This window comes from Hydractinia symbiolongicarpus, chromosome 3 (genome assembly GCF_029227915.1).
Source record: "Hydractinia symbiolongicarpus strain clone_291-10 chromosome 3, HSymV2.1, whole genome shotgun sequence".
Lineage (NCBI taxonomy): Eukaryota > Metazoa > Cnidaria > Hydrozoa > Anthoathecata > Hydractiniidae > Hydractinia > Hydractinia symbiolongicarpus.
Window position 1 is genome coordinate 17287729 of NC_079877.1, and position 114427 is coordinate 17402155.

General features: G+C 36.1%; 5 protein-coding genes across 8 annotated transcripts; 3 read left to right on the plus strand and 2 right to left on the minus strand.

Annotated features, from left to right (window-relative positions):
- Positions 1 to 336: 336 nt before the first annotated feature.
- LOC130636040 (transmembrane protein 145-like) lies at positions 337 to 31973 on the minus strand. Its single transcript, XM_057445624.1, has 18 exons — positions 31784 to 31973; positions 12411 to 12485; positions 12251 to 12322; positions 11420 to 11546; positions 9628 to 9695; positions 9456 to 9534; positions 9178 to 9249; positions 8396 to 8464; positions 8143 to 8223; positions 7894 to 7972; positions 4817 to 4910; positions 4546 to 4620; positions 4254 to 4351; positions 3964 to 4023; positions 3712 to 3772; positions 3400 to 3579; positions 2341 to 2685; positions 337 to 2128 (listed from the first exon to the last, which is right to left on the minus strand). The coding sequence occupies exons 1-18, from the start codon at positions 31877 to 31879 to the stop codon at positions 1883 to 1885; spliced, it is 1977 nt and encodes a 658-aa protein (XP_057301607.1). The 5' UTR covers positions 31880 to 31973; the 3' UTR covers positions 337 to 1882.
- A 4230-nt stretch (positions 31974 to 36203) lies between these two features.
- Positions 36204 to 39751, plus strand: LOC130636893 (uncharacterized). The gene is made up of 5 exons (XM_057446743.1): positions 36204 to 36856; positions 37039 to 38785; positions 38836 to 38977; positions 39133 to 39370; positions 39436 to 39751. The coding sequence occupies exons 1-5, from the start codon at positions 36204 to 36206 to the stop codon at positions 39749 to 39751; spliced, it is 3096 nt and encodes a 1031-aa protein (XP_057302726.1).
- An 11417-nt stretch (positions 39752 to 51168) lies between these two features.
- Positions 51169 to 56809, minus strand: LOC130636041 (serine/threonine-protein kinase SIK2-like). 3 transcript variants are annotated; one of them, XM_057445627.1, is made up of 8 exons: positions 56639 to 56809; positions 54822 to 54973; positions 54610 to 54726; positions 54474 to 54537; positions 54253 to 54368; positions 53880 to 54174; positions 53552 to 53772; positions 51169 to 53468 (listed from the first exon to the last, which is right to left on the minus strand). In XM_057445627.1, exons 1-8 carry the CDS (start codon positions 56706 to 56708, stop codon positions 52233 to 52235), a joined length of 2271 nt encoding a protein of 756 aa, XP_057301610.1. In that variant the 5' UTR covers positions 56709 to 56809; the 3' UTR covers positions 51169 to 52232. The 3 variants fall into 3 exon arrangements, with proteins under 3 accessions (XP_057301610.1, XP_057301609.1, XP_057301608.1); XM_057445626.1 differs by lacking the exon at positions 56639 to 56809 and adding an exon at positions 56135 to 56303; XM_057445625.1 differs by lacking the exon at positions 56639 to 56809 and having other exon boundaries at positions 54822 to 55800.
- A 25105-nt stretch (positions 56810 to 81914) lies between these two features.
- Positions 81915 to 93160, plus strand: LOC130636042 (uncharacterized). 2 transcript variants are annotated; one of them, XM_057445629.1, is made up of 5 exons: positions 85453 to 85577; positions 85670 to 85687; positions 91116 to 91571; positions 91958 to 92275; positions 92503 to 93160. In XM_057445629.1, exons 3-5 carry the CDS (start codon positions 91169 to 91171, stop codon positions 92994 to 92996), a joined length of 1215 nt encoding a protein of 404 aa, XP_057301612.1. In that variant the 5' UTR covers positions 85453 to 85577; positions 85670 to 85687; positions 91116 to 91168; the 3' UTR covers positions 92997 to 93160. The 2 variants fall into 2 exon arrangements, with proteins under 2 accessions (XP_057301611.1, XP_057301612.1); XM_057445628.1 differs by lacking the exons at positions 85453 to 85577; positions 85670 to 85687 and adding an exon at positions 81915 to 82160.
- A 208-nt stretch (positions 93161 to 93368) lies between these two features.
- LOC130636044 (uncharacterized) lies at positions 93369 to 94372 on the plus strand. Its single transcript, XM_057445630.1, has one exon. It carries the CDS (start codon positions 93520 to 93522, stop codon positions 94297 to 94299), a length of 780 nt encoding a protein of 259 aa, XP_057301613.1. The 5' UTR covers positions 93369 to 93519; the 3' UTR covers positions 94300 to 94372.
- Positions 94373 to 114427: the final 20055 nt, after the last annotated feature.

The following is a 114427-nucleotide window of genomic DNA, read 5'->3' on the forward strand; positions in this document are numbered from 1 at the left end:
GTGTTTCAAACGTAGAAGTGGCTATCCTGTATAAACATTCGGAAATGGCAAAAATTGTACATTTTTTAAAAAGCACAGGACAGCTGTAAAATTACACTTGAATTTCAACTTGAATTTCAATGTTTTAATCGCCTATTTTAAATTTTGCTTTACAACTTTCGAAAACAATTCTGACTCTCAAAAACTCATCGAAAATCAATTATAGAAAAGGTCTCAATTTATTTCGTCCCACGCTTACCATCAATCAAACAGCAACCGGTAGCCGAAGTGGAGTGGAAGTTATAGAAAAGGAGGGGAAATAAAACTACCAATCAACTGAAAAGATCAAGACACAAGAACGATATCAGAATCTTGACAATAAAAAAAGCAAAAAGCCACAATGCAGTGTATAAAAAGTTCCATAATAAACAAAAAAAAAAATGAAAATTTTTTTTACAAAATTAGGAACCCTTAATCACTAAAATTTAAAAAGTAAGAATTTATTTAGAATTGGTCAGTTTATTGCTGCGATTTTAAACCCAATGGATATACAATGGACATACGCGGATATTAATTTAATTAACACTCCAAAACTAACACGTTGACGCAAAACATTTTATGCGAAGTACAAATGATGGAGGTATTAACTGACGTGGTTTGTTTTTAATCTGCCTTAACTTCAACAAGCGAAAAATATTAAAAAAAAAAAATCAAAATTAAAAGAATAACCGAGTGACAACAAAGAGAAAGTATATCTAAGATATATATAAACATTTAAAAAGTTGTCCCGGGGCGTCCAATATTCACCGTAAAAATCCTGTGGTCTTACTTTTAACAACATGACTTCAAAAACACAATTTAACTAACTTAACAGATTAGATCCTGGAGATAATACGTCAATAGCTATAGCAGAAAAAATGATCACGATGAAAAAAGTAGAGAAAATTTCTTAGATTTGCCCAGGCCGTCCATGCTTGTTGTTGGGTATCATGTTCAAAAGAACACTTGAAGGTATATTGCTGTCCTTAAATTTAAGTGAAAATCATAAAGGTTTTTGGGTCTCGGTAAAAGTTGTTTATACAGAATTTATTATTATGGCTTGTGATTTCAATAATTTTCTTCTTGATTAATTTTTAATTAGTAAAAAACCCAAACATATTCAAACGTGTGTGAAATTATTGTTCCCCTTAAACACAGCATAAATATATAATATATAAGAATTATAATAAGTATATATTATTAATAAAAAGGAGTAATAATCTGTAAAATACGTGCTTCCAATTAGATTGGCGTGCTCATCTCTTTATATATAGTTGTCGTTAAAATCATATATTGTTTAAATTTAAAATTTAACTTCGTCTATTTATATATTTATAACTTTATACTAAGCCTCGTTTTTAGGGGCTCTTGCCTTCTTTGATGTTGGACAGCGTCGTCAAGTAAGCCCTAATGGCTTTAATACAAGACAATATACCCTGAAGACAAGGCTTAGACTATATTCTGACATTTAAAAACTAAACATGAACAGAACTGCTTACATACATCTGTAACAAGTTATTGCAAAAATGGCGTACAAATTGTTTAAAACATTATTATACGGGAAAATTGTTTAGAGGCAAAAACACTCGTTAAGTGGGATAGGAATAATTGGTGCAAATCATTCATATTGCACTAACCAAGGAAAATAGGAAAAAAGAGATTATAAAACGATTTATATATCGTCGAGGAATTTAAAAACTGGTAGTGTATGTGATTGAAAACGCGAATGGAAACGCAATTATCCATTAAAACGTCCGTTACTTTAAATAAATTCGTCCGCATATGTAAAAAAACATTCAAAAACAGTAAGTTATTTTTTTACACCTATAAAAAGCAGTACGCTATCATTTAGAATAATACGCGACTACGCGTTTGATTCTTTCTTAGGTAAGGATCCTCTTAGAGGGGGCAGTTTTGCACTCCCTTTTTTCAAGGGTGGCAGCTGCCCTGTAGGACTTCTCATACTGGATTGTGTATCTGATAAAACGGGAGGTATGGAAGAAGCGAGAGCACCCAAAGTGTCTTCTTTCTTTTTTGGATAACTTGTTTCATCTTGAGGCGCCGCTCTGGTCACATGTTCGTGTGAAGTTGACACGTGTGTGTTTGCAGCCTATAAAACAAAGTAGACATATCAAAAACAACATATCCCTCATTAAACGCAACTGTTAGATTCACGCAGTGCAGGGGAGTTTTGATACGTGCAGTCTGTTCGTAGGATTGAGCATTTTTACCGTGATTATATTATTAGGCCTAGCCAGTTTAACCGACAGCTTCTGCCTGACAGAACAAAGACCACAAAAAAAGAAGGTTAACAACAAATACCATAAACATCGAGCTGAGTGCCTCCTCGCTTCTATAAATAACTGTATTTGGCTTATGCGTGTTGAGTTTAGGAAAACCAGTCGAAGACGTTGAATTTCTTTCTGATGACGATTCGCTGGATGTGTTTAACAAATCGTACGGATGTCCATTTCCCGCCACAAAATTGTCATTGTACGACGGAATCTCTTTAGTGTTGGCTTTATCTTCTTCGTAAGCGAAATTACAAAGCCCCATATTATCAGGTTTCCGCGTATTGTTGATATAACTGTCAGTACTTGTCGGAATATTGTTGTAATTCCCAGCATTGGTCGGAACATTGTTGTTGACGTTGAGAGTAACATGAGGCTGTAAAAAAGTTGAAACAGTTTCAACAAGACAATCTATAGTATGGTTTTAAACCTCGCTTTAGGAAGTCTTGCCGTTCTTATACGATTAAGCAATAAACGCTTAACATTAAAATTCAAAATAACCCTTGAATAAGCGCTAGACAAGCAAAAGAAAAAGAAAGGTTATTATAGAGAGAATTTTAAAAAGCATATCTCCATTTTGTTAAAAAAAAATTCTAATTTTTTCTCATTCGGATTTGATTTGGTTAGCAGCTTTTTCCATAGAATTTCAGCTAAAAATGAGCATTAAGTGCTAATCGAAGCGCTACCCTTAAGTAAAGTCTCGAACGAGTGCAGAAACAAAAACCTGTTACAAAAAGAAAACGCAGCGCCTGATCAAGTAATCACGGCGCCCAAGTACAGTACATCTTGACGTAGTTGAAAAATGAGAGCTGCATATACAGAAATGTTAGTTTAAGCGATTTTTATTTTATTTTATTTTTGTTCAACGTGTTGTTTGTCGTAATAATTTAAACTAATAAAAAACATGCTTTTAACATGGTTTCATAGCATATTCTGTGATAACAAAAAAACATCAAGTTTATTGGAGTATAGACAAGAAGAGAAATTTTGTGTTGCATGAAGTCTAGTTTGTTCTCAACATTAAAATTAGAGACTCACAATAATGTTGTTGCTAATTAAATAAGAAAATATTTTAGTTTTCCAAACTCACAAAGTTATTAACAGAAAACAGTGCAGCAACGTTTCTTCTAGTTTCTTCCTCCTCAAACGAGGGAACGTAAGCTCGATGGTCAAAATTTTGAGGAGAATCTGTATCGTCGACGATTCCAATCTGTGACGTTCTTACGTGATATGGGAAGTTCTTGTTGGCAGCGGAAGGTCGCGTGAGAATCTAAAAAGAACAGTAAACGTAAATTCTACGAAGGATAATGAAACAGTCAACGATTTATTATTTAATTTTCTTTAAACTTTATCTTCAGGTACAGTTTAATGGATCAAGCTTTTAAAAAAAATGTAAGCTTACCAAAAAGAAAAGAGATGCGACAAAGGCTACTGATCTGTCGACCATTATCATGATTTGGGCTCTATGTAAAAAAAATAACAAATCAGTTAGAACTGGGTCCAAATGACATCCCTTTTAATAAACGACTAAAATCATCTTGAATTTAAATTGCGTTACCTTAAATAGACGGCCAATAATAAATAAATAAATGCCCCTTGATATTTAGTCACAAAAGTACAGGATGAGGTGGAGAAGGTCAGATATAGGTATTACCTCATGTAAGCGTCAATGATATATGTTGCTAACAACACCACTCCAGGACCACTCAAGTACCTTAAATGCAAATCATAACATATAAGTTGCACAACATCATGGTGTCGTGCAAATTAACCCTCAACACACACACACACACACAACCTGTAATAATAATACTCCTCTTTAACATTGGCTCCTTTCATTGAGGCTCCCAGTCAATAAATAATAAGGTTCAACTCGGTTAAGCAAATGCAACTATCATACGTTGAACTTGATAAATCTGTGAAGAAAATAAAACGTCTACTCACCACAGTGTGTAAAACATCCAGAATGGATAATAAAAGAGTCTTTTCTCGACATAGTTCTTTAGAGTAAAAAATATCCCATAAGTAAACCAGCCCCATGCCTATAAATGATAAAAATTTGGTTAAAAATTTGGTTTTTCACCAAAAAAAGTCTATTTCTTAATTCTCGGATAGATCTTTGATTTTCCTGCTGTGCTAGTTAAAGTTGCACAATTAAGTAATTAGTAGCTGTATACTACCCACCTTAAGAACAAGTAGACAAATTAGCAGGGAAGTAAAACAAAGAATAGCCTACCAAGACACGTAATATACAGATACCCACACCAGCTGGACTCTCGTACAAGTACAGTACTTCACCAGGATCAAACGCCTGTAAATGCAGACAACAGGATTGAAAAAATTAATCCAAGTAAAAAATGGAAAAAATATTAGCAAATTAGTAATGGCGGAATATAGCACAAGCAACACTCTATTGCAATATTCCACCAGCTGTAATAAACAGTAACACAACTTATGGAAAATATTTGACATGGCATAAACATCTTTAGTATAACATAAAATCTTACCTTGGCTTCATATATAAAGAGAGCAATATAAGCTATTGTATAGAATGTGCAAAACAGTGACAATTTAACTTGACCAGTTGCACTTATCCTCCCCCTAATGAGTTAAAACATAAAAAGATAATCAACTGCCTGAGAAAAGTATGTCCGATGACAATTTAATGATAAGAAATCAAAAAGAATCAGTTAAGGGTGTCCCTTTTTTATCCGCAAACAGTCGATTACAGTCGATGGTGATGAAGATATAACCAGTGCACTTTCTAGTGCACTGGTGCAATGAAACGTCTCTATAGCGGACTGGACCTAACAACGTGTCTGCTTTAGAGCGGTGTCCGCTACATAGAGGTTCTTCCTAAATAGACCTATTTCCATATCCTTTTGGCTCCGCGAATGCATGCGAAAATGCAGAATAACATGAAAACGAGATTAGTTATGAGCAAATTTCGGGATGCTGGTTGTTTACATTCAAGTTTGAAGAATGTATCAACAAAATGTTGACTTTTACAGCTTTTAACTAGCAGTTTCACATAATCGTTGTTAACGCAGTTATAAAGAGGGTATTTGGTAGTGGCAGTGTGACAAAAAATTTAAAATATTGCAAATATTAAGGGCGTATATCTTTTAGCATATGTTAGCTAGCTAAAACCTTAAAACTAGCCTCGTTTTTAGAATAATGTGAATATATTTTTATTTTACTGTTACTAAGTAAATTTAGAACTAAAACTTAATATACAGTTTACTAACGCTCAGTGGCACTTCATATTACTCTGATCAGTTTAAAAAATTAAAATTAGCTGGTAGCTAGCCAAAGTAGCCAGCTAAGCTACAACCCTGGAAAAACATATGTGAATTTCCTTTTGAACTTTTCATTCCGCCAACATCAATGTTGAATATTGAATATGCTTGACTGATGCTAACAGAATTACCCCAGAAACGTGGAGTACAAAAGAAAAGTAACATTGACTTGAAAAGGCTGGATTTTCTTATAGCATTTTTACAAGTATTTTTTCAGAGTTGTAGCTATTGCTTAACTGCATGAGTTGTCAACAAATCATTTTTCAACATTTGTTGCGTAAAATGATATTTAAAATTTTAAACTATCGGTTGTTGTGATTATAAAACTGTCTCACTCCCTCTGTCACTACTCTTCCTCTTACTGACTGTCAATAATCGTACATTTGTATCAAGCATTATAATGGTTAACCTTAATACTTAATAATAATACAGTTAATACAGTTTATATGTAATATGAATTGATAGAGCATAGAGCTTATCATAAATCTGCAAATCTTTTTTAAGTCTTTATCCAAAAGCTGTAAACGTGCTTAATTTTTGGCAAAATCTCAGTCTCAATGTTCTTAAAGCCAGGTCCTTATGTATTTTGTTTTCTTGCTTACATGAAATCTTGAAAATTAATCTTGCAGAATTGTTCAAATTGTTTATTTAGAGCCGATTTTCACAAATCGACTCTATGTTACTATAGAGTCGATTTGTGAAAATATAAAACTAAAAAATTTGTTTTCGACCTCACAAAAAAAATTCACATTGTTTTCACTTGTTAAAGTTCGACATGACAAGCATTTTGTGGACAAAATTTTAAAGAAATTTTTTTTCCTACGCGGTACGTCAGTAACTATATTGTGTTTTTTTTCAAGCAACAATTTTTAAATTGTTTTGTGAAGTGATTTTCTAAGGGAAAAATTTGTTTTTGACCGAGCAAAATCACTGGACAATTTCATTTGCCTAAAAATACCAAAAGGGTAACTCTCTGAACATAAAATTTAAGAATTAGGATATCATCCCTTTTGTCAAACTTATATTTTGGAATTTTAAATAATATTTTTTACCAAATACAATCTACGATAGAGGCCTAAAATGTGACACAAATAAGCAAGAACATTCCAATAAAGTTTAAAGTCCAACTTTCCCCACAAAGTCAAATTAGTATCCTAATTCTGAAAACACAAATGGGTAAAATGTGCGTTATAAATACTTCTATAACTACTCTCATTTGGAAAAAAAACGGGGTAAGGCACCCACAAGGTCAACTCAACTACTATTTTAAAACCACAGTCAGTAAACCTGGCTAGTGTTATTTTCACAGATGGTGTTTAAAAATTAAGGTACACTTAATAACTGGAGACAGAGGATATATACCAGCAACATCACCAATTTTCGTAAACAGGCTGAAATTTTACGTTTGTTTGGAACAAGTCAACCAGTCAACTAGCTAGCTACCCATATCATTGTATTTAAAGCTAGCTAACTCCTGGCTCATTTAACACCAAGAATAATAAACAAAAGCATTAGAACGGCCCAGTGATGCATGCTATTATGCCATATTATCACCAAACATTAATAACAATCTTTATGACAAATTAATTTTGCAAATATTGCAAGTAAGCAAACCATATCTGCACTGCTTCGCTGCAAAATAAAAAGTTGCTCATAACTAATCTCGTTTTTATGCTATTCGGTATTTTGGTATGTATATTCTGCGGAACAAGAATGGATATGGAAATAGGTCTATTGCTTTAAACACCTGTTCCTGGATGTTAGTGTATAATGATCACAAAAGTGTATCAAGAGGCTAGTTTTGGTGAAAGAGAAAGCCAAAAAATAACACATTGTAAATATCTTTTATTTTAAAAAAAGCAAAACAGACTACCTGCGAGTTTTTGCATTTTTATAGCCTTAAAAAAGCTAATAAACTGAAAAAAAAAGAAAAAAACCTTTTAAACAAAATCTAAAATAGTCTTGAGAAGTCAGTTCTGGAGAGAAATGTAAATAGATACCTTGAAATGACGTCTGAGAGGTGTTTGCTATAATGTGTCTGCTACATAGAAGTATTGTTGTAAAAGTTTACCGTATCCTGAGAATTGTCCACTAATAGGAGGTTTCATCGTGTTTCAAATATACAATTTTCTCAGAAATTTATTGCCCACCCTGCTTTTTAAGAACCCCCCTTTAACAAGTGCTTTGTCAAAGAAGATCAAAAATTGACTCAGAGCACCAGGTTCCTAATAAATGTATCATACTTCAAACATCAAATTAACACAGTGATGTAACAGAAAACCTACCTTGTAACTGTCCACCCTTTACCAAGGAGGATTAACAATACCACAAATATAATGTCACTCCCACTGTGAAAAGCACGTGCTATAAAAAAGAAGATAATACATTTAAAAGAACACTACTTAAAAATTTGTGCTAGCAGAGTTTTTCAGCTAACTGTTAATGATAATATTATTGTGTGTCTCATAACAAAAACCATTCACCTGCCTTCAGAAAAGATTAATAACAATTGTTCTGATGAAAAATTACTATACCTATATTCTTTACCGCCAGTTGTGGTTTCCCCGTCTGTCCATAACTGATATAATAAACTAAATTGACTATGACTGACAGCACTGAAACAAATAAAAACAACTTGAGTTAAAAAATTAGAACATAAAATGCCGTACTGTTTAGTTTTAATACAGCTATTTTTGTTGTTTTTGGTGTGACAGTATTTTGAAATTTGGCTTCACTGAAAATGCATACTTTAGAGCAATTTAAAAAAGAAAAGATGAAATTTCTTACGTTCAAAGAACACTGTCCATAAATATAATTTATAAGTTGTATGAAAAAGTTGTCGGGATGCAAGTTCATCTAAAAAAATTGTCATTATACATGTATTTGTAGATAAGTACACCTGATGTATATTAACATATGGTACAGGATCTCATAATGTACACGTTTATTGGTGGAAATTTTCTAAGCAACTATGGGATTACTAAATATAAAACTTAAAAAACAAATTTCAAGCAACGCATACTAACAAAAGTTAATCAAAATTGTTAGAACATTCTGCTAAAATGTCATTTTTTCAGATTTTACAGGACAAAACAAATAAAAAACAACAATTTTAGGCACTATAAATGAAGTCCAGATCAAACAAAGGTTTTCTAGATGGCTGTTACCCTCTTATTAGAATAGTACCATAGAAAGCGAAGGGAGGGAAGGGGAAATTTTATTTATTTAAAAGAGAAAATATAAACAGCAATATCATTTCCCCGTCTTTAAAGCCGATTAACTACACTGATTTTATTGAAGTTCAATTTATTATTCAACAATCTCCTCATAAGACAAACCATGGTTGGCTTTCGTGGAGACACTTGATTTTAGCCCTCCTCCCTCAAACAAAATTGCTTTCTATGGCATTCTTGAATTCTCCCGATTTTTCGTATCCACCTCCATAGAAACAAATTATTTTACATACTTAATTCTTTTTTTTTAATAACAAACTAAATTAAATCTTTTAATAAAAGACAGACTTACCACCCCCAAAAGTTTTTTATTCATATAATTAAAAGTCTCCTTACATGCTACCAAAAGCGATAATGATATGACCATAATAAATGCTACCAGAAAAAATATCTCTGTCTGCAATATATCTAAATCAAAAACAAAAAAAGAGACGCATCAGTTACAAGCTATGGTTAAGTTAATTGTGCAAATATTTATTAGAACTGCTGCATGTTAATTGTAAAAAATAACAAAAATATTAAAAATATTAAAAATATTAAAAATATTAAAAATAAATAGAACAAATAAATAAAACAATGAATTTTAACTGAGTGAGGAAAATAAAAACACATACTTTTTTCATCTGCTGAAAAATGTTTTGTCCATATTGTATCTCCATTTGTCATGGAAAGATAATACTTTATTTCTAAATCCTACGATCAACCAAGAAATGCTACAATAATTTTTTAAAAATCCACAAAATTTAAAATGGAATAAAGTGTTAAGAATGTTAATAATGTGCATACCTCAGCACGACAATTTGCAATCACAAGGTACCACCATCTTACGCGCACAGATGAAAAGGTTCGATTCCCTAAAACAAAACCCAAAAGTTCTACAATAATATAAAATTATTATTGAGAAAGGGTTAAATTTCAAAGATTGTATCCACAAACAATCGTTTATGCCCTTACAATTTTGGGGACAAGTACTTTGAACTAAAGTTAGTTTACATGTTGATTTTGACATTATGGACCTAAGGATGTTAGCTTAATTTAGTTACATCCAAAATCCCAACTGGTAATAATTCAAACTGATGTCAGCATTGCATTTTTTCTTAAATTTGCCAGGTCTCTATAATAATAGTGTGTGAGTCTGTGACAGGCAAAGTGGATGTGTTTATATTTTTTTGATGTAGCTAATTTTGACATTATGGACCTAAGGATGTTAGCTTAATTTAGTTACATCCAAAAGCCTAACTGGTAATAATTCAAACTGATGTCAGCATTGCATTTTTTCTTAAATTTGCCAGGTCTCTATAATAATAGTGTGTGAGTCTGTGACAGGCAAAGTGGATGTGTTTATATTTTTTTGATGTGGCTAATTTTGACATTATGGACCTAAGGATGTTAGCTTAATTTAGTTACATCCAAAAGCCTAACTGGTAATAATTCAAACTGATGTCAGCATTGCATTTTTTTTTAAATTTGCCAGGTCTCTATAATAATAGTGTGTGAGTCTGTGACAGGCAAAGTGGATGTGTTTATATTTTTTTGATGTAGCTAAAAAACTTATGTCTCAAATGTTAAATTTTCTGACGTTACGGCACGACGTCAATACTACTTTAACCTCAATATCTTTTTGGATAAGTTTCCCAAACCTGGGTTCCCAAATTCGTTTCAGAATGGACGGGTTGATGACGTCATCAAAAAACCTTCAAACCCTAATATCTCTGCAACTGATTGTCAAAAGCACAATCTTATACATTTTCTTGATCAGTGTTTCAAGATCTATACGATGAAGGAAAAAGGTTTACAAATTTCTAAAATAAAATTTTTTGTGTTTTGATGAGTCTTTGCTGACGTCAGTAAAATTTTTAAATCCTTACGTCTCCTTAGACGTTCGTCGAAAATATATGTTCCTATACATTATTTTGATGAGCGTTTCAACCTCTGGACATTGCAGGTCATGAATAAACTAATTTTCCCCAATTTTTTTCTATTTGCACTGGCTGACACCAGCAAAAAATCTAAAACATCCTATTTTTCCATTGTCCTTTTGCCTACGTGGATTTCTCCAATCGACTAGTAATACCATAATGCAGGAGTTGTGAAGTGACACAAGCAAGTTTAAAGGTTGTTAATTTGCCCTATACGCTTAAAAGCGTAAATTTTACACTCCATTAATGGTATTTGTCAATTTTTAAAATAGCTAAAAATGATTATATTAACTATAAAGATAAAAAAATAACTTATTTGTAAGTACAACAATCAATTAACTGCAAAAAAAGCTGAATAATTTAGGGTCTGGAAGGCGGAGTTTACAAAATATAAGTTACATGTGCAGTTTTAAAGATTCCTAACCAAGACTTTGTGGGTTAGATTGGTAAGCTGGTTACATTAGTGCCTTTCTCTGTTGGATCACAATACCATCAATTTAGACAAAATACTGTTATTTTTTGCAAATAGGTGGCCAATGCCTCAAGCATTAGCTTAAATTAAGGTTTAATTATTGAAATGGGCTTACCTAAACAAGATTTTACAAAGGAAAAATTTCAGTAGGTTTAATTAAGCATATCAGGCAGTATAATATTCTAACCAGAACATGAAATTGTTGACGCCTCGTCTTTGAATACACATTGTGAATTCTTCAGTTTATAAGGTGCTTTCAGGGTGAGCACTTGTGAGTTTCGTGGATCAGTTACATCTTGTTTTTCTTTACAAGACTACAAAAAACAAATTTTAAACTGTACTTTATAAATAAATCTTGATGTCTTAAAACTATCTAGTGTATAGTCACAAAATGTTTAGCATCTATAGAGAGTATTCTTTGTTGGATTTTAATCTCTTCTATGTAAGAAATAGAGCCTAACATTGCCCAGAAAATATAAGTGAATGTCAAAGCTTTATTAGAATTATATAACTTTGTAAAAAGGTGTATAAGTGACGGAAGCTATTAGCTTATTTACTGAGGGGCAAAGAACTCTGATGAAATGGGGGCAGTTCATTTTAATAAGAAATGTGTTTTGATGGGATAGTTTTAGTGTTGGTGGTTCACTACTAATTCTGAAAAAGTCTGGTAGTTAATCGCTGGTAAATGAAAGACTTGTTTTTAAAATGTACGATTGCTGTTTTGTTTTTACCCCTTTGTTTTCTTTTGATCTTAGAAACAAAACATGTTATATTAGCAACAGTCTACATATATATTCAATGTGTTATTTGTCAACATAACAACATCTTTCTCGTTGTCTGAATTCATTGCATAAACCTTTGAAACCTCTGCATATGTAAAGGTTTCCCTAAGATTAGACATTTTGCATATTACTGACTTTAACTTTGCCTAAAAAAACTATTCTACAGGAACAACAATTTATTTTGTAAAAAAAAGAACAGACAGGGATGGGTGGTCAATAATTTTGTTTTAACATACCATTGATTCTTGTGGGTATACATTAGGCCATTGATCGTCATAATATAGAATAACCTCTTGACAACATTTACTCTAAATTAAAATAACAAATATCTTTATCAATCTGATACATAATTTTTTTTTTTGGTTTAAAAATTAAAAATGACAAAGCAAAACCTACAGCAGGGTATTCAAATCTATATTCAACTCTTCCTTGTGATGTATGATAGCAAAACCTTGTCAGGAATTTCCAGTTCTAGAATTAACCCAAGAACATACCAAAATGGTAAAAATAGCAATTTCTTGTTAGAGTGAGTCCTACTTTAAAAAGGAAATTTTTGACATAACTGGAAGCTTTTAAACATATAAACAGATAACAGTCTACTAAAACAAAATATATTCAAAGTTACAATGAAAAAAGTAAGCAGATGCGTCCATTTGTGCACCTCTATATCAGCAACATTTTAATTTTTAATTATAATAAAAGGAACATAGGAATATATGAATTAAATTTCAATTAAAGAATCTTTCCTTTAATACTTGTCACCACCTACAAATTATACACATACAAGATTGTATTATATTATCACGACCAGTGAAAACAGCAAGGGAAAAAATGCAACAACGAATGTCATAAACAATTTTAGACTTTATTTCAAAATTAAAGAAATAAAGAGTGACAGGATGCGAACAATAACATGAATACAGCTACACTCTTTTCTCATGACTACATTGAAAAACATGTTTTGTAACAGAATGTTGAATTCAATATAATGTTAATGTTTGAAAATGCTAAATATATATGCACAATTTGGTGAAATGCTATCTGGTTTATCAATAATGAGAAGTTAGGAGACGGTACAAGATTAATGAATAGTTAGAAATCTGGTTTAACTAGTAAACTTTTGTAAGATTCAGTAGCATGAAATTGATAGCATCAATTTTCTGTGCACGGTTTTTCATGCATGTTGAACTAAGTATTGCTGCATGCCAGGTGCGCACGCACGAGTGTGTACCTAATTTTAGAAGGCCTTAAAAGGATCCTGAGGTATAAAATGACGTTGGACTTATATTATAGAGCTTAAAAAGTTAGTTAATTGTATCATTGTATACCTTGGGTTCCCTTTAATGTAACTTCTTTTAATAAAGCCATATTGCATTGCTGATGTTTAAAGCTTACCCGGCAACTCCCAAAATAAGCTAACATCAAAATGTTCATAATAAGTATTTTTCCCCACCTCTGTCACTGTAATTTTTCTGTTTATGCTTGAGTAGTAATAATGTTTAAAAAAGAATCTCAAAAATAATTACAAAAAAATAAATAAAAAACAGAAAAAACTATAAATTTAAAAAAAAGGTCCTCTCTTTTTCATTTTCCTTTTCTAAAATGGCAGATAATAACTTATCTTTACCATAAATATTATTTAAAAAAGTTGAATGATCAGGAAGTTATTAAAATAGTAAGTTACTTAGAGAAAGAATTGCTTTAGATAGGATGCAGTTAGATTTTGGTCCAGGGTGTGGCACTACAGATACAATATGTTTACTCAGACAGCTTCAGAAGAGAAAGAGGAAGAATCCCTATTTCTTATGGGAAATATTCAATCGGTTAGCGGGGAAATATTTCAGCATGCTATAATTTTAACTTTCTGCTTATATGGCATGGGCGAGAAAACTTTTCCTTGAGTGAGAAAATACCATGTGATAATTTCTATTGTTTATCGTGATAAGAATCTATTGTTTATTTTTGAAAATTATGCCGAATCGACATAAATTTATCTCGCCTACCGAGGAAACTTCTGTTCATATGGCAAAATGCATTACCCGCTTACAGAGATCTCGATCATGCGCACCCGAGATCTCGGTAGGCGGGTAAATGTTTTTTCTTATCTGAACGCAACTAAATTTTGTTAAGAGTTTGTTAACAACCCAAGATCTCGACTTGATATCATGCTGAAACATTTACCCGGTTCCCGAGGAAATATTTCCCATATGAACAGCCCCTAAAATAGACACATATGGGTGGAACAGAAACACTGCGTTACTATGCGCTGTTTCCGACGTTCTGCGATAAGTCGGGAATGAAGTTTCTTTTCGGAAAGGCTCGGTCTTTGGTCGCGTGGAAAGAATCGCAAACTTTAACTGTCATTAATAATAATTGATGCAATTTTCGTTTTTTGTACCTCACCGGCGCAAATAATCAAGAAAATGTTGGCGTGAAGAAGAACAGAGGGACATCGACAACTGTAAAGTGACTAGCTTCATGGTTTTTTTTCTTGGAAAATACGCACAAAAGATGTAATCCACATTTGGCCGTGGATACCGAGAAAGTTTTTAATCCAGTTGCTGGTCACAAGTCGGTCAATGTCAAGTGCAAAGATCTGTGATGAATATGAAATATGTTTTATAAAATATGTCATGCGATGTACCATTACACCAATATAAGGAATATAACAAGTTACTCCAATACTGTTGTTTTTTCTGTTCTAATATATTGTTAGGAAGATGTGAAAAATAACAAAAAAATATTTAAAAAAATGATTAATAAAAGACACCATCGGCTAAAAAATAAACAATCGCTGCACAGAAATTAACAACTAGCTAATCAAAGAACTATTAGAACGCCTTAAAAGTTTTTAAGTTTTATACAAAAACATGAACATCTTTCTTTTCAAAGTAACACAATAAATGTCATCGCTAACCCTTTTTTAAGGTCTGTAAATCAATCCGCCCCTCCCCAACTTTTGATGGCTTTTCTACACTGCATTAAACTTAATACACTTATACCTGAAGGAAATTACCGTTTTCAAAAATTAATTTTGGCGAATTTTGGCAAGATTTTGCCAATTTGGGGAAAATTAATTACCACAATAATTATTGGTAACTTTGTAATTCGCGAAAATTAAATCCCGCAAAATTTGGATTCTTTTCACTAATTTTTAAATCACACATAGGAGTAGTGTGATATGTTGGTTTACCCTTTCGTCGCGGCGGCGGCAGTTTTCAGGAAAGTTTCATCACACCGGATTCGAGTTGTTTTGTTTTGCGCATGCCACTGTATCTGAAATAGTGCTATATTATTAAACAGGGTTAAAATAGACATTTATTTCACAAATAGTTTCTTATTTACTATATCAAAAATCGTCAAATTGTCAACTTTTGGTAGAATTATGGATATAAAAACAACTATTACATAACTGTACAAATTAAATTTGCAAAGATTAGTTTTCTTTCAAAATTTTTATCACTCCCGTTTGTTTTGGTAACAACTGTCGTTTAGATTTCCCTGGCCAGGTTACAAAAAAGAATGAAGTTGGCGTGTTTGTTTTGTGTTCTCTTTCTGTAAAAACTATAGCTAGCTATAATAATAACTATAGCTACAATCCCGGTCAAAAATAATGGCAGTAAACTCTTTTTTCATATGTAGCAAGAGCAAGATAAGTACAAAGCCCCCTTTCCCCCAGTATCAATGTTCAAAAGTTGTGCTAACACGTTTCCAAACATTGATAATGGGGGAGAGGGGGTAGGAAAGAATTATACTGCACTTTTTGTAGCTTACTGCCAATATATTTTGACCGGGATTGTCTCTGAAATTTTTGACTTAATTTTTAAATTAATTCTAAAGGTGGATACTATATATATGTTTTGAAGTATGTACCAGCATTGTTTCTTTTGTGCCATGCTAAAATTGAAAAAAATAGAAATTCTAAAACAATAGATGACGAGGCAAATGGGGCAGTTTTCAATAATTGCGAGACATTATGATATTCTGTGTAAAATTGTAGTTTATTAATTTTGACGCACTTGTGCCAAAGATTAATTTGCACGCAAAATTTAGTACAGAAGCAACACACAAAATGTTTTGGGTGAAAAGTACTACGCGCAAAAAAACATATATATGCCTTTTCAAGAAAGAAATGTATATTTCGTCAAAAATTTAAAAAATTAGTACCAATAAGGTAGTACTTAGCTCTGTAAAGGAAGATCAAACTGAAAGAGACCTTGTTTATGTTTGTTTTACATGTAAGGTTGGCACTTGTGCAAAAGCACAAAGGTCCAGAACAAAATATTAAGTTTTTAAAGATATTAAGCTGTAAATTATATGTGTCACAGTGCGTCACTAAAGCATCACTCAGTTTTTTGCATGTGTTTAACTGTTAAGTGTATGCAACATATGCGTCACAACATTTTTTTTAAAGATACATATACTATTTTTTTATAAATTTTGATGTGACGCATGTGACGCATTAAATTCTTTCACAGCATATTACTATATAGCTGGTGACGCATATGTGACACACTTGTGACGCATGGAATATAAGAACTTTTAAATACGAACATAGTTTTTATATATTATACATTATAGATAACCATATATTATACATTATAGATAAGATAGCCTTGGGTAACCAGGGTGCCAAAACAGTGCGGACAAGGTTCTAAGTCTTTCATCGATTCCTTTGGGATTTCTTCAATGAATTTGAATTCTCGCACCCTCGAAATCATTATATCTGTTTCGCGTTGGTCTCTCTGGTTATATTTTTCAACATGTGTAATTGAACCTTTGCTTGCAGACAAAATTGGCACAGAATTGACACTGCCTATAACCATATCAGTGGCAAACTAGTTTTTAGGTCTTGGCAGGTATTTTTTACTTTATTTTATACGTTATTTTAGGCTAGGATGAGAGCTTATTTGTTGTGTTGAATATTATTTGATTTCCCTTTCGTTTTCTTCAAATTTTGGCGCCTAATTTTGCTTATCATTTCACTGGATTCGTTACAGAACAGCCTCGGTATTTTGTTTCATGTTACATTTGGGAAAAATTTAGCTCCACTTTTAGTTTTGGCGCACACTGCAAATCATACCAAGGTGCTGGAGCAGTCCGTGACTGTGTTTGACATAAAAGATTGTGAAGCATCAAAACTATCGCCTAGTGGCTCAGCAGAAGATATCGCAGTTTATGGAAAATAGTGTGTCTATAAAAACTCTCAATGTTTCTAACAATAAATGAGCGACGACAAACAGCAAGAACCAAAGCATGTTATTACGAAGAAAAATGAAGGTGGAGTTGCTGCTGGTAAGAAACTTGCAGAATGGAACTGTAAGAATAAGGAAAACCAGCACAAGAACAAGGGTGAAAATGGTCAAGTACCTGAGGGTAGTACTTCAGCAAGTACATCAGCAAGTACCTCACCAAGTTCTAGTACCGTATTAGGAGCAACAGCAGTAACGGTTGGTATTGTGATAGTAGGCGTTGGTATTTGGTACAAATTTTTTAAACAACAAAAACCAAAACAACAAAAACAACAGCCTGGCAAATCATCAGAGCAGCCGCCTCCTGTTGAAAAAAGTTCGTACTTAAAAAACAGGCATTTTTAAAATGCGTTAACCATATAATAAACGGCTTCAAATATAACACCCTATGAAAAAAAAATAATTGATATGTTATACGAAACTTTGGTAGATCTTGCATTTACCTTCAGGTATGCATTGGCAGGTAAGAAATTTTTAGGAATTACACGATCCTCTGCAAAAATGGATATGAACGATGTATTTAAAATGACTGGATACTTCGCAGCAGGACGCGCAAGTCGAGAAATGGCAGTAAAAAAAGGATGGATCCCGGCAACCATTGTTTCAAAAAATAAATATTTAATAAATATGGCAACTATCGGCGTTCTTGTAGCTGATGCAGCAATCAAAGCATTAGCATTTAGCGGAAGTAATTTTTTATTTAGTAAACTCTCGGGGCATGGTGAGGAGGAACGATAAAAAGACGATAAGTCTATAGAGCAACTACAAGCTGCGCAAGCACAGTGGGTGCGCGATAGACAATCAAAAATCGACTGGTATAATCATTAAAGAAAGCTGAAGAGGCAAGCCGGTGAGGATTTGAAAGAAATTGACAGGAGTATGCAAGAATACTAATTGCTACAATCGATAAAACTCCCAAACTGTCTGATTGTTATGCACTTTCTGAAGAACAAAAGAATTGTGAACTTATGTTCAAAAATTTTTTGACGTGTAATAAAGCAACATGCCAAAGCAACATATCGCAGAAGAAGATGCAGAAAAACTAAGTAGCATTTACTATCACCCTGAACATCTTTGGAGTGGAAGGAAAGCCATCAAACTACTGGTTGAGGAGAGTGGACTATCCAAAAAGCAAGTCGTACATTGGTTGTCTCGCCAGCACAAGCAAGAATACTACATTGCTACGCTCGATAGGGCTCCAAAGCTTTCAGATTTCTACGAGCCCTCCCAACAGCAACAGAATTGTTAACTTGTCTTCATTGTAGGGTCCCTAGCTTTTCTATGGCTTGCTGCGTATAAAATTGTAAGCGTTAGCAAAAAACATACGACTTGACATATAACAAACATATTCTCACAGAAATAGAGGCAGATAAATTGAGTAGTATTTACTACAACCCACAACATCTTTGGGTTGGACGAAAAGCCATACTGGGCGAGGAGAGTAAATTACCAGGTAAAAGAGTTGTACATTGGTTATCCGGCCAGCTCCTCTGGCTTCGACACATTCGGGGCCCAGAAAAGATTGATTATCCTTATTTTAGCATTACAAAACCAAATGAAATACATCAATTTGATCTACTGTATATGCCCCATGACAAGCTATATAGAAACACATACAGGTATATCCTGACAGGCATCGATGTAGCTTCATGTTACAAGGTTGCAAGACCTTTGCATACGAAAAAATCCAGCGAGTTCGCATAGATGAGCAAGGATATATATAAAGCAGGACCTTTAAGCTATCCTAGAATTTTTCAATGTTATAACGGCTCAGAATTTAAATCAGATGTGACAAAGCTGCTAGAAGCAAAATTTCTAGGGCTACAACAAAATATCATCACACATTTACAGCCTTTGTAGAATCCTATAACAAGATCCTTGGGGAAAGACTTTTCAAGCCTCAAGATGCGCAAGAGTTGGTCACTGAGGACCCAAGTAGCATATGGGTGAAACCACTCTACCCTACAGTGAAGAATCTCAACTATACCAAGACTGTAATGATCGGCATGAAATCTTCTAAAGCTATCAAGTTGGAAGATGTACCACTTGTGAAAAGTGAAGAGTATCCTGATGAAAAACCTTTGCCTGAAGATGGTTTGTATTTGTATTTGTTGCAACCTGAAGTAGAGCATGGAGATCAGAAAAGACATGCGACTGATGCCTGGTGGATCACATTGTGGCAGAACCAAACAGTTGTGTCTTGTATTATTTGAAAGACGGACCTGAGCGTAGTTTCATTGCAGAAGAATTAATGCTGGTTCCAGAAGATGTTGCAATACCTCTAGAGCATATCATAAAGTGGTAAATTTTATTTTTTTTGTGACTTGCAAAGAGTCACAAAATTCAAATAACTTAGTAGCTTTGATAAGCTACAAAAATCCTTACAAGGAAACTAGTCGCAAATAATCAAATGGATGCAAGGTATAGAACAGGTATCCATACACGATTCCTTTAATACCATTGGGCTCGTTATCGAGGTTGATGTCAACCAGTAGGCTATCTATGACTTTAATAACATTTACATTTGGGTCGTTATCATTAAGGTTGATTTCAACCAGCAAACTTCTGAACCGGTCATAGCCGAGATTTTTCTTTGTCCTCAAATGTTCTGGAACATATTGGAGCGCTTCGGTTAGGATTCCACTTATCTTTTCCAAATCAGATAAATCTGATAACTTTAGTTGTTGATTTTTTATAACCTCATAAAACAGCCGTCTTTGTTTACATCTGTACTAACCATATGCAGACCAAGTCTTGCAAATGTTGCCCATGCTTTTTTCCTGCTGCTACTCTGTGTAAAAGCTGTCCATCTTCATCAATTGAGTACTCAAACCTTCGTAGTATAATCCATTTCGAAATCCAAAATTTTCCAAACATTGTGGACAATAACCAGTAAGTGATACTGCTTTGATACAACATTTTAGCACAGGTACATAAATATTGTAGATATCCGCAAATTGTAGTTGTTGTATGTATGCTTCCATATTTGTTGTTGTAAACATAAACGATGAAGATCCATCTCGCCGATGGAGACCCGTCATCATCATACTGTACTAGACCGACTGATGTACCGTATTTTATTCTACCGCCCTGTGTGTTCGCATACCGTCTGCTTTCTTGTGTACCGTCCGCGCACAAAACATTCCATAGATTTAGGGCTAGTTTGTTCACCTTTTGAGTGTAGACTTGATGATTTTTCTGCTGGATGAGCACCTCTATCCAAGCATTGCTTGTAATCGTCGAAAGTGATAGATTTCTCCGTTACACATTTCTTCACACCTTTCGCTTTACGATTGCCACCCTTTTTCGTGAAACTTTTGTAGGCATAGAGTTTTGCTCTCAGTGCTATGAACTCCGTCATGAACTTCCCACCTAATTCGTCCTTCATTAAGCCAACAAACTTTTTATTCTTTCCAATTGGAGGCGGTCTATTATCTTCTTCACTGTACCCACTTGTATCAAAGCATTTCTCAACGTCGTCTGCAATTTCTTTGAATACTTTTCTTGGTTTGTGACAAGCTTAAGATCATGATGATTTTTAACATTTTCCATCGTCTTACTAAAGACAGCAGTCCTCAGCCTTGTGTTATTATCGATATAGTGCTTAAGCAATGGACTCTGATTGAACTGGATGACTCGGTGCACTTTTCTCAGTATAAGTCCGTGCTTTATAGCATCGTGGAGGGCTCTAATAAGCACTATATACCCACTCTTGTCTTTAAGGTTTGGTATAAGCTTTTCAACTTTGTTAATCATCATACGCTCAGGTAAAAATGGAAGCTCGTCATGCTTATCATGCAGCTTCTCAGGGTAGTCTATATCAACCTCGAGTAGGTATCCATGCTTGTTTTTTTACTAACTTTGCGATTTTTTTTACTGTAAACTTCTCTGCCTCGGAAATCCATCTGAAGCTATCTGTCAGTAAACCTTCAGTCATTGCCCATTCATACTGGTTGTTGGCATCAAGGCACATGATGTGTGAGGATTCCTCGTCTGAATTATACTGGTCACCGATATACTTGTTGTTACTTTTGGCATTGCGATGTACCGCTTGGGTTATACCACCACAGATACCCTTTTCAAACATGAGTGGCATGTCAAGATCTGTGAGGAGCTCTAATTTTACTTTGGTATATTTTAGTGCTGCGTTCCAAGCCAATCCCGGAGCGGCACAAAATGTGCACGATCTAGCTTGTAGTTTTTGAGACACACACCTCGAAAACTTTCAAAGACACCTGCCAAGAGTAGCACATCTGTAGCTAGATAGACAACGTGATAATCACCGAGCGTAACCTGATCACCCTCTGGCATGATACAATTCCATACTTTGTGGAATTGTATTCATATTTAATTTGCTATATAATGCTTTCTTTGGAGGTAGCTCCAACTCTTCAAATCGTTGCCATCCATCCATAAATTCATAAGGATATACTCCTTTTCGCAGCATCATTCGAAACATATTATCCTCATCGAAGAACTGTGTATTTCTCTCATAATTTAGATGCGCTTCGTAGCCACTCAGGTTGTGGAAGATGATAGAAATGTGTTTTGGAATCTTATACACCAGGTTGCAGTTGTTATGTGATGCTCCTCGATAGAGACCTGTATAGTGACAGTGATCTCGAACTTTTCGATTTTGTGCAGGATCGACGAATGGTTTCATACAGATATGACATTCTGCAGCCTAATTATATTCTCTCTTCAGCACCTCTGTAAGTTCTATTTTTTATTGCTGAAGAATCGTATCGTACAATCTTTTCACCTCGTCTTCCAAATGGTCCACGAATTTCTTAACACAATCTTTCCCGCGATAAACTGTTAGTGGGTTCGGTACATCTCCGTAGCAAATTTGCATATGTGCACCATCCAGATGATTCATGCTTGTTCAGCTTCTTGCTCTCTCTACGATCTTCAACCCGGATGATTAGATTTTAGAAGTCTGCGTATATGGCATCCTAAACTGCATCTGACCATCCTGGTATTTTAACCATTTTTTCGCTCTCCTTTGGCATCGTAATCTTGGCTGCTTCGTGATCTATGCAGTATTTGTAGTGCTTATCTCTCAATTCTACTGTGTTGAATGCTACTAGACAGTTCAGACAGAAATGATATTGATGATGTTTTTTTACGATTCAACCGACTCAACAAATCTTAATATGTTTTTAATGCAGAGGTGTGGTACGTCTTCTTACCGTCTTTGATGAGCAGTAGGTTCACCTGTTTACTACTTGTGATGTTATAGTCGGATCGTCGCAGGGTACTAATGTTCTTTTTCGTCACGTAAAGCACGTTTACAGCAATGTCTGGATTGTTCTTTTCAAACTTGGATATACTTTTGATACTTGTAGGAAAATCTAGATCCTGCCAGTTGTACTGATTTTAGATCTCTCGTAGTTTGGATATCCTTTGCATGTTTTTCACGATCTCTTCATGGTGCAAAGATGCTATGCCGCTCCATTTGAAGCTATCTTCATCTTCATTTTTGGGGTTGATGATAGCCTTTTTAAAGGAAATCTAGGTAGGCAGTTTTATGTACGAAGAACCTCTCATAAGCAGCAGCTTACGGAAGTCTACATCTAGATGCAGGATTCGATCGATGGCAAACCCCCTCTGTGGTAGGGCTGGATGCGGTAAATGTTTCTTGATCTGTGCGAACATGGTATCCAACACATCATCAACATCACTACCCCGAAAAACAGAGGTGACATTGCTGTTAAAGGATTTCTCCGTTCTGATGTATGAATCTTTTTCTACATTATCCACATGGACAGTTGTACCTTAGCAGACCCAATGTTTTTCACTTATTCCTCAATCAGTATCTTCACGACGGGTCTCGCCATAGAAATATATCCATCAACGCCAGCTTTGTTAATGCCTGGGATATGAAAGCTTCGGAATGTTTTGTGTAATGCATGTTTATGCTCTTGAGCTGTGAGATCAGGCTCATCGTCCTCAGGCGTTTTAAATAGATTATGTATACCATTGAGATAATCTTTCTCTGCCTCTTCTTCGACGTCATCTTGAAGGGTAAGCTTTGCTACGATGCTACTTTGTTGTACAAGCCCATAATTCTGCTACTGAAGCCCTTGTAAGCGTCTTTTACACACTCTTTTATAGGTTTTGGCGCAGCTTTGATTAACCACTCATACCATCCTCGCATCTTACTTTTAACCACTGATCGATTCTTCAACATCTTTTGATCTTAAATGTATCCATTAAAGAGACAAGATCAGCCTTGAGTAGTCTATGGTGTCATACCACGACTTTTTGCGATATCACGTAATTCTCTAACTGTTCTCATGTTCATCTTTACTTTAGATTTTTGCATTGGATTTTTTAATCATCTGGGCAATTCTAGCGCATTCATTTATAAGTACGCAAACTCTCAACCAGCATAGGCTACTACTCAACTTGAGCATGACAATCCTAACGGTATGCATGATTTCCCTTTTTAGGGGGTGGCTGAGGAGATCTGCGCAGATAATCTGAAGCGGGGTTTCACCGTTATATATTTACTGTAGATTGCGTCAATAGAGTGTCAAATGAGCAGGTCTGAGGTGGGAGATGACTCGATGTTCATGATGTTCATCGAGTGCCACAGATTGCGCCAATAGAGTGTGAAAGGACAGGTCTGAGACGGGAGATAAGTCGATGTTCATGATGTTCACAGATATGCGCTAAAGGCGCCCTATATCTATCTCTGGTTGGCAGGACGATGATTATTATTTTTTCATAGGTATGGCTATGGGGAAACCTATGGGCTTAGTTGAAGAAAATTAATAGGTTGTTTGAGAATGTTTTACTCCCAGATATCTTAATTTGTTTATAATTTTTTAATTTGACAATTATATTTAAATAAGACATGTTTATTTTTCTTTTGATAAGGGGTTCATTTGCAATCAGTTTTCTTCAATACGTTTACAACATAAGCTGCCCTTCAACCTTATCAGGACAGCCATATCAGGACGCTACTAAATTTTGTTGCGTTAATCTAGTAGAAAGACAATGAAGTGTACGTACGTGTAAGTTTTGTGTTGCGGCTGCTAGAAAATATATATTTTAAACTTTAATTATAGGTCTTAAATTACCAAGAACTTTTTTAACGCTCTAGATATTTACGCTACACTTTAATAAAGGGTATTTAAAAAAAATAAAAAAATAATCAATATCAATTTACAACGTTTCGAGTGTTATACACCCATTTTCTAGTATCACAAATTTTTTATAATGTTCAGCTTATATATACAATGGTTTCTAAAGTTACAGTTAACTAAGGGGATATAAAAATCAAATGATATAATAGATATTCTATTGCTGAGGTGATGTTATTATTCAACTCAGGACTATCTCGTAAGATGAATAAGCTGTCCTTAATCTCAAGTGTGAAACGGTTTTTCCCATGAGCCAAAACGTTGAACTTTTTTATTGATATGTGATTACAATGCTTTAGGTGATATTTTATTGCCAAATTGTTTGATGATATCAATGGTTTACCTGTTAAGGGCATTTTATTAATTCATGAAATTGTACTGTTTTGAGAAAGTACATAGCATCATCTATAATAAGTTTGGTTTAGCTTATGGTAATTTGTGTTATGCTCGTGAGCATAATTTGGAATATTATTTTTCTTTCTCTTATATTCAAGCGTAATTTAGGTATTAATTCATTTATTCATTTATTTTCACTATAGGATGACGTCGCTGTTGGGCTGCTGAAGTAAAGAAACAAAAAAATCAATAAACTAATAGAAATACGGTGAAAGAAGTCGAAATAATATTTTCCTTTCTTCAATATTATCTATTAATGGCCAAACATAATGGGTGTTTATTAAAAAAACGATTAAATGTTTACATATAAGGGACTACTAGTTACGTTTTTTCGCTTTAAACTTAATTATAGCTTTATCTAATTATGAATGTACATGGGCGGTTATTCATAATTATTAGTCATTTATGGCAACACTAAAGTACATTTTGTAAAGAAAGATTGTTTCTATCTAAAAATATGTTAAATGTCCTTTGTTCCTTATTTTTAATCGAATCCTTATTTTTAATCGAATATATATATCTACTCAAATTTGCTGTTCATTTATTATGACCAAAAGAAAAATGAAAAAGATGTTGGAATCTACAAATTTTGCGAATAGTTATCAACTCAACTGGTGGTCTTTTAAATACCATAACATAGCAGATATTTATTAGTTGCCACCTTGAAGAATAATAACATGAATTCACAATACTTGATTATACAGACACGGCGAGAATATTTTGCAGAGTTTTGACATTTTACATAGTTAACTAGGTGTTCTAGTTTTCTAGCCTTGTAGGTACCAAGGAATGTAAAATTAGAATTGGAAATTTAGAGAGAAAAAAAATTAGAAAAGATTAAAAGTAACAATTCACTGGACTCACAAAAAGTAATCCAAACCTTTTTAAAGCCTAAGCCGGCTCAGATTTATTAAAAAAGCATTTAAGTAATTTTGCGGGAACATGTTTATGTATCCTATTCGCAAAAATTTTTGGTGAAAATTAATTCTCGCAAAAATTCTAAAATCTTTTAGTTTCGCGAAAGATTTTTTCATCCTTATCAATTACTAATACACTGTCTACGCTGTTACGTTTTACACGGGGAGGTACTTTTCTCACGATATGCTAAGCATAATCGATAATTGCCGTAAATTGGCATGCATTTGGACAGCACTCTGTATACCTGTGATGTCATAGTTGAAAACTTTATAATCAAAATGGCAGAATATTGCTTACATATTCAGATTCTTGCTTGATGTATTTTAGTTTTATCGTAGTTTAATTGGTTTGCTTTCTGAATTAAAAAGTGTTTCGCGACAAATCCGGAAACTGGGAAAACAAGGAGAAGCAGACTTAACACAAGGTCTTTTCATCGCTGAGAATTATTAAACTGCTAATTTTTTCGGTCGCTTAAACTCTAAATTTGGACTGTGTTTTAAAGAACACCTTTTATTCCTAGCAATGTGTGAACAAAAAAAAGGAGAAGACCTAACGGTGTTGTGGAGCCATTTAGATTAAAATCTGGAAAATGTAAACACAAGAAAAATGTTTATCATTAAAGTACACAAAAAAACAACAATAATTGGGTGATTAAAAAATTGTGATCGTCTCATATAACTGTAATTGTCGCAAATTACTAAAAATAGTTATTAAACCATGCACGCAATAATGGCATAAATATTCGAAACGCCGTGCAAATATTTGTCGATTTTTTACGGATCAAAAACTAAATTTACAATCAATGAAAACCAAAACTTGCTTTAACAGAAAAGACCATAAACATAAGAATATATAGATGGTATAAGTGCATACATGCAATTATAAAAACCACTTCTCCTCAAATTTATGAATATATGCTCAAAGTTGCCGTAAATGATAGGTGTGATAATTGTGTTAGAAGAAAAATAAAAGGTGATTTTGCTGCAATAACGTAAAATAATTAGAATTTATTAGTTATTGAATAATAATTTTTGCGTTTTTTTGTGGTAAACATAAACGATCATCTACAAAATAAATTATTCAACCAAACTTAAAAAGTCCGAAATATTCCACCAAAAAGCTAATAATTGAAATACATGTGCCTAATATCAGAATTATTCCACCAGTCCAACATATTCCACCATATGTCCGATATATTCCACCAAAGTCCGATATATTCCACCAAAATAATAATAATAATGATGATGATAATAATAATAATAATGATGATGATAATAATGTTTATAATAATATTTTTAGTGGCATGCCCAGAAAAATTGCTTTGCTTTTAGACAGCAATGACAATTCTTTCAACTTGGGGCCACTGAAATTTGGAAATATCATTATATATATTGTGGGAGTAACAATTTTTACACAGATAGGTTAAAAATAGTTTATTGTTTATTAACAATAAAAAATTATAGAATTTTAATTTTTTTAACCCATAGAAAGATTAAAAAGTCTAAAATCATGATTAGTAGCATTGAAGGCAAGTGTCAGGCGCGGATTTAGACTAGGTCAACCCTGTCACGCGACCTAGTAAAAAAATGCAGAGGATCGAAATGGAATTCTGTCAAATTTACCCGGAATCCGAAGATCGAAATTCCACCTTGTTTTCACTACTTTTCGTTACTGACTATCTATCTCATAACGCGAATTGGATCAACCTATGTTGACCTGACCTGTGTCAGCCAGTCTTGGCCGGTAAGGCTTTTATTGTTGACTAAGGATCAACGTATGTAGGCCTAACCTATTTTTAGTCAGACAGTCTTGAACAAACCTATCAAAATAGTTTCTATGTATTTATAAGGCTTGTAGGTGTTTTGGTATAGATATCAGTAGGGCATACGGAAGATTCGTTCCGTTCTAAGCATGGCTTGCAAGAGCTTGAGAGAGCGTGTAAAGTTAGTTTTCAAAAACGAAAACTTTGAGGAGCTACCTGAAATATATGCTGAATTAATTAAGAAGGTTAAATGCAATTCTGTTTTGCCATCTACCTGAGTGTTGCAAAACAACTTACTTATGGTTTTATGCAAAGAAATTGCTATGGAGAGTATACCTTCCTTCCTATGTAAAATCAGAGAAGGATAGTTGTGCAATTACGTCAAATTGAGTTGTTTATGTTTATCTTTTGTTGTTTTTATAATAGCTAGCTATGTGTTTTTGTTACTATGACCACCATATCTTAGTAGCTTTAATAATGTAGCTAGCTAGGGAGCTAAATATTAATCTTTTAAATTCATGCATTTTATCAGGTAAGAATTAATTTAATATAAGTGGGAAAAGCGTGCTGGCTAGCTAGCTAGCTACCTCAATTTTTGGTGATGATTTGGATCTCTTTAATTGGTGCTGACTTTTTACTAGTTATCAAGCTAGCTAGCTAGCTACACATAATAGTGCTCTGAGAGTGTCTTTTTTTCTTAACTTGTCAGCAACAAAAAACCTTTGTCCTGCTTTACGTAGTTTTTCGATGAGGGGCTGGACACCCAATCTTCTGTTCTTTTAGGAAAAAGGGGGCTAAAATAACTTTCTAAACAACACTTTGTGATGCTACTTCTATCAGATAAAAAGATATTTGTCACAGGATTTTTTTATATTTTCTGCAGAAAAGTTGTCAAAGCGTGACAAAAGTTTATTGTTGCTTGCACCAAACAGTCAGGGTGAACTGATAATTAGCCTGCAGGGTGACAACTAATAAAATGAGAACGAAAGTAAGGATATTAAGGAGACAAATTGACATTTTTTAAGGATATTTTTCTGTGAACAAGATTAAAAAAATAAAAAAAATAAGGATAATTAAGGAGAAAACCAATTTTAGTTCTCTGTCTTTAATGTTACATACTATGTTCTATGATAAAAAAATTATACATATTTATTATGTATGCCCTGAAAGAAAGAAAATATAGGATTTCAGGTAACAGAGAAATATGTCTTATTTTACTGTTGGTGAACAATCCATGAACACATTTAAGGAGAATAGCTAAAATTTCAATTTTTTTAAGTACTGTAATGCTTCAAATAAACGCCCGGGGCGTTTATTAAATTTTTTGACATTTTGGGGGGGGGGGGGGGGGGCTTCTATTTGAGGGGGGCGTTTTAAAGAGGGGGCTTTTATTAATTTTTTTTTTGTTTTGTCGTTTTGCAATTTTTAAGGATACCTATAATATATATCTTCACAACAGAAAATAAAAGATATTCACATGTTTTAGAGAATGAACTTCAAAGCGAAAAGCTAAATTTCCAACCTTAAACCTAAGATTTAGGAAAAAAGTAAGTAAGTATACTTTTACTATCACCTCACATAAACTCCCCTTATGAGGGAGGGGCGTCTATTCGAGGAGGGGCGTTTATTTAAGGGGGCTTTTTTTCGAAGCATTACGGTATATTTAAGTACTTTTAAGGAATTTTTTCTAAGGTTATTTAAGGAATTTAAGGAGAAGTGGTCACCCTGGCCTGTAACAGAATATGTAATTAGCCAATGCAGGGTAATTAAACATTGATTTAAAAAATCTGACACATTTATTAATTCTGTGTTTACCTTTTATTGTTTCAATTTGACAATTTGAAATTTCAACTTTTTGGATTTCTCAAACAAAACAATGACTAATTCTTTTCTTCAAAATGAATAACTGCAACTAATCAGACTCTCCAAAAAGAAATTCAAATTCGAGAATTTCGATAATAAACCATAAAATTTGTTGAATTCGATAGTAATCGATTTCAACAAAATACATCCTGTATATATTGTCAACAGGTTTTACAGTTGTGTATTGCCTGCTTAGTATGTTACTTGTTTAATAAATATATAAAAAAAGCTTGGTTAAATTTATATACATACATTTATATATATATATAATATAACTTTAATGATGTACAACAGTGGCTTGTTAGAGATAGTTGAGAACTTCTGTTACTTATAGGTGATATGTTGGGCAGTGAAGGGGATGTTGGAAGAAGTGTTACTTGCAGGATAGGTTCTGCTTGGAAAAAGTTCAGAGAGTTACTTCCTTTGTTGACTAGTAGAGTCTTGTCAATTGAGGTAAAAGGTAGGTTGTATGAGGCATGTGTAAGAAGTGTTATGTTGTACGGTAGTGAGACATGGGCAGTGAAGCAGGAAGATCTTGACCGTTTAGAAAGGAATGATATGAGAATGGTTAGGTAGATGTGTAACGCCAGTCTGAGACAGAAAGAGTTCAGATGAGCTAAGAAGCAGGCTAAGTATCCGTAGAATTAAAGATGTTATCTAGATAAGAAGATTGAATTGGCTGGGGCACTTGGAAAGAATGGAGGAGGATAATTGGGTCAGAAAGTGTAGAGACTTGATAGTTCCTGGGGCAAAGCCCAGAGGCAGACCGAGACTTGGCAGGAGGTTATAAGGACAGACTTGATACAGAGGAAGTTGAGTTTAGATCTAACACAGTCTAGATCAGATTGGAAGAGGGTCTTTAATATACCCCGTCCAACCCATGCTAGCATGGAAAACGAACGTTAAGCCGAGAATGATAATGAATGATGATGAACTTGTGCATCACATGGCATTGATTTGTATCTTTTTAAGAAATTCCCTCTTCAAATCAAAGAGGCAAAGAGAGATAATAATTAAACAACCTGGTGTTAATTCAGTTGATGGTAAAATTGTATTCATGTTTCTCATTTTTAAAACGTACTTTCTTTTTTAGATCAACTGTTATCACACTATGCACCATCATCATTTTCAAAAAATCGTTAACAAGAGAGTAAATTTTGAAAGCCTATAAACTGAAATATTCAAATGCTAATATGTATTTATTGCTGAATTAATTGAATAATAATTCAATAAAATTGAACTTGTTTAAAAGTTATTATATTCGAATCGTCATGTTCATACATAACAAGATTTGTATCTGAAATTTCCAGAATTTTCCAGATTTTACTATTATTTTAGAATACTATATATATGTAAAAATTATTATTTTTTATTTTTTATTTATTAAATTGTATTTAAACATTGCAAGTTAGTTACAATAATAATTGAGAATACTAGTGATTTGTTTACCCCATTATTCTTCGTTTTCAAGGTCTACTTCAAATTTTAGAATCTTCCAGGCTAATGACGGAAATCTTCAAGCAGCAGGGCTTTCTGTTTTGTATTTGAAGTGTTTATGCAGAGCTACGATGTTTATGAGAATGTTTCGTTTCTGTTATCAATGTCTAAAACACCTAAAACGTCTGCATACCAGGTTGTTTTTTGTTCCCGTTTAAGCCTATTTCAGGGTCCCCAAAGCCCGTTTTAGCGAAAGACCCCAACTGTATTTTAAAATTTGATCTACTAAGAAAATTTGCTAGATCCGCCCCTGAGTGTGATCTTGTATTTGGAAAGTGGCCTTGTGGAGCTTGTGCAGCAAATGGGTTGGTGTGTGATGCAGTACTGCAATTGCACTTCATGAGTCTTTGTTTCAAGGCAGCATCCGCACTGAAGTTGCCACAAAAAATGTCAATTTAGCATTTCTTTCTCAAACCCACCTACCCATGTCAGAAATGTCAATATATGCAGAAAGCTCCATTTATGACAACAGCAAAACACAAAATCGTTCACAATAGATGTTACCTTGACAGTGGTCTTTTAAAAATGTCAATAATGGACTATATCATAATATTGTTTTTATTAAAAATACCTGGTATGACACATTTAGCAGTATCTATGTTACTTAAATTCATTCATAGTCCTGTTTCGGGGCATGCATGTGCACCACGCACATGCATGCCCAGAAACAGGACTATGATAAAGTGGTCTTCCAACAATAACTCAAATTATTAGAATGTCAATGAAATTTGCAACCAAAAAAAAAAGTTTTCACTTTTTCTATAACAGTTCTTTAAAGTCAAATTGCCATGAAAAAAACATTAAACTTGAAAACCTACCCACACACAAAAGTCAACAGTCCTTGCCACTAGCTTAAAATGGAATAACTTCCCAATTTTCTAGCTAGGAATTTTTAGAAAAAAATAATTATTTGACTTTTTCCACACTTACCTCCTTTGAAGTTTTAAGTGATCCTTCTGTTATAAGAGAGGAAGAATGCTTTATCGACCAAGTAAATACAACTATAATAGCAAAACAGTAGTTCATTATCCACAATATTTGATTGCTAACATTTTACTATGTTGTGTTGTTAAGCTGCCATGTTTATTCGGTTCCTTTCGATTCCGAGAACAATATGATGACTTGTATATATGTGCCCGGGGGTTGGACAAGATAATTTTATGCAAACCAAATGTAGTTTTTTTAACTGTTAGCTTAAGCTACCTTTGTTTTATATTAAAGAAAAATTCAACGCGTTTAGTATTTGAATTTATTTTAAAAAGAATTCTAAGCTATCGTTGACTCACTAAAATTTTTCTTTTGTCCCCCCGCTTAACAATTATTGTTTGAGTTAGTGACCGACAAAATAAAATTAATTTTACGGCAGCGATTACTCATTAATGTGATAACTGTAACATGCGCGCATGCGTATTATAAATATATTAATTAGGAAACTTATTTTTATTTCGTGTCCACATGCATAATTTGCACGTATTACGCAATATTTCTTTTTAGTTTCTTAACTTGTGACACTGTGATCCAGTTATTATTATTATTCTACACATTTTTCATTGTTATTATTTATTTATTTGATTGCTCTCACCTTTTTATCCCCAAAGAGACAAAATATAAACATAAATAAAACATAAAACAAAAATATAAGTTTGTAGCTTTTGCAGTATAATCAAATGCCTTTACCTAGAACATAGATGCTTGCAGACATGGCCGTGTTTTTTCATTCTATCACTTCGTTAAATTTTGTACTACATGTACTTGCATTAAACAACCTCTATCCCAGGGTCTGTTTCGTTGTCTCTTTTTTTATACCTAAACGGCGATAGCGCAGCGTGGGTGAGAGGATTTTCTATTCTTTCCGATATCCACAAGATCCATATGCATCGTCTAAGCGTCATTGAACATAACTAACGATGGATCCATTCAGATTGTCAGTCTTTAGACATCGCTTGAATATGAGTTAAACTAAGTTCCTGTTAAGTCGAATTTAATCTAAAATAAGATTATAGTTCGAGTTAAACCGAATTTTCAAGGGGTGGGGCAACAAATTTATTTTCTCCCAATTTTCTACGCGTGAATTATTTTTACCCACATGTTAAATTAGAAGTTTAACAGTAATAGTGCAATCGGCTGGATTCTAATCGCGCTAAAGCAAAAGAATCAATGGCGTGTCGATTTATGTGAGATAATTAAACAGAATTATACATTTTTTTATGTTTCCAGTAATAGCGCCATGGTTTTCTCTAAATCAACACCAAGCAAATCCAGTCTTTTAGCCTAATAAACATTTAATATATGTTCTTGAAATCATGCAGACAAATGAAATACTATTCTAAAGAGTCAATGAAGATGTAGTTTGAGCATTTCACGATGGCTTATATGAAAGAATGGACCATCATAGCTTCGCAACTTCTTCTTCGAAAAACGTTCTGGCGATAACCCTTCCCACCATATCAATAGTCTGGTTGGTGTATACCTTGGCATCTTTAGGAATTTTCAGAAGCCATCTTTCTGTACTTTCAAGCATTTTTACGGCAGCCTTTCAATTATTGGGCAGCAGATTCGGATTGCGTATCTATGGATATTTGATAACCCGATGATTTCCCTGATTGACCAGACCATCTTCAATAAGTTTTAATTCACGTTTATTCTTCTAGATATTAATTGTTGCTCCCTGTACCACACTTACATCCACCACACCTTGGTGTACAATTAATGCAAAGGCTTTCCGTCCCAAAGAAACTCTCCAGTGTTGAACATTGTAGGTGGTGTATGATCACATTATAAACAAGCTGGCGTGTTTTTTCTTGAAAGCAAGTTGTGTGAACCACCAATACAAGCACCAAATTTATTTCGTAGGATTAACAGATGGTTTTCAAACTGCTCACGCACCGGATGAAATCCAACATACTCGAGTTCAACTAAGACGTCCACATTTCCTTTTGGACGCCGAATGTCCCATTCAGTACTGTCCTTAACCAATTTAACAACACCAGAAAGATCATTTTCTTTGAGATTCGTTGACACATGAAACGCTCCGTCTGAGATTATCAGAAAGAGAAAAATACCTCTGGGGACGAGGTTGATAAAACAGGACTGTTGGGATTGTACCATCTTTGTCCTTAAAAGGTAAATCATAGAAATAAGATGATGCCGCATACCTGTTTCCTCCAACCTTAATAATTGATAAGTTTACCCTGCCCCTTCAGCCCAAGCCCTCTAGCCTTGGAAAATGTGATCAAGGAAACTGTGTAGCTAACATCCCATAAAACATAATTGTGTGGAATGGTTTTGTATGTCACCGGCATAACCTGTATTAAACAGGCACCCATCTCCTGTTGACGCGGCTGAACCATGAAAAGAAAAACACAATATGCATCAAATTAATGTGCCATTTCTCGATGATATTTTCCACAACCACCAGTTCCACATTGCTTGCGGAATCTACAGTAATAATGCATCTTTGCTCCAAAAGGAACTCAAGCAATCGTGGAAAATTGTCATGCTCGTTAACAATGCTGTTTTTCTTATTTACTTCTCTAACCCACTCAACTAATGCAACACGTTCTGACATTTTCTCCGCAATCAAATTTCGCGTTCCATGTCAATGCGCGCGAGATCACGGTAACCCTCTTTAATCATGTTCACAAACTCTGTGAACCTCTTGAAATCGCCATCTAATACAGGCCTGAAACGCATGATATCATTCAGAGGCATTTCTTATAAAACAAAATCCTCAATTGAAAGTAAAATATTTAGACGTACATGACAAACTAGACTGTATATTTAATTCGGTACTTCTAACTAAATTTGATGTGTGACACCATCAAAATGAATTTATTGGTATTTATGTTTCTTATAAAAAGGAAACACAATAATTTTGCCAATAAAAACTTGGACGGAGGGGCAAATTTGTGATATGGTGATAAAAACCAATGTACTCAATTTCTTTCATTCAACCTCGGCGGCAGGGCTCTCTGTTTTAAAAAATAATATATTAGGAAGCTAGATTGATCCCTTGATTTTATTTGCTTTACCCTTTCTAATCGTTTTTGCGTTGATAAAACTTGTTGTCAGATCTCTCTGGTGGAGAGCCTATCCCTCACTTTGGATATATTTGTGTGTAGTGAACTAGGTAATAGTTGAAACTTTATGTTTGAGAAAGAAACTTAATATTCAGTCTGATCGTAATTCTTTTCCCGGGATCCAACAAATGGTGCCGAGACCCGGGAAATTTTTAGAAAATCTAGTTCATAATTATGTAGGAAATCTTAGTGATTAAAATTAAACAGAAGATTATTCTTGTTGATTGGAGATTTTACCAAAGTTTATTGTTGTTGATTTATATTTTACAAACACGTGTTTAGTTATTCTTTTCTTACTTGGACATTTTTTACCGGAGAAATTTTTTTTCACAACCTTCACAAAGATGGAAGAACAAATTAAAACATGGAAAAGATCACGTGTTATGCACAGAGTAGTCGCTAAAAAATGTCTTTCTGAAACACATGCTATTTTGCAGCAAAACATAACGACAGAAACATTTCATAACTTAGAACAAGAACTTTTGACAAATGAGAAAATTCTTAACGAAAAGATGAACATTCTTAAGGATCTGGATGAGAAAATTTTATCGAATATTGATGAAGAACATGAAATGGAAAACGCTAGTTTGGACTGTTACGAATTTCAAAGAAGTGTAACGAAAGGTATAATTAATATTCAATCTTGGTTGAAGCGAACTCATTTGGATAGTGTGTCTACTATTTCGGCTGACGAAGCGCGTAGTTTTCATTCTGCCACTTCTTTCTCTAAGTCCGCGAAGCTTCCTAAATTAACCTTGCAAAGGTTTAGCGGCGACCCTTTAAGCTTCCAGTCATTTTGGGACGGATTTGAGAGTGCCATACACTCAAACGAAATGCTTGATGATATTTCGAGATTTAATTACTTAAAAGGACTGCTTGAAGGAAGCGCTAGTTTGAGCCTTCAAGGATTGGCGCTTACAACTGACAATTACAAGGTGGCTGTAAAAATTCTAAAGAAAAGATTTGGCGATACTCAAACTATTATCAGTGCTCACATGGATGCGCTCCTCAATATCGCACCTGCTAAAAGTTGTGATACGACAGAATTGCGCACAATTTTTGATTTGATAGAAGTGCATACCCGTAATCTTCAGTCTCTTGACGTTGAATCCAAGGCGTATGGTTCAGTCTTAATTTCTATTGTAATGAATAAACTACCAGGTGATTTTAAACTTGATATTACTCGTAAAATGCCGCAGGGAACATGGAAAATAGGCGACTTAATGAACTGCTTTTAAGAGGAACTCATGGCGCGCGAGCGCTGTTGTGCGATGGACCCTAACACAGGTTTTGCTTCCACATCCCCTTCTTCGACTCTTTTTGCTCAGCAATATAACGCTGAAAGAAACCCTCGGAAACAGCAGCATGGACGAGTCAACTCTATCTCCTGTTCTTATTGTAAGGGTTCCCATAATTCTAACAGGTGTACCGTAGTTACAGACGTCACAGCAAGGAAGCAAATCATTCGTGCTAAAAACAGATGTTTTAATTGTTTAAAATCCGGACATCTCGTTAGAAATTGCAACTCTAAAAACACGTGCTTTAAGTGCAAGGGAAGACATCATATCTCCCTCTGTGACGCTAAGGGTGGAGGAGAGCGAAACAAAAATAACAACGATGGACAGGTTCCGCATTCTCAGGATGATGAACAAAATCAATCATCAAATGTGAACGTCGTTGGTTGCCATAACAGTACACTCCTGCAAACAGCAAATGCGCACTTGTTAAATACTGACGAAAATTCCGTTGTTTTTTCTAGTTGTGTGCTCTTTAAAAACTGTTCGCAAAAATCATTCATCACAAGTAACGCAAAACAACGATTAAAATTAAAAATCATCCGCAGCGAGATTTTAAACGTAAAAGTGTTTGGCGTAAAGGTTAAAATTAAAAACGCCCATTCTAAAGATTATTCCGTAATCGAAGCGTATGTTATGGACATGATATGCTCACCTCTATCTAACCAAAGAGTCGATTTAGCGCAAACCCTTCTCTGACAATAAACAGATCGACGTTCTTATAGGTGCAAATTATTATTGGAACTTTGTAACAGGACAAATTATAAAAACCGAGAACGCTCTTACCACTGTTCAAACTATCCTTGGTTAGACGGACATTACCATGGAAACAAGATCATGAACAGATACCGGACAATTTCCAAAACAGTCGAAATCGGTTAACATCAGTCTTCCGCCGACTTAAGGCTAAGCCCGAGCTTCTGCAACAATACGACGACATCATTAAACAGCAAAAACGTGACGGTATCATCGAGCAGGTGACAGAGCCGCCACCGCCGCCAGGTAAAGTCCATTACTTGCCCCATCATTACGTCTTAAAGGAAGATAAGTCCACAACCAAGGTGCGCATTGTTTACGATGCTTCTTCAAATTCTCCGTCACTCAACGATTGCTTGGAAAAGGGTCCTTCTCTTCTTCCTCTACGTATGGACATCCTTATCCGTTTTGGGACCTACAAGGTTGCGGTAGCAAGCGACATTAAACAAGCATTTTTAAATGTGGCGATCAACACACCTGATCGTGACTTCTTACGCTTCCTATGGTTTGACGATATAACAAAAGAAAATCCTCAACTCATGATATACCGATACACTCGTGTAATCTTTGGAATGAACGCTTCACAGTTCCTTTTAGCTGCATCAATTATAAAGCACTTGGAGAAATACCAAAGTGCCGACCCTGACTTTGTGCTAGCTTTCTTAGAAAACCTTTATGTCGACGACAGCATTGGCGGAGGAGATACCAGCGATCAGGTGTTCACATTTTACCAAAAGGCAAAAGCACGGCTTAAGGAAGCTGGTTTAATCTTACGAAAATGGCGTTCTAACAGTCCAACTCTCCAAGCGCAAATCTCCAAATTCGAAATCGAGGATCCAGCTCCTCCCGATGAAAAAATCTTGGGCATCACATGGGATACGGCCAATGACGAAATGGAAATAGACCTGTCAAGACAAAAACAGTTAGCTCAATCCGACGTCCTTCTAACTAAACGCAACATCCTAAAAATCATCGCATCGATTTACGACTCAGTGGGTTTGGTTTCGCCCCTCGTTGTACCGTTTAAGATATTCTTCCAGAAGTTATGCACAACCGTAAACGATTGGGACCCTGAGGTTAGTGAGGAATTAAAGGACGAATGGAATTCGTTAATACAGTTATTTTCAATCTCGTCGAAACATCGATTGCAACGTTATTACTTCGCTAACTATCCTTTAAGTGATTTGAAAGACATCACCCTGCATGGGTTTTGTGATGCAAGTAAAAGATCATACGCTGCTGTTGTCTACATTATTGGAACGTTATCAAGCGGACGCTCTGTTGGACGCATTGTGTGTAGTAAAACAAAAGTATCCTCTCTCAATGAACTGTCTATCCCTAGACTGGAGCTTCTCTCATGCTTACTTCTTTCTTCCTTAATTTCGTGCATTAGTCAGTCGTTAGGTAGCGCCGTTCCAGTAGCTTTGAAATTTTGTTGGAGCGACTCAATTGATGCCCTATGTTGGGTTAGAAATAATAATTCTAGTAAGCAATTTGTTAAGAACAGAGTGACAAAAATTAGGGATTTAACGCCTCCAGCTATGTGGAGATTTTGTCCTGGAAAGTTGAATCCTGCTGATTTACCATCTCGTGGTGTGAACAAGGCGAATAAAAACAATTGGTTTCAAACATGGACTGTCGGACCTAGTTTTATATATGAAGATCAACTACAATGGCCGGAAGAACCAAATAATAATAAAATAAAAATTACAAGCGTTAATTCCGGGACCGTTGATCCTGGGCAGTCAGTCAAGGATCAACGGCCCAACAGTGTTTCTAATAAATTTACTACCCCGCATTCTGTACTGTCCCACCAGAACTTACACACTGTAAAAATGTTTGTTCTACTAAGCCTGTTTTATCTGATGAATGTCCTGCTATTTGCAAACGGACCGTGGACCTTGAGGATCATCTTCAAGATCAACGGCCCAGCCTTAGACAACGGACTGGGGACGTTGGGGTTCGACCCCAAGGTCAACAGCCCTATTTTTCAGGTAACATAATAAATTCAAGAACTCTACCTATCGAGGAGCTGGTCAACTCCACATCTGTAAACCTACGACGAATATTTGACGTCGAACGATTCAGCTCAATGCACAAACTTTTGCGCGTTAGTTAAATAATACTCTTGGGCTTTTTATTGACAAAGATGACATCATCCGCTGCAAAGGACGACTCCTAAATGCCAACTTGCCTTACGACTCTAAATATCCCATCTTGTTGCCTGGTGACTCGTACCTGTCAACGTTAATTATACGAAGAGTCCATCAACAAACCTTTCATGCAGGTGTGGAACACACGCTTTGTCGCATTAGAGAAAATTATTGGATTCTGCAATGTCGAAAATATGTACGTGCTATTGTAAACAAATGTGTTTACTGTAAAAGGTTGTTTGGGAAGGCTTACAAGTCTACAGAATCTGCCAACTTACCCCCTTTCGTGTTTCTGCAAGCTATCCATTTGAATCTACAGGAGTGGATTACTTGGGACCACTCATGGTCAAACCTATATTTAACGAAGATCAAAGTGCAATGTTTCCGGTACATGTTGCACTATTTACCTGCGCTGTTACTCGGGCAGTCCATCTGGATATAGTACCCGATCAGTCAGCCTCGTCGTTTATACGAACTTTAAAACGATTTCTAGCCAGACGCGGCATACCTACGTTAATGATTTCCGACAACGCAACGTGCTTTAAAAACGAAGAACTTAGGTTAAATGAAGAGTTATCGAAATTAAACCTAAGTTCTTCGTTTGGAAATATATAGTTGAAGCAGCCCCATGGTGGGCGGATTTTGGGAACGTTTGGTTCAATCTGTTAAAAGGTCATTAACAAAGGCCTTGTTTCGAAGTAGTATATCTTATGAAGAACTTCAAACGGTGCTATGCGAAGTTGAAAGCCTTCTTAATTGTAGACCTTTAACATACGTCTATAACGATGACATCGAAGAGGTGCTCACTCCATCACATTTAATGCATGGTCGCAACATATGTAGGCCTTGTGTTCAGTCTGGAGATGCGGACGAACTTGATAGCAAGGCAAAACTTTCAAAACGAATGATGTACATAAAGACCTTAAAGGAGCATTTTTGGAATCGATTCAGTAACGAATACATAACCAATTTGAGAGAGTTTCACGCACAAGGACCAAGTCACAGTCGTTCTGTTGAGCTTGGAGAAATAGTCATTATTCATTCTGATAAGAAGCGCATCAATTGGCGTATGGGAAAGGTGACGTAACTTATTACGAGCAGGGACAATAACGTCCGTGCAGCTATAGTTAAAGTGTTTACGCCGTATACCAAAGTCATAACTATATGAAGCGACCAATTGAAAAATTGTATCCCTTAGATGTAAAGAGCGTTGAATCTGTGAGTTACGAGGAGAAACAAGAAAGTATAAAAATTATGGACAGCGATATGACAATTATAGCCGATGACACTGCAACGGAACACCCCAGAAGGATTGCAGCAGACAATAGCATTCTTATATGACGTATTCTGGGGCAAACCTCACATTGTATATACTCTTTAGTTTTTATGTATCTTAACGTAGTACTTGTTGAACACTTTTGTTCAAGGGGGGAGTATGTCAGATCTCTCTGGTGGAGAGCCTCCCTCACTTTGGATATATTTGTGTGTAGTGAACTAGGTAATAGTTGAAACTTTATGTTTGAGAAAGAAACCTAATATTCAGTCTGATCGTAATTCTTTTCCCGGGATCCAACACTTGTGTCGTGTCACAACTTGTTTCTTGAAATCAGAACATTTACAAGGTCAATATGTCAATCTGAATTCAGTGGCGGATTTAAGCTAGTCTAAAGCTAGTCGGGTGGACGTACTTAATTTTCGTCAAAAGGCTTGTTGTTGCAATTTCAAAAAGTATTTCGCTTAAGCACAAAAATCTTCCAGAGTGGCTTTCGTAATATGCTCTGGGTTGAATTTCTATAGAATTTCTACATACTAATCGTTATCCCGTGGAAAATCCACGGGTTCGCCCGTCGCAGCTAAGCTACCATTTTGCGTGACAGACAGACAGACAGACAGACGTATACGGGCATTATAATATAGACTAGTCGTTAGCCCGTGGAAAATCCACGGGTTCGCCCGTCCTTTTTATACCGCATTGCGTGCTTCTCGCTACTGCGCAGCTATGCTACCATTTTGCGTGACAGACAGACAGACGTATACGGGTATTATAATATAGACTAGTCGTTACCCCGTGGAAAAATCCACGAGGTCGCCCGTCCTTTAAATTAACCCATTTCAACAAAGTGGACAGAAATATATTGACGCGCATTTTGAAAATTTCGTGTTTCCGTGTTATGGCAAATATCATTTTATTTTGCGGAACAAGTTTTTGTAAAAGTTAAAAAATTAATCGTGACACCGAGCTGAGCGCTTAGTACAGTTAATCGGTGCTGCACAGACGTATAGGGTTAATACCCTTTTGAAAAAAACTTTCTCGCAGACTCTGTTTAAATTAGCTAAAACACAAGAAAAAGTCCATTACTAACACAGGGCTGAGCAGTTAGTTCAGGTAAACAATGTTGTCTATCCGTACAGGCGTGATACTCGAGAAAGTTTAAAAATTAGTACAGGTTTTACAAAAAACGTGCTTAAAACTGGGCTAACCGCTTAGTACAGTTAAACAGAGTTCAACAGGCGTATAGAAGTACCCTTTTCCAAAAAAACTTCATTGCAACTTTGGTTTAAACAATTGCTCAGCCATTTAATTTGCAGAAAAAGTTTCAGGAAAATAACTGCATATAGCATAAGAATTATCGCTTAAGAATATTGTTGTAGTCAAACTGCATTTTTATCTTTATGCTCTCACTCTTTAGCCAAAGATAGGAGCTAGCTAAATGGCTACAGCCTCAACATAAAAATAAATGTTGGGTAGGATAAAAAGCTCTTAGACCATACAGATTAGTAATAAGTAAGGCTCTAGCTAGCTAGCCTTCAAAATCTTCGTGTTATACATGAGCATAGGGGTACTATTATTTTCCAAAAGTCCTTATCCCTTCGGAGTTAAAAGAAATCAGCCCGGTTCTGTTTAAGTTTTTAAAACAGTAATAAAAGTGGTCGCTGCCAACTGCATTGAGCTTAGCATAAGAATTGTTAAGAATTGTGTTGCAGCAAAACTCCATTTGACTACTTTCACTTGCAGCCAAACTGCATTTGGGTACTTTCACTTTTTAGCCAGAGGTAGCTAAAAGGAGGTAGCTAGATAGACTCAACTTCAACACAAAAATAAAGAACAATATACCAAACTGAATAAAAACTTTAAAAGAATAGGAATAAATAAAGATAGCTAGCTATAGCTAGCTGCCTCAAAATCTGCGTTTTGTAGCTAGCCAAAAACTTAAAATTGGTTTGTTTAAGATTTATACGTAGCTAGAAAACGTGATGAAATATTCACCTTAACATGTGAAAACAAACTAAATAATCGTATAGGATAAGAAGTACCCAGAAGAAATAAGGAGGACTGAAAGGACACCTACAAACTTCACACCATCAGTTCCAAACTATAAAGGCCTTCGTAGGGGTAGCATGTTTCCTCCCGTCGGCATGTTGAGGCCGCGAAGCACTTGGATTGGTCATTAGTGAAAATGGAGCCTCGTGATTGGTTTATTACGCGTGAGCGGCAAAGCAAGGCCGGTAAAAAAACGGGGTCTGCCCGGGATTCGAAATAAAGCTGCAGGGCCGCGGGGATTTTCGGCGGGTCTCTCTACTTGCTCCACCATGTTGCGCAGAGACAGACAGACGACGGCTATTACTAGCCATAGTTACCACTAATGCGCCCCGAATTACTAATAACGATTTCAAACATTCAAATTTAGAACGGGATTTAAAATTAAAATGGAAAATGGTGGACGTTTGAAATCTATAAAAACTGCAGTGTTAGAACTTATTAATTTCGTTATTTTCACATTTGGCTAAGGCTCTATCTATAAAGTTAGATCTTGATTAAATATATGTACACTTTAAACGCCTCTAGCCTTCTTGTTGTGTAATTTCACGTAATCATTGCTTTTGATTTTTGGTTAAAATTCGTTCAAAAGACTTACGCATACATTTTTGACTTATCAAATCTCCAAAAATTCTTGTGCTGTAATAACAAATTGTGTCTGAAAGCTATTCTGCTGAAACATTTTCCGCCAAATATGACGAATATGATAGAAATGCAGTACGGAATTGCATAGAGGCTTGTGAATAAGCTTATTGCCCAGGGGAAAATTTTTAAATAAAAAGCCCTGCGACTTGAAGATTTCCGTCATTAGCCTGAAAGATTCTGAAATTTGAAGTAGACTTTAAAACGGAGAACAATGGGGTATATAAACACATCATAAGTATCCTAATTCTCAATTATTATTGTAATTAACGTAAAATACAACTTGATAAATAAAAAATAAATTTTTTTTTACATATATATAGTATATATTCTAAAACAATAGTTAAAACTTTAACTGGATTTTTTTATAACTCATCTCGAAAATTCCAGGATGCAGGATTGCTATGTATGAAATTCACGATTTGAATATATATAATAACTTCTGAACTATTTCAATTTCAATGAATTATTACTCCGTTAAGTTACCAATAAAATCCTTAAAAATTTCTCTCGTTGAAGATTTTTCGAAAATGCTGATGGTGCATGGTTTGATAACAAATGATCTGAAAAAGAAAGTATATTTAAAATTGAGAAAGAAGAATACAATTTTACCAGAACTGAATTAATACTAGGTTGTTTAATTATTGTCTACTTATCTGATTTAAAGTTAGAATTTATTAAAAAGATACAAATCAATGCCATGTGATACACAAAAGGTATACTATATAAATAAAAATATATATATAAATTTAGTCAAGCTGGCTTTGATATCATTGTTAAACAAGTATAATATTAAGCAGGCGATACAAGATTTTCAAACCTGTGGACAATACAGGACTTATTTTGTCGAAATCGATTTATTGAATTTTACAAATTTGATTGTTTATTATCGAGGAAATTGATTGGTCATTGTTTTCGAATTGAATTCAACAAGTTGATACAAAAAAGGGTAGACACTCAATTAATAAATTTGTCAGATTTGATAAATCAACAACATTTATAATTTCAAGAAAAAACATGAAAAAGTGAAGAAAACAAAGAAACCTGTAACATACTGTGGGTAGCGTCTAGTTGTACTGCAAGGGCTAACTATGTTATGTTATTGGTTAATTTATCAGTTCAACTTGACTGTTCCGTGCAATGAACAACAATATTTTTTCATGATTCAACAAATATCTTTTTATATATATTCTTGCGGTCGGATTCGTGTCAACCAATCACGGGCCAGTATTCCGGTTAAGCAGCCATTATGAAATGGGGTACAAATGCCGTTATTAATGTTTTTGTGGTGAAATCTTCATAAATACAATACTGGATTTTTCAAGGAATTCTTTTTTTTTAGTCAAATCTTTAATATGTTTTAGATACTGCTTAATTTTTGCCATTTTGCGACATTTTAACGACGTTTTACTTGTAAATTCTGTTTAAGTAAGGTTGCTACTTTGAAGGTTTGACCGTGAAAAGTCCACTTTGTTCTCCATCGGATAGCAAAGAAGGAGAACATTCTGACCGCAAGAATACATGATAGCAGCCTCACAAAGGTTCCTTTAGAAGTTATTTTACTCACCCAAAACGCCTATACTTTTTACGGTGTATGTGGCATATCAGCACCCTCGTTGATAAAATTACATAGGGCAGGATAAAAGTTTTTTGTTGCTTGCGACTTTTGAAAAAAAGGGACTCTAATGAAAGCACTATTTTGTGCAGTTCTAGCTTGATAGCTGTAGTACAAGTAAGAGTAGTTTTACGACTATTACCTAATAAAATGCAAGAATTTAAAAATAAGTATTTAGCTCCCTAGCTACATAAGTAAAGCTATTACAACAAGCCAGACCCTCGGGAAGGGGAGACCAACAAAATGTAAGAAAATAGTCATTGCCATACACGGAATCTTCTGTTCTTGATTGAATTTAAATTGTAATACATTTATAAATTGCGGCCTTTGGATCAACGCCATAAACCGTTCTGAGTTTAATTTCATGTAAGATATAAGTAATCCTTCTACTTACTTACTGTTAACAAGTTTGGCAACAACGTGGATAAACAAAAAAAATCTTTTCTTGAAGATAAATTCACGTGCAGCGACATTCAAGCACATTAAACGAGACAATATTACAAAGCCTCAAATTAACATAACAAAAGAATCTCGATAAACATTTTTTATGGCAGTCAAATCTTCAGAGACAACAAGGACACCAAGACAAAAAAAGTTTTGCTCGATGGGTGTTTTTTTTGTCTTGGTGGTACCAAACACACTGGTTGTGTTATATCAGATCCGGGTTGGATGACCGAGCAGAAGTCCCCCGCGAAGTAAAGAGTGGAAAATTTTTTTGCCATACACAACACAAACACTATATACCCGCGGTCCACTAAATGTGCGCCCCTTCGGTGGGGCGCAATTACAGAGACTAGCCGTTAACCCGTGGAAAAATCCACAGGGTCGCCCGTCCTTTATATATCGCATTTCGTGTTTCTGTAACGGGACGCGGTTTTCGCGGACAGACAGACAAAATACGGCTATTATTAAAGAGACTAGTCGTTAACCCGTGGAAAAATCCACGGGGTCGCCCGTTGCGTTCGCTCGTCCCTTAAATTTACCCTTCGCAACAAAGTGGATAAAAATATATCGCATTTGATATTCGTGCGCATTTTAAAACTTTCGTGTTTCCGTTACGGGACGCCGCTTTCGCGGACACACAGACAGACAGACGACGGCTATTATTAAAGAGATAGCCGTTAACCCGTGGAAAAATCCACGGGGTCGCCCGTCCTTTATATCACGTATTTCGTGCTTCCGTAATACGACGTTTTTCTCGCAGACAGACAGACAAAATACGGCTATTATTAAAGAGACTAGCCGTTAACCCGTGGAAAAATCCACGGGGTCGCCCGTCCTTTATATACCGCATTTCGTGTTTCCGTAACAGGACGCGGCTTTCGCGGACAGACAGACAAAATACGGCTATTATTAAAGAGACTAGCCGTTAACCCGTGGAAAAATCCACGGGGTCGCCCGTCCTTTATATACCGCATTTCGTGTTTCCGTAACAGGAAGCGGCTTTCGCGGACAGACAGACAAAATACAGCTATTATTAAAGAGATAATACAGACATGCATGTATTATATAGTTGAGCGCATATTCATCAATGATGTGGCGTAATACGTAAGAAGCTGCTTAATTATCCTGCGAGTAACTTCGCATGTTGTTTTATTAGGGGCAAAAAATTCAGTTATTTGCTTTAATTCACTGTAAAAATTGTAGCGTATACCCCCTAATTTAATCTCGCCGTACTTCGACTTACTTTTTGTATTATTAGGGGGTGAAAAATATAAATAATGGTAACATGTGACCGTAAAAATCATAAGCCAACCCCCTAATTTTAACACAAGTAAGTCGAATAAGGCGAGAATATTCATTAAGGGGTAGTGACTTGTGAAATACCGTTAAAAACCGTTAAAAACAAAAACAAATGATGCTTTACCTCGTCGCACAATAATTTTTCGAAACAAAAATAAAATAATAAACAACATATTTACTTTTGTAGATTTATTATCAAGGTCATAAAACAGCAAGGAAATAAGAACTTGACAAAAATTGTAAAACTACCCCCTGATAAATTTATTGCAACTGACTTGTGAAGAGATTTCCATGCTGAACTGAATATGAAGCTTTGGAGCTGTAGCATGGTGTTTTTCGTACAAAGTTTTTTTGTCAGCTGGATAAAGAAAACGCATGATGTTTTTTTATTAAAGCTTTGCTCTTAGCTAAGTTGGATAAAGAAAGTTGTTGTGCCTGGCACTGCGAATTTTCGAATTAAGCATTAACGATTTTAGCTTAAAAGAATGGTTTACTTTACAAGACCTCGAAAAATACTATTTTCTGGTGAACTTTGTTTATCGATGAATGGTGTTTAGGTAGAAGTAGATTTTGTAATGTTTCTAATGTGTTTTTAGCTAGTTAGAATGTAGATAAATTGTGCAGAAAAACTTTCATATTATTTTTGAACTAGTAAGATAAACAATCACTGAGCTATAAAATTTTTGTTAGTTATATAAAAACGGAAAATGCCTTATTCACTTAAAAAATGTAATTTATATTTAATAAAATATAATTTTATGTTGTCTTGTATAAATTTTATTCTGCTTTTTTTTCTCACATACGCTTTCATAAAACGGTATTCTTATTCGGCCGGTCACCAAAAATCTATTGAAATATGCTCTCCAGCGTAGAGTACCATGCGATATACAAAAATATGTAGTTCTTAAAAAAATGCCTCCTGGATAGAGGGTTAAAATAACTCGAGATTTTTTTCAAAGCGTGCAGAAATTTGGACCTCAACACGGTGAGCAAACCGGTCACTTTATGAAACATGTTATTTTAAGTAAACCGGCTTAAATCTCGGTATAAAATTGGCTAATATATAGACCTCATATCGGCTTTAATGTGTTTTTAAAGTGGGATTTTATGCGCTAAGTAAAAAACGCCCTTAAACGCCTTGCGGTCTTTTAACGCCGATTTATTAGTGACTTTGTAAAAAAATGGACTAACTTGTTTAAATTCCTGTATCCCCGCACCTGGAATTAAACTTTAGAAACTTTAAACTTTAGTCAAATCAAGGAGGTTCTCTCTTTAAACCTCCTTGATCTGACTTTAACAATTATCGGCCCATATTCTGCATTATTTATAGCATATTTTATTTTTGAGTGCAATTTCAAAAATGACAGACAGTCTGGATTTCGAAGGCTCTCTTCAAAAGCAGTCGTTGTCTCGAATTTTATAGTAACTGAATTTGGCCAACAAAACTGTTCGCAGCTAATTGGCATTCGACACAAAATTGTTGAAAATATTAGGTGTTTTGACATCAGAGGTGCTTTCTATAATTTGTTTTATACTTTCTTATTCTTCTTAAAAGATCGCATGGCTCGTGAATAAAATAGGTTCTAGCCTTCGTACGTGTTTACTTTTATTTATTGACGAACTATTAGGGGCTCCTCACATCGGGAATAGGGGGGCGCCTCCTGAATATCTTTTAACCAGAAGGAGCTGTGAAAATAATATTTAGCACACATGGCCTTTGATAAGATACATAAAATTCGTCATGCATAAGTTTTGATGAAAACTGGTTGTCAATAAACCCATTCTCAAAATAAAGCTAAACATATTTCTTATTTTGCGTTATTTTAATGTTTTAGTTGGTGTAGGAATTTTTTCGCGTTAAATTCATTATTGTTAATTTTTTACCTCCTTAATTTGCTGAAAAAAGGTAATCATGAATTAAATAAGCTCATAACTTTGAAATTCTTTCCTTATCAACACATGTTTTGGTCTTCTCGTTATTTTCTATATTAGACAGTTATATTTCTTACTATTGAATCAGATACTGAGAACTACAAAATGTTGTCTAGCACATATCTTCCAACTTTCCTTTAGGAGGGTTCGGTCCGAAGACGAACTTGAATTAAATCTTGCGATTTCGTGAGTTTTCGCTTTCCCGAAAACTGTTAGATATCGGGTAAAAACACTGGCAAAAAAAAGGATACAAGGTTTCTTTTCTCAACAGATTACCTTTGTGATTTGCAACACTCCTAAAGTGAGGATAAACACATTAAAGTGATCAATATTGCGCAATATTTAGAAGCGTTTTGCACGCGCTGAGCGTTTTAAAAAACGAAAACATTTTAACTTTTTTAAGAATATTGTAAGCGCTGCAGAGTATAATGACATAGAATCATGATTTCGAGCAATGAATTTGTTTGAATCGCAGCTATTTTGAATTTGTGCTCGAATACTCTTTCCAGTGGACACTGTGCCGCTATGACGCACGACCGCGCAGCGCTTTGTGATGGAAGTGGACTTTCACCTTCAAAAGATGTCCATTTTAGAAATGTTCCGCTGTTTATTTTTATATTCTTCGCACCCTGGGATTCCAAAAAGATACATTAATACATAGAGTTGGTATTGACTATATTAAGCTGATATAATCAGAACCTACTCACGATTACATTCCAAAAGTATATTTATAAATTTCGCAGGATTTACAAAATTTGCGGAAAATTCACGAATTTAAATGTTCATTTTTTTATCTACAGAGAATTTTTGTGTGCAGGGGAGGAAGGAGTTTAAAGGTTTTCTGCTGCTCATAGCTTTTGTGAACTTTCGCAAATTAAACCATGGGAATTAAAAAAGTTTAAAATCATGATAGTATAGAGTAACCGCTTAACATGTGGAACCCCGGAATTCCAGCAATAGCCTAAAATTTAATCTCTCTAAAACGCGTTCTAACAAAATTTTTTTTTTTTTCATTAATTTTTCCACCTTGTGCCCAGATTTAGTTTTGATTACACAGGAAACTAAAAGCCTCTGTTCCAACAAATATTTGGAATACACCTTTCCCGAGACTTATTCTTTTGATGTGCCGCAACTTTTTCTGTTGAGTTTTATGAAAAACGGACAACAGATTTGAATTCCTTATCAAAAATGTCATAAATAAAGAAAATTTCGAAACAATGCAGCAAGTAAACAACCTGCTATTCTAATTTAAAGATTTGTGGCATGTCCATCCTTTTTTTGAAAACGAGGCGGGACATGGTAACTTGAGCATTAAGAAGACTTTAATAACTGTGATATATATCTCCTCAAAATAGCACTTTCTGTTGGCGTATCAAGTTAAACTTTTACACATAAATTAAACAAACTATGCTGAATTCAAATATGGTATTCATATTTTACGAGTTTAAAAAAATTATGACTCATGGTCTCGGGAAAGGTGTATAAATGTTTAAAGTTTTACGCCAACTCGACACATCATTTCTCACATCAATTTTTTAAAGTTTTTTTTTTTTACATTTTGTCCGACTGAGTAGATAGAGTCTTCTTTGGTCGTACTTTTTAGTGATAAAAGCCACTTCCATAAAGTAGAGGAAAGGACTATAAAAAAGCTGCTAAATTACCGGAAACGACGCAAAATGATAGATCATCATCAAAGCACTTTAATTCAATCATCAAGAGAATGACATAAGTCATGAATGACGGCTGTGGAATTCAAACAACCACACAAAGAAGAAATGTCGACTTTATTGAGTCACATCTTTCCCACTTTTATTATATGACGACGTATCTCGTCCCCAATGCTTTTTGTACAACCATGCTCCCTTTCTGACAATTTCGAAGAAATAGAAGTCTCGCTGTCCAAGATTGTAAGAAATAGAAAAAGAGCCCTGGGGACAAGGTTGCTTTATGTACACATTAGATAGGACCTTCTGTTGTCGGAGGTCCTATCTGCTGCAGAAAATGAGTTTGTTAACGATGACGATGCATTTTTATAACGTAATTGAGGTTTAGCGTTTTTAAGAATTTGTGTTTGCTCATGCGACACAGTAATTCGTACGTAAATCATTCTAAGAGATTTCCACCGACAAATTAGTTGTAGAAAAAAAACTTTTGTGATAACATAAATCACAGAATGACGTGAAGTCACATCCGCTGATATTGGCAACTCTATTTATTTATTTATTCACTAATGTTTTATTTATAAATGCAGATTACGTCTTTGTATGCAAGGCAACAACGAAAAGCATTGATACAATCAATGCATAATCAAAGTTCATCTAAAATCAACGCTTGCCTGTAATTAGCAAAAGAATACAAAAAATTTAGAAGTGCTATAACTCGTGCAGCAATAATTTCTTACAAAGGGTACTCAAAAGAACTTCTGTTGTGGTTGACTTATCGACATGTAAAGTGAAACGTATCATCGTTGTCCGATTTCAGTTGCATTGTTTTTTATTATAAACCACATGGTTGAATAAGCTGAATACGGCTTTCCAACAAAAGCAACCGCGAAGAGAATGTTTTTCATAAACTTGCCCAAACATGTTTTTAAGATCTGAAACTTTTCACACATGTTTCGTGGAAAAATCGATCGTGAAAAAACTTTTTCACCTTAGCAGCTCGTATTTGAGACACGCACACAGACCGAAGAATCGTGTCAGGTATAATAAAAAAGAGTAAATTCCCAGGCATGTGACCTTTGTGCTGTCAGCAGTATAAAATCACAAACAACAACAAAAGGAATCATATTTCGTTGTCTTCTTCCAATAAGGCGACGGTAGAAAAAATAAAAAAAAATATTTCCGTATAATTTACATTAAATTAAACATTTGTTGAGTTTATTTTTTATGACGCTGTTACATGACGTGATTTTAACTTAATGCTAAGTGACAAACTCAACGCACAAAATGTTGAATCACAATAGCTCGTAAAGTGGAAATTTGCAGAAGAAAAGGGGAAAATGATAGTACACCTAACAGTCACTTTGGACGTGTGTGCAAAGGTGATATTTGAGTTTACCGATAGCATATCCACTTAGGTCGGCACGCATAACAACTACATCATTACACAACCTTCGTCACTTTAAAGAGCTAGTCAATTTTTTCGTAATTAACTCTGGTTAGACAAAGTTGGCTCGTGTCCAAATTATAAAACTTTCACAAACAGCCACTAAAATGTTCATAAAATATTTACTAAACGATAGAAGTTTTTTGGATGGCTCAACCATGAAAATAACGTTAAAATTCAGGACGCAAATTTTCTTAACAAATTTGAAACAAAAATTTTAATTTGGTACTATTACTTTAAAACTGAAAGAAATAATTTTATATGAGATTTTTCTCTTGGCACTTCTTCAACAAAAACAAATACTCAACATGAAAAACAACAAAAATAGACTTCTCATATTCCGAAAGGGGTCACAACAGCTTCATCATCACGATATTTTTAGAACGAAAGTAAAATATAACGAAATTACCAGTTTTTACTGATATTTATATTCTTTTTCCTTAAAAAAAAAAAATTAAAAGTCTGGAAAATTAAATTCTATAGTCATATACATTTAAAAATAATTTCCTATAAACAATGCATACGAACTTGATATAAAAAGAGGAAAACTAGGGAAATGTCAGGGAATAGCAGAATTTTAGCAAAAGACTAAAAAACAAAACAAAATTCAGAACTCTAAAAATTTTGTTGGGATATGCATTAACAGAGGCAGATCAAAATTTTGGTCAATATTTATAAATAAAATTCCAACTGACTGTTAATAGATATAAAACTCGTTTTTTATTTACATTCTCTCTTTAACTACTATCTTCCATATCAAAACTTGAACAAGGGCTATCTCCAATGACTGGAGTACGCCTTTTTCTTATATGTGCTGGTATGGGTGACACACCACCTGAAATTTTGCGATACGATGCTGGTCTCCTGCATGGACCCGGTCCATTCCAAGTAACATCAATGTCAGACATGTCAGCATCAACATGATTCACAAGATTCATGCTTTGCAGTGTCATCATAAGTTCATTTTGACTCGACATAGGGCTAGACCTCCACTCAGAATTAGCATGCATGACACCAGGATTTACTCCACTTTCTCTGAATTGACTATGATTTTGCTGTTGTTCTTGAATTTCATCAGGGGTAAGACTTCTTTGTATTAACCTTTGAAGCTCTTGATATTCTTTTAAATATTGGTTTTCTGCCTTGTGTAATAAATGTCTAAAAGGAGCATTCACACCATCAGATGCTCTTCTTCCCTCATTAAAACCAGTATCAACTTTATGAGAAAATGAAGCCAGTGGTAGTACCGGTTCGTTTGGTTGTAAAGTCATCATAGAAGCCGAAGTATGCTCTAACGTAGATACAGTTGGTTCTACTATTTGAATTTTAACTCTATTAGCAAATTCATTATTAGATTCTGGTGGTCTGTCAGCGCTATCCTGTTTTAATAGTGGATGATTTGCTGGAACAAATAATGTTTCTGTTGGTCCAGAAGGTGGACCTTGGACAGTATGCCTCCTTGAGTTCATATGCATCATAGCATCAACGGCTGATCTCCTTCCACGCTGTCTCTGTTTTCTAGAATTATTTTCATGGTTTCCAGTATTTTGTAAAACCTCCTCCTCTGACACAGTTTCTATGCTTTGGGAAGGCGTTGTAATATGTTTAAGTCTAGAAGAATATGGTGCATGAGTTATAGGTGGAATAAATTCTGTAACACAACCAGGCACGGTACTACTCGATATTTCTTGAGGAACTTTAACTTCCCCTAAATGAAGTTCATTAAGCGCATATTGCAATACTGACTGTGAAGAATTTCGTGGCACAGAAGTAGGTAAACGATGTTGCTGGTGTCCCAGAAGAGCCTGTACTGTATTGTTCCGAACAATTGCTTGGTCAGCAATACAACTTGTCCTTCTAATTCTCGTACTAACATGGGTCTTTTCTGGATAACTTGTTCTGTGTTGTCTTAAACGTTCACTTAATAAATAGTATATTGCACTGTGATGGTCATAAGCATTTTGTTGAACTGACTAAAAGAAAAATAACAGGATATATAAACAAGTAAAACTTTTAAAGCAAAGAAAAAACATCTAAAGTTTGAAGATATTCTTACCTTTTTCGTTTTACTGATGTCGATGCTTAAGCTCTGCATCAAATGCAAAACTTGGTGGTTAAGTTCACCATTAAAACAGTTTTGGACAGCCTCTTCAGTATTCTTGTCATTAATGTAAACTCCAGGTTCTTTTTGCATCCATGGATGTCCTTTAATCTGATTAATAGTATACCTTTGTGATGGATTTTTAACTAGTATTTTTCGAATTAAATCTTCTAGCTCTATAATGCAAGGAATTCAATATGATGAGTATTAGTTAATGCAGAAAGCAAGTCACAAAACATACACACACAATAAGCAAACAGAATTGACAAGTACATGTAATTACCTGATGACATGTAATATGGAACCCTGAACCGTCCCTCAAGAACACGATCCCGAACTTCATGAACAGTTTCACCATCAAATGGAAGAGCTGCAGACACAAGTACGTATAACACAACTCCCAGACTCCAGATATCTATGGCTGGTCCTTCGTACTCTTTACCTTCAAAGATTTCAGGAGCTGCATAAGGAGGGCTACCACACCATGTTTTAAGAAGTTCATTTTCATTTGTATAATTGCTGAAACCAAAGTCTGCAATTTTTACATTCAAGTTATCATCCAGTAGTAAATTTTCAGTCTAAATTAAAAATAATTATTATTAAACTTTAGAAAAAATAATTTGCAACTATACACAGTATTTAATACAACCACATACCTTTAAATCTCTATGAACTACTCGACGGTTATGGCAATATTCTGTGGCAGATATTATTTGCCAAAAGAAACGTCGTGCGTCAGCTTCCGATAGCTTTCCACATTTATCAATGTATGCTAAAATGTTACAATTGGTAATAATAAACCTACATCTCTATGGTTTACATAAAACAAAGTTTAACTCTCAATAAAGCTGCAATTTTGGATAATGTATAAACTTACCAAACATTTCTCCTTTTGTAGCATATTCGGTCACAATATAGAGCATATTTCGCGTTTCCATCACCTGAATAAGAACTCTTTTGTTATAACCTACTCTGAGATTTAAAATAATTGATCATTTTAATATGAAATTTACCTGATATAATTTCAGAACATTTGGATGTCGTAGTAATTTCATTATTTGAACTTCTCTATAAACCTTTTTAAGGTTAGCTTCGTCAAGTCTACTTTTGTCGATGATTTTTACAGCAACCTAATAAAATAAGTGTTTGATTATTAATAAAATGATTGAGTTGAAGATGAAATGTTTTAAAGATATAATTTTATTATTTAAAAAACTTTACATACTCGTGATTTAGTTATGCGGTGTCTTGCCATTTTAACAACTGCGAAGTTTCCCTTACCAATAGTTTCTTCAATATCATAGAAGCCTACTCGTACAGGTTGCTTTTTGTAGTCATCTGTATAACGGTCCATTTCGCGATTCTTAACATTTATGTCTATAGAGGCAAACAAAAATATTGCTAAAGTAGAACAGAAAGTTTTAAAACACAAGTGATTTAAACTACGGCCATGTTTCTCTGTCAGAATGTTTTGCGCGGTCCGAGGGAATGGGTCGGCAGATTGAGCTGGATTGGTTGGTTCACAATTGTGACGTATATCTTCATTATTTTTCATTGGACAGCCAGAAATGATTACCGAACGCATGTGGGCAGACGATCAGAAATTTTGAGACACATTGACGTCATCCCACACATATTTTTAATTCCGTATTGTGTCTTTGTTTGAGATAAAACAATGATTCAAAAAATTCTATCAATACAAAGCTATTATTAATTGATTTATGTTTGATCTCTGACGTCATAACTTCAGAGGAACATCAATAAATTTTGCAAGATAGAACGAATGTGCTGAGGAGATAAATGCATAAAATACGGCCGCAATTATTAGTTGCATAATATTCAAGAGAGAACTTTAACAAATAACTCGGGATTTACCTCATCACAAAAATAGGTGATGTCATTTCAAAACATTATGCGTGTTATCAAACACAATTCTTTATCCACTTTATTTCTAAAGTGACGAAAAAGGCGAATGCTGCTTTTAATAGCGCGATAAGTCATACTGTCTTTTTACGGATTTTATGTATAAATTATATACTGTTTTTTATCAAAATTAAAGTTTTAAGTTTGACATTTTGTTTTTGCTAACTTGCCATCACGCGATTCGTCGTGTTTCTCATCTTTTAATTATTTCACTTAGCATAATCTGCTTGTAATCGTCAGCAGTGCTATTTATGCACAGTATACAAATAAATTTTGAAGAAATAGTGTACACACCGGCAAACTTCTTGCTTTTTCGATGAAACTTCTGAGAAAACCATTTAATCTTTTTAATTCATTATATAAATTTTTAACCAGACTTTTGAGCAGAACATCTTCTTATTTTATATTCTATAGTTTGTTCATATAAAAAAAGTGTGTACACAACAACCTCGTCCCTAGATTACTAAGGTTTTTATATTGGGAATGTCCCGGTGATAAATGCGTAAATCTAAGAAACTGTTTACGAGGTTAATGTACACCACTTTAGCAAAAAGAAGCATTGTTCTTCAAACTTTAGACGAGGACGAAGTCAAAGTAAAATAACGTTGTTCCCACCTTTATTTTGCTCTTTTCCTAGATAAAAACACGATTTCTCTGCGGATAAGTTTACAGAAGGTATCAACATATCGTAAAATTCTTTAACAACCAAAGCGCTCCTGTACACAGAAAGGTCTGTTTTAAAAAATACATTAAAATCAAAGCTGTTGTTTTCAAAGTTATGGAATTGTTATTAATCTCCCCTGGTGTTAAATGATTAATAAGATCTGGAGAAAGGAAAACGACATCTATATCCCTATGACGTCAGCAACATTGTATAACGACGTGTTAAAGGTTTTAATTTAAGCTGATGTTTTTGAGATCATAAAATTGCATCCTCGTTTCCAGGGTCTCTTGCCAAAGATCAAGGTCAAAGGCAAAATGCACTGGAAGCCAGGGTGATAAAAGTGTAAATCTAAGAAACTGTTTACGAGGTTAATGTACACCACTTTAGCAAAAAGAAGCATTGTTCTTCAAACTTTAGACGAGGACGAAGTCAAAGTAAAATAACGTTGTTCCCACCTTTATTTTGCTCTTTTCCTAGATGAAAACACGATTTCTCTGCGGATAAGTTTACAGAAGGTATCAACATATCGTAAAATTCTTTAACAACCAAAGCACTTCTGTACACAGAAAGGTCTGTTTTAAAAAATACATTAAAATCAAAGCTGTTGTTTTCAAAGTTATGGAATTGTTATTAATCTCCCCTGGTGTTGAATGATTAATAAGATCTGGAGAAAGGAAAACGACATCTATATCCCTATGACGTCAGCAACATTGTATAACGACGTGTTAAAGGTTTTAATTTAAGCTGATGTTTCTGAGATCATAACATTGCATCCTCGTTTCCAGGGTCTCTTGCCAAAGATCAAGGTCAAAGGCAAAATGCACTGGAAGCCAGGGTGATAAAAGTGTAACTTTTTTCGCTCGAAAACACGATCACCACTAAAAAAATCTGGACGTATCTTTTCAGTAAATCACAACCCTCGTCCCCGGGTTTTTTGCTTCTTTGATGAGAGGAGATGGCGAAAAACGCTCAACGATACCAGAGTATTTTTCGCCGTCATCTCTTATATCAAACCTAAGGACGAGGGTGAGGGTGAGTAAATCATATAATAATAACAATAATTGGTCAATTTTTTGCCATGTGGTCTGGGATCAAAAAGGTTAAATTGGCAGCTTTCTTATAAGATAACAGTTCAACGATGAATATAACGATGAATATTTAAATTTTGTTTTTGTTTTTTCTCTATGAAATTGATATCTGACGTGCGCTCTTGCCTACAGAGGTCAAACGAATTAACGAAATGCGGTGAAGATCTATTATAGAGACCAAGAAACGTGCAAGCGGATATGGTGATACCCTTGAAGCAATTTAAGATCTGTGGTTGTGTAATTCAGGGTAATATTAGTATTTTCTCGTATTAATTTCCTTTTTTCTTTTACAGTTAGCTTTAGTAACTCGAACACCGGATAACTGGAACTTTCATTATCTCGAACCAGTTTTTTAAATCCTTTACAAAAACTCTGGTTAACTCGAACCCCGGATAAATCGAACATTCGTTAACTCGACCTATCCTCCTTGGTTCATTTGGCAGTTCGAGTTACCGATAGGTATTGTTTTTTATCTGATTTTTTCAAAAAAGTCGTAATTTAACATTCTCTTCATAAAATAAAACTAAAGAAAACTACATCACATTTTAATTACATTCTTCTTTTTTGAGCAAAAGAGAATTGTAATCGAAACAAAATAAAAACGGTACAACACAAAAAAAAAAAAAAATTGCTTGTAGGAGAACTTGTGGAGAGATATGCTCTTAAATGTATAAACGAAGACCATAAGTACCTTACTATCTAATTAGTCAACCTCGATCCCATGACCTGTTGTCTCTTTTTGTATATCTGACGCAAAAACGCAGCACTAATGAGAAACAAAAAAGCCTTTGTGATGAGGTTGTCACTTAGTTAAATAGTGGACATTAACTTCAAAAAGAAAATGCAATACGTTTTATCAATCACATGTCGAAGACTCATCAATGACCCCTTACGCCACAAAAATTATTTTAATTATTTCTGATTGCCTAATGCGAGAACAAAACGAAGAATTGAAGGACTCAGCAATGACAATGCAAAGATAATCAAAATGCAAATACGATTAAAGATGTGGGGAATATTTATTGCTTTCTTGTTCGTTTACTCGTTTTTTCCTTGAAAAAAGGGGACAGTTCTGGACAGCCGGCATCCTCAATCCCAAACCTGTAGATTTTTTATATGAAATGCCACAGATTCTGAAGGTAGGGGTCGAGATTGGGCAGCTGAGACTTACGGTCAAGTGTCAAAAGGTCCTGAAAACATCCCGCTTTAAAAACGAACAATTGATGTGCATGTTATTATCCCTGGTGCCAACACTATCAGTACAACTGATGGTGTTATATCTGTAGTATGGCGTTATATATTCAGGTTCTACTGACAGTAGGATCTACAGATAATTTTACACCAAAGAAAAAAGTGGTACTGGTTGACAAAGTAAGAGCAATATAGTATTGCTGAGTGGCGAAACACGACATTTCCCAAGCGCAAAAATGTTTTTAAATATCTCGACCAAGTGTGCGTTGCGTCGAGTTGGAGGGCGTGGGGGTGTTTGATTTCTCTTAAAATTTCCCGTCCACAGACGGGTAACCAAAATACTTCCCGAAAGCAATTTTTTCTTGGATCTTGGATTTCAAAAACATGTCGTCGGGGCAGGGTTTAATTCTACAAGTGGAGCACATGAAATTATTGCGCCAATTTTTGCACTCGCAAGTGTAAGAAGTGCTGTGCTCAGCTTCATGAAGTCTTGGAAGAAGAAATAAAGTGGTTTCAAAAAAGCACAAGCATTTTTTTTTATAATTTCTACCTGCTGTAGGTATGTGCGTATGAGGTAGTCGCCCAGCAAAGTGTGTGGACCCAACCAAAGAAAAAAACATCTTACGTCCATTACGATGACTGTAAATATTTTTTATTTACAAACCGAATTAACATCAACTCGATATCAACGTAGTGATCCTGGTTAGAAGACAAGGGATCCTGACAATTTTTAGTCGGGGAGACCTAGGCATTTATCCAAATTTTAAATAACGATGAAAGCCTGATTCACACTTGCTTGCATCTGCGTAGTGAAGTACGCATGCGCAGTAGCAGCCGCTTTAAGAGCAACGCAAGAATGAAGCAAGAAAAACGCAAGACGTCCACACTTACACAAAAAACTTATGGATGGTAAAGAAGCACTGATTTTTTTGAGCTATTTACTTGTGAAACGAAGATCCCGTAGAAAACCTGAAAGGAAACGAAAGAAAAGACAACCTTGGGTAAGAGAAATTTACAGGCACAGAGAAGAACACGTCGTCTTGCGTTACTGTCTCGCTGTTGCCATGTCAGTTAGAAGTTGTTTCCCTTTTAATGATATAAGGTTCTAGCCGGCCTAATGCATCTAAAATAGGAGGTCGTTTAGCTTCTCCAGCTCCAGCGCCACTTTTATTTTTTACCTTCCACTTCCTTTTTTCTCTCCCATATCTATTTTCTTATGTTACGATTTTTCAGCATTACTGGCTAAAAAAAAGTAAATCAACATTATTGGAATTTGCTTTGTACTTATTCTCTCTAATTAGCGGCCACCGTTGGTGCATGAACAAAGTGTCCGCCTTTTGGAAAGTTTTGCAATGTAAGCTCAAAATTTGAAGAAAATGCGATTTTGTATACGAAATGTTTAACTTAAAAAATTAGTGCGTACCGTACTGGACTTAGACACGAAAAAAGAAAAAAAACTTATATAACTGGAAATACCAGTTATATAAGTTTTTTTGGACAACAAAAGAAGTTTTAAGTGTTTAAAATAAATATTTTAAAATTATTCAATTTTTCATTATTTTTGTATGCTGCTCCCTAACTTAAAAGTAAAAAAAGCCTATAATTGCCATTTCGTGTAAAATAATTTGTCTGCCAATCAGAGTGTCCGCTAATTGAGTGTCCGCTAATTAGAAAGTTTTTATGAGACTTTGACCAGAAAACGGATGGTGCAAGGACAAAGTGTCCGCTAATCAATGGTGTCCGCCTTTTAGAGTGTCCGTTAATTGGAGAGAATACCGTATTTCATCTTTTATATTACAAACAATAAGGGAAAGGAATAAAAATAAAAAATAAAAAAATATATATTATCGTCTGATGTTGGCCTCTAAAATCGAACTGAAACGCAGTCTGTGTTCGTGGATATACCAATTTTAGTATTCAATTTTTTTCGAGAAATCTTATGATCGGTAAAAATTATCCCAAGCAAGTTTTTTCTTGCTTATATCTTTAAACTTTTGTCTTGTTTATCATATAACACTGGGTATTTTCTAACTACTTCACTCAATTTTTGCTCTTTTTCAGTTGCCATAATTTTGACTTTATTCAATTCTCTCAGTGAAATGATTTTTTTTAGTTTTTTGTCTTGAAAAATCTCTTCGCGATTTTTGCGCACATTGCGTTTTTGTGTTCACATTATAAAAATATCCTGCAAGAGTAAAGCAGGAGCAACGCAACGACGCAAGATATCAAACATTTTTAATATTCTTGTTATTATTACCCAATACAGCAACGGAAATTTTGTAAAATTGTTGTTGGGAAGATATTCGTGAAATATAGTTATTTATTTGTTATTATAGTAGTTATCTTAGTAGATTTTAGGAGTTAGAAATCTACTATTTTCTATCTCTCGCCTAAAATTTATTTTCTGGCTGCCACAAAATAATTCTTTGTTCGAGTCTCCCTTAAAGATGCTAGAGGAGTTAAAAAATCATTCGTTTCAACTCAATCGTCTTCACCTTTTAGTGATTGTACTTTTTTAAACCTTGAAAATGGATGAAGGAAGTGTCTCTTAAAGAATCAAACGATATAAATATGCACAATATAAATATGCCCTACGCCTATGATAAATGGTTGAGACAATCCTTGTTCCTAGGGATTTATGCTTTTTGATACCAGGGTATTTTTTGCCGACGAGGGTAGGTTGGGACGGCTTACACGCTTTCTCTTTTACAAGAAATATGCTTTGTAATTATATCAGGCTAAAAAAAGGGTTAGGGTTAAAACAATTTTGTTTAGAACAATAGAGATATAAAAATAATGACCAGCCTGACTAGAATTTTGTTGATATTCTTATTTATAAAAAAAATGGTGTATTTGAAAAGCCTAGGACGAGGTTGCAACAAGGCGCGCCTTTTTTTTAACTTTTCTTTCTTAACTTTTCTTTCTTAGCTCTTTGGTTGCACACTTTTTAATAGGAAGAAGAAGCCCCGCGGATTAAAGATTTCCGCCATTAGCAATAATCTGAAAAAGTACTGAACTGTGAAGAGGACTGAGTAATATGGAGGTACAAAATCATGGAATATTCTAAAATTTTAAAATTCAATTTTTGATTATTATTGTAACTGTAAATCATAGCTAACTTAACTTACATAAACTTCATTTCTCTATAAGAACAATTTTAAGAGAAAAATAATAAACCTGAAAATTGATGAACAATAAAAACAAAATAAGAAAAACGGCAAGGCTAAAAAATTTTATGGATTTTCTCTTTTTTTCTAAAAAACAACTTGGAAAATATCTTTTTTTTACATAATCACTTACGAAAGGTTATTTTCAAACTACATATTCATATTTTTTATTTTATAACACACTTGTCACGATTTTATAGCTATAATACATTATCTTTCACCAAAAATATCCAGCCTCAAGTGAATAACTAATTAGTTCTGCTGAATATAGCTTAAAGGGGGATTTTCACGAAGCGAATTGAACGGCGAATTTGACTGCAAATTGTATCTAAGCATGCGCAGTTTTGTTTTTTTTGATTTTGCATCGAAATATTCGCTTCGCTGAAAAGTAGAAACAGTTCTTACTTTTTCGCGGCTAAAGGTTTCGCTGCTAGTTTTTGACCAATCAGAACGCGGTTAACTAATGTAAACAATTATTTAGTCGTGAAAATTAAAAAGCGAATTCGCCATCGAATTCGCCGTTTAACTCGCTTCGTGAAAATCCCCCTTTAGTCTACGTGCTTGCGAAATTGTACAGAAGGAAATGACGTAATTATTAAAGGGAAATGTAAATAACATCAAAGAGGGCGGATTAACACAATTCGGTCCGGGGTTTTTAGAACATACTATGACCGGGGGGGGGGGGATTCCACCCCCCCCCTCAATAACTTTTTATAGGATTGTTCAAATTGAATCAAACTTGGCACACTTATAGTACGTCATAAAAGGAACAAAATGTCGGTAATAAATTTTTGCTTGCGTCAGCACATTTTCTGTGACGTCATCAGAAGCTTGAAAATTGTTAAAAATGCCACTATCTGCTTAAAATATAATTACTTTTGTTCTAGAGCGAATTTTTACATTCTGTTTGAAGTTTCTGAAAGATAAATAAAATTTTTTTAACATATCTTCCGGTTTTTACATGGATCGGATAAAAAATTGCCAAAAATTGCCCGAAAATCCGTTTTTTTCCGATTTTCGGGTAAAATCCGACAAAATCGGGAAATCGGATTAGTCACGTGTCAAAATTATTCAAAATGATTCTTCTTGATGAAACAAAGTTGTGTTGCAAGTTTCAAGTTTTAAGGATAATCCTAACAGGAGTTATTATATCTTCCCCATTATAAAGATTTCATAGAGATTTTAGGGGTAGTTTCGAGTAATGGCCAATATGAAAGCCTCTGAAAGGTATGGGACCTAAAAATTTAGCATGCAGGTGTCTAATAGATAAATGTTGAAACTCAGTAAGTATCATACCCATATAAGAAAGCAATCAGGAGTTATTAAAAAAAACCCGTCAGACCGAATAGGGTTAAAGACGATCTTTATTATGCTACACTGCACGAACTTTAACTTTCGATAGCATATAAACTTCAAATAAAGAATTGTTCATTGGATAATAAAACAATCTGTTGCACTGTTAGGATTCTTATTGGCTCAACCTCGTCCCCAGTGCATCTTGTATCTCTTCTGACCACGGAACGGCGATACAAACATGGCCCTGGAGGAGGCTGGTCCGATGTGAAACCTGATTGGCGCGGATATGTCACATAATTATTGCGTCATGCAAAACATTTTGGCGAGGCGGCGAGTCTGTGACGAACATGAGGAAGCTGTTCGTATTAAAATGGCGGAGGAGGTGTATCAGTATCAAGTTTTTTTCAAAGTGAAAAATTTATTAAAAAGCATTATAAGCATGAGAGTATAAAATAAGACATCATAAAGTAATACTGCTTACATGACAATGTTTCAATAGCTGGGAAAGTTTAATAAAACTAGAAAAGTAGCTAGCTATCACACTATACCTAGCAAACTATCAAGATGAACAAAAGAAAGAAACTCAACTTGTTTCCAAGTGGCCAGGTTTAATTTGAAGCTTTATGCAAAGAATGACGTTGCATAAAATTGCTGCCCATAGAGATAGGAAAATGTATGTTCTGGTGCATTCGCGCACGCACATCATACAGCAAATGAGCAACTTCCAGAAATGATGTCACGCTTCATTGCACAATATAGGAAATTCCCCTACTCGATAAATCTAACGCATGCGTAATCGAATAGGGGAATTCCCATAGGGTTATGATTAGTATTTGAGGCTAGGATTTAATATAAATATGAGTCGATATCATAGTAATGCAACTCGCGATTATTTCATAAACCAAGAAATTTGGACTCGATCGATTGAAGCAGCGTCCTTGTTGCTCGAGTTTGTTTCGGACCATTTTAAAACGCAGGAAATGTTTGCCAATGCCATTGAGCCGTACCCGCATATACTCGGCCACGTTCCAGAACGTTTAAAGACCCAGGAAATGTGCACCAGGGCGGTTCAAGAACATTCCAGAGCACTCGGGGATGTACCGGATCATTTAAAGACACAGGAAGTGTGTACTATGGCTATTCAAGGGAGGGACTGGCTTCTGCAGTATGTTCCGGACTGGTTCATGACTCGGAGAATGCAAAGGGATAATATTTATCCCTCGCTGTTCGAAGCCTATCATCAGCGGAAAGCGGCTAGGATTAAGGAAGATTTGCTTCCAATGGCATGGCATCCAGACAGAGTTATAGATTGGTGTTTTTCAGAGGACGAAAAGGCAGACCTTGAGCTTTTGTGGAGTAAATAAACGATGAAGGAACAATGTGATCAGTGTGAACGGGTACTCGACACCTATGACAGATACTCCTGTGGACGGAGGTTCTTCATAAAAGGCAAGCTGCTATGCTGGTACTACTGGTATGAGTATATTACCTATAATGGTGGAACCTGTACATGTAACAAACCCTAGTTGAAGTTTTTTTCCATAAATAAAAGGATGTTGAAATTTGTAGTGAAAACTGTAAAATCTGAAGGCTTTTATACCAATTCGAAAGTACTAAAAATTGAAGATGTGAACATTGAAAACATCATAGTGAGTGATTCTATCCCAGCAAACAAAGGCAAGGATGAGCGCTTCGTGATTGGGTATCAAGATGACAACCCAGGACCGTTATTGATCCAAACCCCTGAAAAGATCCGCTCCAAGGGTGTCTCTCAATACAGCAAAGGCTCTGCGCTAACGATGTCGTTTGATCTAGCAAGCTACCCTGAGTGGTTGGCTAAATACGAAGAGATCTTGGAGAAGGTGGAGTCCCTAGAGGGGATTTGCTTCACCAATGATAGCGTGAAAAAGGGCGGTACCTCAACACCAAGCTCAAGATGTGGGATGGTAAAGTCAGAACAAAATTCCATAAGAAGATACCACTAAAAAGGTGTGAGTGTAAAGCCATCATCAAGCTGGCGAGCATTTATAGGCAAGGGCGCAACTACTACGCACAGACCATTCTGGAAGAGTGTAAATATAAAGAGGTTGAAGGATACAGCACTTTTTACTTCAGTGACTCCGATGATGAAGAAGGTTTCACTATATTGTAAGTGGCCCGTCGAGGTTCTATGGTTGTCTTCAACCGTATAAACAAATATGAATGTTAATGAACTGAAAAAAGAAGCCAAAGCGCTTGGTATTAAGGGGTACTCCAATATGAAGAAGGATGAACTCCTCTCCGCGATTCGAAAGGTCAAATACAAGGATGCTTCAGCACAGACGGACGGTTCTTATTGCGAGCCTTGTTGTACTATCGCTTGGCAGAAAAATCTCGAACAATACATGAGAGAGCTCTCCGAAAAACAGCGAACTATCATACACGATGGTGACTTGCTGATCGATGGCGATACAGGTGACGTGGTTGGCATATCCTAGTAGCATTTGATCTAGTGTCTTTGTTCAAACACACTAGACCATTTATATACCAGATACCTCTTATAAGTACGCGGGTGGTTCCTCTAAGTACCGCTGACATACCGCGCAGATTGAAGTTTTTTGAGCAGTTCATCTTTCGCCTCCTCACGCCTTTTCGCGACAAGCTGCTGTCGCTCCCGTCAATGATAGAGTCCACGATTTTACGTGTTCGTTGTCTAATCTGCTCCTTCAGCATCATATACTTCTGTTTTTCCTGTATGATTAGGCTGAACTCGTGGTCGCTAATCACACCATTCTCCACAGCTCTCGAGATCAAGCTAACGATAGAGTTCAACTTGATCTCTGCTAATAGTCTAATGCTCTCATGCTTTTTACTCTTGGAGCCCAGTCTTTTCCCCGCATTCCGCAGACCCGCTTGTCTCAACCCTACGCAATTGTAATTCCACCCATAGCCACGGCTAATGGTACGCCGATTCCAGATAGCATGCTACCAATGCCAACGCCTGAAGTTATCACACTTACCGCCAATAGCCCGTGATCTATGTATCTAACCCACGTATCATGCATTTTGAACTTTTTGGCGAGTTTCTCCCGCTCTTTAATCTCATTACGTAGATATTGTTCTACCTCCTCTATTTTTTGAGTCTGTACACTTGACTTTCATCAGCCTCCCCCTCATGAGGAGCACTAGGTAGGCTCGGATAAAGCTTAGCAATATCTGTCATTTATTCTATAAGCATATGCATAGTAATTCCAACGAAAGGGTTCTTTTCGTCTTGATATTCGTTTATGAGCATGAAATTTAACATGTCTGTTGAACCTTTAAGGGGAAGGTATATAGGAGTATCGAAACTCCATGTCACCATATCTCCCCAAGCGTTTAGCTCTTTGATGGGAAGCAGGTGTAGTATATTGGATTTCTCACCATTTAAAAGAGAATAATCCGGATCCAGCTGGGGGCATACGAGTCTCAGCCGCTGGTGGACGTCAGTCTTGTAGATGCTGTACCCGTCCCATAAGGTCCTGCAATGCTTGATCAATTATGACATCGTATCCATCGTTGACACGGAGTCTACATACCCTGTTCCTGAGTACGAAGAGCTTGATCCTGTCCCCTGCCTGACTGTTGACTATGGTCGCGAGATCCTCGATTTTATATAAACCCAACGCAATCGAGATGGAGACTTCCAAATCCCCAACTTCAGTCGGCTTAGACCCCGCCTTATGGATGTTGATTTCGCTCTTAGTGAAGAGGTTCACCCACCTAGGCCGAATACTGATGGATTTTAGAGCGATCCTCGTGCCTTCCCCCAGATGAGGGTTGAATATTATAGGCTTTTTGATATCTGTGACATACAACTGTCTCATGTTTCTTTAAAGAAACATGAACATTTACTCGTATAATCCAAAGGCAAAATACAAGTCCAACAGAGGTGAGTGGCATATCGGTGTAACTAACTTGGAGCATCAGGACCTCTACGTGTCTACGACTCAGCACATTTCCGTGGCCTTCCCACAGTTCACCAAGTACCCTATCAAAGTTCCCACTAACCGGTTGAACGATCCTGAGAGTGTAAATTGGGAAGGGCAAGCCTTGGACTATTGGAACATCCAGGTGAATTTCGCTTGTCATTGCGCGACAACGGCGTTGGGGATCTCTGCCAAGCACATGAGTGGCTCCGTACCCCTCGTTCAATCCATGTTCAAATTCCACGTGTACTACCACATGAGACGTATTCTCGCGAGAATGAAGATACCTATGCCCTACGAAAGAGGCTTTTCCCAGTACAAGAACCCCTACTCCACCTCGGGGTATGCGCAAATATGTCGTGAGTACGGTGCGGACATCAATGCTTTGTACAAATTCAAAGTTCTGGTGTCATCGTTGACAAATGGTAGATGGTGGCCGCAGGTTAATGGGAATTGGGCCAAGTTTATCGTCCCCACTAGCCAGGTTCTGACATCGGAGGGCCTGATGAAGCTTAGCGAGAGTATCTGCGTTTACGTGATTTTGTTACTAGGATCCCAAGCGAGTGCCAAGACCTCAATCCTAGGCTCTAACGCCGATAACTTGACGGCTAGACAGATCCTCCTGCAGAAATTCGAGGCCATGGTTCAACGTGAGGAAAACGTAGGTCAAGACATCACCGAGTTTCAAAAGGTGGTCCAGTATGCACGGACTCCAGTAAATTTCGCCGTGATGTCCAGCGTGTATATGCTCCCCTCCAACATGGACCTCCGCATTGGAAAGATTGTGGGGTATAACAACAACGTTTTAATCGGGCCCTCTAACATAGGTGTAGGTGTAGAGCTAGATCTGAACATGGGCCATGCTGTCAAACATGAGGCATCCTTCACTACACCTTCGATGCAGACTATCGAATCGTTGAAACATCAAGCACCAAGCCCTGAAATGGGGGTCATTACTAAGACCACCCTTGGCAAAGCTCAAAAACATGATGATACCAAGGCTACCGTTATCACGGTGGGGATAAGACTGATCATCGCATATATTTGGTGGAAGTAAGTCTAATTTGTTGATCGACAAATTAGACGTGAATTTACGACCTTTTTCCTCTCTTAGCCCCGACGTAAGCCACAACAATACTCACAGCAGCAATCATTGCCGCAAATTCCACAATTCCGCAACTCTGAAAAAGAACGAGACCACGCTGCCAATAATCCCTGGAAGGGCTGCACCTGCTTTGCCTGCTAGGTACTTCAGGAATTTTCCGAGTCTTTCAAGCTGTTTCCGTACAAAACCTTTCCCACCTGTCCTTCCTCCAGTTGCAGCAGCCCCTCCACCCCCCGTAACGGCGAGTACGATGGTGGATCTTGAGGTGGATGAAGAGAATCTTAAGCTTTTTCACGAGTGACGTGTCATCCCCTGCGATCTTCATCAATGTCTCTTTGATATGTAGCAGCTGGCTCTGAGTGTCGGATAATAGTAAACCGTGTGCTTTTGCCGTGGCCTCCTTTTGTTCCTGTAGTTGTTCAAGGTCTTCCTTGGCCTTGGCTATATCCCTGTCCCAGATAGCTAGCTGTTCCTCGGATGCTCCAGGTGTGGCCTTTTTGCTCTCAAGCCTCTTCACCTTGGCTTCTACTTTGTCGATCTCACTGTCATAGAAGACCATCTTGCCTTTCAAATGCTTGAGGTTACCACGTAACTTTTGAAGCTCGTTTAACCCTCTTCTTTCACGCTCTGTGATATCCCCGCCAAAGAAAGTATTTTCGACAAAGCTCTCCGTGTCATCGAGCACGTTCTCGAGTAGCGGGAACATTTCGATGTCATCAGCTTTGTCCTCGATATGAACAATCTTACCCATGAGGTTTTGGGCTGCTGCTTTACTGCCCTTGTTGGGTGTAATATAGTCGGCAAAACCTATGGCCTTCAGACGCATAGGTCCTAAGGCCGTCTCTATAGCTGTAATAGCTCTTAACTCACCGGTCGTAGTCGTATGCACTATCTCTTTATAGACCCGTTCCCTCTTCGTCATCTGTCTAAAAACAAGCTTTTTACCCTCATCAGCCCTAAAATAATGATAATTTTCATCGGTTGACAGCAATCCTAAATGTTCGCTAAGCCTAGCATAAAGATCGTCGACGTTCCATTTATTCAACCCGCAATTGCCTACTAATAAATGTACGGAACTAAGTTAGATCCACACAAGGAATTAAAAACTATGCTGGCAATGAAAGGGAAGAAGCAACGCGTCAAAGTCTTCCATACCCCTAGTACGATTAACCAAAACGAAGACTTGTATGTTGACATCCCCAATATGGGAATGAATAATGTAATTTTCCCAGGCTCTCTCAAACTCCTCTTTGACCTGGAGCTTACGGGTACCAATACCAAACGCACCATCGTCAGCAACATTGGCAAGGCCCTGGTTCAAAACCTTCGCATCAGCTTGAACGGTAATGAAGTGCTGAACATCAGCGATTTTAATATCCTCGCTGTGTATCGGGATTTTGACCGAGAGAACAACCTAATTCTTGAAGGCAAAAATCCCAACGTCGAAACGATCAGAGCTCTGCAAGTCAAAGCTAGTGACCATGTTGGAAATGATGAAGAAAAAGCGATCGTGGCAGCGTATAGCAATACTTTTACCATCCCTATCGCCAAAATGTTCGAACTCACTAGAGACTTACCCTTCTACCAAGCAGGTTTGTAATATGCCAGGTTTTTCTACAGGGTTTTTTACATTTGATTGGAAATTTACGTGTGTTTATGATGACTTTGGGTTAAAAAAATTATGAGAGGATGGTATGATTAAGTCGGTTTATAATTGTTTTGTTGCAAAATGCTGTTTTTTAAAACTTTGTGTAAATTTTTATGTAAATAAACCACATGCAATATATACTGAAAGAACAAATTTTTGTAGAATCAAACTTCACTGTAAGCTGTTGTATAAGCTGATGTCTTTATATTTCGTAATATAAACTATTGTTGGGGAGAACTAACTGTATGTGATGTCATTTTTGGTGGAAGAAAATTCCATGGTTTCACGTTTTTGTTTTTCTTGATAATTTTACAAAATTTTGTAGGGATAAATGTTTGCTGATGATAAAAAAAAATATATACTTAATGTTCTGATGGAAACTGTTTTTGTTTTTTATTTTATTTTGTAATCTAAACGGGTGGACTGTATGCACTGAAATTACTGATTTTTTTAAATTTTGATGTGGTTCATAACCTTTTTGTGGAAGATTAATAGGTAATGCCAATATACGACATGCTGAATGAACTTATTTTTGTTGATTTAGATGTGTGTCTCAACAACCGATCTGTTTTACATTTTGTGTAAACGTTTGTTTATGAACCGTATATATACAATGTTTGTTGATTCAAGTTTATTCTTTGCTTATTGATTTTTTGACATTTAGGTTTAAAATTGTTGGTAAAGGGCAGTACGGATCATCATACTAAAAAAGAAATTTTTTATGTTCTTAACTGGTTGATTTTTACATTTTGTGTAACTTTGCGGGAGAGGATGGTATGCAACCAAAGTGACTGATTTTTCTAGATTTAAAATTGATGTTTTCCAAACTATGGCTTTTTCATATTTTTGTGTAAGCTTTTAAGAAAAAGACAATATTTAAAATGTGTAAAGAACTTATTTTTGTTGATTTGTGTTAACTCTTTGCAGGCCTCCTTTTTAACATTTCAGAATAAAATACTGAGGGTTTTCAACATAATCACTTATAAGATGTACATATTTGAGATGCGTCATTTCTAACATTGTTATTATCCGTGTTGTGACTGTCGGTGTTGTAACTGTCGGTATTCTTAGTGTCGGTTTAGATGGTGTTGTGAGTGTTGGTGTTGTGAGTGTTGATGTTGTGAGTGTCTATGTTGTAACTTTTTATCAACTAGATTTTGCACCTTGCATGCTGTTCTTTTTTATTTTGTGTAAGATTTGTGTGGAGGATTTAATGCTATTTGACATTTGATATTTGGTGTGAGATTTTAAGAACATTTTTGTATGTATATGCACTGCTGACGTCAGCAAAACATCTAAAGCAATCTATTTTTTCATTGGGCTTTTGCCTAAGTGGAATTTTCCACGGGCCTTATCGACTATCTATATAATAATACGCCAGTTCCGTGTCTCTGTGACAGGCAAAGTGGATGTCTTCATTTTCCTTTGATATTGCCGAAAAATGCATGTCTAATATGGTAAATATTCAGACATTACGGCGCGACGTCAATAACACCACTTTAACGTCAATATCCTATATTAAATTAATGAAGCCATTACAGTGCACCTAAAACTTTGAGGCTAAATAACTTGGAAACGAGTTGGTGACGTCAATGATTTTTCACCGCGTGGGTAACTAGGGACCACCTTTGACCAATTTGGGTAAGTTTCCCAAACCTGGGTCCCTGAATCCGTTTCGGGAATGGACGGGTTGATGACGTCATCAAAAAACCTTCAAACCCTAATATCTCTGCAACCGTTTGTCAAAAATACACGATCCTATACATTTTCTTGATCAGCGTTTCAAGATCTATACGATGAAGGCAACAGGCATACACGTTTCTGAAAAAAAAAGTTTTGTGTTCTGACATGTCTCTGCTGACGTCATCAAAATTTAAATGACGGTTATTTTTCTCTGTTATCCTGCCTAAGTGGATTTTTCCACGGGCCTTATCGACTAGTCTATATAATAATACGCCAGTTCCGTGTCTCTGTGACAGGCAAAGTGGATGTGTTCATTTTTCTTTGATGTTGCCGAAAAATACATGTCTATTACGTCAAATTTTCTGACGTTACAGCGCGACGTCAATAATACTACTTTAACGTCAATATCCTATATTAAAATAATGAAGCCATTACAGTGCATCTAAAATTTTGAGGGCAAATAACTTGGAAACGAGGTGGTGACGTCAATGATTTTTCACCGCGTGGGTAACTAGGGACCACCTAGGACCAATTTGGGTAATTTTCCCAAACCTGGGTCCCCGAATCCGTTTCGGAATGGACGGATTAATTACGTCATCAAAAATCTTCAAACCCTAATATCTCTGCAACCGTTTACCAAAAGTACATGATCCTATACATTTTCTTAATCAGTGCTTCAAGATCTATACGATGAAGGCAACAGGTATACGAATTTCTTAAAAAAAAAATTTGGGTTTTGACGGTTCATTGCTGACGTCAGCAAAATTTTTAAAACCTTATATCTCCTTAGGCGTTTGTCGAAAACATATGATCCTATACATTATTTTGATCAGCGTTTTAACCTCTACACATTACAGGCAACGAATAAACTAAACTTCGCCAATTTTTTTTGTACCTGCACTGCTGACGTCAGAAAAAAATCTAAAAAAACCTATTTTCCATTGTCCCTCTGCCTAAGTGGATTACTCCACGGGCCTTATCGACTAGTTCTCTTATAATAATACGGAGCTTCTGTCTGTGACTTTTGCAAAGTGGATAAAATATAAAATACATATACATACATAAAACGGTTCTGTAATTTATCAAACTTTAACGGTAAACAATATTAACGTCAAAGGAAAGTATATTAACATAAGTGAAGCCATTACAGTGCACTTAAAACTTTGAGGCCAAATAACTTGGAAACGAAGTGGTGACGTCAATAATTTTTCACCGCGTGGGTAACTAGGGACCACCTGGGACCAATTTGGGTAAGTTTTCCAAAACTCGGTCCCAAAATCTGTTTCGGGATGGACGGGTTAATGACGTCATCAAAAAATCTTCAAACCCCAATATCTCTGCAACCGTTTATCAAAAGTACATGATCCAATACATTTTCTTAATCAGCATTTTGAGATCTATACGATGAAGGCAACAGGTGTAAAACTTCTTAAAATAATTTTTTTGCATATTGTTCGTTTTTGCTGACGTCAGCAAAATTTTTAAACCCTTATATCTCCTTAGGTGTTTGTCCAAAACAAATGTTCCTATACATTATTTTAATCAGCTATTTAAGCTCTACACAATAGGGGCAACAAATAAACAAATTTCCAAGAAAAAATATTTTGTCTCTTGACAGATCCTAGTTGACGTCATCATAATTTAAATAACGGTTCATTTAACGGGCTTTATTGACTAGTTTACATAATATTGTTATAGAGATTTATGAGAATAGCTGTCAGCTCCATTTTCTCGGTTTTAACGTTTATTGTTGTATTAAAAACACAATTTTTGAGGATTGAAGTCCGAAGTACCTGTACTTTGTTTCCTGATGTTACTTCTATTCCGATATGTTTGTGAAGATTTTTGAGAATCACATCCAAGCTGCTACTTTTTATAAATTCCTTGTCTTTCATAAGTGATATTTTTTCCTCATTTGCAAATTTGTTACTTAAAATTGCAGTAATATGATGCGCTGATGGTACAAACAGGACTTGTCTATTGGGCTTTACAAGAATCAATTTTTCGCATACCCAGTGTTGTATCTTTGTTTTTATTATATATATACTTATATCTATAGTTAATTGTGTATTCTTTTGTTATTCATGGTTTTTGAAAACAATTTATTAAAAATAAATAAATAAAAAATATTACTGATATTTTTTTAGTAACAGTTCTTTATATACAGTGTTTTTTTAATCGACATTACCCTCTATATGCAAGTACTGCTGCTACCCCTTATAATAGAACATTTCCACAAAAGCGTAGATAGTTGAAACCTTCTTGTTTCAACCATGTTCTAATTGATTAATTAGGATTGGATTGTGTGTTCAAACCGACAGGTTTTCTTGTTATACTTGTCTTCAGAGTCACGACTGTTTTTTGAAACATGTGTTTCGAATTTTTACAGTTCTCGGTTTCCTGGTTTCTATTGTTGATTATTATTTTTTATATTGTTCCGAGTTCCGGGGATGTACGGTTGCACATAATCTTCTTTGAAGGGAATAACTAACAAACTAAGAGCTAGCTATCATGGTAGCAAGACGTTGACTTTGACTAGCTATAGATAGCAAGTTCGGGTCAAGTTACAGAAATGGAATGTCACGTGGTGGTACCCCACTTTTGGTTGAGGGAAAACCACAGAAACTGAACGCTCCAAAAAACGAACTTTGGAAGTTTTTAAAGACAAGAAAAGCGCCTTTCGAAGGGACCCTCCACACTATCAAAACAAACCGCAAGGTGGAGGGAGATTTTATTAGCGGGAAAGACAACAGAGGCAACTACAACAACAACAAAAATGGTCGGTTGCAACAGCAAGTCAGCAGAAACAACACAACAAACGCTAAATACCTCTTTTGTTCTACCAAAAGCGGCTCCCTTGGCCAAGTCATTTCCAACTCTGATGCCACTAAACTCACCGCAAAATGTACATCCAATAGTGAAAAGCCTGTTTCCAGAGAGCATTCCGAACTTACCTCTGGTAGGAAGACTAAAATATTTTACAAAAGCTTGGGAAAAGCTGACCAACGACAAGGAGATATTGTCATTTGTAAACAATTGGGAAATTCCATTTCACCATACACCTGTCCAACAAAGGGTTCCACACCCAACACACATGTCCAAAGATCAACAACGGTTAGTGGCCGAGGAAGTTTTGGAATTGCTCGGCAAGGAAGCCATCAAAAAAGTAGATCATGTGGGGGGCGAATTTCTGAGCAATCTGTTCCTTGTCTCAAAAAGGGATGGAGGAAAACGCCCTGTGATAAACCTCAGGAACCTAAACGGCTTTATCCCATACAGTCACTTCAAAATGGAAGGTTTACATTGCTTGAAATTCCTTTTAGAACAAGGAGATTATCTGTGCAAAATAGATCTAAAGGATGCTTATTTCAGTATTCCTCTCTCGAAAAATTTGGAAGGTATGTGAGGTTTTAGTGGTCAGGCAACCTCTACGAATTCCTTTGTCTTTGTTTTGGTTCGGGACAGGGCCCAAGGGTTTTTACGAAATTACTAAAAATCCCAATAGCATTGTTGAGACGAATCAACATTCGTGTAATAATTTATTTGAATGATATGCTTTTAATGGGGAAAACCTGGCAGGAAATTATAATAGCCAGGGAAACAGTGATTTTCTTGTTCCAAAATCTGGGTTTTGTTATAAATCTCAAAAAGTCTGTTCTACATCCAACGAGACAAATAGAGTTTCTTGGTCTGTGGATAGATACTGTAAAAATGACATTGTCGCTTACTTACCCAGGAGAAAATGAAAAAAATTATTCAACAACGCAAGGAATTATATTACAAAACGGAAACATCAATTCTGACACTAACCAAATTATTGGGAACTCTCTCATCAACTGTTCAAGCAGTTCTACCAGCTCGGTTGCTATTTCGATATCTTCAGCAGAAACAAATTTTGGCATTAAAGCAGCAAGGGTCTTACAAAGGTCAAGTAAAATTGACAGTCCATGCGAAAAAAAGAACTCCTATGGTGGATGGAAAATTTGCAACTGTGCAATGGCCATAAAATTTTGCGTCCGGATCTGAGTTTGGTAATTCAGACAGATGCATCCACACAAGGGTGGGGTGCATACTGCCAGAGTGTAGTAACAGGGGGGGGGGTGTTAGCAGAAAAGTCTGGTTGCATATCAATGCTCTCGAACTGATGGCAGTAAAGTTTGCAATATTGGCATTCGCCAAAAATGTCTCAAAAACGACAATACATTCGCAAATAGACAACAAAACTGCTCTCCCTCTACCTATTAAAGAGGTTATACACAGCAAAATTCTTTTGGACATCAGCAAAACAATTTGGCATTATCTGCTGTCCAAGCAGATCACAGTTACTGCAGAGTATATCCCAAGCAAGCTGAATGTCAAAGCAGATTGGGAGTCAAGACATGCAACAAACTCATCGGATTGGAAACTTCACCAGAATGTTTTCAAGAAAAAAACCAATCACTTAAGCCTATCTTCAGTCGATCTATTTGCTTCCGGGTTGTGTCATCAACTCGCAAATTATATGGCATGGAAGCCAGATCCAGACAGTATGGCAACGGATGCAATGCAACAGTCGTGGAGCAACCTATACGGGTTTGCCTTTCCTCCTTTCAACATGATAGGCCGGGTGTTATACAAAGTTCTACAGGAAAAAGTAGAACAGCTAACATTGGTAACTCCAGCATGGCAAACTCGATCATGGTATGCTCAACTTCTTATTATAATAATCCAAAAACCATTGTTACTACTTCACAGAGTAGATCTTTTGCAGGATTCCTAGGGAACAGCCACCCTCTTGTAAGAAACAAATCCTTAAAACTAGTGGCCTGGAAAATTTCAGGAGTAGCCTTGAAATGGAAGGAATTTCAAGCAATGCTGCCAAGCTTATCTCTCAGGCAAGAAGACCAGGTTCCATTACTTGTTACGAATCGGCCTGGAATAAGTGGGTTAGCTGGTGTAGTAGGGGAAATATTGAGCTATTTCAAGCACAGGTGAATAATATATTAAATTACCTGTCAATTCTTTTTGATAAAGGATTGGAATATAGGAAAATAAACTGCCATCGTTCTGCTGTATCTGCATATCATGCAATTGTCGATGGAAAACCTGTGGGCCAAAATCCTAGAGTTTGTGCTTTGTTATCAGGAGTTTTTAATCAGAGACCACCCCAACCACGCTATACGTTTGTCTGGGATGTTGAATTAGTTTTACGCTATATAAAGTCGTCGGAGAATTATTGAGATTATTGATCTTTCATACAAGTTAACAGGCTTGTTAGCCTTGTCAGCTGCCTTACCACTCTCAGCAATTCAACACCTTAAAGGGAACCCAAGGTATAAAATGATGTTGAACTTATATTATAGAGCTTAAAAAGTTAGTTAACAAGTCTTTTTAAATTTTTTAAAAAGCTCTTTTCGTTCTTAAGATTTAAAATTTAATTATGTTGCATAAATTATGATGTCATGTTTGAGTAATAGCCAATTGTGACATTTTATGTCATTAGTAATTTTAGACCTGTTAAGGGATGTGCATTAAAACTTTATCAATGCATAGATATTATAAAGGTGAATTAATTAACATAAATTTTTTTGCCAAAATGATACTCGTTTGCTTGTCCCAGGCCTTTTAATTTTTTGTTGATGATAGATAGATAGATCAAGAATAGACATTCCATGTAAGCAATGCGACTTGTTACTGAACACAGCAGTATATAATATATGTATGTTCCTTTCGTTTAGGCTCATACTACGCTAGCGGAAGAAGATAGATTGTCATTTATTTTGATAGACTTTTATTCATTTCATTTGTAAGAACTTTGAATCTTATAATATAGCATTCTCCTTTAAAAATTGTAGTTTTATCTAACAATTTCCTTGGTAAAATATATTATTGGGAATTGTTTAAAACGAAAAAATCCCAAAATAAAGCACATCGGTCGGACTGGGCTCTACTCTGATAGGGGAGGCAAGGTTGGTAAACGCAGTATTAGATCCTTCTCCGCTTTTTTTATAAAATCGGAATTACTTTGCGGGCGCTTAGCGCTCTCACGTAATTCAAGAATTTTTCTTTGTGTCATATTGGAGTCTCAATCGATTATGGTTTTCTTGTTGAAGTTCAATGGTGACTGTATTTTTATCTGGGATCAGCAATCCCATTTATTTCGATATTATATCACTATTCCAGACTGCTTTTCCATGTTCACTACATCTTAAATATCTGTTTTGTTCGTACTTACTAAACTGAGGAAACACCTATAACGACCTACAACGATCTACAACGACAGTCAGGGTAAACACCTAATTAGGCGGCATGACCTAATTAGGCGAATCGTTTAGTTAGGTGACGTGATGTAGTTTAATTAGACTACCCGTAGTCTAACTAGGCGAACGAATACTTTCTCTTGTAAATACGTCGAAATCATTGCGTTTCGCACTACAATTTCTATGTGAATCAAATCTGTCCACTTTGCAGATAATTTTGACCAATTATCGTCTTATTTGCATCGCGTATTGGTAACTTATGGCCCAAGCCTCGTGTGGCACTATTTGTTGTTTTAAATAATGGATTTCAGCCATTCACGCCGCAGGGAAAAAATAAATATGGCGGACGAAAACGTCACCTAAATTAGGTGATATATAACCTAATTAGGTTATATATTTCATTTTAACATAATCCTTAGTTACGCGAACATATCGAGGCACGAGTGACAATTTTGGAATCATGGTTGCGTAGACTATCCATTCTGAACAAAGATTTTTTGCGATTTTGAATGTGTGAAAAGCCATTAAATATTGTAATGTCTTAACTAAGGTTACATATGGCCTAGCTAACTAGGCTACAATGAGTCGCCTAAATAGGTGGTATGCCCTAATTAGCCTACCACCTAAATAAGTGTTTACCCTGACTGAACGACCTAAAACCATCTATACAATAACCTAAAACCATCAAGAAGGAAGAGGATGCCTTAAGCCGCAAACGCCCGCATATATACGGGCGAGCTCGGGCGACTTTTCAAATAAAATTGGCGGTTGTCCCCCGAAACCGCCCGCACTTTCCCGAACTCGCCCGGAACATTCCCGAAATGCAGTTCCTTGTAACAAACCATGCGGACGATGGTTGGGAAGAAGGCGCTTGATGAGAAAGGAGTTAATAAAGTTTACATATAAGTTATTTATAAAGTAAACTTCTTCAAAAACCATCAAAAACAGTTCTTCTAAGAACTTCGCTACGACATAGTAAGTTTATTTTAATTTTTATAGTTTTTTTGAATCATATATTAGTGTCTGTTTTTTTCTTTCGGGCATTGTTCGGGTCTATGCGGGTTTTTTCGGGCGAATCCTTATATTTTTTTCAAAACGCCGAACTCGCCCGAAAACGCCCGCACTTCTTACGGCGTATGCTGCTTATCTGCACCCTCGTGCTACAATCGTCCATGAAAATATGGCTCTCTATTCCCCCTTAATGTTAAGAACTGCCCGTTTATGTCTAAGCAACGTAAACAATTCACTAGGACATACATGTATATAAACATTGATCACGAGTGAGAACAGAACGTACTATCCGAAAAATATCTAGCTGGCTATGTTCTTTTGCTGACTTTGCTAAACTTTATTGTTTCTAGTTTTCCGTATAAAATTGCCAGAGAAAACACATTTTGTGACGATTGCAGCTAGAACAAGCTGTATGATGGGACATTCCTACAGAGTAGAATTATCTCACCTTTCAAATTTTGCTTCTAGATTCGTTTTAAAATAGCGAAATCGTTTTCCAATCGTTTCCCATTCGCTTTCACTTCGTATCATTTTTGAGCTTAAAAAACAAAAAAATTACAATCATTTTCAATCGTTTTAAGTCGTTAAACAATTGTTTCATGAAACGATCTGTAAACAATTTTAATAAATGATGATAAGATATTGTAATGATCATGATTTAATTCATATATATAAAATGTGAAATGATGATGGAGACAGTCTCTTAGTTGATGACTTTTTACTTTTCTCAACTATATTTTGCCGTAGAGAAATAATTACATAGCTATAGCTAGTTTATTCAGAAAGATGTGATCCTTTGTCTATAGAATTAATTAATATCATAATGTCTATGTTATGATGAATAGAGCTAAATGAATATTTAGCTCGTGTTAGTTGTGGTGATTTCAGTAATGAAAATGCTTTTTCCACCACCTCCGTATTTTTTTATTTCTCCTTTGAATTTAAAAACTGTTGCACTAACACAGCATTCAACTAGCTTTGATGTCATTGTTTCTTTATGGACTGTTGTTGTTTTTTAGTGTAATCAGCACCTGCTAACACAATATTTTGTCTTTGTAATAATGTCTTGAAGAATGAAGTATAGTTGGCAGAAAATGAATGAAAAAAAAATGGCAATTTCATATCTTTTTGCGTGTTGGTATGATTTGCCATGAAAATTGATGGGTTAAAAAAGTAAAGACAAACAAGTTAAAATAAAGCAAAACCTTTTCAGTATAAAACCATTGCCAGTGCATATAAAATGTTACTAAGTTACAATTTTTCAGTCAGTATATACAAAGTAAAAAGCATAATGGTCCTAGGAGATAAAACAAAATAAATAGAAAAATAATTAACTGATCATGTCATGCCATTTCTAAATAAAAGAAGATTTTTTTAATCAAGTTGATCATTTAATACGGGTTTTTTCAATGGAATTATTGATGCTTCTAAATTTTTCCGTATTTTAGTGTTTAGGGGTGCTGATAGAATAACCAGACAAATTGATGACCTGTATTGTTTAGCAAGTGTTTTGCTGGTTCTGAATCCTTTCTAATGGCGTTATGCTCATTATACTGTGTTATAACATTTCTTTTTATCTCTCCAATATAAATTGCTGTACAAGAGCACTATTTTACATGACGGATAGGGATTTCGTTCTGTCAAAGTGAATAGCTGTTTAACTTTCTTAGTTTTCCACGAAATAGCTACGTCAAATTTACAGTTTGTAAATTTGTGAAACTTTTTTAAAAACCTCCTGGAAATTAATTCGTTTACTTCACAGTATGGAAGTTCTATTAGGAGAAACATTTTCGGAACTTCAAAAAAATCAGGCGGTATAATGAATTTGTCATCATATATAACCAAGCGATCTTTGAATTGATTGAGCACAGTGTTGAAGAATCTGACTGGGCACAGTGCTTTCTTGAACTTTTTCCTTATTATTGATTTTTCTTGCTCAAAATCTGAAGAAATTTGGTATGCGTGACTAAGATCACCAATAATCGTATTTCTTTTGTAACGTTTCGGGATCTTTGATGTCCATGGAACTGGATACTTTGATGGTTTTCTGTAGACTTGAAAAACTTGTCACCGTTATTGACAAGTTCAGCGTCTTTGCCTTCTTTTCTAGGTCTCTCATGAAGTCGCTCCATGTTCTTGAGCCTTGCTGGGTGCCCAATAATTGATGCATAGCCATCGTTCTGGTAACCATCTTTGCCAGATGGTCCCGTAATCTTTCCACTGTTTCAGGATAGGTTGGTTCGCCTTCTCCAACCATTGCCGGTCTGGCGTTTGGGTTTGATTTCTCTGTGCGGATGAGTTCCAACATTTCTGGCCCTCCCCATGTTTTCAGGAGGATGATCTTTTCTTTGTCCTGTGTGACTCCAATATAGTCCATCCTGTTTTCTGCATCTTCCACCCATTCATTGAATAAGTTGAGTTTTATCTGTTTCGGGGTGCATTGTTGAATCGGTCCTAGGGCTGCGGGATCATTTTTAGGTGTTGGTGTGGTAGGAGCCAGTGTATCTGGTGCAGCTGGTGGGTTGTCACCCTTTAAAGTGGCTATCAGTGTGTTGAATTGTTCTTCACTGAAGTTCATGCTCACAGAAACTTGAGAACAAGAAGAAACTGGAGTGGTCTCATCTAATATTCACTTTGGTGAGACAATGTCTCCGCTTGAATTTTCAGGCTAGTTGGCACTGTTAGTCACTTGCAACCCACGCTTGAAGTAAGGGAAGGAAAATGCGTCTTACCTTGGTCAATCAGGGCCCACCTGGTGTGATAATAGCTTGAGACCAAGTCTCTGGTGAGGAAGTTATGAAGGTGTCTGTTGCCTGTCTGAAGGTGTCTGATGTGAACCTATGTATCTTCGTTTTCAAAATTACTTTGTGTTGAGTATCAATCTTTTTCGAGTATCAATCAGTGTCTTTAAACTGGGAGTATCAATATTTGCCAGTGTAAAACCGACACATGATGGTATCTTATTAGTTAATAATATATTTAGGTCTAGTCTAAACAAAAAGAAATTCACATTAGAGTGTTACAATTGGGGTAATAAATGACTTATTAACCTTATTAGTCTGTCTATACAGGAAAATATAGGCCGAGGCCATGATGTCATGGACCGAACGCTGTGAGGTCCATGCGAGTGACAGAGGTTAAACGGTTAATAAGCCATTAAAATTATTTAAAAAAAGAATGAAAATCTTCCTTATTGTCTCACTTTTGTAAAAGGAGCAATGAAACATTTTTGTGGAAAAATCGATGCAACAATTTAATCAGTTAAATTGCCAGCTACTCAGAGTTGCAGAAGCTGTATGTGACATGTGTATCCTCATTTTCTTTTATTAAATATATGTTTTTTCATTCACAGGTATGCCATTTACATAAAGTATCTATTCATTGAATGGCTTCATTTATGATGTAAATCACTATGAGTGAGAATGGTTGGACAAAGGGTGTGTATGGTTTTGTCGTTGGTATTGTAGCTGGAGCTGGTAGTGTAATTGTTAGTTTGAAAGTGATCACTATTTTGAAGAAACGAAGAACTTACAAAAAGAGCAAAAGGGAAGCTTATCCATTGCCTAGTAGACTGGAACATACTTCCTTATACCGTTCCCCAGGTATGTTATGTTTTTGGACCATTTGTAAATACCTTCTGCTAGAAACCTGTGTTGTAAAAAATTAATTTTTTTTAAGGGGTTGGGACGCGAGGGGGTTTTGTTAACAATAAGATTTAACTAAATTCTACAAGTAACTAATTCTACTATTATAATAGTCTTTCTTCACAAGAATTTGCAAGTTGCAACAAATCAATAAAAATATGCATTTGTTATCTGTACCTTAAATATTTCGTATGTGTTTAGCACTGGTTTTAGCCGACAAACTGACAAAAGGTGGCTATTATTTAGAGACTTGATTAAGCTTAAGTTTTGGCAGACCAATGTGTAAGTAACTTGGTGATAGGTTGGGTTTTTTTACTGTTAAGGTCTACCTCTTATTCGCCAGAACCACTTACTTCTCACCTTAAATAAGGTATTTTTAATCAAAAAAAGAAAAAACACACAATTAGAGTACAGAGCTTTGCTAACATTATAATAAAAGTACTAGTGTACTTGACCAATTTTTTTAAATCATGTAGTCCTTCCATTTTGCCTAAATTCTTTACATGCATTTGATAATAATGAATTATCACAGTTTGTTTAATGAGATTTTTAAAGGTTACCTCCCGCGAAAAATCAAGTTGAGCTCATAGGAAAGAGCTTGAAAGGTTGTCTAGGAATTTGAATATTTTTTTTAAAATTCTTGATTGGTTCTTTAAATTTGGACTAAGAAGATTCACTAATTATGCATGATGTCATAGGCCATTCCTTGAGACGAGTGCGATCGCACGCTCACTTGCCCGCACACTGGTAAAAAAATTTACAAGTGCTTTTTATCACACTCGTAAATTTTTTCTTTTTCCAAAATATTATAGAATGATGAAAAGGGCTATTAAACCTAAAGTAAAAATTCTGTTTTTTTATGTATTTTTTAAGCATAAAAATAAACAACATAATATTTATCACGGGTTGTCTGTAACAGCAATATACGGAACAATCTTCTCTAATGTTTATAGAATTTTGTTATCTATTTTTATCTCAGCAATCACAGTGTGTATGATAAAATGAATGGCGGCAATAAAGAGGAGATAGTTGCGTATGTCTAATTAATTGTATTTTATATTTATTTTTAATATTCTCAGTGGCCACCTGTTGCTTGAAGGTAGCGAACATAAAAAAAGAAAATCATCATCTATACTATTTATCTATTTATTTTAACATTTATCAATATTTTCAACAGGGATTAATAATTAAGTCCTGAGCACTAGGTTGTGAAATACCTGTCAATTGAACCTCAAAATGATACCTGCTATATATTGCTCTATTACCAGAAGCAAGTCATTTCAATGTGCTCAATGTGATTGCAAAGATATAAATAGATTAGAATTACATTCAACACAAAAGTAAAATAATCTCCAGCATTGTGTTTCAGAGATTAGCAAGCAATAGAAAGTTAAAGCAATTTCACAACATTTTTTTGAATAGCAGAAAAAAAAGATGTTGCGCAATAATTGAAATGTATTTTTATATTTTCACCACCAGGTGGCTGAAGAAAATACCTTCTTGGTGGCCCACAAATATAATTGTTTGTCCACAAGAAGGGTATGGCGAATATTCATCTTTATGCCCTTCAAAAATAAATATTAAAAAAAAAATATTCATACACAATGAGACTGCACAACTCAAAATTTTCCTTTTATATTTCTTTTAATCATATATTTCTTGCAAGACTTCATTTCTATACAGCTTAAATAGCATATAACGTTGCGGTAAACAAAAAAAAGTTAAGAGTGAATCACACTTGCAAATATTCACATCGCACTTGTAAATTTTGCTTATGAGTGCGATTTTTCACACACCATAGCACTCGTTATTTTTCTAACGGGTGCTTTTTGTAGCTCTGGCATAGTTTTATTCAAGAAATGGCCTGCATGAGTATGCTCTGCAAGGGAGTTACTTTAACATTTTTGAAAAGCCATATAGAGTTAAAAATGTTTTCTGGCCATTCACTTCAACGAGTTTTGAACATTTTACATAATATTTTTTATTTAGTTACCATAATTATGCTCAATGCATACTCATAACGTCACAATTTCGTATAATTAGCGCTACTTTTAAGACAAATATCGCGAGAACCGATAAAGATTTTTCAAAAAAATAAAAAGATTTCTAGACAACTTTCAAAGATCTTTAATATGAGCTCAACTTGATTTTTAGCAGAAGGGAACCTTTAAATTGTGGTCTTTTTTTTGTAACAGAATAAAGTATTTTTAATTTTATGGTTTAAGTAAAACAAAAAATTAGAGAAATGTTTTTTCCGCAATGCAAAGATAAAAAGTTTTGTCTGTGAAGTTGATAAAGATGTCTGTGAAATTCTACTCAAACTTGAAAATATTATCACCTTTGTCATCAATTTCCTCACAAGCAGACACACATTCATTGTTATGAATGTGGATCCCTTGCTCTGAATTTATATGTTAAATGTATACATCCGTATGACCAATCCAAATTTCCTCATGTGGCATAAGTTGACCTGCAGTCAGGAAGGTTTTAGAAGGTTACTTTCTTATTACTTTCAAGTAAGCTGAACTTCTTTATCTGTCCAAAGCAAAAGTAGACTTGTTACGCGCAGCAGAATTTGCCGTTAGCTATAGCAAATTATAGTAAACTGTATTTTATTACGTCATAGTCATGCTAAGAATCTAATAAGAATTATGAGGAGATAATATTTGTCAAAAGTTGAGAATATTGAGGCTAAAACAAAAATCACTATTCTTATATAACACAGCGTGTTTTTCCTGAATGAGAATTTATATAAAAAGTAGTTTTTTTCGGTTAGGATCATTATAACAAAATGTAAACAAACTTAAATCAATGTTTACAAATGTTACGTTCCGGTCGTTTAAAATATATTCAATTCTTAAATTCGAAAACGCTGCATTGTTATCAAGAAGGCGACAATGATCTGACATGTAAGGCTATGACGTGTGATTATATTACATTGCCAAGTTTACCTTTATTTCTGCTTTCCATGAAAATAATTGAAATATTTTCTGCATGTTGTCAAGCCTGATTTTTACATGCTGGAATGTGTGCTTATACCCACTAAATTTTGCAAGAGTTTCGAGGAATATTTCTTTTAACTTTACACAAATAAAAATCTGGAAAAAAATTGTATATACATCATCAAAAAAATTTTTCAATCATAATATTTACTTACTTTGTGGAAAGTACGTAATCCTATGCATTATTCTGATCAGTGCTTTAACCTGGACACAATAGAAGAAACAGCGTCACAAAAATTGTTACCAATTGTCTCCCTGATTAAGTGGATTTTTCCATAGACTATATATTGTGTAAATGTCTGTAAAAAAGGAAGGTATGCAATTGACAGAAATGACTGATTTTAGTTGACTGACAATTTATTTAAGTTTAAAGGTAAAAATAATTTAATTTAGTAATTTCATAACTTGTGATGAACATTTGTTAAGAAAGACAAATTATCAAAAAAATATTTTTTGTATATTTAGATCTTAACCGGTTGCAAGGTAATATTTTATATTTTGTGTAAACTTTTATGGGAGAGGTTGATATATGACCGAAGTGATTGATTTTTTTTTCATTTTTGATATTTTCTTTTTATTTTTGGGTTAAGGCGAACTGTTCTTTTTAATATTTGGGGTTAAAGTATTGCGGTAGACGGCAGCATGCTGAAATGATTCAAGTTTTTATATTTTCATTCTGCGTCATCAACTGTTGATTTCTTACATTTTGTGTAAAAATTTGGGAGGGTTGCTGTATGCAATAGATTGAATGCCCTCACATGGATTCAATGAGAGATACAGTGGATTCTTCCACAGGAATACGGGTACTGCGTGAGTAACTATGTGACTCTACAATAGGCAAATCATGGGTCACTTTCTTATGACGAAGCATTATACTAAAATTTACTATGTTAAAAAGTTGGAGTTGTACTTCATAGAAATCAGATATAAGTTGTAACTATAACTAATTACGATATAAATATTTATACCTCTATGCCAAAAAATCTATATGGGTATACAGTACCGCCTGAATGTAATGTTACATGTACAAGCATTTCATGATGTCGCGTGATGAAGTCATGTTTACATAAAAAAGCTTCATGTGTCTATTGCTATCACTTCTATTTTGCATGTTTCTATTGTTATCTATAATTGCGTGTGTTAACAATAATATGCACAAAAACTTTTGTTCAAATTTAAGACATGCATGCTATTGTTTAAATGTGTTAACAATCACAAAATATCAACTATAATAGTCGGGAATAATATTAACACTCTTTTTACTGCACTCGAAACACATTTTTTACCCCACACTAAAAAAAGTTTTGATTCTTTTCAGAAATAATTATATTCTTATAAAAACAGCGTGTATATCCCAGAGAAGAATTTACATAAACTGTAAAACGTAATTTTTCTCTAACTGTTTTTAACAGTACAGACTGTGTGATTCAGTGTTGATGTCGTTATAAAAAACCTAAACCTAAAACCTAAACTTAAATCAATGTTTACATCTCTTAATTTACGATTGTTTGAAATATATTCGATTCTTAAATTCAAAAACGCTGCATTGTTATCTTCTTTGATTTTATGCATGATTTTCTTGATTATGAGTTTGGGTCTGTTAAAGCTTGGAGGAAAGAATACGGAAGGAGAAACAACTTCATTTCTGTACGCTTTAAATGTATTGAATTTTCTATTGTTTTTAATTTCAAAAGAATCAGTGCGTGAGGTGCTCGACCGAGTCTTTTTCGCAAAAAAATGATCAAATTCCATATTCTCCTTTAATAGAGGCTAACTTTTTTCTATTAAAATCTGACTGTAACACGCTGCAGGCACGTGATTATTGCATGGAAAGTGTGCCTAATATAAGTCGGTAAACATTGCTGTTAAAAACTTCAACATTACGTTTGGAAATAAGCGTTTAACCATGATATTAACCTATTTTTGCAGGCTTGAGTATACCACTTTGATCATGAAAAACAATATAGATAGATATGCGCCGGACGAGTGCCGACAAAATGTGTGCTGGATTAATGTTTATTCTAACTAAAGAAATAACTTCTTATAACAGAACGTCGTTTTAAAACGAGATATAAACTTTTTGAATTTCCGCGCCCGAAGGCGTAGGAAATTCTTTAAAACCGTCGTTTTTTATTTCGGAGCATTTTTTGAGAAAAAATCGACCCTGGGATTTCACGTTGGTCCATTACAGATGTAAACTTCGTACCCAAGCTCCTTAACTACTGGGAAGTCTAGTATTGACGCTTCAGGCCAAAATTTGTATTTGTTTTCGACAAAATTTGGCACAGTTAACAAAAAAGTATGCTGAACATAATGGTGACATAATAATTTTGATTTTTGTCACCTAAATGTCATTTTAGGCCAAAATTGGTCCAAAAATTAGAACTACTTTATTTTCAACAAAATTTGGAACACTTAACAAATAAAGTATGCTGAACATGATGGTGACATCAAAATTTTGATTTCTTCTTACCTAAATGTCATTTTAGGCCAAAGTTGGTCCAAAAATTAAAACTACTTTATTTTTTACAAATTTTGGCACAATTAACAAAAAAAGTATGGTGAACATGATGGTGACATCAAAATCTTGTTTTTTTGCCACCTTAAATGTCATTGTAGGCCAAAATTGGTCCAAAAATTAAAACTACTTTATTTTTTACAAATTTTGGCACAATTAACAAAAAAAGTATGGTGAACATGATGGTGACATCAAAATCTTGGTTTTTTGCCACCTTAAATGTCATTGTAGGCCAAAATTGGTCCAAAAATTAAAACTACTTTATTTATAACAAAATTTGGCACCGTAAACAATTAAAGTATGCTGAACATGATGGTGACATGAAAATTTTGATTTCTTGTTACCTAAATGTCATTTTAGGCCAAAGTTGGTCCAAAAATTAAAACTACTTTATTTTTGACAAATTTTGGCACAATTAACAAAAAAGGTATGGTGAACATGAGGGTGACATCAAAATTTTGGTTTTTTGCCACCTTAAATGTCATTTTAGGCCAAAGTTGGTCCAAAAATTAAAACTACTTTATTTTTGACAAATTTTGGCACAATTAACAAAAAAAGTATGCTGAACATAATGGTAACATAATAATTTTGATTTTTGTCACCTAAATGTCATTTTAGGCCAAAATTGGTCCAAAAATTAGAACTACTTTATTTTCAACAAAATTTGGAACACTCAACAAATAAAGTATGCTGAACATAATGGTGACATCAAAATTTTGATTTTTGTCACCTAAATGCCATTTTAGGCCAAAATTAGTCCAAAAATTAAAATCACTTCATTTTCGGCTAAATCTGGCACAGTTAACAAATAAAGTATGCTGAAAATGATGATGGTACAAAAGTTTGATTTCTTCTTGCCTAAATGTCATTTCAGGCCAAAATTTATCCAAAAATTAAAACTGCTTTATTTTCGACAAAAATTGACACAGTTAATAAAAAAAGTATGCTGAAAATGATGGTCACATCAAAATTTTGATTTTTTGTCAACTAATGCCGTTTAAGACCATAAACGTTTCAATCGCAAGACTTTCAACCATGAATGATAGGCTGTATTTTTTGTTAGTAATTTCTTTTAAAATGTGAGTTTATTATGACACGTTTCGTTTTGTTTGCGTTTTTTGTAAGATATAATGTCACTGGTGTGCTTTATCTTCAGAGGTTCATGCACCAAACCCCTTCGAATGTTTGGCACAATAACACAACGAATTAGCAGGTTTTCATCAAATATTTTGGTAGCGCGCGGAAATTCTTAGAGCCCCCAGGGCTTCTTGTTCTTTTTGTTTACAAAAGTGTCGAGTATGTGCTTCTTCGCTAATTATGTTAACATAAAAACAAAAGAAATTTTACCGATTTCTATATGGCTTCTTGTTTTGATAATATTATCAAATTCATCATCAAATTATCTAATTGTTTTTATAACCAATCATAGTTGCGAATTGTTATTCACGAATAATTTAGTCACACAACCGCCAAAATTTCAAATTAAGTTTCTATACAGACACCTGCTAGAACCTCACGCAGTGTTTCAATAGAATTAAAAGAGTTGTTTCTCCTTCCGTATTCTTTCCTCCAAGGTTAAAGCAAACTGTTCTTTTAATATTTTGGATTGAAATGTTTCGGTAGATATACAATATACCAAATGATTCAAGTTTTTATATTTCTCTTTTATGTGTTTTCAACTATTAATTTCTTATATTTTGAGTATAACTTTGGAAGGTTTGCCGTATGCAGACTGAATAGCTGATTTTGTATGACTTAATGAAAAATGTTGAATTTTTTTAATGTTTGGTATTTTTTTTCCCTGGTGTACTTCTGGAATGGCAAAGCAAGTATATAGTTTTAGCGTATTTCGCTTTTTACGTAACGGTTGTTAGACGTCTTTGATTTTTTTGGACATTTTCCATTTTTATTTCGTAATTTTTGTTGTTGCACATGCTTATATTTTTAGACGTTTTGTTTCAGACATAGAAAACATAGAAACATAGACATAACATAGAATAATGTAGGTTGTGAACAACCTCGATCCCAGGGCTTTTTTCTCTTTTTGCCATCCCGTTATAAAAGAGACAAAGAGCCCGGGGTCGAGATTAAAATGAGAGTTTTGAAAATACAAATTACTGTATTGTATGTTTTTGTTTGGTATCCCTTACATTGGTTTAATGAGAGAGTCAGTGGATTCTTCCACGGGAATTCGGCTAATCTATATAATAATACCCTTGCGTGAGTGACCATGTGAGTCCACGACACGCAAAGTACGGGTCACTTTCTTAGGACGTGGCGTTACGCTAAAATTTACCAAGTTAAAAAAAAACGCAAATCAGGAGTAACTATTTAAACACTAGTCAATAAGGCCCGTGGAAAAATCAACTTAGGTAAAAACAATGAAAAAATAGGTTGTTTTAGATGTTTTGCCGACGTCAGCAGTGTATATAGAAAAAAAATTTACCGAAAATTAGTTCATTTTTGTTGCCTCTATCGTGTAGAGCTTAAAACGCTTAACAAGAAAATGTATATGATCATGCGTTTTTAATGAGCGGTTAATGGGATAATATAAGGGTTTTAAAATTTTGCTGACATCAGGAATGGCCTGGCAACACATAATTTTTTTTTTAGAAATTTGTATCTTCATCGTATAGATCTTTTAACGCTGATTAAGAAAATGTATTGGATCATGTACTTTTGACAAACGGTTGCTGAGATTAGGGTTTGAAGGTTTTTTGATGACGTCACCAACCCGTCCATTCCAAAACGGATTTGGGGACCCAGGTTTGGGAAGATTACCCAAATTGGTCCTAGGTGGTTCCTAGTTACCTATGCGGTGAAAAATCATTGACGTCACCACCTCGTTTCCAAGTTATTTGGCCTCAAAGTTTTAAGTGCACTGTAATGGCTTCATTATTTTAATATCAGATATTGACGTTAAAGTAGTGTTATTGACGTCGCGCCGTAACGTCAGAAAACTTAACATATTAGACATGCATTTTTCGGCAACATCAAAAGAAAATGAAGACATCCACTTTGCCTGTCACAGACACACAGACAGACACACCGTATTATTATAGAGATTTAATTCTTCTTTCTTATTACTTTAAAAAAAAACTCTGTTTTTTATTTCATTTACTAAGTTTTTTTATTTTTAAACGTTTTTATTTGTTTTGTTTTTATTTTAAAAGCCTCACAGGGTCGTTATAAATATAATAATTTAATTTTGCCCCCGGTTTAATGTGCACGCCGTATCTAACGGAAACAAGTTGTTTATAAACTCGGAGCGAAGAAGGTTGTCTCTTTTTCAAAGTAATCCTAGAAAAAGTAATTTCAAACAATGTTTGCTCATCATGAGTGTTACCAATATTAAAATGTAAATTTATTAAATCATTTTCTTTTACCTTCCAGATCCCCGTCGTGATGGTGAAACCGCGTACAACTTTGATCATTTGAACACTCACATGACACCTGACACTCGCAATAGTAGGAGAGAACAGTCGACGACAGTTGGAATTTCTGATCAAGACGAACAAGAAGTTAATACGTCAATGATGGAAGAAATCAAAGATTGCGACCCAGATAATAAGAAAGAGTCAGAAACACTGCTTAACTTACTATACAGCATTGGCGAATCTCAGTCGAAAAGAGACTACATCGTGCATCGCGGAATCAGCTGTAATATATGTAACTCTAATCCTCTAACAGGCGTGCGATTCAAATGCGCAAATTGCGTTGATTACGATATCTGCTCTCGTTGCGAACCGTCGTGCGATCACGACTTGACGCATTTGTTTCTAAAAATTATTATTCCTATCCCACCGCTGGCAAACCCAAGAACGTCCCTGTTACCTGTCTTCTATCCAGGTAAGGACATATAAATGATTTTTGTGTACAATGCACAGAAACACATGTACAAGAAATGCGAAATTGTTGAGATGTGTTGTAGTGTTAAATGTGATTCTGCATACATTAGTAAGACCGTTAAAAAAAGTCTCTAAATTGACTCCAAACCTTTATTTGTGATTTCGTGATTTCAATCTCCAAATTTTCTTGAGATTTTTTTGCAAACAGTTGTTGGGGGAACAGAGAAACAAAGATATTGCAAACCTAAAGTTAAAGGAGTGTACCAAAGACGCCTTACATTGCAAAGAAGAATTCGCAGGGTTTGCCTTAAAAATACATTATGTGCAAACAAATAACTCTGTTGTCGTTTGTTTCTTTTTATTCATAAACCCACATTTTTTGTTTAGGTAAAAAATCGGTCGAAAAAAATCTACCTTGGCAAGAAGCACTTCAGTTGCGGGAAAAAACACATTTCGATGCAACCTATATCGAAGTGTTATACGAACAATTTAAATCGCTTTGTTCTCATGAGAAGGGTATCACAAAAGATGTTTTTCACGTTTGTCTTGGACCGTTAACTTCAAAGAGAAATTTAGTTGTGGAGCAACTGTTTCGATTTTATGATAGTGATGGAGACGGATTTATAAACTTCGATGATTTTGTTCATGGAATGTCTATCATGGCAAAAGGAATGAAATCTGAGAGAATTAAATATGTTTTTAAAGGTTCGTACTTATCGCGAATAAAAACAAAGAAGATTTAAATCGGAGTAGAGAAGATCAGGGATTTTGTCAAGATTTTAGGCAAAAAACCGTTTTCAGCATTCAACACATTTTTCCTCAAAAAAAGAATCTATTTACTTAAGTTGTTTTTCCATAAAGATTTCTTTTTTTTGGAATGATATTAAGTTGAAGTATTCAGGATAAGCACTCTGATATCTCAATTTTCGCAGGTTACGATCTCGACGATGATGGCTATATTTCAAAAGATGACTTTCAACACATAATGAAAGCGTATCACCAGTTGAGTATGGAATTAGTGCGCGATGTTGTTCGTTCCTGCGAAGAAGAAATGATGGCGTCCTATGACGATTCTGGTAACCGTCCCATATCAGCCGTATTCAACGCGCCAATACCGGAGACTGGAAACAACAATACTGCGTCTAGTATTTGGAGCAGAAAAATGCGCAACTCCAGTTCTGAAGAAGTGGATAAAGGAACAACATTTCACAGTAAACCACGAAGCAATAAGAACCTGAGAACGCACGACCGCTTGTCCGCAGTCGAAGCTATGACGCAAGATGCGATCACTGAGTTGGTTGATCAAATCATGCGCAATGCCGACTTAGACATGGATGGAAAGTTGTCTGAGCGGGAGTTTTATGATTATGTTTTGACCGATACCTCTTTGTTAGCATGGTTCGAAGCCATTGATACTGTGTTTTAAAACTTAGGCCAAGCCGTCCTTTATATAAACAGTATAGCAAAAAAATTTACAGTTTGGATTCTACATTTTTTTATTCTTGGTACTGGTTTAAAAAAATCTATAGTGTAAAATGATGATGCTGGTTAAAAAGTTTGTTCCGAATGCATAATATATTGTTGTGTCAATGTATTGTATTTTTTTTTCTGGAAGCATTATATATTTGCTTTCGCGGTATATAGATTTAATGAGTTCTACTGTACGCTTTCTTCAATGTGTTAATTTCAAGACTGTAGTTGAGGACATCCTTACTTACAATATTAACATTAATAAGAGTGAATATATTAATTTTTTCAGAAGGGTAAATATTTTATTTTCTAGGTTTGTGAAGCTTAAATCCCATTTAAGTCAGTTCAACTATCTTGACAAAAGATTACAATTTGGTCATTTAAATCTTTAAAACTCGCTCTTCTTCACTATTTGACTACATATGCCTTTTCTTTATAATTTTTAGCCAATTTTTTATATTCAGCTTTATAGAAGAAACATGTCGGAGGAGAATTCGATATCGTTTAAAAAGAATTTCTTTATCGCGACGTATGAAGCTGCTGCATTCACCATGACAAGGTATCCATACCTATGCGCTGTGTTGATGATGGTCACGACAGCAGAAGAGTCAAAAACGAGACAGTTCGATCGTACCGCTTTTAATTATATTTACGCACACTTAGGCGTGGCCTTTGTTGGTGGAACTCTTCTTTCGTTCGACATGTTTGGTTTGAAACGTTGGACAGCACTTGCAATGGCTGTTCAGACAATCGTCATTTCTTACGACGAATACACTCTTACAAAGGGAGAACAAATAGCAATGCGTTTGCTTTGTAGAAATCTTGGTATTATTGGGTGTTATTTATCGGTTGCCGGCGGTATTGCTAAAAACAAAGGAGCTGCGGATAAGAATAAATATCTGTTGACTTTTGGGCGTCAATTAATTGGAGCGTATACCATGCTAACAGCCGTCTTAATATGGAATAGCGAAGAGGAGTTCAGCTCCCATGCGAAGGCGTTGCCGGGCGGCGCATTGACTGTGTATATCTACATTGCTGTTTATATGATGTGTAGCATTTGTATCTACAGTGGGTATGAAGTTGTCAAGATGTGTAAATTGTTAATGTGTTTGTTATTCGCTATTACTCTTATTGTCGATATGGACGTTAAAATGTGGACAAAGCACGCTGGTATAGGGAAGTGGAAAACCATGACCATAGCTGCACGACATGTTCCTATTATAAGTATTCTTTTGTTAATCCGTGACGGATATTATTAAATTTGTAATTATTGAATGCGTGAAGACTACACGTATGCATTGCTTATTTTATGGATTATAAACGTTCGAGCGATCCTCTCTTTTTTTATCTACTTTAAGGTCAAAAAGTTTTTCGGCCAGAAAGATTTCACGTTTTTTGGCGTTTTTCGCGAAAGTTAATTTCTTAAAATTTGGTAATTGGCCATCCGCGAAAGTTTTTTCCCGCAAATTTTTTTAACTTTTTTTTATCTTTCAGGCGATATATTTAAAAACTAGTCAATTATTAATTACTTAATTTTTTGAATTTCCATGTACTTTCTTACAAAAATAAAACAGTAGATATATGTACGTCAAACACTTTAAAAATATTACGATCATCTTGTGGATCCAAAACTTCTTGTTCGTCTGACGAATCGTCGTCATCTCTCGAGAAGCCTATCGATTCAAACTCCGAAGTAAGGTTATACATAGAGTCATGTCATTGAACGAGTCGGTCGACGGTAATGCGTGGACATTAAGAACTAAATTTTCGGCGTAAAATGTTTCGGCGAAAAAATTCAGACACATTTTTTTTTTTATTTCAGCGGAAAAATTTTCGGACAAGATTTATAAGGTGAAAAATGTATGGGTAAGTCTTTTGAACGAATTTTACCCAAATTTTAAAAGTAATGATTACGGAAAATGACACAAAAAGAAGGCTAAAAGCATTTAAAGTGTACATATATTCAATCAAGATCTAAAATCGGGGCTGGCCTATCCAACGTTATAAATAGAGCCTCAGCCAAATGTAAAGATAATGAAAATAATAAGTTCAAAAACTGCATTTTTTATTGATTTTCTGGTTACCCTATATATAATTTCTATGCACTGCTCCTTTTTTAAAAAAATTAGAAAAACAAAAATTTTTGCACAAAAAAAAAATCCGAAAGTGTTTCCGTCCGAAAATTTTCGTTTCTAATGTAATTCCAAGCTAATTGCATCTTAAATGCCAAACGAAGTCCATCCACTGTCGATGATCTTTTTCGCTTCTGCCGATGTCATATGATTATATAAGTAGACTGCCCACCCTGCATGTAGCGATTTCATTGAAAAAAGCGTAACTTTATGTCTATTTCATCACAATGTGTACCTTTATACAATTGCGGTTGTTATTTGATCTGAGTTGATAACTAGGCAGCTTGGTATATGATAACGTTCAACCTTCGAAACAATGTCATTGTGGAATTGATATTTAATCTCATTTCTTGCTTTTCGGGAATGACTTGCTGCTAAAAGATACTTCTGAACCATCGAGTCAAGATCACCCAGCAGCAATGGTTGGCCAGTTTTGTTACTTATGTCGGAATGACTTTTTTTGGTGTTATTCCTTATATTTTCGCGGCTTTCAGGTCTGGAATGTCTGAGTTGTGCTTTAATTGAGGGCAGAAAATTATTGGTTAAATTTCATTACGGCAACAGCTGCGCCATTCAATGATGCGCATTTTGCGTTTTCGTAGCGGTCATGTATTTCGACCTTTTAGATGTTGATGCTTTTTTGTAGCTAGTAACAATGACTCAAAAATCGACAACTTCAAGCGCAATCTTTTGACTGACGATGTAGCTATAAAAGAAGATCCTATACATTAAATTCGCAAAACAAACTTTCTTACTTGTTTGTTTCCATAATCTTGCAATCACTCAAAAGTAACTAAATTTGAAAGACGCCGCTGTCAAAAAAACTTAAAAATGTTTACGTCATTACCTGGATTACTATAAATTTCATTCAACTCTTTGTTAGATTCATTCAACCTCGTCCTCAGGGGTCTTGTGGCCCCGGAGCCGTTATAACGGACTGGTCACGTGATACAAAATGCCCAGATATACTAGGCATTTTTGAAATTCCAAAGATATTGAGATGCAAATTTGGCGCTCGCCTTAAAAGCAATATTTAAATGGCGAGCAAAAAGACACAACGTTAAAGAAACTTTTTTATCGATGAAAGCAAAATTGTCAGAATATTACTGACTGAATATTACTATAGCCTGATTGTTCAATATTGGCGAAAGGCCTTAGAAAATGTTTGGAAAGTTTATTCCCATTAAAATTCATGAACTCTAGCTTACTAGCTAGCTGGACTATGTACTATATAGGTACCCAGCTAGCTCGAGTGACATCCTGAGACAGCTTTACTCAACCACATATTTATAAACGACATATTCAATGGCTATTATTTGGTAATTTTTTGAGAACACGTTAGAAATTGTATGAGAAGATCTGGGTACCCTAGTTGCACACAAATGTTTCTAAGATGCACAAAAAAATTTCAAAATTAATTTTTTACAACCAAAACTAAGAATGATAGGGTGTAGTGCTAAATTTATGGATTATTCTCAGATATGGGTTAACATGCTTGACACTTTCTGATCATTTTCAACAAAAAAGATCAACACATTTGAATTCAGCATCAACATTTATGGAATCTTGAATTTTTCAAGTTTATACTCTAAGTAAACTGTCCCTATTAGTAGCAAAGCATTTAATGTTTCATAATGTAATGACTACACAAATTAACTGCAGTGAAAATGGTTCACTACAGTTGAATATTATAGTCACACTCTGTTAAAATCTAATATATATATAACAAATGTGTGGCTAAATCATTTTCTGCAAAGGTTTTTTGTTTTCTCTTTTAACCCTATTCGGTCCGGGGAGGGGAGGGGGGGGGGGGGGTTGGCAGATTTCGCCCCCCCCCCTTCCCCCTGACGGTTTTTTCTTAATAACTCCTTAACGCTACGTTACACGGCTATGATACTTACTGAGTTTCAGTATTTATCTATTAGACACCTGCATGCCAAATTGTTAGGCCCCATGCCTCTCAGCGGCTTTGATATTGGCTATTACTCGAAACTACCCCTAAGAATCTCTATGAAACCTTTAAAACTGGGAAAATATAATAACTCTTGATAGGATTATCCTTAGAACTTAAAACTTGCAACACAACTTTGTTTCATCGAGAAGAATCATTTTCTATGTTTTGGACATGTGATTACTCCGATTTCCTGATTTTTTTCGGATTTTACCCGAAAATCGGAAAAAAACGGATTTTCGGCCAATTTTTGGCAACTTGTCAGGCGATCTATGTAAAAACCTGAAGATATGTTAAATAACTTTTATTTAGCTATCAGAAACCTATGTAAAAACCTGAAGATATGTTAAATAACTTTTATTTAGCTATCAGAAACTTTAAACAAAATGCAAAAATTCGCTCTAGAACTAAAGTAATTGAAATTTAAGCAGAAGGTGGCATTTGGCTAATTTCTGCTTTTTGTTTTTTATTTCAATTCATTTTATTTTTAATTCATTTTTTCATTTCTTTTTTTCAATTTTAATTCATTTTACTTTTAATTCCTTTTTTTTATTTCAATTTATTTTACTTTTACTTTTACCTTTTTTTTCTTTTTTTAAAAAGGTTTTTATTTTAAATTTTTATAATCGATTTGTCGCTTGGTCGAGAGCTGCCATAGTATACCACAATGCATTTCGACTACATTAACACGTGCGCAAGTAAAAACATTTTAAAAGGGGATAGAAACCAGCCCAGTAGTAAAGTTCACAACACAATGTATTGAAATGCGTAGTTTGGGTAAGCACCAGGTTGCTTGACTAAAGGTTCAGATTCCCTCTTTTTCATAAGAACATGTAAGGATTTCATTGGTCAAACATTTAGAACGAGAATTGTTGTTAGTTTTCCTCTCATTTTATATGGAAAACCGTGTATTAATCATAAGTTAAAAATTCTTCTTTTTTACGGCAAAACTATAATTTGGATAGCAATTTGTAAAGTGAGTAATCTAAATATAGTTATAAAATATGGAGTTATAAATGGGACAATATTCGTGTATGGTTTTCGTCGCGCCGTAAATGCTTTTTGTCGTGTCGTATCTTTCTTCGTGGTGTGGTTTTTGTCGCATCGTATTTTTCTTTGTGGGGTGGTTTTACGTTTCGTCGAGTCGTATTTGTTTTCGTCGCGGCGTATTTCACATTGCGGGGTATTTTACTTTGTGGCGTATTTTACTTCGTGGCGTATTTCACTTCGTAGCGAAAATTTTTATGCTTTTTTAACACGAAATTACTAAATTTGTGTAGCGCTTACAAGAAATCCAAGTCACATGAGTAAAGTGCAGTAGAATAAACAAAACCTTTAGTTTATTGAAGATATTATTTCGGTTTGCCTGCTCAGTATTCAGAGAATCCTCTGCAATTATATAAATACATGCTCAACAACATTTTACTTTGCCCGATGATGGGATAAGGGTCTCCCGAAACGTCGCCTACTAAACTATCATGTTTAACTTTCCACAGTAACCTTTAGTTTAGTGCTAAACATTATTTTGGAATTATAAGCAGCACACGTCACGATAAATGTCAGCTGCATGGATTTTAGCCAACAAAATGTTTCCTAAAAATGTGACAGATAGCTAATTTGCCAACAAGTTTTTTCACCTGTTCTCACCAAATTGTTTAACAAATCATTAACTACTGGTTATGTTCCATCATGTTGGAAAAATAAAAGAGTATCTCCTCTTTTCAAATCTGGAGATCATAGTGATGTAAACAACTACAGACCGATTTCTATCTTTCGGGTTGTCATGAAATAAAAAGTACTACTATAATAAATGTGCGTAAACTGTCAAACAAAATTCGATATCTTTGGAACTGCAGCATTTATGACCTTTATGGCCGGTATTGGTATTTCCCTGCCCCTCATGGCCCTGGCATTAGTACAAGAATCAGAGAAGGAGAAGGCTAATGAACAGAGGATTCAAGGCCTGGAGAATTGCCTTGATGCCTTAGATCATAAGATGAATGGAGGATTGTGAGGACTGTGAAAAGGTACTTGACGAGTATGATATGTACCTGCGGGCGTTGGTTCGTGGTAAGTGGTAAAATGTTGTATTGGTACTGCTACCATGAATATATCACATGTAATGTGGGCGGCTGCGCATGTACAATGACATGCAATTCTTTGAAGTCGTTTAAACTTTCAATAAAACAAGATGCTACAATTTGAAAATGAGCGTGTCAACCCTAAATTATTCTACTCATTTGCTGCTACTTTCACGGATGTCAACGATATCAACGTGGACTACCTGACAGTGTCGGATCCCATCCCTGCTAACGGGGGTAAGGATCAAAGGTACATCGTAGGGTACCATACACAAGACCTTGTGGTAGCCCTCAGGGTAAAAACACCTAAAATCTGGTCCCCACATGGAGTGACTCGGTACAACGCCAATGCGGTACCAGCGATGAGTCTCGATTTTGAGGAGTACCCTGATTGGGTTGCAAAGTATCGTCAAATCTGGAACAAAATCGAAGAGTTGATATCTGAGCAATTGACGACAGAGCCAGAAAAAGGACCGTTACGTGAACGCCAAGCTTAAATACTACAAGGACGCGATCACGACTAAATTCTACGGTATGCCAGTACCCTACGATGAACTCTGCCAAGCCGGTGCCATCCTAGCTATTTCATCGGTACATATTACGGAATGTCGATATAAGGACTTTAAAAAGGAATGGTTGTTAAGTGAGGATTAAAAGCTTGGCCTATCCCAGCCGCAATCGTGAGCCCCCCCATTGCAATGGCCAGGGGGACTCCTAGGCCGGAGGCCATAACTCCTATACTACGCTTATACCAAGCAGACCATGGTCGCAGAAGCGTACCCACGTATTATGCATTTTAAACTTCTTGGCAAGCCTCTTCCGCTCCTTGATTTCATTTCGTAGATATTGCTCAATCTTTTTAACCTAAAGACCTGGCAAACTCGGGTACAGTTTGCTGATATCAGACATCTTTTATTCTATAAGCAAAACGTTCTTTTCTTGGTGATAAACGTCTGTTAACATGAACTCTAGACGGTCCGTAGAGCCCTTCAGTGGAAGGTAAACAGGAGTGTCAAAACTCCAGGTCAGAATATCACCCCAGGCGTTCAATTCTTTGGTAGGAAGCAAGGCCAGAATTTTAGACTTTTTGCTATCAAGTAGGCAGTCGTCTTCGTCCAACTGCGGACAAACGAGTCTCAACCTATGGTAAACGTCGGTCCTATATTAGACATCATAATCACCCTTCGTATAATACTTTTTTGCAGGGTCGTAGGGTAAGGACAAAAAGCTTGATCTTATCTTCTCCTTGGCAATTGACGAAACTCGCAATATCCTCTATCTTGTACAGACCGTTCATAATCTCGATCCGAGTCATCCTCTGATCAGGCCCCACTTTGCGGATGGTAAAGTCGTTATTGCTATACAGGTTCAGCCATGCAGGTCGAATACTTATCGATTTTAGAGCTATACAAGTGTCCTGTTCCAGATAGTCCTCAAATATCGTGGGCCTCTCCATATCACTGATATACAGTTGCTTCATCTTTGTTTTAAGAAAGGATGAACATATTTTCATACAACCCCAAGGCAAAGTACAAAAGTAACAGGGGGGAATGGGCACTTAGTGTAACCAACTTGGAGCACCAGGGCTTGTACGTGTCTACAGACTCGCACATTGAGGTGACATTCCCTGAATTTACTAAATATGCCATCTCCATTCTCACCAATCTGCTGAATGACCATGTCAGAGTAGGTTGGACAGGGCGGGCGTTGAACTACTGGAACATTAATCGTGGGGTTAGTACCGATGTAGAAATACTCCTTACTGATGAGGATTTTATTCGTGAAGTTAGCGATATTTCCAACACGAAGGTCCATATCACTGGGTATCATATAGACACCGTGAGCTACGTTGTAATTAATCTACCTTTGAACGGGCAAACTTGAGCACATTTTGAAACTCGTCAATTTCCTTACTCGTGTTGGTTGATCTCAATATCAAGCCTTCAAACTCCGTCAAATAGAGGCGCTGCGCATCAATAGCACTTCCCTGGTTGCCTACCTGGCTTGGCTCTGCAATATTAGATAGGCATATAGTCGCACGCTTTGGGAGAGCTTCTCTACACCTACACGCGTTAAGCCTTGGGATTTCTCCAGAATCCACCGACTCCACGAGTTTTTATCGAAATAGGATGGGCCCGATCCGGGATAATCTTTGCGAATGGCTTGCCAACTGGAGAATAGAGTCTCATTCCGCCATTCCCATTCGCTGGCACTTATATCAAATTCACGTGCCAGCTGATGGAATCTTTGCATCTTGAATGGGTTGTTGAGGCGACGGAATCTATCGGAATCCGGCAGAGGTGTATCGAGATCTTCTAGAACTTTACGAATCTGGAAGTAAACGTTAAATAAGTACACACTGCGAACGAGCGGTAAAGAGGACTGTAAATGTTGCATAGAGATACCGCATGCGGATGTGGCGCAGTAGGTAGCAAAGTTGAGCTGAGTGGACCAGAGGTTGAATGGGTGCTGGTTCCATGTATTCAACACCGCACCAGAGTGGAACTTATAGTCCGTGAATATGTTTGGGAACTTTACTTTGAACGAGGACCCTTTCGCATCAATTACAATGGCCTGCGTATGTAGCTGCTCGCCCCTCAACCTCTCGAGATATCTCCCGTGATTGGGTGAGTACGTAGCCCTCGGGTTATAACCGTAAATGCTCGTGTTTCTTTCAGAAGAAACATGAAGCAATTATATATCACTGACATTGGCAACCCTACGATATTTGAAGACTACCTAGGGCAGGACACGAGGATCGCTCTAAAATCCATCAGTATCTGCCCCAGGTGGTGGAATCTCTACAAAAGGAGCGAGTTCAACATATATAAAGCGGGGACCGATATAAATATCGGACCTTTGGAAGTCCTCATGTCAATCGAGCCGGGGTTGTATAGAATCGAGGATCTAGCGGCCATAGTCAACAGTCAATTTGAGGGCATCTTGCTCTTTGTGCTAAGAAACAAAGTCTGCAGACTCTGGGTTAAGAAGGGATACGGTGTATTAATTGATCAGCCACTGAAGGACATTATGGGTTATGGAGCTGATGCCAAGGTACTATTCACAGAAGGAGACCATGACAACCGCTACAAGACTGACGTTCACCAGCGGCTGAGACTCCATGTAACCAGTTGGATACGGATTACTGTCTTTTAAATGGTGAGAAATCCAATATACTGGCAATGCTATCCATCAAAGAGTTGACTGATTGGGGGGACATGCTTACCTGGGGTTTCAATAACCCCGTATACCTCTCACTTAAGAGTTCAACAGACAATCTCGAGTTTATGCTCATCAACGAGTATCAAAACAATAAGAACCCTTTCGTGGGAATTACTATGCATTTGCTGAGAGAATATATATGAGCGAAATTACAAAGCTTTATCCGAGCCTACCGAGTGCTCCTCATGAGGGGGAGGCTGATGAAGGCCAAGTGTACAAGCTTAAGAAAATCGAGGAAGTGGAGCAATACCTACGTAATGAGATTAAAGAGCGGGACAAGCTCGCTAAAAAGTTCAAGTTGCATGGTACGTGGGTTAGATACACTGATCATGGAGTACTCGCTGTAAGTGTCATTACTTCGGGCGTTGCAACAAGCAGACCTAAGGAACACTGGCAAGAAGCTAGATGTCAAGAGCAAGAGGCACGAGGGTATAAGGTTGCTGGCGGAGACCAAACTCAACTCTGTTGTCGATCTCATTAGCAGAGCTGTGAAGAATGGCGTGATTAGCGATTATGAATTCAGCTTGATTATGCAGGAAAAGCAACGGTATATGTTGTTCAAGGAGCAAATACGCCAAAGAACCAGAAAGATCGTAGAGTCCCTTAATGAACGGAAGAGACAGCAGCTGGTCGAGAAGGGGCGTGAAGAGGGCAAGCAGGAGCCTATGAAAAAACTTCAATCTGTTCAACATGTGAGCGGTATCTTGATAAACCACCAGCTTATGGTGTCTAATATGTCGTTCAACATACTAGACGAGTACTTCCCCGCTATCTCGATCAAAGGTGTGATCACCATCATGCACTACGCGTTTCTTCTTTTCGGATAGTATGTGCGCATACTGCTCTAGGTTCTTCTCCCAAGCTATAGTAACGCATGGTTCGCAGTAGGGGCCATCAGTTTGAGTGGAGGCATCTTTGTACTTAGCCTTGCGAATTGCATCGATAAGGGCGACCTTATTCATGGTTGAAATGTTACGGATCTTTAGCGCTTTGGCTTCCCTTTTTAATTCGGTAACGAACATGTTTTTATATGGTTGGGGAACAACCACATAACGCATTTTTTGGGTCTAATCCATGAATTCATCATCTGAGTCGTCATCCGAATCCAGGTAGAGGGTTGAAATCCTCGATTTCATACTTGCATACTTGAGGGGGAGGCTGATGAAGGCCAAGTGTACAAGCTTAAGAAAATCGAGGAAGTGGAGCAATACCTACGTAATGAGATTAAAGAGCGGGACAAGCTCGCTAAAAAGTTCAAGTTGCATGGTACGTGGGTTAGATACACTGATCATGGAGTACTCGCTGTAAGTGTCATTACTTCGGGCGTTGCAACAAGCAGACCTAAGGAACACTGGCAAGAGGCTAGATGTCAAGAGCAAGAGGCACGAGGGTATAAGGTTGCTGGCGGAGACCAAACTCAACTCTGTTGTCGATCTCATTAGCAGAGCTGTGAAGAATGGCGTGATTAGCGATTATGAATTCAGCTTGATTATGCAGGAAAAGCAACGGTATATGTTGTTCAAGGAGCAAATACGCCAAAGAACCAGAAAGATCGTACAGTCCCTTAATGAACGGAAGAGACAGCAGCTGGTCGAGAAGGGGCGTGAAGAGGGCAAGCAGGAGCCTATGAAAAAACTTCAATCTGTTCAACATGTGAGCGGTATCTTGATAAACCACCAGCTTATGGTGTCTAATATGTCGTTCAACATACTAGACGAGTACTTCCCCGCTATCTCGATCAAAGGTGTGATCACCATCATGCACTACGCGTTTCTTCTTTTCGGATAGTATGTGCGCATACTGCTCTAGGTTCTTCTCCCAAGCTATAGTAACGCATGGTTCGCAGTAGGGGCCATCAGTTTGAGTGGAGGCATCTTTGTACTTAGCCTTGCGAATTGCATCGATAAGGGCGACCTTATTCATGGTTGAAATGTTACGGATCTTTAGCGCTTTGGCTTCCCTTTTTAATTCAGTAACGAACATGTTTTTATATGGTTGGGGAACAACCACATAACGCATTTTTTGGGTCTAATCCATGAATTCATCATCTGAGTCGTCATCCGAATCCAGGTAGAGGGTTGAAATCCTCGATTTCATACTTGCATACTTGAGGGGGAGGCTGGTGAAGGCCAAGTGTACAAGCTTAAGAAAATCGAGGAAGTGGAGCAATACCTACGTAATGAGATTAAAGAGCGGGACAAGCTCGCTAAAAAGTTCAAGATGCATGGTACGTGGGTTAGATACACTGATCATGGAGTACTCGCTGTAAGTGTCATTACTTCGGGCGTTGCAACAAGCAGACCTGAGGAACACTGGCAAGAGGCTAGATGTCAAGAGCAAGAGGCACGAGGGTATAAGGTTGCTGGCGGAGACCAAACTCAACTCTGTTGTCGATCTCATTAGCAGAGCTGTGGAGAATGGCGTGATTAGCGATTATGAATTCAGCTTGATTATGCAGGAAAAGCAACGGTATATGTTGTTCAAGGAGCAAATACGCCAAAGAACCAGAAAGATCGTAGAGTCCCTTAATGAACGGAAGAGACAGCAGCTGGTCGAGAAGGGGCGTGAAGAGGGCAAGCAGGAGCCTATGAAAAAACTTCATTCTGTTCAACATGTGAGCGGTATCTTGATAAACCACCAGCTTATGGTGTCTAATATGTTGTTCAACATACTAGACGAGTACTTCCCCGCTATCTCGATCAAAGGTGTGATCACCATCATGCACTACGCGTTTCTTCTTTTCGGATAGTATGTGCGCATACTGCTCTAGGTTCTTCTCCCAAGCTATAGTAACGCATGGTTCGCAGTAGGGGCCATCAGTTTGAGTGGAGGCATCTTTTTACTTAGCCTTGCGAATTGCATCGATAAGGGCGACCTTATTCATGGTTGAAATGTTACGGATCTTTAGCGCTTTGGCTTCCCTTTTTAATTCGGTAACGAACATGTTTTTATATGGTTGGGGAACAACCACATAACGCATTTTTCGGGTCTAATCCATGAATTCATCATCTGAGTCGTCATCCGAATCCAGGTAGAGGGTTGAAATCCTCGATTTCATACTTGCATTCTTCCAGGGTAATCTGCATGTGATGGTTCGAGCCGTGCGTGTAAATGCTCGCCAGTTTGAAAATGGCCTGGCACCTGCAGCTTTTCCCCAAAGAGACTTCTTTGGGATTTAAAGTCGTTTTGACCTTGCCTTCCCACTCTTTCACTTTTGTGGTAATATACTTACCCTTTTTAATGGGTTGGCTAGCAAAGTTTGCCCCTTTCAAGGCTTGTACTTTATCCATGATGCTATTAAACTTCAACCATCGCGATTTATCGTAGATGTCGAATGACATGGTAAGTGATGCGTCTTTATCGTAGCGCGAGGCGCCATTGGAATATAGTTCCTTGGGTGTTTTGATCATTAGATGCCTGATCTTGCCATCGTTATTATATCCAATGAAAGTGCGCTCATCCCTACCCTTGTTGGCGGTAAAAGGATCGCTTAGCACGATATTCTCAATGTTTACATCCTTGATATTTAATGGAGCCGACTTGGCATAAAAGTCTTTTGAATTAACAGTCTCGGTACCAAATTTAAACATCCTTTTATTTTGGTAATATGGGGGTTTAACTAGAGTCGTGTACATAGACAGTAGCCGCCATTATACGTAATGTATAAGTAATAGCAGGACCAGCACAGCCTTTTACCCTGTATAAGGAGTCTCCGTTGGCATTGAAGGCACCGGTTGTACTCGTCGAGGACCATCTCGCAGTCGTCGCAGTGCTCAATCATGTTTATTTAAGCTAGACTTGATGTACATTTCTTGCGTTCTGAAATGGTCCGGAACATTGCCGAACATCCAGGGGTCCCATTCAACCGCCCTAGTGCTCATTTCTTGCGTCTTGAAACGGTCTGGGATAAAGTTGAACAACCGGAGTTCCTCTTGAACGGCCCTGGTTTACATTTCTTGCGTCTTGAAATGGTCTGGAACATAGTTGACCATCCAGGGGTCTCGTTCAACCGCCATGGCGCACATTTCTTGCGTCTTGAAATGGTCTGGAACATGCTCGAGCGCCCCGGGACCCTTTTGAACTGCCCTGGTTCACATATCCCGTGTCTTGAAATGATCCGGAACAAACTCGAGCAGCCATAGGTACTCCTGAACTCCCCAATTGCACATTTCCTGGGTCTTGAAATGATCTGGAATGTCCTCGAGCATATGCGGGTACAACCAAACGGCATTTGCACACATTTACTGCGTTCTGAAATGGTCCGGAAAAAACTCTGGAGGTGGTGGAAGCGGGGGTTTGATGGGGTAAAGGGGTGAAAGGAGCAAAATTGTACTTAAATTCATACCATATTACTACTGAGGCTTTGACTGCAGGCTCTACAGTAGCCTCTTGTTGCTTCATTTCTTCTTTCCTCTTCTTCATCAGTGCCACCAACTTCTGTCCCTGCACAACCCTTCCCGGATGCTTTGGTGGATTCGTAATGACTCTTTCTTCTTGCTTTTGTCCTTCTTCACTCATTTTCTTATAGCACCGCCTGATCTTCCCTAATCTCCTCCTACTTCCTCTTGCCCATATGTCTCGCGGTATGTCCCGCTACAAGTAGCGGGGCTAAACACCTCCCAATTGTGCAGTATACGAGTATTCCCAAATCCGTCATGCTGTCCCGGATTATAGGATCCTCTTCAATATCCCTGCGCAATTCATCTACACTGTCAATATCTACAAATTTCCCGATCATGCTAGCATACAGGCTTATAACATGGGTAGACAGTGCTTTCGCTGTTTTCTCGCCCTTCTCTTGAAGCTCACGTTGTACATACTCAGTATGGAACTTATCGATGGCCTCTTCCGGGGCCTTGTCGACAAACCCTTCTGTTCCCTTCTTCGGTAGTAGTAACCCTTGCCTTTCCTCAGGGTTTCTTTCAAAGCTTGGCGTTTAACGATTGGTTTCTCTACCTGTTCATATTCTGCAGGGCATTGTCGATAGGATAGTAGTATTATCACATAGCTATATACAAACACACTTCCATTTATAGCAATTGTGTTTTATCAACCGCGCTAGCTACATTCTACTCGGAGATATTTCGATTACCTTTCGTTTGATTATCCGTAACCCACATGGGTTGCATGTTGGTGTAGTGCAGTCTTGCAATTTGTACTTCTTCGCTAGGGTATACCCCGTTCTCCCTATACTTTAACGGCACATTGTGATCAAACTGCCACTGCCCTCTATTCCCCCAATTCATCCCACCCCTAAACTGTGCTTGGATGTGCCTCGTGAATGTTACAATATCGCGCCCTATATATTCTGTGGAGGCAATTTCCGTATCACAATTACGAAGCCTAGCTAGAATAAGGTTATACTGATAAGCAGGGCGATCGCATATGGGGCAAAATTGTCTATGTTTTTTATGCGGGCATTTGTTACGTTCCCTTGATGAATTATTAATATCGCGGCATTTGATGCATTGCCTTGTTCGTTGTCAGCTACGTTGGATCACCTTGAAGTTGCATAATGGTAGGGTTTGCTTACAGTGTGTGCATTTCCAGGTTCCTCCATATTGTTCTTGTTTTGTGAAGTACTACCTTTACAAAACTTTGGACAGCTTTTGGAAATCGTCGTTATTCAAAAATGTTTAAAAAACAAGTGGGGAGGTATGCAAACCGTCATTGTGCACGACTCTTTTGTCATAAAACGCCGAGAGCCCGAGCATGTTTTGTTCATACGTAACCATCCCCCGGCTGTGTACCCGAAAACCTACGTTTTTGGCCATGTCTAAACCACCCCTCAGCGCACTCAGGTATCTACTCCAGGTCACAGCATTTTGCCTACTTGACATGCCCTTACATGAAAGTTTCGTACCTTCTTTACCCTCGATGAAATAACACTTGGCTGTCAGGGCAATCATTCGAAACCCAGTATATTCCGCTTTAAATAGTCCTCCTGTTCGACTCGAGTATTTATCAGTGACAAGCCAGTTTTTTACATCCTCATCATACTCGTCAGCCAGTTCGGGGCGAACGACATCCCTCAACTCTTCCCCAGATATGGCAAAATACGGACAGTCGGTGTCCATGTAAATGTACTCAAAGTCTCGACGATCCACGTACTTGTCCAGAAAATCGTAGTAAAATTCGAGCATGCGAAGCTTGGCTAGTTGGTACACTGCAATACCACACTGGTAGGCTCTATCGATAGTACACTTGTGTTTCCCGTTCTTACCTCATACTCATCCCCAATCTCTTCAAGGTCCTCGAGGTACGGGCTTCGCGGGGCTGCATCAACCTCCTTTTCATCCCTCGTAAACATAGCACTTGCGTGCCTCGCCAAATCTTTAATCATCTTGGCGTAGAAGCTGTTCCCTTTCAGCTTGGCCGTATCCCCCGCAATACGCTTGTCGTGGTCTTTATCGGCCTGTCGTCGTGCATCAGCAATCTCTTCCGGGAACCATTGAAAGGACCTACCTCTAGCATACTTGAGGAATTGGAAAAAGGCAGTCACTTTCAGCCCATGGTCAAGGTACCATTTTAGCACAGGGGTATACAGTAGGATTTTTTCAGCCTTTAGCGACCCCAGAAGCTTACGTGTACCCGGAACACGCTTGCGGCCCATAGTTTTCAAGTATTATGTGCTCGGGGATTTGATTATCAGGTATCTCCTTGACGACAAACAGGGGGACATTTCGTCGAATTTGTCACGCGGGGTTTTCAGGCACCTCAATATCAACTTGGGCAAACCCAAACAACGACCCATCCACCACACCTTGCGTCAGTAGCTTTAAGTTATGTGCTGATGTCAGTGTGGCCACCTTGATCAACTGTTCCTTCCCACAAGGAAAGTCTTGCATCCAGGTACCCGGGTAGAGCATATTTGCGTCGTACCTTAGAATGGTCCTACACTTGTGGGGTTCGCTGTACACGTGAGATCTGATACCCGTCACGTCTCGTTCGTGGTATCTACAGAATACGATCGCGGGACCACCCACCATCCACGTCCGCAAAAGGTCGTAGGCCTCATTCCTCGTACATTTTTCACATGTTTTCCATACCTCCTTGCAGGCCTTACAAGTCTTGCTATAGCAAGAGTCCTTACACCTATGCCTGCATGGGTCTCCCGGAGCGTAAAGCTCTAACTGACAGTACCTTTGAATTTGGGTGGTTTCTCACATTCCCAAGCTTTGACGAGGTTGTACCTCTGTACCCGTAACATTCTTTCCTTAGACTGGGTTGCAGCGTAACGAGTCTTGTCCGCTTTGTTTCTCTCGGACAGACAGGGACATCCGTGTCACTTACAACCGTCGTACTCGTAAACAGTCTTTGAAATAGGTTCATAGCCATCAACATTCCACTCCTTTTTGCCATCACGGATAACACGTTCACCACCATGACCACATAGGGCATGATGAATATGTCTTCCAGTTTGTTTTGACATGTATTCTATCCATTTTGATGTATTATAGCATTATAGCTATACCCCTCATCGTAAAAGACCTTCTCGGCCCTGCTCGAAATACTTTTAACCTTCCCCCTTTTGCAGATAATCGTCGTCCTGACACCCTTGCATTCGTTCATCTTATGCCGCGTGAGGTAGTTGCTTTTGGTGAACAGTTGTTTGCATACCTCACATTCCCATTTCTGTTAGGCCAGCGCGTCTAAACAGTGCCCGTCCAGCATACCAAGATTGATGCCGTCTAAACCTTTTTTGTATTGCTTTTGACCATAGACGAGTCGCTATGGTGCCCTCTCGTAGTTTGTCTTGGGTTCAAAGACCCTGATGTTGAATTTGAATTGTTTGGCAACGCCCTCCAGATCCACAAGCCTCGTAGGGCGCACATCTTTACGTTTTAACTTGGGGTCCCCATAGTACTTTCGAGCTAATGTGAGAGCTGTTTTCGTTAGACGTTCTGTTCCCCGTGCTACGTTGGCCCTCTCCATCACACCTAGGCATCTCCAGAAACATAGGTTGTCTGTTCGTTCTTTTTCCCTGTCCATGGCGTAGATGCACCTCTTTTTTCGCAGCCAGCCTGGGAGAGGGCCGCATCCCAGGAGGGGTTCACGCGTGCTTATCACCTTAATCTGTACGTGATCGAAGGTAATTTTGCCTTCATACGCTCCCGGTGTCTCAGTGGTCCTAACAGGTGGTAAATAAGCCTTAGTCCAAAAATCGTGATCCTCCAGATCGAGGCCCTTCATCTCGCATTCTTCTACGAACGCTTCGATTTCCGCTATACTTGACAGCGACCTGAAGCTCTTAGTTTTGTGGTAATCAGACACATCGCCCCCACCCTTGTAAATATGACAGCTAAAGCTGTACACAACCTTAACGCGCATGTCCACGTGTAATTTTTTGGATAATAGCGTCCTTTAGAGGTTGGTTTAGATGCTTGTTGAAACGCCATGTTTTGATCCTATTTCCATCATCCAACATCTGGATATCGTCCCCAGGGCCTTGATATTCAATATCCTCCGTGTAGTCCTCCCTTGCCTCCTGTTCAATCTCGTCGTGAAGCGTTGTACCTCCCGAAATTTGTTCCTTTGCCATGTTGTAATAGAATGCAACGGTATCCCGCACACTCTGTAATCGATCGGCAAGAGCGTCGCGAGTTGCTGCCACTGGTGCCGACACGGTGCTATATAGTTTGCTGATGGCATTCCTAAACCAACCCATCTTTATTATATACACATTTCAACAAAGTCCGAAGATTACAGAGCAAGTTGGGAATTCCCCTCCTTACTGCGCATGCGTTGATTTTTGATGATTATCATTAGGGAATTCCCCTTTCTACTCATTTGCTGTATGATAGAGACTTGATATGCATGACTCAACACCGCATGATGGGGATTTTACTCCACTTGCGTATGATAGCACTGAGCCTTACTGTGCATGCGTTGATTTTTTGATGATTATTAGTTGAATTTTGTGCAATGGGACGTGACAAAAAATTGTGACATCACAATTGAAATTGTGTATGTCATTTTTAATGAGAGTTTGACCGTGTTTTTTGGAAAACTGTGTATATCATGACCCCCTATACTAGCCCCATTCTACTCTCGGGCTACTTAAGGCCAGTCCTTTCTTATTTCAAGGTCATTTTCAATAACTCTGATTATAAAGATTGTAGCATAATTTATTGGCCACCATATTATTATATGATTAGTAAAACGCAGAATTCAATTTTTCCGACAAATTCTGAAGACGTCATATGCCAAAAAAGCGCTTTTCCCGCACTTTTTTTAAGCGGCTTTCCGCGTCATTGAACAACTACAATTTTTGCGAAAAAGGTTGTAAAAGCGCGTCTTACGTGGTCTATTTACAGGATAACCCAGTCGTAAGTTTATATACATCGCCAAAATGTCGAAAACGCACATTCTAGTAAATCTAAAGCTATTTTTTTTTTTAAATTGACTACGTCATATCTTCGCGGGAGGTAAATACTTCATATTTGATACAGAGTATTCGAAAGACATTTCATGCCAAGACTTGCTTTTATGCTACTTCCCGCGAAATTAAATACCCTCTAATGGTGCGGAAAACCGCTTGATAATATCTTTCGAACGTTACGTTTTGAAGACATGGTTCTTACATTTTTTTGATCCACTCAATCTCTTCTTTCCAACCATATATAATATGTCATAAAAATGTGAAATTATTTTTTTGCTGACTGTGAAGCGAAGACGTTATCTAATTTGGTCCCATGGGACAAAAAATTCTGCCACCCATTTTTTTTGGTAATTTGGGACCTAAGGAACAACTTTAAATCAAAAAATCACTTTTAACACACATGTGCACACAAAATTACATAGTGGCCCTCACTGTTACAGGAGATCACCGTTGATTCAGGGTGGTATGAATATCACATGTAAAATGATTGCGTTTATCCCTGGCACTTGCATCAATCTCCTCATCAGGCCATATCACAGAGCTTGGAGAAGAGAGATTTTGGGCTCTTATTTAAATATCGAACAAGACGAAAAAGAACATCACAATAACACCCGTAACATTAACCAAAACAAAATGGGGAAAGCAATGACGAAAAAGAAAAAAGTGAAAACAAAAGATATCCGTCAGCTAAATAAACATGAAAAACACTGTTATAGAGATTGACTGAAAATACACGACCAATAAAAAAGTTTTATCGCGAAAGTTTATTCCCGTAAAATATCTTAAAATTGGCCATCCGCGAAAGTTTATTCCGCGAAATAACAATATTTGAGAATACTTGTACTATAATTACAATTTTTTTGTTGTTGCTAGCAATTATTACCCCGGTAAAATGCGGCATCAATATTTTGCAGATATTTGAGATATTTGTCTGAAAGTTGCGCTAATTATGCGAAATTATGACGTCATGAGTATGCAGTGAGCACAATTATGGTAACTAAATATTAAAATTTATGTAAAATGTTCAAAACGCGTCATAGTGAACGGCCAGAAAACATTTTTAACTCTATATAGCTTGTCAAAACTGTTAAATTAACTCCCTTGCAGAGCATACTCATGACATCATGCATAATTAGTGAATCTTTTTAGTCCAAATTCTAAAGAACCAATCAAGAATTTTAAAAAAAATATTCAAATTCCTAGACAATCTTTCAAGCTCTTTCATATGCGATTAACTTTATTTTTCGCGGGAGGTAACCTTTAAAAAAATATATTTTTAGTTTGAATTTACGTTCCATATAGTTTCTATAAAGACATGGTTTCTACATCTAATGTTATATACTACTGTTATATTTTTTGTTGTAAAATGCAGTACCCGGATAATAATCCATATAATAACCGTTTATTTCGGGCAATACCTTCGAATATTAACCTTTGTCACGTATTACTTTGATGACGGTCAATATTCTCCGGTATTGCTCTCATAAACAGTTATTATAGGGTTAAGGCTCTTGTAAAACGTATTGAAAAATAGGACCTAATCATGCTTCTTATCATAATTAGCTTTTTATAAAATCTACCTGCTCACTTCGCGCTGCATATTCGACGTTTCAAAATTTTCTCCAAAATTATTTGGTCAAAATTTGTTTGCAATTTAATGTACCGTTTCTACTTTCTTCTCACCTTGATTACGGAAATTCTAACCAGGCTGGTCATTATTGTATTACTCTATTGTCCTAAAGAATAGACCTTTTGTTTTTAATCAGAAATCCCAGCCTGATATACTTGTAAATATATTCTTATGAAAGAAAAAGCGTTCAATCTACGAAAAAAGGCGGGTTTATTAGCGTAAAAAGGGCAAACAACAATGTTTATACAGGATGAGCAATTTAGAAATATTTACAGTAAATATAAAAAACCTGTTATCAATATGCGTCATGTAGTAATTAAAATGTATGTATTAGTGAAAGATTATGAAATATTATGAACAATAAAATCGTTAAAAAAGTTAGGTAAAATATAAAATAACTTCTCTTTTAAAATCGCTATAACATTTTATCATCCGTAAATCACGAGGTAAAGAATTGTACAATACAGTACTAGAAAAATAAAAAAATAATTTAGTTGACTCGAGCTTAGCCTTTGGTATTCGAACCAAACAGTTATTTTTTTTGTTTTCTTTTCGTGATTTATACAAGTTTAGGCATACAGCGTGGATAGCGTTTTAGACAAATAAACATTATCGAATGTTGAGCATAGTTGTTGATGTAGGAACCTTTTGCACACGTCCACCTATCAACTTGCATGTTCGCTCATGTAAGGATCGTAATTTTCTTCTGTAGATGGAGTACGCAGCAGCTGTAGTCAACATTACACATATCTTTTGTAAAAAGTCGAATTTTCCCAGAACCTTTTTTGTACGTCGTATTAAAAATGGCGTTCATGTCAAGAGTTTGGTCAAGAATAATGCCAAAGTATTTGTCCCTTGTCATCACATTGATGCAATTGTTACCATAAGTAACGTTAAAACTCTCTGGATGTTTTTCAAATTCTTAGCAGTCCCAAAAAGCATTGCTTCTGTTTTCCCTTTTTTTAAATTAAGGATAATCTTGTTTTCAC

What these genes read in the sequence shown, in the direction of transcription:
- LOC130636040 (XM_057445624.1), bottom strand. Translation starts at nt 31,879, where the DNA reads ATGAACTACTGTTTTGCTATTATAGTTGTATTTACTTGGTCGATAAAG. An exon ending in GTCAACAATTTCATGTTCTG is followed by an intron (nt 9,696 to 11,419) that starts GTTAGAATATTA and finishes GTTTTGTTTTAG; the next exon opens with GGAATCGAACCTTTTCATCT. An exon ending in ATCATTGACGCTTACATGAG is followed by an intron (nt 3,773 to 3,963) that starts GTAATACCTATA and finishes TTTTTTACATAG; the next exon opens with AGCCCAAATCATGATAATGG.
- LOC130636893 (XM_057446743.1), top strand. Translation starts at nt 36,204, where the DNA reads ATGGACCCTAACACAGGTTTTGCTTCCACATCCCCTTCTTCGACTCTT. An exon ending in AATTTACTACCCCGCATTCT is followed by an intron (nt 38,786 to 38,835) that starts GTACTGTCCCAC and finishes TGTTCTACTAAG; the next exon opens with CCTGTTTTATCTGATGAATG. An exon ending in TCAACAGCCCTATTTTTCAG is followed by an intron (nt 38,978 to 39,132) that starts GTAACATAATAA and finishes TTATTGACAAAG; the next exon opens with ATGACATCATCCGCTGCAAA.
- LOC130636041 (XM_057445625.1), bottom strand. Translation starts at nt 55,181, where the DNA reads ATGCGTTCGGTAATCATTTCTGGCTGTCCAATGAAAAATAATGAAGAT. An exon ending in ACCGCATAACTAAATCACGA is followed by an intron (nt 54,727 to 54,821) that starts GTATGTAAAGTT and finishes TTATTTTATTAG; the next exon opens with GTTGCTGTAAAAATCATCGA. An exon ending in TAGTTCATAGAGATTTAAAG is followed by an intron (nt 54,175 to 54,252) that starts GTATGTGGTTGT and finishes TTTTTAATTTAG; the next exon opens with ACTGAAAATTTACTACTGGA.
- LOC130636042 (XM_057445628.1), top strand. Translation starts at nt 81,971, where the DNA reads ATGAGTGAGAATGGTTGGACAAAGGGTGTGTATGGTTTTGTCGTTGGT. An exon ending in TTCCTTATACCGTTCCCCAG is followed by an intron (nt 82,161 to 91,115) that starts GTATGTTATGTT and finishes TTTACCTTCCAG; the next exon opens with ATCCCCGTCGTGATGGTGAA. An exon ending in AATTAAATATGTTTTTAAAG is followed by an intron (nt 92,276 to 92,502) that starts GTTCGTACTTAT and finishes CAATTTTCGCAG; the next exon opens with GTTACGATCTCGACGATGAT.
- LOC130636044 (XM_057445630.1), top strand. Translation starts at nt 93,520, where the DNA reads ATGTCGGAGGAGAATTCGATATCGTTTAAAAAGAATTTCTTTATCGCG.